Source organism: Oncorhynchus tshawytscha, linkage group LG28 (assembly GCF_018296145.1).
Source record: "Oncorhynchus tshawytscha isolate Ot180627B linkage group LG28, Otsh_v2.0, whole genome shotgun sequence".
Classification (NCBI taxonomy): domain Eukaryota; kingdom Metazoa; phylum Chordata; class Actinopteri; order Salmoniformes; family Salmonidae; genus Oncorhynchus; species Oncorhynchus tshawytscha.
This window is the reverse complement of record NC_056456.1, coordinates 29,039,989-29,180,056: the sequence shown is the minus strand read 5'-3', so window position 1 is coordinate 29,180,056 and position 140,068 is coordinate 29,039,989. Positions and strand designations below refer to the sequence as shown.

The 140,068-nt window shown below is 42.7% G+C and overlaps 11 protein-coding genes and 4 non-coding genes across 24 annotated transcripts; 5 read left to right on the top strand and 10 right to left on the bottom strand.

Annotated features, from left to right (window-relative positions):
* Window positions 1-20,887: 20,887 nt before the first annotated feature.
* Window positions 20,888-24,011, top strand: LOC112227044 (tissue factor). The gene is made up of 6 exons (XM_024391829.2): window positions 20,888-21,147; window positions 21,899-22,013; window positions 22,234-22,427; window positions 22,638-22,819; window positions 22,959-23,127; window positions 23,360-24,011. Exons 1-6 carry the CDS (start codon window positions 21,075-21,077, stop codon window positions 23,509-23,511), a joined length of 885 nt encoding a protein of 294 aa, XP_024247597.1. The 5' UTR covers window positions 20,888-21,074; the 3' UTR covers window positions 23,512-24,011.
* A 595-nt stretch (window positions 24,012-24,606) lies between these two features.
* On the bottom strand, window positions 24,607-38,846 carry LOC112227042 (ATP-binding cassette sub-family D member 3). Of its 2 annotated transcripts, none has more exons than XM_024391827.2 (22): window positions 38,602-38,846; window positions 37,953-37,989; window positions 35,791-35,886; window positions 35,539-35,627; window positions 32,507-32,576; window positions 31,969-32,066; window positions 30,933-31,056; window positions 30,664-30,720; window positions 30,356-30,498; window positions 30,162-30,231; window positions 29,629-29,698; window positions 29,392-29,489; window positions 29,212-29,303; window positions 28,232-28,326; window positions 28,006-28,078; window positions 27,838-27,901; window positions 27,606-27,683; window positions 27,353-27,508; window positions 26,854-26,973; window positions 26,431-26,535; window positions 25,886-25,942; window positions 24,607-25,681 (listed from the first exon to the last, which is right to left on the bottom strand). In XM_024391827.2, exons 1-22 carry the CDS (start codon window positions 38,709-38,711, stop codon window positions 25,604-25,606), a joined length of 1,980 nt encoding a protein of 659 aa, XP_024247595.1. In that variant the 5' UTR covers window positions 38,712-38,846; the 3' UTR covers window positions 24,607-25,603. The 2 variants fall into 2 exon arrangements, with proteins under 2 accessions (XP_024247595.1, XP_024247596.1); XM_024391828.2 differs by having other exon boundaries at window positions 37,953-38,027; window positions 38,602-38,733.
* Window positions 38,847-39,098: 252 nt separating this feature from the next.
* LOC112227041 (histone deacetylase complex subunit SAP130-like) lies at window positions 39,099-58,579 on the top strand. 2 transcript variants are annotated; one of them, XM_042308082.1, is made up of 19 exons: window positions 39,099-39,248; window positions 40,457-40,584; window positions 40,729-41,000; window positions 41,083-41,256; window positions 41,380-41,509; window positions 41,689-41,932; window positions 42,218-42,456; window positions 43,070-43,165; window positions 43,417-43,555; window positions 43,842-43,960; window positions 44,335-44,613; window positions 49,683-49,857; window positions 49,989-50,063; window positions 50,589-50,908; window positions 51,099-51,323; window positions 51,672-51,797; window positions 55,510-55,613; window positions 55,951-56,064; window positions 56,435-58,579. In XM_042308082.1, the coding sequence occupies exons 2-19, from the start codon at window positions 40,476-40,478 to the stop codon at window positions 56,591-56,593; spliced, it is 3,099 nt and encodes a 1,032-aa protein (XP_042164016.1). In that variant the 5' UTR covers window positions 39,099-39,248; window positions 40,457-40,475; the 3' UTR covers window positions 56,594-58,579. The 2 variants fall into 2 exon arrangements, with proteins under 2 accessions (XP_042164016.1, XP_024247594.2); XM_024391826.2 differs by having other exon boundaries at window positions 39,100-39,248; window positions 41,395-41,509.
* On the bottom strand, window positions 57,561-80,050 carry LOC112227040. 2 transcript variants are annotated; one of them, XM_024391824.2, is made up of 10 exons: window positions 79,737-80,050; window positions 78,206-78,263; window positions 65,624-65,785; window positions 65,098-65,295; window positions 63,524-63,715; window positions 63,334-63,426; window positions 62,714-62,849; window positions 62,426-62,473; window positions 60,694-62,315; window positions 57,561-60,278 (listed from the first exon to the last, which is right to left on the bottom strand). In XM_024391824.2, exons 1-10 carry the CDS (start codon window positions 79,796-79,798, stop codon window positions 60,219-60,221), a joined length of 2,631 nt encoding a protein of 876 aa, XP_024247592.1. In that variant the 5' UTR covers window positions 79,799-80,050; the 3' UTR covers window positions 57,561-60,218. The 2 variants fall into 2 exon arrangements, with proteins under 2 accessions (XP_024247592.1, XP_024247593.1); XM_024391825.2 differs by having other exon boundaries at window positions 62,714-62,846.
* A 186-nt stretch (window positions 80,051-80,236) lies between these two features.
* LOC112227039 (calreticulin) lies at window positions 80,237-84,594 on the bottom strand. The gene is made up of 9 exons (XM_024391823.2): window positions 84,249-84,594; window positions 83,787-83,888; window positions 83,263-83,466; window positions 83,017-83,111; window positions 82,724-82,933; window positions 82,364-82,477; window positions 82,052-82,195; window positions 81,747-81,839; window positions 80,237-81,395 (listed from the first exon to the last, which is right to left on the bottom strand). Exons 1-9 carry the CDS (start codon window positions 84,334-84,336, stop codon window positions 81,189-81,191), a joined length of 1,257 nt encoding a protein of 418 aa, XP_024247591.1. The 5' UTR covers window positions 84,337-84,594; the 3' UTR covers window positions 80,237-81,188.
* A 1,015-nt stretch (window positions 84,595-85,609) lies between these two features.
* Window positions 85,610-85,694, bottom strand: LOC112227391. The gene has a single exon (XR_002949857.1). It is a non-coding gene; the product is annotated as a small nucleolar RNA snR60/Z15/Z230/Z193/J17 (small nucleolar RNA).
* A 172-nt stretch (window positions 85,695-85,866) lies between these two features.
* On the bottom strand, window positions 85,867-85,950 carry LOC112227392. Its single transcript, XR_002949858.1, has one exon. It is a non-coding gene; the product is annotated as a small nucleolar RNA snR60/Z15/Z230/Z193/J17 (small nucleolar RNA).
* A 382-nt stretch (window positions 85,951-86,332) lies between these two features.
* Window positions 86,333-86,404, bottom strand: LOC112227400. Its single transcript, XR_002949865.1, has one exon. It is a non-coding gene; the product is annotated as a small nucleolar RNA SNORD75 (small nucleolar RNA).
* Window positions 86,405-86,575: 171 nt separating this feature from the next.
* On the bottom strand, window positions 86,576-86,655 carry LOC112227390. The gene has a single exon (XR_002949856.1). It is a non-coding gene; the product is annotated as a small nucleolar RNA SNORD74 (small nucleolar RNA).
* Window positions 86,656-87,057: 402 nt separating this feature from the next.
* LOC112227038 (piggyBac transposable element-derived protein 4) lies at window positions 87,058-91,698 on the top strand. Of its 2 annotated transcripts, none has more exons than XM_024391821.2 (5): window positions 87,058-87,153; window positions 87,852-87,948; window positions 88,065-88,187; window positions 88,494-88,877; window positions 89,091-91,698. In XM_024391821.2, exons 2-5 carry the CDS (start codon window positions 87,875-87,877, stop codon window positions 91,081-91,083), a joined length of 2,574 nt encoding a protein of 857 aa, XP_024247589.1. In that variant the 5' UTR covers window positions 87,058-87,153; window positions 87,852-87,874; the 3' UTR covers window positions 91,084-91,698. The 2 variants fall into 2 exon arrangements, with proteins under 2 accessions (XP_024247589.1, XP_024247590.1); XM_024391822.2 differs by lacking the exon at window positions 87,058-87,153 and adding an exon at window positions 87,173-87,437.
* A 3,151-nt stretch (window positions 91,699-94,849) lies between these two features.
* On the top strand, window positions 94,850-100,933 carry mrpl37 (mitochondrial ribosomal protein L37). The gene is made up of 7 exons (XM_024391820.2): window positions 94,850-95,352; window positions 95,537-95,720; window positions 95,920-96,035; window positions 96,341-96,526; window positions 96,653-96,807; window positions 100,121-100,324; window positions 100,532-100,933. The coding sequence occupies exons 1-7, from the start codon at window positions 94,971-94,973 to the stop codon at window positions 100,607-100,609; spliced, it is 1,305 nt and encodes a 434-aa protein (XP_024247588.1). The 5' UTR covers window positions 94,850-94,970; the 3' UTR covers window positions 100,610-100,933.
* A 126-nt stretch (window positions 100,934-101,059) lies between these two features.
* On the top strand, window positions 101,060-115,208 carry LOC112227035 (acyl-coenzyme A thioesterase 11). Of its 5 annotated transcripts, none has more exons than XM_024391816.2 (16): window positions 101,060-101,171; window positions 106,237-106,431; window positions 109,209-109,278; window positions 109,502-109,562; window positions 109,699-109,800; window positions 110,021-110,156; window positions 111,889-112,042; window positions 112,637-112,756; window positions 112,998-113,079; window positions 113,300-113,355; window positions 113,457-113,523; window positions 113,896-113,979; window positions 114,170-114,303; window positions 114,464-114,628; window positions 114,760-114,886; window positions 115,023-115,208. In XM_024391816.2, exons 2-16 carry the CDS (start codon window positions 106,266-106,268, stop codon window positions 115,203-115,205), a joined length of 1,707 nt encoding a protein of 568 aa, XP_024247584.1. In that variant the 5' UTR covers window positions 101,060-101,171; window positions 106,237-106,265; the 3' UTR covers window positions 115,206-115,208. The 5 variants fall into 5 exon arrangements, with proteins under 5 accessions (XP_024247584.1, XP_024247585.1, XP_024247582.1 ...); XM_024391817.2 differs by having other exon boundaries at window positions 112,998-113,136; window positions 114,816-114,886; XM_024391814.2 differs by having other exon boundaries at window positions 112,998-113,136.
* A 147-nt stretch (window positions 115,209-115,355) lies between these two features.
* Window positions 115,356-119,470, bottom strand: fam151a (family with sequence similarity 151 member A). Of its 2 annotated transcripts, none has more exons than XM_024391813.2 (8): window positions 119,172-119,470; window positions 118,744-118,896; window positions 118,413-118,562; window positions 118,043-118,205; window positions 117,521-117,745; window positions 117,254-117,393; window positions 116,745-116,879; window positions 115,356-116,554 (listed from the first exon to the last, which is right to left on the bottom strand). In XM_024391813.2, the coding sequence occupies exons 1-8, from the start codon at window positions 119,335-119,337 to the stop codon at window positions 115,908-115,910; spliced, it is 1,779 nt and encodes a 592-aa protein (XP_024247581.1). In that variant the 5' UTR covers window positions 119,338-119,470; the 3' UTR covers window positions 115,356-115,907. The 2 variants fall into 2 exon arrangements, with proteins under 2 accessions (XP_024247581.1, XP_042163773.1); XM_042307839.1 differs by having other exon boundaries at window positions 118,744-118,892; window positions 119,172-119,301.
* A 3,553-nt stretch (window positions 119,471-123,023) lies between these two features.
* Window positions 123,024-129,787, bottom strand: LOC112226370. The gene is made up of 6 exons (XM_042308377.1): window positions 129,781-129,787; window positions 129,434-129,469; window positions 128,580-129,208; window positions 128,126-128,318; window positions 127,408-127,893; window positions 123,024-127,286 (listed from the first exon to the last, which is right to left on the bottom strand). Exons 1-6 carry the CDS (start codon window positions 129,785-129,787, stop codon window positions 124,570-124,572), a joined length of 4,068 nt encoding a protein of 1,355 aa, XP_042164311.1. The 3' UTR covers window positions 123,024-124,569.
* A 2,797-nt stretch (window positions 129,788-132,584) lies between these two features.
* On the bottom strand, window positions 132,585-137,430 carry cryz (crystallin, zeta (quinone reductase)). The gene is made up of 9 exons (XM_024391812.2): window positions 137,312-137,430; window positions 136,922-137,032; window positions 136,583-136,735; window positions 136,162-136,325; window positions 134,662-134,713; window positions 134,326-134,475; window positions 133,951-134,052; window positions 133,737-133,832; window positions 132,585-133,060 (listed from the first exon to the last, which is right to left on the bottom strand). Exons 1-9 carry the CDS (start codon window positions 137,312-137,314, stop codon window positions 132,899-132,901), a joined length of 993 nt encoding a protein of 330 aa, XP_024247580.1. The 5' UTR covers window positions 137,315-137,430; the 3' UTR covers window positions 132,585-132,898.
* Between the last annotated feature and the right edge of the window lie 2,638 nt (window positions 137,431-140,068).

The window sequence follows — 140,068 nt, the reverse complement described above, 5'->3', positions numbered from 1 at the left end:
CAAGTCTAGGACAAAAAGGCTTCTCAACAGTTTTTACCCCCAAGCCATAAGACTCCTGAACAGGTAATCAAATGGCTACTCTGACTATTTGCATTGTGTGACCCCCCCAAACCCTCTTTTTACGCTGCTGCTACTCTCTGTTTATAATATATGCATAGTCACTTTAACTATACATTCATGTACATGCTACCTCAATTGGGCCGACCAACCTGTGCTCCCGCACATTGGCTAACCGGGCTATCTGCATTGTGTCACGCCACCCCCCACCCGCCAACTCCTCTTTTACGCTACTGCTACTCTCTGTTCATCATGTATGCATAGTCACTTTAATCATATCTACATGTACATACTACTTCAATCAGCCTGACTAACCGGTGTCTGTATGTAGCCTCACTACTTTTATAGCCTCGCTACTGTATATAGCCTGTCTTTTTACTGTTGTTTTATATTTGTACTTACTTATTGTTCACCTAACACCTTTTTTGCACTATAAGTAAGCATTTCACTGTAAGTTCTACACTTGTTGTATTCGGCGCACGTGACAAATAAGCTTTGACTATGTGAAATCAATTATCAATAACCAGTTGTCATTATGTAGGGTGTAATGTATCATGTATCATACATGTCATTTAGATGGTTATAATTTACAAACACACATTTTATTTCTGTAGTTCTCAAAAACCATATATAGTAGACAAACCAGTTTAAAATCTATAGGTTTATCAAACGGTTAAGTGATTAACCATTAAGCGCAGTTGGATTAAGTGATTGTCAAATGTATTTAAACAACTGAGAAGAGAATCATATGAAAAGTATTGTGAGCATTGCATTGTGAATGGCAATTACTTTATACAAAAGGTATTTCCAGATGAAACTGATTAGGTTTGGTGAAAAAGTTACTGTGTGGTTTTGTGTGTTGTATTTAGTCAATTGAAAATGCGCTTAAAGTTTTTTTTAAACAGCCTTTTTGATGTTTTGACTTTTGTACTATGAGTTTTGACATTTTACCACATACTTGTGAAAATAGCAACAAAGCGAATAAAACATTTTTTTATGTAAAAAAAAATCACGTTTTTTTGTGGTATTGGTACTATTATTACTTTACTATTTATACTATTTACTAGTAATACTATTTACTATTCATATTTTTGACTACCTTTACTTCACCTTTACTTCACTGCATTCCTAAAGAAATGAATGTACTTTTTACTCCATACATTTTCCCTCGCACCCAAAAGTAGGAAAATGGTTCAATTCACGCACTTAACAAGAGAACGTCCCTGGTCATCCCTACTGCCTCTGATCTGGCGATTGACGTCGACGGTCTACTAACCACCGGTCCTGGCAACCCATCATTACGCACAACTGGCAACCTTCATTACACACACATGCACCTCATCATTGTCTTCCAAGATGGTGTAGCAGTCAGACGTCTTTGTCTTTTGTCCTGTCGTGTCACTTGTATATATATTTTTACATCTTTTTCTTCGCATATCTTTTTAAAATATTTTCCTAAACCTCAACTTCTAAATATTCTCCTGCAACCCGCCTCACCCAATGTGGCATGGATCTGATTTTTTTCTAAAGTATTTCTATTTACTTTGGATCTGGAATCCCTCAACTGAAGCTAGCCAGCTAACTACCTACCAGCTATCAGTTAGCAAACCATTGATAACGGTCATCAGCTAACCTAGCTCGGAAAGCTCTCGCCAGTTCGAACAAAGTGACTCAAACCAGAGCATAACGAACCTATTTCTCTCCATATCCACGGATTCCTACAGCAAACTCTGAACATTTTCATCTGGATCTTCACAATTAGCAAACCACAATCCCAGGTGACCACTCCTGGCTAGCGTTTCCATCCTGGAGCAAACACCTATTAGCCTGAAGCTAGACCGGCCAGGGCTCCTGTGCTACCACCGAAGCCCACTCCTGGGCTACAATATCTGGACCCCTTCTACTGCCGGTACAGGGCACGGAACTCCGCTGATCCTCTACGACTGGAATACCAACATAGTCTGCCCAGAAACCTGCTCTTTTTACTCTCTGTTCCGAACGTGCTAGACGACCAGTTCTTATAGCATTTAGCCATACCCTTATCCTACTTCTCCTCTGTTCCTCTGGTGATGTAGAGGTTAATCCAGGTCCATTATACATCATGTCCTGCAGTGCCTAGCTTCACTCCCCAGGTGCTCTCATTGTTGACTTCTGTAACCGTAAAAGCCTTGGTTTCATGCATGTTAACATTAGAAGCCTACTCCCTAAGTTTGTTTTACTCCCTGCTTAAGCACACTCTGCCAACCCGGATGTCTTAGTCGTGTCTGAATCCTGACTGAGGAAAACCACCAAAAACCTTGAAATCTCCAACGCTTACTATAACATTTTCCGCCAAGATAGAACTGCCAAAGGGGGCAGTGTTGCAATCTACTGCAAAGATAGCCTGCAGAGTTCTGTATTACTATCCAAGTCTGTACCCAAACAATTCGAGCTTCTACTTCTAAAAATATACCTTTCCAGAAACAAGTCTCTCACTGTTGCTGCTTGCTATAGACCTCCCTCTGCCCCCAGCTGTGCCCTCGATACCAGTTGAAGTGTACCTATGATGAAAATTACAGGCCTCTCTCATCTTTTTAAGTGGGAGAACTTGCACAATTGGTGGCTGACTAAATACTTTTTTGCCCCACTGTATGTGAATTGATTGCCCCCCATCTGTCTTCTGAGCTCGTGCTACTAGGTGACCTAAATTGGGACATGCTTGATGCCCTCAATCTCACACAAATGATCAATGAACCTACCAGGTACAACTCCAAATCCGTAAACACGGGCAACCTCATAGATGTCATTCTAACAAACTCACCCTCCAAATACACCTCTGCTGTTTTCAATCAAGATCTCAGCGATCACTGCCTCATTGCCTGCATCCGTAATGGGTCTGCGACCAAACGACCACCCCTCATCCCTGTCAAATGCTCCCTAAAACACTTCTGCGAGTAGGCCTTTCTAATTGACCTGGCCGGGGTATCCTGGAATGACATTGACCTCATCCCGTCAGTAGATGATGCCTGGTTATTCTTTAAAAGTGTCTTCCTCACCATCTTAAATAAGCATGCCCCATTCAAAAAATGTAGAATTGGGAATAGATATAGTCCTTGGTTCACTCCAGACCTGTCTGCCCTTCTCCAGCACAAAAACATCCTATGGCGTTCTGCATTAGCATCGAATAGACCCCGTGATATTCAACTTTTCAGGGAAGTTAGGAACAAATATACACAGGCAGTTAAGAAAGCTAAGGCTAGCTTTTTCAAACAGAAATTTGCATCCTGTAGTACTAACTCAAAAACGTTCTGGGACACTGTAAAGTCCATGAAGAATAAGACCACCTCCTCCCAGAGGCCCACTGCGCTGAGGCTAGGAAACACTGTCACCACCTATAAATCCACTATAATTGAGAATTTCAATAAGCATTTCTCTACGGCTGGCCATGCTTTCCACCTGGCTACCCCTACCCCAGTCAACTGCCCGGCACCCTCCACAGCAACCCGCCAAAGCCCCCACCATTTCTCCTTTACCCAAATCCAGATAGCTGATGTTCTGAAAGAGCGGAATAATCTGGACCCCTACAAATCAAACGGACTAGACAATCTGGACCCTCTCTTTCTAAAATTATCTAAAATTATCTGAAATTGTTGCAACCCCTATTACTAGCCTGTTCAACCTCTCTTTCGTATCGTCTGAGATTCCCAAAGATTGGAAAGCTGCCGCGCTCATCCCCCTCTTCAAAGGGGGTGACACTCTAGACCCAAACTGCTACAGACCTATATCTATCCTACCCTGTCTTTCTAAGGTCTTCGAAAGCCAAGTTAACAAACAGATTAGCGACCATTTCGAATCCCACCGTACCTTCTCTGCTATGCAATCTGGTTTCAGAGCTGGTCATGGGTGCACCTCAGCCACACTCAAGGTCCTAAACAACATCATAACCGCCATCGATAAGAGACATTACTGTGCAGACGTATTCATCGACCTGGCCAAGGCTTTCGACTCTGTCAATCACCACATTCTTATTGGCAGACTCGACAGCCTTGGTTTCTCAAAGGATTGCCTCGCCTGGTTTCCAACTACTTCTCTGATAGAGTTCAGTGTGTCAAATCAGAGGGCCTGTTGTCCAGACCTCTGGCAGTCTCTATGGGGGTGCCACAGGGTTCAATTCTCGGGCCGACTCTCTTCTCTGTACACATCAATGATGTTGTTCTTGCTGCTGGTGATTCTCTGGTACAACTCTACGCAGACGACACCATTCTGTATACTTCTGGCCCCTCTTTGGACACTGTGTTAATTAACCCCGAAAACGAGCTTCAATGCCATATTACTCCAGCAGGTATATCTCACTGGTCACCCCCAAAGCCAATTCCTTCTTTGGTCGTCTTTCCTTCCAGTTCTCTGCTGCCAATGACTGGAACGAACTGCAAAAATCTCTGAAGCTGGAGACTCATATCTCCCTCACTAGCTTTAAACACCAGCTGTCTGAGCAGCTCACATATCACTGCACCTGTACATAGCCCATCTGTAAACAGCCCATCTATCTACCTACCTCATCCCCATACAGTATTTATTTATTTATCTTGCTCCTTTGCACCCCAGTATCTCTACTTGCACATTCATCTTCTGCACATCTACCATTCCAGTGTTTAATTGCTATATTGTAATTACTTCGCCACCATGGCCTATTTATTGCCCTAACTCCCTTATCTTACCTCATTTATATAGACTTTTTTTAAATTTTGTTCTACTGTATTATTGACTATGTTTTGTTTATTCTATGTGTAAGTCTGTGTTGTTGTATGTGTCGAATTGCTATGCTTTATCTTGGCCAGGTTGCAGTTACAAATGAGAACTTGTTCTCAACTAGCCTACCTGGTTAAATAAAGGTGAAATAGATTTTTTTTAAATAACAAATTGGGCATACCTGGACTTCATCACTTTCCTGATTACTTCCCTTTTATTTAGCCCTCTGATGGCATCACTCTTTTGGTATTATTGGTTTATTTGATCACATTCAGTGCACGTCCCATGTTCGTTCTTTTGTATCTGGTCAGTACTAAAACTCACATTCTGCACCTGTGTTCTGACACCTGGTGTATATGTTGCAGTGGCAGACTCACTAAACACTAATACTTAATTTGTCAATGATGTCTTGCAAGATGGTGCGGACAGAGATGGTCGCCTTGCTTCGAGTCCTTGGGAAACTATGCAGTATTTTTTTAAATGTATTATTGGGTCCTGGACTCTCTGATGGGCCGTCCCCAGGTGGTGAAGGTAGGAAACATCTCCACTTCGCTGATCCTCAACACTGGGGCCCCACAAGGGTGCGTGCTCAGCCCCCTCCTGCACTCCCTGTTCACCCATGACTGCGTGGCTATGCACGCCTCCAACTCAGTCATCAAGTTTGCAGATGACACAACAGTAGTTGGCTTGATTACCAATAATGATGAGCCAGCCTACAGGGAGGAGGTAAGGGCACTCGGAGTGTGGTGTCAGGAAAACAACCTCTCACTCAATGTCAACAAAACAAAGGAGATGATTGTGGACTTCAGGAAACCGCAGAGGGAGCACCCCCTATCCACATTGATGGGACAGTAGTGAAGGTGGAAAGTTCCTTGGTGTACACATCACAGACAAACTGAAATAGTCAACCAATACAGACAGTGTGGTGAAGGCACAACAGTGCCTCTTCAACCTCAGGAAGCTAAAGAAATTCTAAAATCCTGACAAACTCTTACAGATGCACAATTGAGAGCATCCTGTCGGGGTGTATCACCGCCTGGTACGGCAACTGCACCACCCTCAACCGCAAGGCTCTCCAGAGGGTGGTGGGTCTGCACAACGCATCACCGGGGGCAAACTACCTGCCCTCCATGACACCTACAGCACCCGATGTCACAGGAAGGCCAAAAAGATCATCAAGGACAACAACCACCCGAGCTACTGCCTGTCCACACCGCTACCATCCAGAAGGCAAGGTCAGTACAGGTGCATCAAAGCTGGGACCGAGAGACTGAAAAACAGCTTCTATCTCAAGGCCTTCAGACTGTTAAACAGCAATCACTAACTCAGAGAGGCTGCTGCCTACATACAGACTCAAATCATTGGCCACTTTAATAAATGGATCACTAGTCACTTTAAATAATGCCACTTTAATAATGTTTACATATCTTACATTACTCATCTCATATGTATATACTGTATCTTATACCATCTATTGCATCTTGCCTATGCCACTCGGCCATCGTTCATTCATATATTTATATGTACATATTCTTATTACATCCATTTAGATTTGTGTGTATTAGGTAGTTATGGAATTGTTAGATATTACTGTACTGTCGGAACTAGAAGCCTAAGCATTTCGCGACACTCGAATTAACAGCTACTAACCGTGTGTATGTGACCAATCAAATTTGATTGTATTCTGGTGTTCCCCTGGCTATCTCTAAATAAATGTAAATAAATAATTGTGCTGTTTGGTATACTTAGTATAAGGAATTGTAATGATTTATACTTAAGTATATTTTAGCAATTACATTTACTTTTGATACTTCAGTGTATTTAAAAAACAAATTATTCAAAAAATCTGTCATTCTGCCCTTAAACAAGGCAGTTAACCCACTGTTCCTAGGCCGTCATTGAAAATAAGAATTTTTGCTTAACTGACTTGCCTAGTTAAAAAAAAAGGTTTAAAAAAATTAAGGTATCTTTACTTTTACTCAAGTATGACAATTGGGTACTTTTTCCACCACTGAGGAATGTCCAGGATACAGCATTACTCTAACCTCTGACGATCTCTGTAGTTTAGATTCTGCATCCCCATCATAGGTGCTATAATTCTTTACCAGCCATGTTAGCTTAGAGAAGCCGAGCGGGCTACCAAGACACGAGGAATGTGGCCACAATTTTAAAAAGCCGAAGGGTGAGCCTTTACCATGCACTGAATTGAAAATTCCCACAAAATATGTCACTGAGAAATTGTTTGAATCTCCCATCTTTCTGAGTGGATGACCCATCTTTTGGGAACCTATTGTATGTTCTGTTCTCAAACACCGAACTCCAGGTTGGGTAATCAAAAGTGTCTGGCAGGAATTTTGTAAATATGTCTACTCCTGATCTATAGTAAGGGAACCTGGAGGCATTGGAAAGTAGATTTTTAGACCATTTAGGTTTTTCTTGTTTTTTTGTTACAGGATCTGTGTTGGACTGAACCAACCCAAAGCCTGGTGCCAATTAGGCTGGAGAGTTCCGGATCTCAGCTTGTAACATTTGTTTTGGAATGGGATGATAGGGAGCGGGTTTTATTACGTAAAGGACATCTGGGGTACACAGCAAGGGACATATTGTTTGTTCTTGTTTATGTCAAGGGCAATGGTACGTCTATTGAATGTTCTACTTCAATCTTATACCGTGTGTGTTTGAATGATCAAACACATGAAGCCTACTTCTTAGTGTAAATTAGAAGTGAATAAAAAACACTGGAATGGGCTCTCTAAACATGAACCTGCACTCTATATTACACTACAATAAAGAAGGTACAAAAACCATAGAAAAATGTACACTTGACCAATAACGTGTGTGTGAATAAGGTGTCTAGTCCTCTTGGCAAGAGGTCAGCGCTGTTGAACATAAACTCTGTTTGCACCAGGACAGAGGGAGTGAACAGGAATGTGTAGTGCAATCTGTCAAGAACTGTAGATAAAAAAATACATATTGGATTAGACAAGTGGGAAATGGAAGAATCATAGTCTGACTAGGATTTGTGGTCACTTTATCGGATAGTGGGGGCCAGAACCATTCATTAAACAGCTGCATTGCTGCACTGTGGAGTAGTGAAGTATTTCAGGGAAAAGGATACTGTGTTTGTGTACCATGTATCTGGCAAGCAGCTAAATGAGCCAATCTGTTGAGAATTATCCCAAACAGTCTGGGGCTTTATCCCATCTAGCTAAAACCTCCATATACTGTATCCCCAAGAGTTAGGCTAGACTAGAGGGTCCTGTTGACAGGTGTAGTTATGAGTGTCCTCTGGTAAAGATAGCACAGAGTACTCTGCTCAGTTTCACAGCCTATTACACCCAAATTACACTAGTCACTTCCTGTTTGATTTCAACAGACTTCAACAAGTTATGTGAAAGTACATTTCCTAGATTTCACTGAAGCTTTGCATATGGCTCAACAAGAACATGCAAACAATGGAGGATATACAGCAACCATGTGTCCTTATAGATTACAAAGTATCTTAAAGTTTGAAAAAACTGAATCAAGTTTGCTGTTGTTTTTAGTGATGTATACAAATGCTGCCAAAACCTATCCTGATCCCAATTTCGGTCAGCAGATTACCCTAAAAGTGCTTGTTTAGGACCCCTAAAAGGCTAGAGCCAACCCTGCTGATCCTATTCTTTGTGAATATGGACACAGGACTTTATTATAAGCCTGGTTGGTCATTAGTCTGAATGAAAGAAAACCAGCATGCATTGCCCTCCTTTGCATGTTGAGAATGTTGAGAATTGCAAATGGAGAATTCCATAAAAGGTCTATGTCCATAAAAGGAGCTCCAGGTCTTAAGGGAAAGATTTACCCATTTTGAATGTACTTGTTACAGATGTAGGATCTTAACTTGAGCCAGTTTGCTACAGCAGGAAAATAATCCTGCAGCAACAGGAAATGTGAATTATTATGTGGATTATAATTAATGGACATTTGTGTAGGGGTTGAAACACATTTAGCAAGAGAAAATCAAGTCTGAAATGTCAAAGTGGAACTTACAAACTTCAAAAGCCTTTTTAAACCTCAAATAGGCCGAAACTACAAGTTTTACATTTCCTGCATTGCAGGAAAGTTCTCCTGCAACAAGGTGATCAAATTAAGATCTTACATCTGTAGGGTGACTAGGCAAGGCTCTATGGTGTGGTAATTAATGGCAGACTTCCAGTGATTTATAGATGGAACATCCACTTCACCACAGCAGCACTCAGGACAAGTCAAACATCCCCCCCTCTGTTGTTTACTTAAAAGTCAAACAAATACAAACATTTTTGTCTGTTACATTGACCACAGATGGTCAAATGGTCAAATATTTAGATTCTTTGAGGCACACTGTTCCACTGCTTGAATTTAGCCCAAGAGCTTGTTTACCTTATATGTACTGTGTGTTTTACCAGTTTAGAGTTTATATTACAATTCTGCAGCTTATGGACAAAGAAATTACCATATACATCTCACGGCAGAAGGTCTCCATCACCAGTCCGTTGGCGAAATCACCAGATATGGGCCGAATCGGGACGAAGTGGTACACGCTAAGCAAGCAGCTTGACATCCTTTACACATCCACCACCTTTACGATACAGCTCAGATATAGTGATCACAGTGGACAAGGACAGCTCCATTGTTCATCTGTCATCTCACTTTTACAATTATATTGTTCATCTGTCATCCAGCTTGACTGAACCCATGTGTGGAGGTGCCATGGACCCTCACGTCTGTCTGTGAGTCTGAGGAATAACTGTGCACCACGGCTAGGTGCCATGAAACTACTGTAGTACAGTAGAAAGCAAGTTAGGGTTGTGGTTAGGTTTGTCATAGTAGTAGGCCACACCTGGGGAGTTAGATGTGTTACTCAGCCAACCAGAATAGCCAACAATATTCTTAAAGAGCGACTGCCTTTGAAAAGCAACTCATCTCTTTGAAAACGGCCTATGTGGCATCGATATGAGTCAGAAACAGTCATTTTAGTGTCAAAATTGACTACAAAGTGTAAATAGGATTATTTTGGTTAACAAAAAACAAAACGTTGTGCATTTTTAAACTTGAGAAAGACAGCACCAAACACCTTAGTCAGATGTTAAAGTGTGTAACTACAAAGTCCTTAACATTTAACTACAGTTTTCTGGAGTTATCTTATATTCATTCTGGAGATTTTGAGGAAGTGAAATAGGCCTCTGCGCGTCTACAGTATCTCATGGGGGACAAATATCATTAACCAATGGTCAGGAAACCCGCCTCCGAGACTGAAATCTAATTTTTCAAGTGAGCCAACAGAAAAACAGTCGACGTGTTCAATGGCTCTTTAAGAAAAGGAGCTGGTCAATGTTCAAAAGATTGATCTGTGTGTTTAGTGTGTGTAGACTCAACAGTCAGCAACAACTTAAGTACATTGAACACAAAAGGATGAGAAGCGGTGAGACTTAAAGGGAACGGGTGGGCCTATACAAACAAAGACTGAAGTTATTGTGAAATGTGAGAAGGATGGAGAGTTTAACAAAGCAGGCGACAGGCGGTTGGACTCATGCCACCCAAGGAATTCTAAACCCCAGAGGCTCATAGGACAGCTGTGAAAATAAATCATGGGATTTGAGGGAGAATTATTATCAGATATTTGTATATCGACTACAGAGACAAGTTAGGTAAATGGTGTGAAAACTTGAAGACTGTGGCTTTTGGAAAGATCGAGTAAATTCTGTGTTTAAAATAATAATGCTATAATCAAGTGATCACTGATTGTGTACAATTATCATTTGTTACATTAGTATGAACTTACATATTTATTATTAATTAATCATTTAATGACACTGAGAAAACATTTGTTTAATGTATGTACTGTCCAGAGTTTATCTTTCATGTGGTTTTAGTTTAGTTTCTATATGGCATGTAGGTACTGTTGTGGTTTTGGCAGGTGTTCCCACCTTCCCTGCCTGCCTGCCTGCCCGCCCGCCTGTCCGCCCACCCGCCCGCCCGCCCGCCTGTCCGCCCACCCGCCCGCCCGCCCGCCCATTAAAAGGGATACAAAAGGGAAATCTTGAATGTGTTTTATGGTCATTGTCACAGTGTATGGAAAGAAATGAATACACACATAGAATACATCAATATCAACTAATATTAGTAATGAAACATTTGTCAATGTGTCATGCCTTCTGAGGCTTGTTTGTGTAACTTTGCTCTTAATTTAGGTCTTTTTTTGTTCCAGCTGTGACTAAGCATATGCTACTTTTGTGACTACTATGCTACTACTGTGACTAAGCATATATGCTACTTTTCATGTAACATTACAATGGAAATCTACCTGATTGCTTAAAGAAAGGACAGTCATGACATGAGAATTGCACTAAAAGGCATAAGATTGTGCCCGTGACAAACCTTAGATTGCAGCATCTTAGAAATGTACCTCAGCCGCATGCTTTGTAATTTACATCCCATGACATCTAAGTCACTGCTTTCTAGGGTAAATGACTTCCTGGGTGGATTCTAGTAAACACACAGGATATTGAGAAAATGCAACTTATTTAATGACAAGAACTTAGCCCTAGACACACAAAAGATTACACTATCCAAATGGGCATTAAAATGACAAAGTTTTAGCTAGACCAAATTTTAACATCAAATCAAAATGCAGAGTTAAAAAAATAGGAAAAATAAAAATAGGCACACAAAATGAATAAAATATACAAGAATGAAGCTATACACAGGGAGTACCAGTACCATCCATGTGCAGGGGTAAGAGATATTTGAGGTAGATATGTACAGCTCCTTCGGAAAGTATTCAGACCCATTGACTTTTACCACATTTTGTTACGTTACAGCCTTATTCTAGAATTGATTTAAAAATTGTTTTCCCTCATCAATCTACACACAATATCCCATAACGACAAAGCAAAAACAGGTTTTTAGAAATGTTGGTTAATTAATAAAAAAACAAAAAGGAAATATGACATTTAAAGTTGAAGTCGGAAGTTTACATACACTTAGGTTGGAGTCATTAAAACTTGTTTTTCAACCACTCCACAAATGTCTTGTTAACAAACTATAGTTTTGGCAGGTCGGTTAGGACATCTACTTTATGCAGTGCTTCTTTGCTTCACATCATGGGAAAATCAAAAGAAATCATCCCAAAAAATTGTAGACCTCCACAAGTCTGGTTCATCCTTGGGAGCAATTTCCAAACGGCTGAAGGTACCACGTTCATCTGTACAAACAATAGTACACAAGTATAAACTCCAGGGGACCACGCAGCCATCATATCGCTCAGGAAGGAGACGTGTTCTGTGTCCTTAGAGATGAACGTACTTTGGTGCGAAAAGCGCAAATCAATTCCAGAACAACAGCAAAGGACCTTGTGAAGATGCTGGAGGAAACATGTACAAAAGTAACTATATCCAAAGTAAAACGAGTCCTATATTGACATAACCTGAAAGGCCGCTAAGCAAGGAAGAAGCCACTGCTCCAAAACCGCCATTAAAAAGGCAGGCTACGGTTTGCAACTGCACATGTGGACAAAGATCGTACTTTTTGGAGAAATGTCCTCTGGTCTGATGAAACAAAAATATAATTTTTGTTCTACTATTATTCTACTATTATTCTACTATCTACTATTGTTCTACTATTAGAATCTACTATTATTCTGACATTTCACATTCTTAAAATAAAGTGGTGATCCTAACTGACCTAAGATAGGGACTTTTTACTCTGATTAAATGTCAGGAATTGAGTTTTTTTTTTTTAAACTGAGTTTAAATGTATTTGGCTCAGGTGTATGTAAACTTCCGACTTCAACTGTACATAAGTATTCTGACTCTTTACTCAGTACTTTTCTTGAAGCACCTTTCGCAGTATCAAGTCTTCTTGGGTATGACGCTACAAGCTTTGCACACCTGTAATTGGGGAGTTTCTCCCATTCTTCTCTGCAGATCCTCTCAAACTCTGTCAGGTTGGATTGGGAGCGTAGCTGCACAGCTATTTTTAGGTCTCTCCAGAGATTTTTGATTGGCTTCAAGTCTGGGCTCTGGCTGGGCCACTAAAGGACATTCAGAGACTTGTCCCAAAGCCAATCCTGCATTGTCTTGGCTGTGTGCTTAGGTTCTTTGTCCTGTTGGAAGCTGAACCTTTGCCCCCAGTCTGAGTTCCTGGACACTCTGGAGCAGGTCAAGCACATCAAGGATCTCTCTGTACTTTGCTCCGTTCATCTTTGCCTCGATCCTGACAAGTCTCCTAGTCCCTGCCGCTGAAAAACTTCCCCACGACATGTTGCTGCCACCACCATGCTTCACCGTAGGGATTGTGCCAGATTTCCTCCAGACTTGATGCTTGGCATTCAGGCCAAAGAGTTCAATGTTGGTTTCATTAGTAAGAGAAAATGGTTTCTCATGGCCTGAGAGTCTTTAGATGCCTTTTGTCAAACTCCAAGCTGGCTGTCATGTGCCTTTTACTGAGGAGTGGCTTCCGTCTAGCCTCTACATAAAGGTCTGATTGGTGGAGTGCTGCAGAGATGGCTGTCTTTCTGGAAGGTTCTCCCATCTCCACAGAGGAACTCTAGAGCTCTGTCAGAATAACCATCGTGTTCTTGGTCACATCCCTGACAAAGGCCCTATTTCCCCAATTGTTCAGTTTGTCCAGGCGGCCAGCTCTTGGAAGAGTCTTGGTGGATCCAAACTTCTTCCATTTAAGAACAATGGAGGCCACTGTGTTCTTGGGGACTTTAAATGCTGCAGAAATGTTTTGGTACCCTTCCCTAGACCTTTGCCTCGACACAATCCGGTCTCAGAGCTCTACGGACAATTCCTTCGACCTCATGGCTTGGTTTTTGCTCTGACATGCACTGTCAACTGTGGGAGCATATGCAGACAGGTGTGTGTCTTTCCACACACCTGTCTATATAAGGTGTGTGTGTGTGTGTGTGTGTGTGTGTGTGTGTGTGTGTGTGTGTGTGTGTGTGTGTGTGTGTGTGTGTGTGTGTGTGTGTGTGTGTGTGTGTGTGTGTGTGTGTGTGTGTGTGTGTGTGTCAGTGTATATATAGTGTACATATAGTCTTGTCAGTAGGTCCGTAGCATCATTGCAGGATAGGGTCAATGCAGATAGTCTGGGTAATTATGTAATTAACTATTTAATAGTCTTATGACTAACCACTAACCGCCACGTTCCCATAGTCCTCTCCTCACTTCAACACCCAGGACTGATAGATGAGGAACTGCCTAGATGACACATTACACCAGTAATGAATTATCCACATCGGATAGACGCCAGGAACTAATGTCTAACGTTTTACTGCAGTGTGTTAAATCAGGGTCACACAGTGTTTCTTGGTAGTCTTAAACAAATCTACTTTTAAACAAAAGTATACACCTCAAATACATGGTCATGGGCTTTAATAAGAGAAGACACCATTGCCATGTCAGATATAAACTCAAATATGAGTTTGCATCCCAATATTACACTTTATATACATCACAAAAGATTGAAATACAACAAAACTGTTTGACATAGAAACACAGGATAACCTTGTTTTTAAGTTTATGAATTGTGTAATTATGAAAAATATTTATAACATCCCACTCACGAGGCCACTAGGTCATTTGACTGCAGGAAAGGGCTACTCCACACAGGTTGCTTTTTAGGAAGTCTCAGGCTACCAGACGCAAACCCTTTCAAGATGGAAGAGATTGACAGAGGCATACACCAGAGATCTAGAATAGAAAACTTTTATTTTATCATTGACCATGGTTGTATTATAGTTGCATTGCATTGCAGTTCTTTGTTTAACTATAAGAGTTTATTCACTGACCACTGTTCTGCAGATTCTGATTATAACTATTAATTCTCATGGCTTATAATGGGCAATGCCCATTTTTGCAGATTTTCGTATACTCCGTCTTTGGGAGTGATGCATGTTTTAGCCCCACATGACCACTAATTCATTCCCATAATGAGATGTGTTACTCAGCAGTCCAAGCCAGAAGGAGGAGAGGGGGTGTGGTGGTCATTTGGCACAATTTCTACTGCTTAGTAATGATCAAGTTGTTTTCTCAAACGGGGTAATACTGGGTAGCATGCCTGCAAAGAACAGTGTTATGCCCGTCCCCACTCCCCCTCTCTGGCTCCCGAAGGCGCCAGGCTCCCCAGCATTACGCACCCCTGCCACATTAGTACACACACCTGCTTTCCCCCCGTCACGCGCATCAGCGATTATTGGACTCACCTGGACTCAATCACCTCTGTCATTAACTCCCCTATATCTGTCTGGTTCCCCGCTCTGTTCCTGGCTTCAGCATTAATTGTCGTTTGTCGTTGTTTACCCGTGTGCTGACGCTGTACCTGTTTTGTTACCTGTCTGTTCCTGAATAAATGTTGACTCTCCTTACCTGCTTCTCATCTCCAGCGGTGGTCCTTGCAAACAGTCTTAAAACTGCTCTTTAAATGTTTTTTTATTTAACCTTTATTTAACTAGATCAGTTAGTCAGTAAAGAAGAAATTCTTATTTAAGCTAAGCCTAAATCAAATCCTTTATTTATTTTCCTTTAATTCCCCTGTGAACTATCACATGGGCCCACACTGGGGCTATCCAGTCAAATTGAACAGTAAAATTCAACAGTGCTCTTTTATGTCCATTTACATATTCAACCGGAAACCGCTTTCAGCGAATGGCGGAGGGTTGGTAAAGGTTGTCCGGAGGACAGCTAATCCTGAAAGTCCAGAGGTCTCCAGCTGGAGTCACATGTTTGTTCCCTGCCCACCAGACTACCGGACATTCCTCCATGAGTAACATGTTCTAGGAGATGAGAATGGGAAATCATATGAGTTGATTTTAGAGTAGTGATGTGTTGTAGCCAATTATCATTGTTTATGGTGCTATGACACCTTGACTAACACAAGAAGTGTCTTCATTGAAAAGGATTGTAAATAAGATGTCTATGAGTGTTTTCTTGAAATTAATTTGGATTACCTCTGTGAAGAAAGGTGGCGTTGCAAAGCACATTGTGACACATTACACAGTTAGATCAGTAATGGAAGTCAAGGACTGAATGTAAGTAACCATTACAATACCTACATATATATTTATTTATTTTACCTTAATTTAACTAGGCAAGTAAGTAAAGAACAAATTCTTATTTTCAATGATGGCCTAGAAACAGTGGGTTAACTGCCTGTTCAGGGGCAGAACGACAGATTTGTACCTTGTCAGGTCGGGGGTTTGAACTTGCAACCTTATGATTACTAGTCCAATACTCTAACCACTAGGCTACCCTGCCGCACCAGTCATTAGTCAAAGGTTAAAGGTCAATGGTATCTCAGACCACATGAACAATTCAATAAAATGGTTGTAAATAGAATCATCCAAATGGGTCCTCATCAAGACTGGGCTGATTAGAGTAAAGCAAAATGTCTTTATCAGTCTTGCTAATCCTTTTTCAACCCCTGTTTTCCTACAACAGATTATGAAGTCATATTTCATTTGGGAGAGAGGGGCCACCTGGGAAATGAATTATGTGTGGGAAAAAGAAATGGAAACTTCTGACGGACTACTTTTTTTTTGCCACTACAGCCCCTCATGAGTTCCGTTTTTTTGTGGCCCCCACCCCCATCAAAGTTGCCCATCCCTGGTGTAGGATGATACTGTATTATCAATTATACCACAAATGATAATATATGATGTAATGTCATATTCAGCATATTCATGAAATAACAGTGATGGCAGAGGAGACGATACTTTTCCTCAATGCAACACTCTGAGCGTGCATAGCAGAATTGAAGGATAGTTATACATTTTAACCAGAAGTACAGTAGGCTATGTGTAAAGACAACCACCATTCATTCTCTGAATATGACTTGAGAGATTGATCCGATTGGATATTTTCCAAATCGCAAATTCAAACATACATCAAAAGATATCAAAATGTATTGCTGTGGTTTGGCATATATTGGCCCTATCAATGAAATCAATGCTAGAATATATAAATGGTCTGTAAGTTGTGTGGCGATGCATGCACACCCGTATCTCACGCTGTCTTTTCACTTAATACTAATTCACCATGCTGAATCTATCTGCTGAATCTATCTGCTGAATCTATCTGCTGAATCTATCTGCTGAATCTATCTGCTGAATCTATCTGCTGAATCTATTCACTTAATACCTTGCTGAATCTATTCACTTAATACCTTGCTGAATCTATTCACTTAATACCATGCTGAATCTATCTGCTGAATCTATCTGCTGAATCTATCTGCTGAATCTATTCACTTAATACCATGCTGAATCTATCTGCTGAATCTATCTGCTGAATCTATTCACTTAATACCATGCTGAATCTATCTGCTGAATCTATCTGCTGAATCTATCTGCTGAATCTATCTGCTGAATCTATTCACTTAATACCATGCTGAATCTATCTGCTGAATCTATTCACTTAATACCATGCTGAATCTATCTGCTGAATCTATCTGCTGAATCTATCTGCTGAATCTATCCGCTCACTCTCTCATGCACTAAATCACCCGCATTCGGCAATGTACAACTAAATATATCACAGGTTGGGTAACTTGCAGATTTCATTTATTTGTAACATTCTGAATTCATATAGGTGTACAGTACTTCAAAAATATTGCTGAAATAGGTCTGGACTGGAATCCTTTTCTTGCCTTCGTAGACAGTTCTTAGAAATGCTCATTATGTTACTGTTTCATGTAACTAATTACAGTGGCAAGAAAAGGTATGTGAACCCTTTGGAATTACCTGGTTTTCTGTATAAATTGGTCATAAAATTGGATCTGATCTTCGTCTAAGTCACAACAATAGACAAACACAGTCTGCTTAAAAAAAACTAATAGCACACAAACAATTACAGTGCCTTGCGAACGTATTCGGCCCCCTTGAACTTTGCGACCTTTTGCCACATTTCAGGCTTCAAACATAAAGATATAAAACTGTATTTTTTTGTGAAGAATCAACAACAAGTTGGACACAATAATGTAGTGGAATGACATTTATTGGATATTTCAAACTTTTTTAACAAATCAAAAACTGAAAAATTGGGCGTGCAAAATTATTCAGCCCCCTTAAGTTAATACTTTGTAGCGCCACCTTTTGCTGCGATTATAGCTGTAAGTCGCTTGGGGTATGTCTCTATCAGTTTTGCACATTGAGAGACTGAAATTGTTTCCCATTCCTCCTTGCAAAACAGCTTGAGCTCAGTGAGGTTGGATGGAGAGCATTTGTGAACAGCAGTTTTCAGTTCTTTCCACAGATTCTCGATTGGATTCAGGTCTGGACTTTGACTTGGCCATTCTAACACCTGGATATGTTTATTTTTGAACCATTCCATTGTAGATTTTGCTTTATGTTTTGGATCATTGTCTTGTTGGAAGACAAATCTCCGTCCCAGTCTCAGGTCTTTTGCAGACTCCATCAGGTTTTCTTCCAGAATGGTCCTGTATTTGGCTCCATCCATCTTCCCATCAATTTTAACCATCTTCCCTGTCCCTGCTGAAGAAAAGCAGGCCCAAACCATGATGCTGCCACCACCATGTTTGACTGTGGGGATGGTGTGTTCAGGGTGATGAGCTGTGTTGCTTTTACGCCAAACATAACATTTTGCATTGTTGCCAAAAAGTTCAATTTTGGTTTCATGTGACCAGAGCACCTTCTTCCACATGTTTGGTGTGTCTCCCAGGTGGCTTGTGGCAAACTTTAAACAACACTTTTTATGGATATCTTTAAGAAATGGCTTTCTTCTTGCCACTCTTCCATAAAGGCCAGATTTGTGCAATATACGACTGATTGTTGTCCTATGGACAGAGTCTCCCACCTCAGCTGTAGATCTCTGCAGTTCATCCAGAGTGATCATGGGCCTCTTGGCTGCATCTCTGATCAGTCTTCTCCTTGTATGAGCTGAAAGTTTAGAGGGACGGCCAGGTCTTGGTAGATTTGCAGTGGTCTGATACTCCTTCCATTTCAATATTATCGCTTGCACAGTGCTCCTTGGGATGTTTAATGCTTGGGAAATCTTTTTGTATCCAAATCCGGCTTTAAACTTCTTCACAACAGTATCTCGGACCTGCCTGCTGTGTTCCTTGTTCTTCATGATGCTCTCTGCGCTTTTAAAGGACCTCTGAGACTATCACAGTGCAGGTGCATTTATACGGAGACTTGATTGCACACAGGTGGATTGTATTTAGCATCATTAGTCATTTAGGTCAACATTGGATCATTCAGAGATCCTCACTGAACTTCTGGAGAGAGTTTGCTGCACTGAAAGTAAAGGGGCTGAATAATTTTGCACGCCCAATTTTTCAGTTATTGATTTGTTAAAAAAGTTTGAAATATCCAATAAATGTCGTTCCACTTCATGATTGTGTCCCACTTGTTGTTGGTTCTTCACAAAAAAATACAGTTTTCTATCTTTATGTTTGAAGCCTGAAATGTGGCAAAAGGTCGCAAAGTTCAAGGGGGCCGAATACTTTCGCAAGGCACTGTATACATTTTCATGTCTTCATTGAACACACCGTGTAAACAATCACAGTGCATGATGGGAAAAGTATGTAAACCCTTGGATAGAATAACTGGTTGACCTTCCTTTGGCAGCAACAACCTCAACAAAACATTTTCTGTAGTTGCAGATGGCTGGCTGAGCATCCTGCCCATACAACCTGTCAAGGCAATTACTGCCCATACAACCTGTCAAGGCATTTACTGTCCGTACAATCTGTCAAGGCAATTACTGCCCATACAATCTGTCAAGGCATTTACTGTCTGTACAACCTGTCAAGGCAATTACTGCCCATACAATCTGTCAAGGCAATTACTGCCCATACAACCTGTCAAGGCAATTACTGCCCATACAACCTGTCAAGGCATTTACTGCCCATACAACCTGTCAAGGCATTTACTGTCCGTACAACCTGTCAAGGCATTTACTGTCCGTACAACCTGTCAAGGCATTTACTGTCCGTACAACCTGTCAAGGCATTTACTGCCCGTACAACCTGTCAAGGCATTTACTGTCCGTACAACCTGTCAAGGCATTTACTGTCCGTACAACCTGTCAAGGCATTTATTGTCCGTACAACCTGTCAAGGCATTTACTGTCCGTACAACCTGTCAAGGCATTTACTGTCCGTATAACCTGTCAAGGCATTTACTGCCCGTACATGGTCATCTGGATAGTAAAACTTGACCTGTAGCTTGCCATATATCGTAGCAGTGGCATGAATGGAGAGACATTGACATTTTAGAAATTTGAGTCAATGTAAGATTTTCGATAGTCCTCTTTTGAAACTGTGTTCTTTAAATAACTTTGTGATTCCAGGTAATTCCAAAGGGTTCACATGCATTTTCTTGCCAGTGTATATCCACAATATCACAACAATCCTACACTTCAGAAAAGCCTAGCTGACTCACAGCTGACTCACGGCCTAGCTGACTCACAGCTTGTTCTCCTGATGGATACAGATTCAATCATCAGAGAACTCTGTGTTTCAGTCACTGCTTTGGGATTTCAGGGCTTAGACTACTGTATGCTAATCTGTTTACAAGCAAATCTGGTTTCCCAAAACATTTCAGAACCAACTAATTGCTTTCGGTTCACAGTATGGTCAGAAATAGATTCTATCCCCTTCATCATAATGTTTCTTATCACAATTTGTCACAAACCATTTTGCAAGTACTTAAAAAAACAGTATTTGTATAATAGTTATTTATAGTTAAAACAAAATGTACTATTACATTGAAACTCATCATTCTAGTTATTTAAAGAACACCGTTTCAAAAGAGGACTATCAAAAATCTTACATGGACATTTTTTAAATTTGAGTCAATGTCTCTCCATTCATGCCGCTGCTACGATATAAGGCAAGCTACAGGTAAAGTTTTACTATCCGGATGACCATGTACGGACAGTAATTGCCTTGACAGGTTATACGGACAGTAATTGCCTTGACAGGTTGTATGGGCAGGATGCTCAGCCAGTGACAAACCAATGATGTATATGAACCATTGGACAAAACCCAATGATCGAGGACAGTTGTAAGGGAGGTGGAGCTATTGTTGAATGAGTCGTAACTAAAATTCCGACCGCTCGCAACTTAAATCTAGTAGGCTATAAAAACGAGGCACCAGCAACACTGTGAGAGCAGTTATCTAACAAATTTTGAAGTGTTATTTTTAGACGAACACTAGCAACACTGACTCAAAGGAGGACAATCAGCATTCATTATTCGTTTTCGATAGCAAGAGGCTACTGCTACTGTCCGTAACATTTTGGATTATGATGGATGTAAGGACTTCTGTTCACTTTGGTGTTTCACTCTTATCGGTACTATTCACAATTGGAGCATCTGGTACGTTTTACCTATGGCTTATTTTGAGTTTCATCTCAAACATTTAGCCTATTTTATTATTATTTATTTTTTTACCCAAGGCTACCTAAATAGCCAGAGATTAAAATGTTCAGCTGATTCTACATAAATATTTCTGTTTATTCCATTGGCACCGTTTTTGCACTCCACATTGTAATATGCACAATTACGTAGCCCTGATGCTCAGTGGGAAATATGCGAGATATGTGCATTCAAATCGACATATGTAGGCTATAGATCCTATTTAATTTATAGGCTATTATTTGTGGATAATATCTTGATTCTTGCTTTTTTTTTATCAGGTTACAGTATCTGAGTTACAGAGGTACAATACTCTGGAATTCTTATCTTCACATTTTACAAAACATCCCTAAATAACTTAAAGGGAAGACTGGTGAACCAAACTACTCAGTAATCTCCTCCATATAACCTAACTCTCACACACTGACATGCACACAGTTCAACAAAATACTTTTTTTGTGTGATTACTGATCAATTAATTTATAATTAGTCGTTTTTTCAATGTTTTAACAAACTTTTTAAAATGTTGTAGTTTTGTTGTGGTGTGGTTTTCATATAAGCCCTTGGTCTTCTAACCACACCTGCACACTGTTTTTTTTTGGGGGGGGGGTTGTATTTATCTGTTCTGTTGTCTATCAATTGTTTTCTTTGGCGCAAATCCATTTGACTAAACTAAATAACTAATCATGCCTTGTTTTTCCTGGGTAAACAGGTGAGGATTATTTCCCAGAGGCGCAGAATGTTAAATGGGTGTCCAATAACTTCAAGACTATTCTAACATGGGGCCCTGAACCTACCAACTACACATACACCGTTGAATTTTCTGAGTAAGTAGCCTACATCATGTCTCTGCAGAGTGTCTGCACTGTTCTGTTCATAACATCATCATTGAAAAAAAACACCCTGTCTGTACAAGCACAAATTGACCACTTTTATTGATGAATACCTTCCTTCATGTCAGCAGAATTAACTTAAAACTGAGTGTACAAACTGTACCTATCACAGTTCAAAGACTGTGTGTGTGTGTGTGTGTGTGTGTGTGTTCAGGGTCGGCAAGGATAGACAGAGAAAACCCTACTGCATTCGGAGCTCGGGGACAGAGTGTGACCTCACCAACGAGCTGCGGAACCTGGAGGAGACCTACTCTGCCGACGTCCTATCAGAACCCCTGCCTGGCGTGAACTCTGACCTTGTAGAGTTCCCCTACACCCGGGCCGAGAGGTTCTGCCCCTACAAAGACAGTGAGTGCTATTAGCTACATTATTATTACAGTAATAAATACATTATTATTTTATTTATGCTCACACAGTAACAACCTGAGTCATTAAGCACCTTGTTACTGCATTGTAAAATAATGCCGTTATAGCATTAATTTATAAATGTTGATTTCACTGGAAATTCCCCAAATAAATTCTGTCTGTGGTGCCTAACTCGTCTGGTTCTCCTTTTAGCTCAAATAGGAGCACCGAGTTTCAACATCAAGCAGAGCGAAGACAAGACCAAGATGACACTCCACATACAGGACCCTCTCACTCCCATCTACAAAGATGACCAGCTGGTGACTATCAGAGACATCTTTAAGAATGACCTGAAGTACAACGTCGTATACAACAAAGCCGGGAGCACAGGAAAGGTGAGTTGATCAGTCACAGTCAATAGATTGTAAATGCATTGCTTATGATTCTATACCTGTTGATTCCCACCAATGAAACAAAACAAACAGTGTGTGACTTGAGATAATATTGTATCTAACTGTAAACCTCTGTCCACAGAAAGAGACAATGTCAGACCTGAGAGATGTCGAGCTGAACAACCTGGATAAAGGAGAGAGCTACTGCTTCATGGTGGCAGCCTATATCCCTTCCCGCTCTGTGAAGAAGAGACATGGAGATTGGAGCAAGCCGCAGTGCTCACCCAGAGAGAGCAAGACCATCTTTGAGGGTAAGGGACCCCACAATGCAAAGCACCTGGTATGTTGGAGTTGAGATGGGGTGGAAGGAATTTAAGGTGAAATTCAGTGTACTCAAATGTGTAGTGGATGGAGTAACTACAACAAATCTAGTCTATAAAGATAAACTGTAATTTGGGCAATAGTCCTTTTTACTATAGACTACAGTGTGTAGCAACTTCAAGAACTTCAAATAAATTAAGTATTCTTTCTCACTTCTCTCAGAATTCCCCTTTGGTGTGATCGCAGGTGCCATCGCCATCATGCTGGCAATGCTCATCATCCTCATCACTCTAACCGTGGTGTGCTGCAAACGCTTCTGCTGCAACAAAAAAGAAACTGTGGACAAGGAGAACCTGCAGTTGAGTCCAGTGTAAAGGTTTTGTGTGTATAGAGTACATGTGCCTTATAAATAATGGTACTTCACTAAATCAACCCTTTCAGAGGGAGGGAGCTGTGCTTCCAATAATTTAGCACAAATGTGTCTTAACACTGGAAATGCATGAGGTCTGTATTCACATTGCCTTTGTAAGTCTCATTATTAGCTGGTTCTTTTAAATGGGTAGATCATTTTTTACATGTCTTATTTATTTCTTTAATAATGTTGAACAAGTAAATTAGATGAATCCTTGAGAAATACATATTTTTGCCACTATGTAGAAAAAACATTTAATTACTTTGCCACTTATTTATTTCAATCAATTTTATTCTGTTAAATATTTATTTTTGTATGTCTAATATGTTGATGTATAGTTCATGTTGAATGGGATTTGTCCATATTGTGTGCTGTTGGAACATGGATTTGGTACTTTTGGATGTGATCACTGTGGTGCATTGTGGTACTTTTAATGTTTTACAAGTAAATGGATTGATATGAGTCAATTCTCATTTGTCTTTTATCTAACACTATCCCTGTGAAGGAAATTTGACTTACAGCGCCATCTAATGTCACCTTTGTATTACATTTGCCTTAAAATGATCTTAAATCATGTTTGAAACTGATGAGACAAGGGGAAAGCCTTTTCATAGTGATTGATTGTAGCTTAATGCCTGCTTATCAGTTTATGACCCAGGAAACCATGGGAACACCCTGGCAGAGGGGTGACACCACTGTCACATTGGCAACATGGTGCCAGAGACATGCCTTGGAGCAGGTCCAAGTAACAGGTGCAGCTCAATAAAAAAAAAGACTGCCTCTTCTTCATCTGAATGGACTTAAATGCCACTGTAACCTATTCCTAGTTCCCCTATATTTTTCTTGCACCGTGTTGGGCTAACATGCATCTGAAAAGGCAGAATAAGAGACATGGCAGAAGCTTTCTGGGGCATTTGCTTCACCTGTCCAAATGTTTCAAGATCAGTGTGGAATCAGTGGATGAATGAAAGGAGATAGGAAGCCACGTAATAGGTATTGGGATGCACAAACTATACTCTGATATCTAGTCTGCAGAACAGAAGACCCAGGGTCTTGAAACAATTAAGAAATATATATTAATGAAATATTTATTTCTTGTTCAGCTCATAGCAATGGCATTTTAAATATCCTATGTTAACAAAAAGTACCAGGTCCTCAATCCCCTTTTACAAAATAATCAAAGCTAAATTAAGTACAGTGTAAAGTAACTACAGTGCAGTACCTTCCAAATTGAGGCAGCCGCTGAGGGTTTATACTATGAGACAAAACATTTTTTTTTGCGTACATGTATGTACTACAATTGACATATTTGGACTAGCTATGCTTAACGTCATTTACAGTTACTGGCTTCATGAAAGAAGAATGCACTTCAGTGTTTCAACAAACAGCACTAAACAAACATTTAATTCAAAACTTGACATTAAAACTGACCATTTTAAATAATGAAAAACAATGCAATATTAACAGAAATAAAATTTAAACATACAATCGGTAAGGCTAATTTTCTTAGTACATTATTTGCGTCATATACAATTAAAACTCACTACACGCACGTCCTTAAAGGTAGACTCTGCAATATGACATCATCATACACAGCGGGGCGGCTTCCAGTTCTAAACAGAATTCAATCTGCCCTCAGGAAGAGCCAATACGGTCAGTCTTGGCAGAATTCAATCTGCCCTCAGGAAGAGCCAATACGGTCAGTCTTGGCAGAATTCAATCTGCCCTCAGGAAGAGCCAATACGGTCAGTCTTGGCAGAATTCAATCTGCCCTCAGGAAGAGCCAATACGGTCAGTCTTGGCAGAATTCAATTGTTTTGTTTATTTCTGCAAGCAGGAAGTGTACCCTGCTCTGTATGATGTCATATTGTGGACTCTACCTTTAATCTAATATAGGTTTAGCTATCTCTCTCTTGACATTGAGCTCCCAGTCTTCATACCGTTGCATAACATTTTAATATGTTAGGACTTGACTTCTCTGTTCCCTATGCTTCATGTAGTGCAGAATTACTTAGGACCTTCTATGTGAGCAATAATTAGCTGTGGTGAGGTCGTTATGACCCAAACGCAATTGTTTCCTGGGTGATGGCTTTGAACTCATAGTTTCCCCTTCCGTCCATGTGCAGGTAGTACTGGAGAAGAGACAGAAATCACTGGTTAGAAGGTGTCCTTTTAGATATTTGGAACGTATTTTAACCTATATAAAATAGATATAAACAAGTAAACTCTCTCAGAATTGAAAAAGGACAAAAGAACAGGGCTTTAGTATTCACCTGCATTTTACTATTATATGCACAGTCATTTTATGTTTCATCGTTCGGTGTGAAAGGACTTACCTCATGGTGCTTCCACAAAGACTTCCTGTGAGAAACTGTGAACAACGTGATGCCAACCTGGGGAATGGTACATATGACATCCCATAAGCTCGGAAAACACTTTCTCAGTCTCCTGTAAGTTTATTTTTTATTTAACTAGGCAAATCAGTTTACAAATTATTTTTACAATGACGGCCTCCTGAGGGGAAGGGGGCTGGGATTAAAAATAGGACAAAACACACATCACGACAAGAGACACCACAACACTACATAAAAAGAGACCTAAGACAACAACATAGCATGTCAGCAACACATGAAAACACAGCATGGCAGCAGCACACAACATGGTACAGACATTATTGGGCACAGACAACAACACAAAGGGCAAGAAGGTAGAAACAACAACACATCACATCAAGTTACCATGCATCAGTTTCCTTGAATCTTTTTCATTCCTCTTTCACAATGTGCACAAATAATAGATTTTTAAATAATCATCATTATATTGACAAAATGGCCTATTTAATGTATAATCTTCATTAATAGTCCACAGTGTTGTATCTTACCGTCCTACAATGGCTGTAGATGAAGTCCTCCACATCTACACTCACAGCACTGGTGCACTCATCCAGAATGGCAAACTGGGGCTTGTGGTAGAACAGACGGGCCATCTAGATACCAGAGAGAGAGAGAGAGAGAGTGTGTAAGTGAGTGAGTGAGTGAGTGAGTGAGTGAGTGAGTGAGTGAGTGAGTGAGTGAGTGAGTGAGTGAGTGAGTGAGTGAGTGAGAGAGTGTCCAATCAATGAAAAGCTACATTTACCCATTTTACAGCATATGTGCTTGTAAAATGGTCTTAAACGTCATGGCAACATAAATGGAGTGAAGTGCTATGCAGCTAGCAGAATTAGTCTGGCATAGAAAGAGACAAAACAACTACACGTGTCTACACTATTCTCTGTTGTTTTTTTAGGAAATGAGCAGTGACTTACAGCCATCCTCTGTTTCTCTCCTCCACTGAGGACGTCCATCCAGTCCTGGACCGTGTCCCAGCTGCCCTCCCGCTCCAGGATGTGACCAAGCTGGACGTTGTCCAGGTACTCCTTCAGCACCTGTTCCCCAGCACAACACACACACACACACACACAGATACGTACAAACACGCCAGTATACCACACTGTCAGCAAACAGCATGCATAGCTTTGTGTTATACTCAGACATACCCTACTGACAGAGGCCACGTACAGCACACTGTTCTTTCTTCATTTTTTAAATGTTACCTTTATTTAACTAGGCAAGTCAGTTAAGAACAAATTCTTATTTTCAATGACGGCCTTGAAACAGTGGGTTAACTGCCTGTTCAGGGGCAGAATGACAGATTTGTACCTTGTCAGCTCATGAGAAGCATTACAATCATTGGTCCAGAAAAAGACTGCTGTGATTGAATATATGATCCAGTAATGAGCTGATGTGATTAGATAGTTAGTCTACCTTATCAAAGGTGCCCTTCCTCCTCTGGTCCTCCACTGTATCTGGGTAGATCACCTGATCCCTCAGAGAGCCCAGGGTCATGTATGGCCTCTGGGGAACATAGAAGAGTTTCCCTCGCTCAGGTTTGGTGAGACGGCCACCAAACAGAGGCCAGAGCTGAGAAACAGACACATCCATTACTACTCATGAATGTAAAACAGTCAACACTACAGCAACATAATAGGCTTTTTCAGCAATTGTTGATTCCTCATACCTCTCCCAGGACTCTGAAGAGTGAGCTCTTCCCACAGCCGTTGGGGCCACACACCAAGACGTTTGTCCCTGACGTCACCTTAGGTTAGCAGGGGATGGGAAGGCACAGTACAGCCGTCTGCACTTACAGATTAAACAGTCCCTCAACCGTCTAAAGTCTAGTCTATAGATTTCATGAATTGTATAAATTGGTTCAGTACGGAGTTGCTCCTAGGTGGGATTGAGATACTCACCTCAAAGCTAAGGTCTTTGATAAGAATGTCCCCATTGGGCGTTGCAAGGGGTGTATGCTCAAACCTGAGACACAAGTACAACATCAAACCAGGTAGTACCTACTTTCATTAAGCATGTTGATCATGTTTATTCTATTGCTATAATACATGTATCTGTCAGACACCTACTTAATAATCTTGTCTTTGTGGATGATTTCACCACTTCCTGGGACCAAGGTGATTCTATCTTGTAATTCACCATCTGAAAATGTGACAAAAGAAATCTAAAGCAATCATCTCTCACATCAACTTGTAAAATGTTGTCATGTTCCTGCATTAGAGTACTACAACATCAGACTGCTATCCAACAACAATAATATCATCAATACATCATCAGGGAACATGCAGCGGGCACCTCTTCCTCCCTGTTGAGAGACCATGGTCCTCTCGTATTTCCCAGAGTTCAGCTCTTTCAGGACTTTCATGATCTCGGTGATGCGAGCTGTGAACCTGTAGGGGGACAGCAGGGGTCAGTGAGGAGGAGACAGCAGGGGTCAGTGAGGAAGAGACAGCAGGGGTCAGTGAGGAAGAGACAGCAGGGGTCAGTGAGGAAGAGACAGCAGGGGTCAGTGAGGAAGAGACAGCAGGGGTCAGTGAGGAAGAGGCAGCAGGGGTCAGTGAGGAAGAGGCAGCAAGGGTCAGTGAGGAGGCAGCAAGGGTCAGTGAGGAGGAGGCAGCGCAGCAGGGGTCAGTGAGGAGGAGGCAGCAGGGGTCAGTGAGGAGGAGACAGCAGGGGTCATTGAGGAGGAGACAGCAGGGGTCATTGAGGAGGAGACAGCAGGGGTCATTGAGGAGGAGACAGCAGGGGTCATTGAGGAGGAGACAGCAGGGGTCATTGAGGAGGAGACAGCAGGGGTCATTGAGGAGGAGACAGCAGGGGTCATTGAGGAGGAGACAGCAGGGGTCATTGAGGAGGAGACAGCAGGGGTCATTGAGGAGGAGACAGCAGGGGTCATTGAGGAGGGGACAGCAGATGGAGGGAAAGAAGAACAAGTGGAGCAATCTCAGACCATTAAACCAGTGAACAATATAACTGGTCCCAGATCTGTTTGTATTCTTACCGTCTCCATTGCTGTCATTATCAGGCCAAACAGTCTAGCCTAACAGCAATCTTCAAATATGAACATTAATGAGTTTGAGGAGAACAGAGGATTGGATCCTAATTTGATAACCCCCACAACTATACAAATATTGGAACTCTATCGCAATAACTGACAGGGAGTTGACATGATAGCACAAACAGACTGGCATTCAGACTACCAGTGAACCACCGAACCAATGAACCATTGCACCAGTTGCACCAATTGTGAGATAAGAGCATTGTGTATGACTGACCCAGAGAGCCTGCTCATCTCTCTGCCAGCCAGGACGATTCTGCCCAGGGCCTGAGACATGCTCAGCAACATACGCCCACTCTGGTAATAGTCCTTGAATGAGAACGAGGGAGAGGAGACACAGGGACGTTAGGATCTCAACCATCCAGAACACAGACACACACACTCTGTCTCTCCTCACCTCTAGCAGCTCAGCGTGGGTACTGCGTAGGTGGCGTGGGTGGGTGTGGTTCAGGAACGGCCTGCTCACCACCAGGTACCCCACAACAGTGGCAATATCTACAGAGATGGGGAAAACCACAAGTAGTTAATTCAGCTATTGTCAGTTAATTCAGCTATATTATCTTAATTCGGATGAGAGAAGATAAATAAAGCAATTGATAACAAACTTCAAATCAAAGACATGACAAGTTCTCACACTTTGCAATGATGCTGTCCACGAAACCAGTTGAAAAGCGGAAGACAATGAAATTGTGCAAATGATCCACCTAGCGGTAAAAGGGAATGCAACGTGAGACATTGTATATGCATTGCAGTATAGATATTCTGTGATACCACAGGGCCCGCAGGTCATTTTATTTGGCCGCCCAACTTTTTAAAACATTTTTATGTTGGGTACATAAAAGACTGTAAAACCCCCCCAGCAAATCAGCTCCAAGTGATTTTAATTCTGGGAATCTGTTCCAAAGTATTCCCATGTATAATAGAGAGATATGTGTGATCGTATACAAATGTGAACACGGTTTGAAATGATTATGTTTTAGTCAAATGTTATATCTGTTTGGGATTCTTGCGGTCAGTTTGCAGTCTACAAATGATTTGAAATGATATTCTGTCCCCCTGACCATCCACCCAAGAAAAAAATCATCCTCAGGCTGAATCTAGTTGGTGATCCCTGCCATAGTAAGTCAACTACTGCCACTGATACATTTAAAGCCCCTGCCCTCTCACCAGTTTCTGGAAGGTAGAGTGAATGGTCTGTTTCTCCCTCAGGTTTCCATTGTAGAAGGCAATTTCTTCACTGTGGGAAACAAAACATTAAACCTTTAATTTTTCACAGTGGAAAAAGAACATGAAACAGAAATTCTTTGTCTAAAAAAAGAAGAGAGGAACAGTGGTAAGGAGAGATGTGTGCCCCGACTGACCTGTTGGTAATTAGGCGTGAGTTGACGAATCGGTACTCTCCCTCGTATCTCTGCTCCATCACCGTCATCTTGCCGATGGGCCGCCGCAGACGTGTCAAGATGAGCCCAGAGAACACCAGGTAGCCTATCATACAGGCAGGACCCTGAGGGGGAGAGGAAAGTAGAATAGAGACGTTAGAAACTCTATTCTGCTGTACGGATGCATTGGAGATTATCATGGTCATTCTTTCAATTTAAACTACATGAGCCTAACTGTAGGACAATTCCAGAGATCCATAGAAGGCTACATTAGACAAAGCAAGACTCACCTGTGGCCCGATGGCCGAGGTCAACTTGAAGATGTACAGACCAATGTCCAATAGAGGCTGAAGGGACAGAAAACCTGTCTGATTATCATAGGTTCAGTGTACTGTCAATAGCGGTAGATTGTATCAGGCTTTGAGCAGCATTAGTTGTCTCTACAACAGAGGGATTTTTTAATAGCCTGGTTGAACCCGACTGAATTCTGCACTAACCATTGTTTCATTTGAGTGCAGAATTCGGTCTAGTTTATCCAGGCTATTTAAGTGCAGGTTACCTTGCTGATGTTGGAGTAGAGGTCCACTACACTGTTACAGAACCTCTCAACGTCCTGGGTCAACAGCTGGTCGGGGTTACCGATGCGGTTGTCCAGGTTACCAATCTTATAGTACGTGTAACCTCTGGAGGATGGTGTGGTGAAAACATGACACAGGATTTGGCAGGTGGGTTATGTATTTTCTATCACTGAGTTTATGAAGTCATTGTTCATTACACCATTGTAACAGGGTCACTACACTGTAAGTACCTATTGCATTGTGGCTATGAAATTTGTAAGATGAAAGAGGATCAAGGCAAAATCCTTCCAAACTAGCTCTATTTCTAAGGGCTAATCCACTCTGTTATATACGAACTAGAGACAGCGTCCAGAATGGCGTTTTCAGCGTAATCAACTTAAGTTTGCATACGCTGTTTCTGGTTGCTGCCATCTTTCTATATTCGTTTTTACTGGGACAACTATACCTGCGCACTAGCGCTCAGTGCGCACTGGACAGACAGCAAGCAGTACCACACGAACATGCTCTGGGAACTCTGCCAGAGTGTGCCAAGAACGTGGACAGCTACACAAACCAACCGGCACATCCCCTGGCCAACTGGGCTCAGCATGAATAAAATGTTTCCATATCTTCGGCTGTGAGTGTTGAAAAAGAAAAATCGTCTTCAGTGACAATTAAGTGAATAATTCAATGGTAGTTTTGTGCACAAAGGTGATGACATAAGTGTCTTATTAAGAATTTTCAAATGTGACTTCTCTATGGGGCCGTCTATGGGAATTGCTTTCTGGGCCGGACTTCAGTTAAACTGCAATAACGAAGCTGTCATCTGGGCACAGCCGAACGTGTGCTTCCAGTCCGGAACCCGGGGACCTGAGCTAATCTAGTCATCCAGAAACAAATCTCCCGCTACGTGATTTGGGTTGGATGCAAATGTTAATGTCTTTCACAAGAGACAAGCTAAGGGCAGACAAACAGATGTTCTCTCAGAAGTAATATTCTGCAAGAAGTAGGTCTGGGAATGTGATCAACAGGACTTACTGTAGGTACTCATCATAGAGGTGCTTGGTGAGTCGAACCCGGCAACAGAGCTTCAGTTCATTCAAACCCAGCTTGAGGAAGTTGTTAACCAGCGAGATCTGAAACAGGCAAACGGGCCATAATAGCAGTCTCATTTAAAAGCAGTGCATTACATTTTATAGTGCGAGTATACCACTCAATTGGAATATGTGCACTGAGTAAATAATCATAAACACCTCATAAAACCTCTAATAAATATAGGCCAGGGATCACAAGTCTGTTATCAGGCAGTTTTAGTATTGACCAAAAATACACACAAACGCTCTCCCCATTGGGCACAATACTAATACTAACGTAAACCACCATTCCCAAATCTTGAGGTTAAATGTAAGTTTATTAGTTTAATATCAAATATATTGTATTGAGAAATTATAATGTGTAATTCTACACATGAAACTGTTAGTTATATAATCATATATTTTGTTTTAATCTACGGGTAGTAGAGACAATTAAGACAACAAATTAACCACAAAAATAGAAGTATGAAAGTTGCACTTACAAATGGCATGACTTTTATAAAGTTGAACAAGAGTCTCTTGAAATCTTTTGTTGAACGACCAATAATTGCACTGCAAACCAACATCCACAAAGTGAATACACTCACAATGTCACATACAGGGCAAAAGTGGGGTCATTCTACATTGTAAACCAAAGGTGTCTGTGTTTTTTCAGTGTTTCTTAGCGCACAGAAAAACCCAACACGGGAAGAGCTAGATTGTCCGCACCTAAAGAAGCCTATTTCACTTCCTCAAAATACCCAGCATGAATTGTTTTTATTTCACCTTTATTTAAATAGGCCATGGTGGCGAAGTAATTACAATATAGCAATTAAAACACTGGAATGGTAGATGTGCAGGAGATACTAGGGTGCAAAGGAGCAAGATAAATAAATAAATACTGTATGGGGATGAGGTAGTTGGATGGGCTATTTACAGATGGGCTATGTACGGTTGGGTGCTGCTATGGTGACCAATGAGCTGAGATAAGGCGGGGCTTTACCTAGCAGAGACTTGTAGATGACCTGGAGCCAGTGGGTTTGGCGACGAGTATGAAGCAAGGGCCAGCCAACGAGAGCGTACAGGTCGCAGTGGTGTTGTAGTTATGTACAGGTGCAGTGATCTGTGAACTGCTCTGACAGCTGGTGCTTAAAGTTAGTGAGGGAGATATGAGTCTCCAGCTTCAGTGATTTTTGCAATTCGGTCCAGTCATTGGCAGCAGAGAACTGGAAGGAAAGGCGGTCAAAGGAGGAATTGGCTTTGGGGGTGACCAGTGAAATAGACCTGCTGGAGCGCGTGCTGCTATGGTGACCAGTGAGCTGAGATAAGGTGGGGCTTTACCTAGCAAAGACTTGGGGTTTAGTGACGAACATGAAGCAAGGGCCAGCCAACGAGAGCATACAGGTCGCAGTGGTGAGTAGTATATGGGGCTTTGGTGACAAAACGGATGGCACTGTGATAGACTGCATCCAATTTGCTGAGTAGAGTGTTGGAGGCTATTTTGTAAATGACATCGCCGAAGTCGAGGCTCGGTAGGATAGTCAGTTTTACGAGGGTATGTTTGGCAGCATGAGTGAAGGATGCTTTGTTGCGAAATAGGAATAGGAAGAGCAATCACTGCAGCTGTTCACCCCATGTTAGTGGGCAAATGGACATCGCCAATTTAAATCCCAAACTTAATTAACCCGCTGTGACGCAGAAATGTTACAAACTCTGTTTTAGATGAGATTGACTTTATTATCCAAATTACCCTATTTACACTTTGTAGTAGATTTTGACACTAGAATACCTGCTTCTGACTCATATCGATGCCACATAGGCCGTTATCAAAGGGATTAGTTGCTTTCAAAGGCAGTCGCTCTTTAAACTGACCCAGCTAGTTGGGCGAGAGTGAGTCACTGGATCTTGAAAAAGGCTATCACCCTGATCAATTACTGAACATTGGGAAAAGCCACTGGTAAAAGGTGAACACAGCAGGATGAGGAGTGCAAATAAAGTCTCATTAATAAGTTGGGCCAGTTTAGTCCTGTAGGGCTGCCAGGATCAAATGTCTGTTGATTTTTCCACCCCAAACACAAAATGAAACCCGCTCTAGAAAATAACCAGGATTATGTTAATAACTGACTAGAAGGTAAATACACTATTTCAAATATTTTCAAGCCTGCAACCCTTCATGACCAGTGATGCCCACAAACGCAATTAAACCACAACAACAATACACAAGTGAATTCATAAGCACTTAATCATATTCTACTTTCAGGCACCCCAAGCAGCAATGTATTCCATGCAAATGGACACTGGTATGGCAGCAATATAGTAATAAAAGCGCTTCTTGAAAAGATTGACATCTCTGCTAATTATTCCACTGTGGAGGAATTAAGAGATGATTATAACCTGTCAAATACAATAAATAACCATTCTGCAAAGCTATGTTGAAATTGCTACTGGCAATGCTGGTGTGCTAGGGCTTTCTATGGAGTCCTACCTCTAGGGCTGGGCGATATGGCCTGAAAAATCACATCTTGATTTATTCAAAGTCATGAGCGATTCACATCTTTATTTTGTAACGTTTTCTCTTAAACTTTGTTGAACAATTAAAAGGTCAAATACACTGCATTTCAAACAGTCAGGTCAGGAATAATCTAATGAATTCAGGGCTTGGAAAATGATAACTAGGCTAAATATAAGCCTTCTACAACAATAAGACCCACTAATAATTGTATTATTTTAGCCTGCTTTTGTTACAATAACCACTGATCTGGCTTTCAAGTCAGTCTATGAAAATGACATTTTTGTTACAAATTGAACAGGAACCATGCATAACACACATTCACTAATAATGACTAACTTCTTGTAGCAGGCATTATAGAAAATGAACACAGGTCTCATAAATACTCTCTGAAGCACAAGTCCATGTGCTAGTGAGTAGCCAGCTAATCTTTATTTTTAAAGTCTAGCCAACTTGGATCTATTTGCTTATAAATGCGTATTTTTATGCTCATTGCACATTCATAAAACACAGGACTAGACAACTAGCACAACAGTATGTGGCTAAAATGCTGCAGAGGCGGTAGGTGGTACTGCAATGCCGCGTGCGACAGTAATTGAGCATTTATTTTCCACATGTTCATTGATACTCTCGTTTTAGTAGGGTCTCCTCTGTTCTACATTTTGGCAGTTGAGACAAAAAGGGTATCGTTAGAAAATATAATTTTGTCTCTAAAACAGTAAAATAATGTCTCTAAACTTTCGGTGTCCATAAGATTGATTATGTTGGACCAAACCTCAAATACAGAGTTTAAAAAGCTTGTTGTCAGGGTGAAGTTATCGTTCATCTTAGTTGTTGTAAGTGGCAGGGGCTTGGTGCCTGTGTAAGAGCGGGAAGGTGCACAGAGCACAGAAGAAGTCGAGACCAAAAAGACAGAACACTTATAAAACGAACACAAAATAAAAAATGTAAAAAGATTTTTGCGATACAGGCATTTGGAACATCGACCTGAAACATTAATTAGATATATTGCCCAGCCCTACCTACCTCTCGATCATGGTGCCATTCTGGATCATCCACACATCACAGTAGGTTCTGGCCACCAGCATGGCAGCGATGAGGAGACAGTATCCTGACTGTGGAGAGGTAGATTACCAGAAATAGGTCAACACAAGTGATCGGGAGATGTGTTGAGATGTTACACAATACACTTCCTTACATTAAGTGAAATGTAATTCCAATCAAGATGAAAATGTTGGAGTGCATTCAAAGTCATCAAGTTTGTAGAAGAGCTCTTACCTCTTTGCAGAACACTCCAGGAACCATGATCTTCACTATCTTCAGGATACGTGCAAAGAACACCTTGTCCACCACCGTCCTTTCCTTCTTGGCCTCCTGACACACATCATACCAAACATTTACAGATTAATCAGAAAAATAAACCCCTTCAAATCTCACCAGCTCAGTCCTACATGGTTAATCTGGTAACGGCATGTGGATATTGACATTGTTGCCAAAATGTTGTCCCTGGGTGTGGTAAGACAGGGGTCCCAAACTTTTTCACTCTGGCCCCCCTTCCAGCATTGGGGAAGATCCCGCGCAAGTGCCATGTCCATTTCTATGGACACATGCACTGCTCATAACACAAACTGTTCACATCCCTCTTGTTGGTGGAAAGAATTTCACAGGTTTCAAGCTTATTTCCTGCAATTCTATGCAATTTGACAAGGGGCACAAAGAACCTTCAGCAGTTTTAAAGCACATTTTCTTGCAATTCTATACATTTTGGCATATATTTTATGTATTCATGTGATATTTGAGTGACTAAAAAATGTACAACACTATCTATGGGTTAAAGTTTTTTTAATTTTATGTTAGCTGACATGGTCTAGTTGATCTGGACATTTGAGCATGGTTCTTCTTTATTTTTACGATTTTCTACATTGTAGAATAAAAACTATGAAATAACATATATGGAATCATGTAGTAACCAAAAAAGTGTTATACAAATCAAAATATATTTTATATTTGAGATTCTTCAAAGCAGCCACCCTTTGCCTTGATGACAGCTTTGCACACTCTTGGCATTCTCTGAACCAGATTCATGAGGTAGTCACCCAGAATGCATTTCAATTAACAGGTTTGCCTTGTTAAAAGTTCATTTGTGGAATTTCTTTCCTTTTTAATGCATTTGAGCCAATCAGTTGTGTTGTGACAAGGTAGAGGTGGTATACAGAAGATAGCCCTATTTGGTAAAAGATCAAGTCCATATTATGGCAGGAACAGCTAAAATAAGCAAAGAGAAACGACAGTCCATCATTACTTTAAGACATGAAGGTTAGTCAATCCGGAACATTTGAAGAACTTTGAAAGTTTCTTCAAGGTCAGTTGCAAAAACCATTAAGCGCAATGATGAAACGGGCTCTCATGAGGACCAACCACAGGAAAGGATGACCCACAGTTACCTCTGCTGCAGAGGATTAGTTCATTAGAGTTACCTGCCTCAGAAATTGCAGCCCAAATAAATGCTTCACAGAGTTCAAGTAACAGACGAATCTCAACATCAACTGTTCAGAGGAGACCGCGTGAATCAGTCATTCATAGTCGAACTGCTACAAAGAAACCACTACTAAAGGACACCAATAAGAAGAAGAGACTTGCTTGGGCCAAGAAACACGAGCAATGGATGTTAGACTGGTGTACATCTGTCCTTTGGTCTGATGAGTCCAAATTTGAGTTTTGGTTCCAACCGCCGTGTTTTTGTGAGACGCAGAGTAGGCGAACGGATGATCTCCACTTGTGTGGTTCCCACCGTGAAGCATGGAGGTGGTGGTGTGATGGTGCTTTGCTGGTGACACTGTCAGTGATTTAGAACTCAAGGCACACTTAACCAGCATTGCTACCACAGCATTCTGCAGCAATACGCCATCCAAACTGGTTTGCACTTATTGGGATTATCATTTGTTTTTCAACAGGACAATGACCCAACACAACTCCAGGCAGTGTAAGAGCTATTTGACCAAGAAGAATGATAGAGTGCTGCATCAGATGACCTCGCCTCCACTATCACCCCAATTGAGATGGTTTGGGATGAGTTTGACCACAGAGTGAAGGAAAAGCAGCCAATAAGTGCTCAGCATATGTGGGAACTCCTTCAAGACTGTTGGAAAAGCATTCCCGGTGAAGCTGGTTGAGAGAATGCCAAGAGTGTGCAAAGCTGTCATCAAGGCAAAGGGTGGCTACTTTGAAGAATCCCAGATATAAAATATATTTTGATTTGTTGAACAACTTTTTGGTTACTACATGAGTCCATATGTTATTTCATAGTTGATGTCTTCACTAGTATTCTACAGTGTAGAAAATTGTAAAAATAAAGAAAAAAAATACTATGGTAAGAGAGATTTCAACATTGAGTGTTACAACTCAGTAGTTGGTCATATTTCCTGAATACAAAAACTTACATCTTTGCTCAACTGTAGTTCTGATGATCTTTTCACCCTAAACATAAAACAGTAAATGAAGCCAATCAATGGTACCTAAAGACACACAACACACACATATTACTTTGTTAGCTAGACCTTGGAATCCTGACCACCCAGCTATAAAAGGCAATTCAATCATAGTCCCCCAGGACCTCTGAGTGGCAGTAGAAAAAATGTATTCCATAAACTACTAGCTACCTAAAAGTGTTAAAACAACATAACAGAAATCTCTGATTCAATGTCATCATACCGCAACTTGTCTCAGTTACATTTTGTCTGACAAATGCCGCGTTCAGAAATACTGGGAACTCGGAAATCTCCGAATTAAGTGCGTTAAAAACAACTGTGAATTCGGCACAAAAAAAAACCGATCTCCAGCTGGGAAAATCGTTTAGAACGGTCATCCAACTCCGGAACTCGCGACTCTTTCTAGAGCTCCGACTTTCCGACCTGAAGATCACTGACGTCATGATTTGACCTCTTACTTTCCCCTAGTTCCCAGTTGTTTTCAACGCGACATTACTAGCTAGCCAATGTTGTTGGCTACATCAGTTTAGCATTATGACGGGCAGTCATCTAGCTAATCTTACTTTAGCTACGAAATAGTTGTCAAGTTTAACTTAGTTACCCATTTATCTTGTCAGCATGTCTTTTCCTCTTGAGAAGATACAAGGCAACGATTGTGGTGCCTGCTACAGTGCAGTTCTTAGCTGTAAAGTATTTACTGATCGCCGCCATGTTTTCATCTGTCGACCGACCAAAGAAGTAACGAGATGCATGCTGGGGTAGCTACTTGGCTGGCGTGCTAGCATAATGAGCTATATGGTGCAACATTTCAGTATATTAGACAAATGCAATGCACACATCGTATGAATAAACTGTTTTAGCCAAGGACAAAAAAGTCAGCATGTCCTTTATCTTCAGTAAATCATGCTAGCTATGTTTATCAACATTGCATTTTCACTTCTGTTTTCATTTCAAACTCAGCGACATTTGGCAGGAGAAAACCGGAAGCAAATCCTTCAAATTAAAAGTAGTAAGGACTCTTAGAGAAAATACTACACACTAATGAAGACAATTCCAATTTCGTATGAACACGAGCATCTATAGAATGCTACAGCAACCTCCTTATTGTAGCGTTATTTTTCCATATGGCTTTTATTTTGCAATATGGCTAAACAAACTCACTGAAAACCGGAAGCTCTGAAATAGTGATGCTTGTGGAACACGCGCGTAGTAGAAAGACACGGATGGAGATTCCTGATCAAAAACAAGGTATGTTCTTGTTGCTGGTTCTATATAATCGTACTGTTTCTTAGTAACCACCAATAATAATTGCAGATGAATGTACGTCTTTCTGATGAATGGGCTAATCAACAAATGTATTGATTATTGTTAGTTCAGTGACATAATGCAGCATTTAGCTAGCTTCTAGCATTGTTAGCTAAGGCGCGATTTCAGTTAATATGTAACTAGTTGTATACTGTATCTAACGTTACTACGGTTTAAATCGACTAAAAGAGCTGTCTGTTCAACTTGCTTAGTTAGCGGCTAGCCCACACTGGCTTCATGGAAGTAGCAACAAACTAGCAAGTCAGTGACTAGTAAGCTAACTTAACCGTACAGTTAGCGAGTGACTGCTTTGAAGTTGTAGCAAGCTAATGTTATCCTTGGCTTGAATCCAGTCCACTGCAAACAGAGTGTTCATAGTCAAAATGTTGGCCATCAAGTTAGCTAGTTATTGATGTCTAATGTTATATGGTTACAACTTGCAGAGAAATCCTTGCAGATGTCAATGCACTCACTTAACGTTAGCTACTTAACTAAGCATTACAGCATTGACTGTGTGCGATGGACCTCATAATGGACGATTTTGAGAAAATGTCTGCTTAACGTTAGATGTCGGCAAAATTCAGTTGTGAACTTATATTTGCTAGCTACATACAGGTAACTGCCAAAATAAAGGAAACACTTGAGTAAATGCTGGATACAGTTTATTGAAATCAGGTGCTTCCACACAGGTGTGGTTCCTGAAGAAATTTAAGCAGTTAGCATTGCATAATGTTTAGGGTCATGTATAAAAATGCCCAGTTGCTCATTATTTTGTCCACTATGGCTAGAAAAAGACATCTCAGTGATTTTGAAAGAGGAGACTTATGAGCATAGGGGGTTTAAAGGGTGTGTGTGTGTCAGTCACCAGATCTCAACCCAAATAAACACTAATGGGAGATTCTGGAGCTGTGCCAGAAACAGCATTTTCCACCACCAACAAAACACCAAATTATGGAATTTCTTGTGGAAGAATGGTGTTGAATCCCTCGAATAGAGATCCAAGACACTTGTAGAATCTATGCCAAGGCACATAGAAGCTGTTCTGGTGCCTCGTTGTGGTGCAACGCCATATTAAAACACATGGTTGGTGTTTCCTTTATTTTGGCAGTTACCTGTACCTTTCAAGTTTAATATTATTCTCTTCATTGTAGAAGTCAATTGTGTCAGAAGATGAGTTCGCAACAATATTCACGACCGGGAATACCCCCTGGTATGGGAAAAAAACAGATTCCCGGAGGAAACACTGCAATGGTGGCTAGTAGTCAACCAAACACAACAGGTAATATCATGCAACCTGCTGAACTAACTTGCTTTGTATGACAGCTTTTACAACTATTTGCAATGGTTAGTAAGTGTGAGAAATCATTGGTCAGTCAAGTCTGCTGCATAACAAGGGTTAGTACTCCAACTCTTTGTACCACAGGTGGGACAGACGATAGCAGCCGTGACCCTCACCCAGACCACAGTCCTTATGACCGCCCCAGTGGTGGTGGTGGAGCACCGGGGTTCAGAGATGACAAGCAGGAGACAGTGGTGGTCCGGCCTTACCCCCAGGTCCACGGCCCCTCCCAGGGTCACCACCCAACACTACCTCAGCACCTGCCCCTCCAGCAGGGCATGCCCGTCACAGTGTCAGCTCCTCCACCGCACATTCCCCAGGGCCTGCCTCTGGCCTTCACTGAAGGACCTATAAAGGTATGGATGAGACAGCTCAGAGTTCTGTATGCTGCATTTGCCTACTGCCTACTTTATCTAATCTCTCCATGCCTTTTCATAGGTGCAGTCATCTCTGAAGTCGCCCATGCCCAGTCGAGTGATTGCCCCAGCACCAGCCAACATCCAGGGCCACATCTCCCTGCCACCCAAGGTGCCAAGCCACCTCACTGTAACCATGGAGAGCACTGTGCCTCCGACCCCCGGCATCCCTGTAGCAACTATCAGTGGCCAACAGGTAAGGACTGGTGTTGTTTACCGTTGTAATGTACCCCAGCAATAATATACCCTTTTAAGGTTACCCAATGTGATGACATGATGAAAAATGTGGTTCCAAATCTATAATGCTTTGTGTCCATGGGCGTGGCGTTTCCAGGGCAACCCCAGTAACCTGCACCATCACGTGCAGATCATTCGCAGCAACGGCCCGCCCCTGCAGCTCGGCTCCACTGGCATTCCCCAGCACACCTTTACCTCCCATCTACCCCGAGGTCAGTCGCATAGCCCAGAGCAGATAGACATTTTTATAATTCAGAAAATAGTCACGGTGCTTACCGTGACCAAACAAAGTACACCATAGTGGTTGGTTCATATTTTTACCCACTCTAGGTCCTCAGCAAAACCATCCTTAGCACAGACATGTCTAACTGTTTTTCATGTGTGTTTCCAGGAGCTGCTGCAGCTGCTGTAATGTCCAGTTCCAAAGGACCCACCGTACTGAGACCTGCTACAGGCCCTGGTAGTGGTACTGGCCCACCTACTGTCCAGCACATCATCCACCAGCCTATCCAGTCCCGGCCAATAGTAACAACGTCCACGGCTGTGTTGCCCACGGTGGTTGCCCCGGTAACGGCCACCAGGCCTCAGTCCCCAGTGGTTAGCTCAGCCACGCACTCCGCCGAGATGGTTCATGGGTACGACTTGCTCAAAGCATTAACTTTGAACCATTTTGTACTGTTTTATTTTGTTTTATGTGTGGGTGCCATTTAGCAGATGCTTTGTTCAAACCGACTTGGTCGAACATTACATCAGTTTTTTTTTATGTCCCGGTAATCAAACCAACTATCCTGGCATTGCAAGCGCCATGCTCTACCAACTAAGCTCCACATTGTGTAAATGTGTCTAGATAGTGCCCAATACTATTCCAGCTATTGGTACGTAAAACCAGTGTTAACGCTCCTCTTGTTCTCTTCCATCAGGCGTCCAGGGCTGACCGTTCACCCCCCTCCAGCCACTCTGAGCATCCAGCGTCCTCCCCAATCTCGGGAGACCCCCACACGCATCACCCTGCCCTCTCACCCTGCCATTGGGGGTCAGAAACCCCAGTTGTACAACACCATGGCACAGAAGCCCATATTCAGCAATGTTACTCCTGTTGCTGCAGCAACTGTTGCCCCCATATTAGCCACCAATACTGCTCCATCGCCTAGCACAACAGGTATGATGCTATTGTTGTGATTGAGAGAGGTCTAACTCATCTATTTTCATTTCAGCATCATATTCAAGTTTTAAGTCACATGCACAAGTACAGTGAAATGCCTTTCTTGCAAGCTCCAAACCCAACAATGCACTAATCAATATCAATATAGCACTAAAAATAACATAAGGTAGAACAAAAACACACAAGAAATATAAATAAAAAGGACACTAGAAAGTAAGAAGCTATAATACAGGATCAGTTCCAATGCCATATGTGCAGGGATACTGGAGTGATAGAGGTAGATATGTATAGAGGTGAGGTGACTAGGCATCAGATATATGATGAAGAGTAGCAGCAGCAGCATAAATGATGATTGTATGTGTAGAGTCCCGTGAGTGTGCATAGATCATTGCAAAAATCAAATACAAGGGTCAACTCAGTCCATGTAGCCATTCTGTTAGCTATTCAACAGTCCTATGGGTTGGGATAGAAGCTGTTCAGGAGCCTGTTGATGTCAGACGTGATGTACCGGTACAGCTTGTTGTGCGGAAGCAGAGGGAACCGTTAGCAAGACTAAATGTCTCCTTTATTCTGTTTTAATTGTGTAATAACCACATCGTACCTCACCCAGGCTCAGGACCCCACCCTAACAGTAACATCGTCACCATGGCGATGCCCTCTCATTCCTCCCACGCCACAGCAGTCACCACGTCCAACATCCCCGTGGGTAAGTATCTCAATCGTTAATGTTGGAGTCAAAGGCACCAGGCTACTCTCTGGAGTAACATACTCCACATGTCATGTTTACTTATCTAATAAGTAATTGGTATGAGTAGAGACTATTAAAAACAGTGACACATTGAATTATCAACTGCCGAACTGATAGCAACAAATTGAATTTATAGCACCAGTCCCTACGGAGTGATTTTATGTTGTGAAATGAAATTGGCACCCCCATTCCACCTCCGCCCTCTTCAGCTAAAGTGGTTCCCCAGCCAATAGCCCACACCTCGCCCAGGATCCAACCAGAGTACCCTGGAGAGAGGGGCAACCTGATCCCCATCTCAGGCCCCCGCTCCTCCCCCAACCCCATCACCATGGAGGCCCGCAGTGACAGGTCAGAGATGGGCACTGATAGATTTTTATTTTGGGTTGACGATAATACATGCGTCAACAAGATGAGTATCTGACCCCAGAGGATAGATAGCACGTGAAAACACTTAATGTTTCTCGATTGTCCTGGGCTACATATCAATAGTCTAAAATGTCTTCTCCTTATTTCTGCTGTACTTGGAGCACATTTCTGGTTGATAGTTGAAAGCTGAAAATGTTATGACAAGGCAAAAGTTGTGTTTTTTATCTTATTCAGTTGGCATGCATTCTCCCCCGCCACACACATACAGGCAACCGGTGCCAGTGCAGTTTCAGTACTTCCTGCCTACCTACCCTTCTTCGTCGTACCCTCTGACACACACCTACACCCCCATCACCAGCTCTGTTTCAACCATCCGACAGTACCCAGGTACCACTCACCTCTTCTCTTACTATTTAAATCACTGCTTCCATATGACTCTGTAACCAATCAGATATTTAGAATTCTCGGGGTATAATGCTATATAATTATGTTTATAATGATGCTGATGATGATGCTAGACAATGATGCTGATGATGACCAATATTAAAAATGCTAGATAATGAAAGTATTGAACCAACTCTCACTTCAATCAAGATGAATGATAATTTTGTATCATTAAATCACTCACTAGTTTCTAGTTTTGTCTTCCCAAGCCAGGGTCCGACCCAATTGTGGGCTAGTGTAATCTGTCTCTAAACAAGTCTCTAACCCTGTGTGTGTCAACCCCAACCCCTCATCTCTGTTTCCTGTCACCCCTACAGTAACCCCTCAGGCCCCCAGCGGCACGGCCATGCAGACCCAGGCCAGTGTGGGCGTAGCGTCGGCGGTGCACCTCAACCCTATGCAGCTGATGACGGTGGACCGTATCGCTCAGATCAACACACAGAACATCCAGCCCGCCGCCATGGCCACGCAGGGCATCAAGTCAACCAACATCAGCACCCAGGGCCTGCACACTGCCACCGGTCAGATCACTGCGCAAAACATTCAACCTGTGCCCATCAACCAACAGCAGCCAGCCATTGAGAACAAGACCTCAGGTGAGTTGGTGAACAAAGAAGTTTAAGTTAAGTTGGAAGTTTGAAGAGGTTTGAATCAATCAAATTGTATTTATAAAACCCTTTTTACAACAGCAGATGTCAAAGTGCTATACAGAAAACCAGCCTAAAACAGCAAGCAATGCAGATGTAGAAGCATGGTGGCTAGGAAAAACTCCCTGGAAAGGCAGGAACCAAGGAAGAAACCTAGAGAGGAACCAGGCTCTGAGGGGTGACCAGTCCTCTTCTGGCTGTGCCAGGTGGAGATTATCAGAGTAAATGGCCATTTAAGGCCAGATTGTTCTTCAAGATGTTCAAACGTTCGTATAGGACCAGCAGGGTCAAATAATAATCAGTGGTTGTAGAGGGTGCAACAAGTGCTCAGCATATGTGGGAACTCCTTCAAGACTGTTGGAAAATCATTCCAGGTGAAGCTGGTTGAGAGAATTCCAAGAGTGTGCAAAGCTGTCATCAAGGAAAAGGGTGGCTACTTTGTAGAATCTCAAATAGAAAATATATTTTGATTTAACACTTTTGGTCACTACATTATTCAATATGTTTTTTCATAGTTTGATGTCTTCCCTATGTTTTTACAATTTTCTACATTGTAAAATAAAACTCTTGAATGAGGTGTTATAAACATTTTGACCGGTAGTGTATAGTGAAAACAATAGTGGTCCTAAAACGGAACCTTGAGGAACGCCGACCCTTACAATTGATTTGTCAGAGGAGAAGCCATCCACAGAGACAAGCTGATATCTCTCCGACAGATGATATCTGAACCAGGCAAGAACTTGTCCATGTAGACCAATTAGAGTTTCTAATCTCTCCAAAAGAATGTGTTGATCGATGGTGTCATAAGCAGCACTAAGGTCTAGGAGCACAAGGACCGATGCGGAGCCTTGGTCTGATGCCATTAAAAGGTAATTTGCCACCTTCACGAGTGCAGTCTGCTGTGATGGGGTCTAAAACTTGACCGAAGCATTTCATATACATTTGTCTTCAGGAAGGCAGCGAGTTGCTGCACAACAGCGTTTTCTAAAATGTTTGAGAGGAATGAGATATTCGAAATAGGCCGATAGTTTAAAAAAAAAAAAAATCTGGGTCGAGGTTTGGCTTTTTGAAGAGGGGCTTTATTACTGCCACTTTAGTGAGTTTGGTACACATCCAGTGGATGTGATTGGCTATGAAAAGTCAACTGACATTTACTCCCGAGGTGTTGACCTGTTGCACCCTCTACAACCACTGTGATTATTATTATTTGACCCTGCTGATCATCTATGAACATCTTGGCCATGTACTGTTATAATCTCCACCCGGCACAGCCAGAAGAGGACTGGCCACCCCTCAGAGCCTGGTTCCTCTCTAGGTTTCTTCCTAGGTTCCTGCCTTTCTAGGGAGTTTTTCCTAGCCACCTGCCTTTCTAGGGGGTTTTTCCTAGCCACCATGCTTCTACATCTGCATTGTTTGAAGTTTTAGGCTGGGTTCCTATATAGCACTTTGATATCGGTGGATGTAAAAAGGGCTTTATGAATACATTTGATTGGATAGCAGAGCCATTTTTATTATGCTGAACACTGGTGGACCAAGCACAGGAAGTAGCTCTTTGAGTTGCTTAGTTGGAATAAGGTCCAATATGCAGCTTGACTGTTTAGAGGCCATGACTATTTTCATGAATGTGTCAAGAGATGTAGGATTAAAAAATGAGTGTCTCCATTGATCCTAGGTCATGGCAGTTCTGTGCAGATTCAGGACAACTGCGCTTTGACGAAATACGCAGATTCAAAAAGGAGTCTGTAATTTGCTTTCTAAAGATCTTTTCATCGAAGTTCGTGAATTTATCACTGCTGAAGTGAAAGCCATCCTCTCTTGGGGAATGCTGCTTTTTTAGTTAGCTTTGCAACAGTATCAATAAGAAATGTTGGATTGTTCTTATTCTCCTCAATTAGGCTGGAAAAATAAGATGATCAAGCAGCAGTGAGGGCTCTTTATTGCACAGTACTGTCTTTCCAAGCTAGTCGGAAGACTTCCAGTTTGGTGGAGCTCCATTTCCATTCCAATTTTCTGGAAGCTTGCTTCGAGGCTCGGGTATTTTCTGTATACCAGAGAGCAAACTTCTTGTGACAAATGTTTTTTTTTTTTTAGGGATGCGACTCCATTTAGGGTATCATCCAAGGTTAAATTTAGATCCTCAGTTAGGTGATTAACCGTTTTTTGTACTTTGACGTCCAGTAGGTGAAGGGAGTCTGGAAAGGGCATCTAGGAATCTTTGGGTTTCTGAGAATTTATAGCACGGCTTTTGATGATCCTAGTTTAGGGTCTGAGCAGATTATTTGTTGCGATTGCAAACGTAATAATTGGTGGTCCGATAGTCCAGGAATATGAGGAAAAACATTGAGATCCACAATATTTTTTCCACATGACAAAACTAGACCCAGGGTATGACTGTGGCAATGTGTAGGTCCGGAAACATGTTGGACAAACCCCGAAAGCCTTTTGGAGTGGATCTGTGGACTTTTCCATGTGGATATTGAAGTCAACAAAAATGTGAATATTATCTGCCATGACTACTGATAAGAACTCTGTGAGGAACACTGTATACAGTCCATTAGGCCTGTAAACAGTAGCTATAAAAGGTGATTGAGTAGGCTGCATAGATTTCGTGACTAGATGCTCAAAAGAAAAAACGCAGTCAATTTTTTTTGTGTAAATTGAAATTTGCTGTCATAAATGTTAGCAACACCTAAGCCTTTGCGGGATGCGTGGGAGATATGGTTACGAGTGTAACCAGGGGGAAAGGCCTAATTTAACACAGTCAATTCATCAGGCTTGAGCCATGTTTCAGTCAGGCCAATCACATCAAGATTATTATCAGTGATTAGTTCATTGACTTTGACTGCCTTGGAAGTGAGGGATCTTACATTATGTAACCCTATTTTGAGATATCACAGTCTCTTTCAATAATGACAGGAATGGAGGAGGTCTTTATTCCAGTGAGACTGCTAATGCGAGTACCACCTAGATTGAGGCACAGACACGGTCTCAATGGGGAAGCTGATTTGACTGCGTTAGTGGCAGACTCCACTAAGCTGGCAGGCTGGCTATCTCATTGTGGAGCTGGAGGAGTTAGAGCTCTGTATATGTTCATAGATAAGAGCAGGCCATGCTTGGTACTGTTTGTCGGTGAGTCCCAGAATGTGTAGATTGGCCCTCTTTCTATCTTTTGGGAGGGGCAGAAAACAGTTTTCAACCAGTGATTGAGTTGAATGTAAATCAGCTAGATGCTGCTGTAGAGCTCATCACTCCCCCTAACTGGGTGGGGGCCAGAGACAATTACTCAATGCCGACACATATTTCTAGCTGATTTACACCCTGAAGCTATGTTGCGCTTGGTGACCTCTGACTGTTTCATCCTAACATCGTTGGTGCCGACATGGATAACAATATACCTATACTCTCTACACTCGCCAGTTTTAGCCTCAGCCAGCACCATCTTCAGATTAGCCTTTACGTCAGTAGCCCTGCACCCTGGTAAACAGTGTAAGATCGCTGGATGATTCGTTAAGTCTAATATTGAGGTTAATTGAGTCGCCAATGACTAGAGTTTTCAATGTGTCAGAACTAATGGTGGGAGACTTCGGCAGGCCATACCCCGTAACGGGTGAAGGAGAGGCCTGAGAAGGCTCGGCCTCTGACTTCAACTCGTTGCTTAATGGGGAGGAGACGTCAGAAATGTTCAAACGGCTGAATGAGCGCCACTGGTTGAGCATGCCGACAGCATTTCTTTCCAGAAGCCTTGAGAGAACTGTCCGGCTGCGGGGAATTTATACTACCGTACTAGCTGTACTTACTGGTGGCACAGACGCTGTTTCATCCTTGCCTAACGATTGCATCTGAAGTTGCGCTTGCAACACAGCTATCTTCACCAGTAAGTTTTGATAGTCCTCCTGTATGATGAGTACAGCGACTGCAATTAGATGGCATAGTGTTAATGTTGCTTTTTCGGCTGGTGGAGGTTCTGTAGAACCATGTACAGATAAAAAAGTATCTGGGGTGAAAAAATGAAGATGTTGGTTGTTACATACATCTCTTGGCGGAGGGAACACAACACCCTGCCACAACTCAACCTCCCGTGAAGTGAAAAAGGTATGTGATTGTAGGTGCGGGGAAGGACGACAGAGGCAGAGAAAAATACAGTTTGCAGGGAATTTATTCTTCCTTATACACGGTAAGGTGGGGAAGAGGGGCTGGACAGAAGCAAAGAAAGTAAAAGTTAGTCCTCTCTCCTACCTTAGCTGCCTTCCCACAGCTTACCTAACCTTTAGCACCAAGTGGCGCGCTAACCAAAATACAGGTGGTGGTCCTCCCAGGTCTTACCTGGTGTGCATAGACAGATTCAATACTACAGGTTATGTATGCCTCTTGCCTAAACACTCCCAATGTGTGTTTTGCTTCTCCTCCTCCCCCCGGGGAACAAATGAAACAGAATAATTCACCAATACTTTGAACAATTTCAATAAACCAAAGTACTAAGTCCTATGGCATACACATACCGCTGCAGGAGAGGCTACAAAATACGTTCAACAACTTATACAGACCAACACAGGACATACAAAGAAGCTTTCTCCTCCTGACAAAAGAACACAGGCTTTTATCCAGCTGGAGAAGGAGTTGTAATTGCAGACAGCTGTATCCCTTGATGACGAGAGGGAGGGGTCAGAGCTCCAATCTGCGATTGGGCCAACCAATCAGCTGCTTTTGGATTCCAGGAAGCCATTTCTTGAAATACACACACACACACAAACCCACAACACAGAAACTGGGGAACGTAACATTGGTAAATGTATTAAAAGTAAAAACCAAAAAGTTGACAGATAGCCAAGTAGCAACAAACTCACAACAGCATAGAGACAAGTCCAGAATTGTCGGGTCTGAGATTTACATATTATGAATATAATACATATATAATTCTACAGATTTCCTACACTCTCTTAAGTTCTCATTATATTAATGTATTAGTTCAAATTAATTTAGTTGGAAAAAAATACAGTAACGTTGTTCTTTATTCTTAGTTGTGTTAGCAGACGGCTCCACTCTGGTAGCCAACCCCATTGGCCAGACGTTCGGCAGCAGCCAGCCTCCCACCTGCGTTGGGCAGACACACCCCCAGAACACTGGGCCTGGTGCCCCCACCCTGCTGTCCTCCCCCCGGCCTAGCATCCTGCGCAAGAAGCCTGCCAATGAAGGGTGAGTTTAGAACACCCCCCTGTTTTCCTCTGGATGCTACAACTTACTAGAGCAGTGGTCCTGGTGAGCTACGGGGTGTGCATGTTTTTGTTCCAGCCCAGCACTAACCCGTTTCTGTTTGCCCTATAAAGGTCTGCTGTGAGGAAGAACCTGATCCCAGAGGTCACCAGCCCCAGGATAGATGGAGGCATCAGGCCTGCCTCAGGGTAGGACTTAGCACAGCACCTTGTTAGTAGGCCCTGATCACAGTAGATGCTGATTACACACGCTGGTATCCTCAGTAGATGCTGATTACACGCGCTGGTATCCTCAGTAGATGCTGATTACACGCGCTGGTATCCTCAGTAGATGCTGATTACACACGCTGGTATCCTCAGTAGATGCTGATTACACACGCGGGTATCCTCAGTAGATGCTGATTACACACGCTGGTATCCTCAGTAGATGCTGATTACACACGCTGGTATCCTCAGTAGATGCTGATTACACACGCTGGTATCCTCAGTAGATGCTGATTACACACGCTGGTATCCTCAGTAGATGCTGATTACACACGCTGGTATCCTCAGTAGATGCTGATTACACGCGCCGGTATCCTCAGTAGATGCTGATTACACGCGCCGGTATCCTCTGGATGCTGATTACACATGCTGGTATCCTTCAACTACATCTTGTAGTTAAAAATGACATTTAAAATTATTTTGAGGTTGATATCTTCCCTGTTCACCCAGTATGAAGCACAAGGCTGATCTCCACGTGTCCCTGGCTCCCCCGTTGACGTTGTCCTCCATGGAAGCGCTGCCTAGCCATCAGATCAATGAGCAGCAGCCCTCTCAGCCAATCCAGACCCTCCTCTCAGTGTCTGCACCCCCACACTCCCAGCCTGGCCCCGCCATGTCCGCCATTACTCCACCAATCTCGTCTATGGCCAACGTGGTGGTTCCGCCTACACAGGCAGCGGCCAGTAGCACAGCGGCATGTGGAATAAGCTCCACCCTCCCTGAGCTCAAGATAAAGCAGGAAGTGGAGCCTATGGATACCTCCAAAGCAGGTACATTTGAATTGAAATATTAATTTCTCTGTAACACTTTTTGTTTTATTGATGTCCTTCTATTGCTCATGGTGTACGATGCTTTTACCTTTTTAAATCAGAATGCATAAGAGGGGGGGCTGATCCTGGATCATTATTCCTAGTCTCAGACACTTTGTGAATACGGGCCTTGCCCCTCATCTCCCTCCAGGTCCCCCTATGCCCCATTGCGGTGCCCCCATGTTGTCCATGATGCCTGGTGGGGACGTGATCCTCGGGGCCTCACCCAGGAAGAAGCCCCGGAAGCAGCAGCACGTCATCTCCACAGAGGAGAGCGAGATGATGGAGACCAACAGCACAGACGAGGAGAAGGTCCTGGCCAGACCACACAGCATGAGGCCCGAGAAACGCAAGTCGCCCCCCAAGGAGTACATAGGTAAGGGAACATCCCTTTTGTGTGTTGGTGTGTGTGTGTGTGTGTGTGTGTGTGTGTGTGTGTGTGTGTGTGTGTGTGTGTGTGTGTGTGTGTGTGTGTGTGTGTGAGCGATTTGTTCCTAGTGAACGGTAAACTAGCCTCAGTAACTTGGAAACGGGCTCAAGTTAACTGCAGTCTTACATAATGTTTATTGCATTCTCCTTATTTTCAGACAATAAATCGTCATTGGCTAGAGTCTACTCCTGTTGTGCATTTTGTCTAAAGATTCACTAGTCTATAAGGACAAGATTTGTAAAAGAACAGCCATATTAACCCTGTGAGTGACCACTGTGTTTCTCTGCCCTGCAGATGAGGAGGGTGTTCGTTATGTCCCCACCCGTGCTCGCCCCCCGGTCACCCTCCTCCGCCACTACAGGAACCCCTGGAAGGCTGCCTACCACCACTTCCAGAGATACAGTGACATTCGGGTCAAAGGTCAGACCAACGTCTTTTATTGTTGATAACGTTCAATGATAACTGTATTTCTAAAGAATGTTCATACATTCTGGGTTCTAAGAGCTTGTTGTGGTAATGCGTTTCTCGTGGGACTGACTGTAATGCGCTTCTCATGGGACTGACTGAAATGCGTTTCTCGTGGGACTGACTGTAATGCGTTTTGTGGGACTGACTGTAATGCGTTTCTCGTGGGACTGACTGAAATGCGTTTCTCGTGGGACTGACTGAAATGCGTTTCTCGTGGGACTGACTGTAATGCGTTTCTCGTGGGACTGACTAATGCGTTTCTCGTGGGACTGACTGTAATGCGTTTCTCGTGGGACTGACTGAAATGCGTTTCTCGTGGGACTGACTGAAATGCGCTTCTCGTGGGACTGACTGAAATGCGCTTCTCGTGGGACTGACTGAAATGCGCTTCTCGTGGGACTGACTGAAATGCGCTTCTCGTGGGACTGACTGAAATGCGCTTCTCGTGGGACTGACTGAAATGCGCTTCTCGTGGGACTGACTGAAATGCGCTTCTCGTGGGACTGACTGAAATGCGCTTCTCGTGGGACTGACTGAAATGCGCTTCTCGTGGGACTGACTGAAATGCGCTTCTCGTGGGACTGACTGAAATGCGCTTCTCGTGGGACTGACTGAAATGCGCTTCTCGTGGGACTGACTGAAATGCGCTTCTCGTGGGACTGACTGAAATGCGCTTCTCGTGGGACTGACTGAAATGCGCTTCTCGTGGGACTGACTGAAATGCGCTTCTCGTGGGACTGACTGAAATGCGCTTCTCGTGGGACTGACTGAAATGCGCTTCTTGTGGGACTGACTGAAATGCGCTTCTCGTGGGACTGACTGAAATGCGCTTCTCGTGGGACTGACTGAAATGCGCTTCTCGTGGGACTGACTGAAATGCGCTTCTCGTGGGACTGACTGAAATGCGCTTCTCATGGACAAAAATGCCAGTAATGCTCTGGAGGCTTTTTGACGTTGAATTGTTTATTCATTGTTTTGTTTTGACAATCTAAATGACACAACAATTATTACAACATCACACACAAGGTTATTATTCTCTCCAGAGTGCACACACATGAAAACATTTAGAACACACACACACACACACACACACCAAGAGGACTTCTTTCTATTGTGCTATGTGCACTGTGAAGCAAAACGGAAAGGATTTATTTGTATGCTATGAAAGCTAATGTCATTTGTTGTCGTCACATCATTGTTAGAACTTTTCATTAGTAACGCTAGTTGGGGGAAAACACCAGTTAATTCCACTGTTCTGTTTTATGGCATGGCTTGCTAGCAATTGACCAGTGACTTTCAAAGCACAAATATTTTATATCTAGAGATTTTCCTACCCAGGAAAAACTCCTGACCCTAGTTATAATTAAATATCTTAATGGTGTGTATTACTGTATTATTTTTCTGATTTATAATATAGAATTACAAGAAACTAGCTTTAAAACAGCAATAATTTTTCTGTGCTCCATTGAGAAATTTGTAGAATTGCAGGAAATTGGCTTAAATGCAACAGTTTCTCTACACCGCCAAGATGGGGACCTCTAATATGTTCTAAGCAATGTTGCCGCGCTAACGCCTACCACCTAAGCTCCTTCTGATACAGAAAAAACCCTGTATCATATTGTAAAATGGCTTGATGGTGTGTTGACTAGAGGTCGACCGATTTAATCTGCATGGCCGATTTTGAAGTTTTCATAACAATCGTTAAATCTGCATTTTTGGACACCAATTATGGCTGATTACATTGCATTCCACGAGGAGACTGTGTGGTAGGCTGACCACCTGTTACGCGAGTGCAGCAAGGAGCCACGGTAAGTTGCTAGCTAGCATTAAACTTATCTTATAAAAAAAACTATCAATCTTCACAATCACTAGTTAACTACACATAGTTGATGATATTACTAGTTTAACTAGCTTGTCATGCGTTGCATATAATCAATGCAGTGCCTGTTAATTCATCATCGAATCACAGCCTACTTCGCCAAACGGGTAATGATTTAACAAAAGCAAAATCGTTGCACGAATGTACCTAACCATAAACATCAATGCCTTTCTTAAAATCAAAACACAGAAGTATATTTTTTTTAAACCTGCATATTTAGTTAAAAGAAATTCATGTTAGCAGGCAATATTAACTAGGGAAATTGTGTCACTTCTCTTGCGTTCATTGCACGCAGAGTCCGGGTATATGCAACAGTTTGGGCCACCTGGCTCGTTGCAAACTAATTTGCCAGAATTTTACATAACATTGGTTGTGCAATGAAACAGCAATATTTAGAATTAGGGTTGCCACCCGTTCGATAAAATGTGTTGGAAATGATAGTTTCCGGATTTGACCATATTAATGACCAAAGGCTCGTATTTCTGTGTTTTATTATAATTAAGTCTATGATTTGATAGAGCAGTCTGACTGAGCGATGGTAGGCAGCAGCAGGCTCGTAAGCATTCATTCAAACAGCACTTTCCTGCGTTTGCCAGCAGCTCTTAGCAATGCTTGAAGCACAGCGCTGCCTATCAACTCCTGAGATTAGGCTGGCAATACAAAAGTGCCTATTAGAACACCCAATAGTCAGATATATGAAATACAAATGGTATAGAGAGAAATAGTCGACGTGTCATAATTTCTATAATAACTGCAACCTAATATTTCTTTACTGGGAATATTTTTTGCTTTCTTCTCCAACACTGTTTTTGCCTTATTTAAACCAAATTAGGCATGTTTCATTATTTACTTGAGACTAAATAGATTTTATTTATGCATTATATTAAGTTAAAAGAAGTGTTAATTGTTCATTCAGTATTGTTGTAATTGTCATTATTTCATATATTAAAAAAAAAAGCCAATTTAATTGCCATCTGCTTTTTTTGGTCCTCCAATAATCGTTATCGGCGTTGAAAAATCATAATCGGTCGACCTCTTGTGTTGAAGGTGTTACTGTATTATTATAAGATGGCTTAACCCTGTCAGACCCGAGAGACCCTAGCAAAAATCACCTTTTCATTTATCTGACCTTCATTTATGTGGCTGTCCAGCCCTTTATATATAGCCTCACAATTAAGTGTTTTTACTATTTTCAGGGTAACCAGGGCTGTAAGTAGAACACAAAACAATTTGACAAATGGTTGCATTCATGAATTTTATTCACAAATGTCAATAACAAAAATAAGGTCTGCCAAAGTAAAAACCTGTTTCAAAAATATATTTATACGAATGCTGTAAGTACAGAAATTGTTTCTTCATTGGGAAATGAATATCCACTAGTCAGTGACAACTGTTTGGAGTTTGTGACAGCAACTGTGAGCTTATTACAGTATTATTGACACATGTCCTGTGATTTCCTACAGTCTTCTATAACACCTTACCTTCTAATGACTGACTCTTCTGTGGCTTGTGGGCATCATAGAGCAAAACATGTCACATGTTCATGAGTCTTTTCATAAACAGCTTTTAATAGTTTGAGCTACAAACTATTCGGGGGTGTCTCAAACACCACTAGCTCAGCCTCAATTAATCACACATACTAATGGTTGGTACCTCCGGATGCAGAAGAAATGGATAAATGCAATGGTACACCACAGACGTATGTAGCTCATTGGGTTAATGGTGTGTTGTTGAAGGTATTATTATATTATAACATGGCTTAATGGTGTGTCGTCATGGTTTCAGAGGAGAAGAAGGGCACCCTGCAGGATGTAGCCAATCAGAAGGGGGTGGTGTGCAGAGCACAGGGCTGGAAGATGCACCTGTGTGCAGCACAGCTCATGCAGCTGGTGAGAAACACTTCCCTTTTACGTGCAGTTAGCTGGATTTTAAGCACAACAAAAAGAGATCCTTAGTTATGAAGTTGACGTGAAAAAGGGTGACTCTTTAAAGTTATCCAAGTGGATCTCACTGTCTCACGTCATTTAGCACCACGGCCATCTGCGCTGATGGTGCTTCATGGCAACACTTCACATTGTTTGACGTAGCTGTCGGAAGACAATGAAGTGGTTCTATACCCATATTTTCTTAGAACAAGATACAGTAATTGTCCTCCTGAATAGCAGTCATTTGTGACGTCAATCATGTTGTATTGGTCTCTCTATTGTATCCCCTATCTATCCCCAGACTAGTCTGGAGCATGACGTGTACAGCCGCCTCACTACCCTCCAAGAGGGCCTGATCCCAAAGAAGAAGGCCGGGTCGGATGATGACATGCACCGTATCAACGAGCTCATACAGGTCAGAGGTCATACACGCAACAACACAAAGGAAATCCATGCACGTCTGCTGCTCATGGGGAGGCCCAGAGTTTTCCCAGACCTGGAGACTTGACCAGAAAAAACTCTGGCCCTTAGTTATAAGCCTACAAACCAAACAGGTTTTCCTGAGCACACGTTTAATCACAATATCGAAGAACTTACTATTCCCGTAAACACTGCTACTACACTCATATTAAAGTGAGGCATGCTGCTCTATAGCAGTATTTGGTCTGTTGTTTCATCAATTCCATAGGCAGGTGTATATAATTTCTGAGGGCTCAAGGGAAAATCTACCTGGGCCTTTGTTATGAATGTCAGTCAGCCATCTTGAATTGTCTCTCCCCCCCCAGGGTAACATGCAGCGCTGTAAGCTGGTGATGGACCAGATCACTGAAGCTAGAGATGCCATGATGAAGGTGCTGGACCACAAGGAGAAAGTCATGAAGTTAATCAACAAGAACGGCGGAGCGAAGAAAGTCAACAAGCTGAAGCGCAAGGACAAAGCCTAGAACAGAGGGGGGACCAAGCCTAGGCTGACCCCTGTACCCTTGTCTTTCTAAAGACGGCTCTAGTCTACACCCCTCACTGATATGACCATAGACCACTGGTAGATTTGAGTCAGTATGGCGTCTGGGGTTACTCGTTAGCTGTGTGCAACCGTCCGACCACGTTTCACCTAGAACTGAGAACCAAGTGGTCGGCAGAAGGAACATATTAGGAACAAACACGGTTCCGCTACGTCCAAGGGAGGAGCTTGTCAATGGACAGGAATGTACAAGTATTAAGCCCATATCAGGAAGTTGGTATGTTCTCAGTTGTTGATTGGATGGCTGGCAGAATTATTATGATTTTGATGGTTGAATGATGGTCTAGAGGGGATGCAGTGTCTGTTCAATTGATACCTTGGAACATTGTGTGATCAATATGGGTTTATTAAACTATCATCGAGTACTTATTGCGTAATAAATGTGTAAAACAGTACAGTGTATTTATCCTTCACTTCTGAAAAATCACAAGTATGCTACCAAGTTCAGTCATTGGAAATGTCACTCTACGGTCCAAGTAAAGTGTTGTATATCACAGTATTCAACAGATCTTGGGACAAATATGTGTCAAATACTTGTGTGCTTGGAGTTTGCTGTCTGGTTAAATCGAGCACATCTTAAGTATTTGACCCAGGCTAAATGAATTAGTAAATACAGATTGTAAAAGAAAGTGCAACGGTAATCTCTTAGAACTTTCACTGAGTGTTACTCTATTTGGGAGTAAAATGTTGAAGGGGTGCCTTTTTGTCATGTGCTATCAGTAGCTGACTACACTGTAAACCCAATCAAACTCTTATCGGGACAAAATAACTTTCTGGGGCTTAATTCTTAGAATGTTGAACAAGTCTTATTTTGGTTTGTGGGTAAATGGAAAGATATTAAAACTGTGTTATTCTTGGCAGTCTGACATTTCAAATGAAGAAATGGCAGAGTAAATTTCCATCACATTATGTGGAACAATATAAGACTTGTGCTTTTTTTTTTTTAGGTGCCTCAGTTGTCAGAGTTAAAGCTTCTTAGTTTTAGGTCCCCATTTTGAAAGCGCTGCTGTTTTTATATAGCATGGCACATTTTAAATCTCCTCAATCATACAGTATGTTGCCTCTGGTGGTTGACTCCATGAGTCTACATTAAAGTCAAGTCGATCTGTTGTCCTCATGGTCACTACGTGTCTATTGCTGTTCTAATTCTAAGTATCTAAGCATGCAAAAAAAATATTGCTGGACAGTCAATGAGTGTCTCGTTATAGAGTTATTTGCTGAAGAACACAAATAAACGGGGAATGGATATGTTTTTCAAACCACCGTTAAGAAAAGAGATTGCAGTCAGAGTGCAGTATAGCTGCAGTATGCTGCAATTATTGCTCCAAAATAACACAGTAGACTGCAGTTTCAAAACTGCAATCTTTTTTTGTAAGGGCAATATGAACTGTGAATATATTAGTAAACCCACTCATCAAAAGCGATGCCATTATCTGCACTGCCGACACAATTGTGGGGTATGGTAGTTGATTACATCAAGGTCATCTGTAGCTTCTGAACACAATTCTCAGTGGCAGGAAGGTTCTTCTGTGTGCTTTTTTTAAACGCCATCTTGTTGATGCTGTGTAGTATCAACTAAATCAAGTTTTGAGTATAAAATCTGGATTAAAAATGGTATGAAACGAGGTGAAATTGTCTACATAGGCCTATATTGTGCATATGCACACAACGTATCTACATTATTTTAACGTTTTATGGGTAAAAAATTGTCGATTTTGTTTTTCGTTGATTATATGCACTTCATTTTTATTTGACCAGGCAGGATTGCTTGTGTATTTTTCATTTGTTTTACTGTGCATTGTAGCTGATAATGAATGTGTTACATGCAGTTGGGTCTAGATTCTTTCTTTCTGTTTGGGTTTCTTTTACCATTCCCCATCACTGCAATAAAGACACTTTGTACAAAGAATATGGCGTGTTATATTGGCAGTACCAGTATGCAAAAATGGGAATCCATTTTGTAACGATAGATATTTGCAAACTGGACAAAAGGTTAAGGCCAAGATTCAATCAAATCAAGCGTTAATGCGATAGCCGAGACCCACACAGTTGATGTTTTGGCGGTGTCGGAGGAGTAACTGTGTCGGAGGAGTAACTGTGTTGGAGGAGTAACTGCATTGGAGGAGTAACTGTGTTGGAGGAGTAACTGTGTTGGAGCTGTCAAATCGGTGAGCAGCTGCTCTTGATCATTGTCCCACTCGAGTTAGATGTTCAGAACAAGGAAGTGTATATCTAGAAATAATGATGATCAAAATCATTAAACAAAATTAGGATTTCTACCAGCCTAATCGAGGTGTAGATTACATCTCACGTTCTAGTGTTTGAAACTTGTAAACAAGGCTGCATGGAATTTATCTTAATTCGACTCTGTGCAGCCAATGGCAATGTCCGCTTTAGGTATAATGCCAGGAGCTGCTTGTGGATCTCACAGCTCTAACACAGTTCCACCTCAGACACCGCCGAAACAACCACTATGTGGATGTTGGCTAAAGCGGATCTGAATGAGTAGAGCCCCTTTATTATAAGTATGGTTGTAAGATCAGACACTCACTCACTTTGTAGTTCCCTACATTTATCTATGTATTACTGGCCCAGGGCGTCTGAGAAAGTACATATGGATTTACATTTACATACATAGACACACATTTGTTTAAGGTATGGCTCACGCCATGTCACATTGGTAGGTAGAATATTAAATAGCTAACCAGGAGGGAAAATCGTGCGTGCAAGGTCCAAGGGGTTTTAAATATTTATGTTTAATATATTTATGTTACATACTACTGTACTGTTGGAGCTAGGAACACAAGCATTTCGCTACACCGGCAATAACATCTGCTAAATATGTGTATGTGACAAATAACATTTGATTTGATTTTAACAATTTGTATTGGCCGCAGTTGGCTTTACTTAAAACCTATTCAATGATTTATTTACAGTTGACTCATAAAGCATGAACATAAAGAAGCTCATACCCTGCATTCTACCAACCTGGTTTGCTCACCTCCATCAAAAATGATTGGTTGTATTTCCAGAAAGCTCAATTCCAAATGATTCACTCCACCCTTTACCCTATCCCTTGGCATCTCATATATTTCTGATAAAGGATGGATGGTTAAAGAGTTTCAAGATAAACAGGATAATAAATCCTTTCGTTTTCATGCTATTAAAACTTGAGGTTCTTAGGGATATGGAAATGTATGTTCTCACCTCTACCTATATCTTGACCAAGATGAAATACTATATTGCACCTATAACAGGGTATAGAATGAACCAACACCTTACAGCTGCAAAACAACCATCACCAATTAATAACTCATAAATTAGAATGATCAAATTATGATTTTCAATGAACATATCAATCCCTTTTAAATCAATGCAATGTTGCAACCCTTGACTAGGAGTCAAGGTGAATCATGCCAGGTTGGAGAAAAGCGACTCCTTTCTCTCATTCCTTCCTTCACCTGCTATCTTTCCATCTACTTCCCCATTGTTGGGCTGTACTGCAGTAGACTCATGGCCAGACTGGTGACTTCTTCCCAGGGAATGGTTCATTTGTCCAGGCTGTGTGTGCGGGAGTTGACTGGGCCGAAAGACTCCCTGGAGTTGGTCTGTGAGGCAAGAATACAAATGAAGTTACTGTCTCTGGATCGTAACAGTCAAATATGCACACATGCAAGTTCCGATTCTTAAATTATTTGTTACCTTTATTATTATTATTATTATTTTTTAATTTTTACATTTTTTTATCTGTGTTGTTGGTTAAGGGCTTGTAAGTAAACATTTCACTATAAGGTCTACTGTTGTATTCGGCGCATGTAACAAATACAATTTGATTTGATTTGACATGCACAAAGAAACACACACACACACAACACACACACACACACACACATGCCTTTGTTCTACACGAACGCACAGCTACACACACCTGCCTACAGTACACCACATGCACAACCATACAGCAAACACACTCACACATCCAGTACACACGTCCCCAGAGTATCAAACAACAGAGCCACTGACCTTAACAGTCATCCAGTCAGAAACGGTGTCTACAGACTCGGAGTGGGCGGTGTCTCTCGCTCTGAACGCAAAGTTGTCTGGACCAGCAGGGTTTCCCTGTCTAGGCTCACAGGGGTCGAGCTCAGGGGCGACCTCAGGGTTTCCATAACTACTGCTTCCAAACACAAGGTCCAGGTCTAACAGGTTGCTTCCAGTTGCCATGGTTTGTACTGTTCCTAATGGGTCAGACACTGTAGGATTGTTACAGTCTGACTCAGCAACACTGTTGGCTCTGCTGAGTTCCAGACCTAGGAGGTCCATTGTTGCAGTATTACTGGGGTCTGAACTATAGTGGTCCATTGATGCTGCGTTACTGAAATCAAAGCTAAAGGGGTCCCGGTTGGTTCTGTTATTGTTGTCTTTAAGGTTGGTACCATCGCCGCTGTGTAAGTCGACAACAGCTTGGTTGTCAGTCTCAAAACTTACGAGTTTGAAACCATAGGGGTCAAATGTGTCTTGGTTGGTGGCATGAGGCTTTTGTCCAAACTCGTAAGGGTCGAACTTTTCTTGGGTCTCAGGTTGAGCGGTAGGCTCAAATTCATACGGATCAAATGAGGCTTGGTTGTCGGCCTCTTCATCGCTGAGTTCAGTGCCAAAAGGATCGAGAATCTCTTCACTGTGGTGTTCAGGGCTGAGTTTGAATCCATAATTGTACGAAGTTTGACTACTGGGTTCATAGTTCAGCTCGAGACTGTTGCTGAAGCTGAATTTACTGTTGTGTTCAGCTGAGCTGATAAGAGGGTCCATCCCGATAGCACTGTCAAGCTCTGAATCAGCTGAGCGGTTGGAAGAACCTGGATCACAGCGTTCAGCTTTGGGAGTGTCTGGCTCTTCTACAAGGACAGCTGACGCTCCCCCTTTGAGGCGTCTAGGTGGACGGACCGGGCGGATGGGCACAGGAGGGCTGGGTTCAGGAAGGTCGCATCCACCTGTTCCGGCAGGTTCTGAGTCACAGGCCTGAATCCCAACAGGGTAGCTGAGTTCCACAGAGTCACACACAACGTCAAAGCCAACCTGTATAGATCCAAGAGTGATGTCAATCTCTTCTATGTCGGAAGGTGGGGATACTGCGTTGATATTAAACTCGTATCCATTAGGGTCCGATTCGGTGGATAAGTTGGGCCCGGCAGCCCAGGTGTTGGCCCGGGATGATTCACTGAAGGGTTGGCGTCCCAAAGCTAAGCCGGGTTCATCTGCGTCATCTAATTCAGTGTCCAAAGAACAGGTTTGAGCTGTGTAGATGGGCTTGAATCCCAAGCGTTCGGTCATGATCAAGGTTTTGGGCTCAACGAAGGAGAGTTCAACAGCGTCCGTGTGAACAGTGTCCAGATCCTCCCTGCTGTAACTTATTTCTATGTCACTGGATTCATCCTCGTCGGGGAACTCAGACTCAAAGCACTGGGTGCCGGTAGAGGCTTTGTTTTCAGGGCAGGAGAGGCTGTTGTCTGTGTCCTCGTTAAATCCAGGTTCCAGGCAGGCAGGGGTGTCTGGGAAAGGGTCAGTGGATGGATATGGCTCCTCTGTCCCCTCTGGAAAGAGGATGTCTGCAGCGAAGGGGTCCGTGCCTTTGAACGGGTCATCATCTAGGAGAAAGGATCAGTCGCAACAGAATTAGAGGCCTGGATAATGCTGTAGCGTATCATCATCATCAATCAATCATATTGTCAAAGTTTTATATATGAACGTCACTCACCAGATTTATCTGTATTGGCAAAGAAGTCGTCATCTTTGAAAAGGTCATCTGCAAATAAAAAATTATCACCATCATCGTCATCATTATCATCACAACACGACATCATATTCAGTATCACTACAACAACCATTATCATCACCACCACCATCATCTTTATTATCATAATCACTGTTGTCATAATCACTACCACCACCCCCAATATCATCATCATCATCATCATCACCAACATCATCTTTAGCGTTACCATGATCATCGTCAAAGCATATGGAAGAGAGAACAGATGCTCACGTTCAGATTCACAGTGAACGAAGGGGTCGGGGTGGTAGAAGTCTAGATCTTCGACTGCTATGCTACTGGTGGATCGTGTCTGGGAAATGTTCTCTTCCTCCTCCACCTTCTCTTCCTCTTCTCCCTTATCTATCTGCTAAAGAGGTATAGGATAAACCTTTCTCACAGATGAAGGAAGTTTTCCTCATACATCCAGCATACACTGTAGTGCTTTCCTGCAGTTAAATTACCTAGTGGCCTCATGGGTGGAATGTTATTCATATTTTTTATAATTTCATAATTAATAAACATTATTTTTTAAATCAGGTGTTTTTATGTCAAACAGTGTTGTTATAGTTCAGTCCTCTGTGATGTATATAAAGTGTAATGTTGTGATGCAAACTCAAAATGTAATACATTTCAACTCTATATCTGACATGGTACAGGTGTCTTCTTTTTTAAGTCCATAACATGTATGTGAGGTGTATACTTTCGTTTCAAAGTAGATTTGTTTAAGACTACCAAGAAACACTCTGTGTGACCCTGATACAGCCCAGTGCAGTGAAATATTAATTTAGTCATTTGCCAGTCTCTCCAATAGATTATTGGTTTACAAAACTTTACTGAGTTGGTAGCCATACCTTTGGTGTGCTTGGTACAGGTGTCTCCTCCTCCTCCTCTTCTTGTGTATAAGACAATCCGTCCTTAGCGCGAGCTGCGCACCCAAGGTTTGCCTGTGAGAAGAGAGAATAGCCAAAATTCAAGCTATCCCAAATTGTATGGTTATGATGGACATCATGTGGGATTTAAACCCAATTGTATGACACATACCAGGATTTCAGCGTAGACAGGCAGTGATTGGCTCCTGCCCCATGACCTGGCTGGTACATCGGGTACATCCAGAGTTCCGTCCTCTGTCCTGAGGCTGCTGGGAGATGTGTCGTTTGACTCCACTTGCTGGTGGTCTGGCAGTGTTGCATCTCCCGTCCGCTCACTCCTCAGTGTACTGAACGTCTGCTCCTCCTAATCCACAGCAGACATCAACGAAAGACACTATTCATCGAATACATATGATACATCTCAGAGAAGTCTATATATGTGTTAGCTTTGCCCGGAACGGGAAGAGATGGAGGGAAGCCTCATGCTCCACTTGGCTCGTGGAAGGCCAAGTAAGTAAGTGGTTGACCCTAAGTGCCAGACACACAGCTGTTGAAAGACACTATGCTTGTCTATCCAATAACACAGACCTTTTTAAATCTCTGAACCAACCAGACAGTTATCTGTTTAAAGATGATCTCTGGTATATCATCAGCAAACAAAATAAATCCAGCTGATATTAAATATTGGTCTACTCCAAGTTGAAGGCTTTTACAACTTGAAGGCTTTTCTCTAAAGTCGCAATATGATTAAAAGGAGCAAAAATCAACATGGAGGATTAATGGCACACATAATGGATCAATGTGACCAGCCTCTTCACCTTCCAGTTCCACAGGGGGTTTGGAGCTTGTCTGCATGGTGCAGCTGCCATGACAACACAGATCAATACACTGGAGGCATGATGAAGGCTACACATGAATCCCCTGTCAGCAGGGGACTGAAATGACACAGAATCACCACCACCACCTGCTGGTCTGACTGAACCGTTTTATATTAGTAGTGTCATGTAACTGGGGTGGTTTGGAACCTTGCTCCTGTAATGAGAACCTTTGCCTGAGACCTGAAGCTTTGCTCAGCGCGCTAACACAGTCGCAGGAGACCTGGGTAACACAGTCGCAGGAGACCTGGGTAACACAGTCGCAGGAGACCTTGAACCCCAGTCTATCACACGCATATAGCCTGATTACACAGGCGGTTGGGAGGACAGGCTCATAGTAATGGCTGGAACGGAATCAATGGAATGGTATCAAACACATCAAACACATAGCTTCCATGTGTTTGAAACCATTCCATTATTTATTATGGGCCATCCTCCCCTCACCAGCCTCCTGTGATACCATATTCTCATATTCGCTCTGCATCATGGCATTCTAGGAGAACCCTAGAAGCCTGGCAAGCGAGACTATCTCATTAGCTACTGCTATCAGGCTTCCAGCTGCCATGTGAGGAGTACAGCAGGAGACACAGTGGCAGGAAAAATCTGAGGCCTTGGTCCAATTCGCTTAATGGGCTTTTCAACCTTGAATGCTCTCTTGAATGCTCTCCCTTGTGACCATAGCCCAGGGCATGTATGCTGTCTTATGTGACCACTGTCCCTTTTCAAAACTGCAAGACTGGATTATTGACTGGATACATGAAAGACCAGCCTGTCGGAAGGCTGTCATCAATCCAGTGCTTCTATAGCAATCATTTTGAAGGACAATTCATTGAGTTCATAACCAGAGTGGGACATATAAAGACATACCCACCTGTAAAATCTCCTCGTATGATTGGCTGATGGACTCCTCCAGAGGAATGGTGCGCTCACCCGCCTCCTCCACCTTCCCCTGGGCCTTTCTGACCTCCATCTTCAGCTGTTTGAGTTTCCTCCTGGCCCTGGCCAGCTCCCGCTCATACTCCTCCACCTTTGTCTCCCTGGCCACCTCCTCCGCCTGCAAGGACAGGATCTGTATTGGGAAGAGTAAGAGTCAGAGGGACCTAACTTCGGAGCCGTGAAGGGTAGCAAGAATAATTTGCATGAATCAAATCTTTATTCATTTGAAGATTGGAGAAGAGGTCTGAACTGACCACAAACCAACCAAGTCTGTTTATGGTTGGTAAATGTCTTTATTGTTCAGTGTCTCACCATCACAGCATAGATGACTGCATACAAATTACAAAACATGCAAAAAACATTCACTGATAGAAATGATCATCATGCATAAAAACTGTTATTTCTTATGTTTTATTCAGTAACAGTAGTCATAGCAGCTGTCATCTCTGTGTGTGTCTGACCTGCTGGCTCTCCTGGACGCACTCCAGCCTGGTCAGTTTGAGTTGCTCCTCCAGTTCCACCCTGTGCTGCTCCAGCTTCTCCAGGGTCTCCTCCAGCTCCTGGCGGTCGCCCCGCTGCTCCTGCAGCTCAATGACTTCCTGCTGCACTGCATCCTGCAGGTCCTGGTGGGGTGGAACACACAGGCAGGTGGAGGGAGGGATGGATGGAAGTATGGATGGAGTGGAGGGATGAAGAGTAGGAGAGAGCGATGGAGGGACAGCAGGGGCAGATAGAGTTGAAGTAGTGAGAGAATGGAGGGATGGAAAGAACGGAAGGACATGTAGAGAGGGAATGGAGAGAGAGAAAGAGAGAGAAGAAGGAGAGTTTAAAAAAAGGGGTAGATGGAGTAGAGGCAGCAGACAGAGAAAGGAGGGAAGGGAGAAAGAGAGACAGGGAGAGAGAGAAAGAGAGAGAGAGAGAGAGAGAGAGAAAGAGAGAAGATATCAGTAGTTACTGAAAAGCTGAGGAAATAGAGGCTAGAGACAGATAACTATGCAAAGTCCCTTTCACTGCAGAAATAAAGCTTACTTGAGGCGATCCTTTTCCATTAATTTTACAAAGCAGTATCAAACGTGATCTCCATTCTAAAAAGAGGAATGACTAGAAAATAAACCGGCAGGAGGGAAAACTGCCAAGAAAAGGGAGGTGAGCAGAAATAGAAAGGGCAAGGGCAGTGGGAAGGAGAGGAGGGTAGTGCGAGAAAGAGAGAGAGAGAGAGAGAGAGAGAGGCACTTCAGACTTTCCTAAAAATGATCAAGGGCTCTACACGCATGAGTATTCTGATAATGAGCTTCTCAATACACTAGAATAAGAGGTGTTAAGAATGACAATGTGCTGTACTAACACAGATAAATCACTTTATATTCACAGGCACTATCAACACTTCAACCTCTGGCGTGTCACACTTTGAGGGTTCTATTTCCAGACTAAAGACTAAAGAGCTATGTAGTATATTTATAACTACTGAAAGAAGTAGAGCTGAGAGAAAATCTCACTGTAGTGACTTAGACCTGTACTGTATATGCCACTAGAGAGCTGCTTCACTTAGGCACAATATGCACAGCTCATCCTGACAGTTGGCTAATGTCTGGAAAGGATTTCAGCCCTTCTGCTCAAGGCCCTAAGAGTTAACAATGGGGGATCACGTTGTAATAATTTTGGGACATTATCCCAGATAGCAAGCTGACACAGAAAGAATTCAAGGCCAACTTGCTATCTTGCCAACCAAATCTGAAATGTACCTAATGTCAGTTGCTATCTTGGATGAGGGGAAGTTAATTAACTTGAGTAACCTTCACAATGCTACGATGCATCTATCATGCATTTACTACCATGTATGCATGTAGAAGCAGTTCATTCTGCACTGTGACTTTTGGAAAAAAATGGTGTTTGAACAAATACAAAGTTATTTTACAGACAACAAATTAACAACAGACTTTCAGCATGCTTATAGGGAAGGGCACTCAACACTGACACAGCTGACTGATGATTGGCTGAAAGAAATTGATAGTAAGAAGATTGTGTGAGCTGGTTTGTTAGACTTCATTGCAGCTTTTGATGTCATTGATCATAACCTATTTCTGAAAAAACGTAGGTGTTATGGATTTGCATCCTCTGCCTTATTATGGATTGAGAGTTACCTATCTAATAGAACAGTGTTTTTGTTAATGGAAGTCTCTCTCATGCTAATTCAGTTGTGTGTGGTGTACCACAGGGCAGCCGGCTAGGGCCGTTATTGTTTTCTGTTTTACAAATGACCTTCCACTGACCTTGAATAAAGCCTGTGTCTATGTACACTGATGACTCAACAGTATACACGTCGGCTGCAACAGTAAAAAAAAAACGGATTCACTTAACATAGAGCTCCAGTCAGTTTTAGAATGGGTAACTAGCAATAGGCTGGTGCTAAATATCTCAGAAACTAAAAGCATTATTTTGGGGACAAATCACTCGCTCAATGCTAAACCTCATTTAGATGTATAATTGAATAATGTGGCTATTGAGCAAGTTGAAGAGACTAAACTGCAGGGTGTAAGCTTAGTTAGCAAGCTTTCATAGTCAAAACATAAAGACTCAATGGTTGCTAAAATGGGAAGAGGTCTGTCCATGATACTTCCGCTTCGCGTTCCTAGGAAACTATGCAGTTTTTTGTTTTTTTTTACGTGTTATTTCTTACATTAGTACCCCAGGTCATCTTAGGTTTCATTACATACAGTCGAGAAGAACTACTGAATATAAGATCAGCGTCAACTCACCATCAGTACGACCAAGAATATGTTTTTCGCGACGTGGATCCTGTGTTCTGCCTTACAAACAGGACAACGGAGTGGATTCCATGCAGCGACCCAAAAAAACGACTCAGAAAAAGAGGGAAACGAGGCGGTCTTCTGGTCAGACTCCGGAGACGGGCACACCGTGCACCACTCCCTAGCATTCTTCTTGCCAATGTCCAGTCTCTTGACAACAAGGTTGATGAAATCCGAGCAAGGGTAGCATTCCAGAGGGACATCAGAGACTGTAACGTTCTTTGCTTCACGGAAACATGGCTCACTGGAGAGACGCTATCCGAGGCGGTGCAGCCAACGGGTTTCTCCACGCATCGCGCCGACAGAAACAAACATATTTCTGGTAAGAAGAGGGGCGGGGGCGTATGCCTTATGGCTAACGTGACATGGTGTGATGAAAGAAACATACAGGAACTCAAATCCTTCTGTTCACCTGATTTAGAATTCCTCACAATCAAATGTAGACCGCATTATCTACCAAGAGAATTCTCTTCGATTATAATCACAGCCGTATATATCCCCCAAGCAGACACATCGATGGCTCTGAACGAACTTTATTTAACTCTCTGCAAACTGGAAACCATTTATCCGGAGGCTGCATTCATTGTAGCTGGGGATTTTAACAAGGCTAATCTGAAAACAAGACTCCCTAAATTTTATCAGCATATCGATTGCACAACCAGGGGTGGAAAGACCTTGGATCATTGTTACTCTAACTTCCGCGACGCATATAAGGCCCTGCCCCGCCCCCCTTTCGGAAAAGCTGACCACGACTCCATTTTGTTGATCCCTGCCTACAGACAGAAACTAAAACAAGAGGCTCCCACTCTGAGGTCTGTCCAACGCTGGTCCGACCAAGCTGACTCCACACTCCAAGACTGCTTCCATCACGTGGACTGGGATATGTTTCGTATTGCGTCAGATAACAATATTGACGAATACGCTGATTCGGTGTGCGAGTTCATTAGAACGTGCGTTGAAGATGTCGTTCCCATAGCAACGATTAAAACATTCCCTAACCAGAGACCGTGGATTGATGGCAGCATTCGCGTGAAACTGAAAGCGCGAACCACTGCTTTTAATCAGGGCAAGGTGTCTGGTAACATGACCGAATACAAACAGTGCAGCTATTCCCTCCGCAAGGCTATCAAACAAGCTAAGCGTCAGTACAGAGACAAAGTAGAATCTCAATTCAACGGCTCAGACACAAGAGGCATGTGGCAGGGTCTACAGTCAATCACGGACTACAGGAAGAAATCCAGCCCAGTCACGGACCAGGATGTCTTGCTCCCAGGCAGACTAAATAACTTTTTTGCCCGCTTTGAGGACAATACAGTGCCACTGACACGGCCTGCAACGAAAACATGCGGTCTCTCCTTCACTGCAGCCGAGGTGAGTAAGACATTTAAACGTGTTAACCCTCGCAAGGCTGCAGGCCCAGACGGCATCCCCAGCCGCGCCCTCAGAGCATGCGCAGACCAGCTGGCCGGTGTGTTTACGGACATATTCAATCAATCCCTATACCAGTCTGCTGTTCCCACATGCTTCAAGAGGGCCACCATTGTTCCTGTTCCCAAGAAAGCTAAGGTAACTGAGCTAAACGACTACCGCCCCGTAGCACTCACTTCCGTCATCATGAAGTGCTTTGAGAGACTAGTCAAGGACCATATCACCTCCACCCTACCTGACACCCTAGACCCACTCCAATTTGCTTACCGCCCAAATAGGTCCACAGAGGATGCAATCTCAACCACACTGCACACTGCCCTAACCCATCTGGACAAGAGGAATACCTATGTGAGAATGCTGTTCATCGACTACAGCTCGGCATTCAACACCATAGTACCCTCCAAGCTCGTCATCAAACTCGAGACCCTGGGTCTCGACCCCGCCCTGTGCAACTGGGTACTGGACTTCCTGACGGGCCGCCCCCAGGTGGTGAGGGTAGGCAACAACATCTCCTCCCCGCTGATCCTCAACACTGGGGCCCCACAAGGGTGCATTCTGAGCCCTCTCCTGTACTCCCTGTTCACCCACGACTGCGTGGCCACGCACGCCTCCAACTCAATCATCAAGTTTGCGGACGACACAACAGTGGTAGGCTTGATTACCAACAATGACGAGACGGCCTACAGGGAGGAGGTGAAGGCCCTCGGAGTGTGGTGTCAAGAAAATAACCTCACACTCAACGTCAACAAAACTAAGGAGATGATTGTGGACTTCAGGAAACAGCAGAGGGAACACCCCCCTATCCACATCGATGGAACAGTAGTGGAGAGGGTAGCAAGTTTTAAGTTCCTCGGCATACACATCACAGACAAACTGAATTGGTCCACTCACACAGACAGCATCGTGAAGAAGGCGCAGCAGCGCCTCTTCAACCTCAGGAGGCTGAAGAAATTCGGCTTGTCACCAAAAGCACTCATAAACTTCTACAGATGCACAATCGAGAGCATCCTGGCGGGCTGTATCACCGCCTGGTACGGCAACTGCTCCGCCCTCAACTGTAAGGCTCTCCAGAGGGTAGTGAGGTCTGCACAACGCATCACCGGGGGCAAACTACCTGCCCTCCAGGACACCTACACCACCCGATGTTACAGGAAGGCCATAAAGATCATCAAGGACATCAACCACCCGAGCCACTGCCTGTTCACCCCGCTATCATCCAGAAGGCGAGGTCAGTACAGGTGCATCAAAGCTGGGACCGAGAGACTGAAAAACAGCTTCTATCTCAAGGCCATCAGACTGTTAAACAGCCACCACTAACATTGAGTGGCTGCTGCCAACACACTGACACTGACACTGACTCAACTCCAGCCACTTTAATAATGGGAATTGATGGGAAATTATGTAAATATATCACTAGCCACTTTAAACAATGCTACCTTATATAATGTTACTTACCCTACATTATTCATCTCATATGCATACATATATACTGTACTCTATATCATCGACTGCATCCTTATGTAATACATGTATCACTAGCCACTTTAACTATGCCACTTTGTTTACATACTCATCTCATATATATATACTGTACTCGATACCATCTACTGTATCTTGCCTATGCTGCTCTGTACCATCACTCATTCATATATCCTTATGTACATATTCTTTATCCCCTTATACTGTGTATAAGACAGTAGTTTTGGAATTGTTAGTTAGATTACTTGTTGGTTATTACTGCATTGTCGGAACTAGAAGCACAAGCATTTCGCTACACTCGCATTAACATCTGCTAACCATGTGTATGTGACAAATAAAATTTGATTTGATTTGATTTGATAGGGCATTACTCTGCCTTCTTGACATCTCAGTCGACCAGACAGGTCCTACAGGCACTAGTTTTGTCGTACCTGGACTACTGCTCACTCTGCCACCCCAGGTAACTCAAGGTAGCAATAAAACCAGTTTAAAAAAACAGATAAAACAACACCTTACTGCGCAAAGAGAACTGTGAAGAGACATAGCCATTTTCAAATCAAATCCAATTTTATTTATCACATGCGCCAATACAACAGTGAAATAGTTACATACAAGCCCTTACAATGCAGTTTTAAGAAAATACAAAAAAAAGAAAAAAAGTAAGAGATAAGAATAACAAATAATTAAAGAGCAGCAGTAAATAACAATAGCGGGGCTATATACAGTGCCTGGCGAAAGTATTCGGCCCCCTTGAACTTTGCGACCTTTTGCCACATTTCAGGCTTCAAACATAAAGATATAAAACTGTATTTTTTTGTGAAGAATCAACAACAAGTGGGACACAATCATGAAGTGTAACAACATTTATTGGATATTTCAAACTTTTTTAACAAATCAAAAACTGAAAAATTGGGCGTGCAAAATTATTCAGCCCCTTTACTTTCAGTGCAGCAAACTCTCTCCAGAAGTTCAGTGAGGATTTATGAATGATCCAATGTTGACCTAAATGACTAATGATGATAAATACAATCCACCTGTGTGTAATCAAGTCTCTGTATAAATGCACCTGCACTGTGATAGTCTCAGAGGTCCGTTAAAAGCGCAGAGAGCATCATGAAGAACAACGAACACACCAGGCAGGTCCGAGATACTGTTGTGAAGAAGTTTAAAGCCGGATTTGGATACAAAAAGATTTCCCAAGCTTTAAACATCCCAAGGAGCACTGTGCAAGCGATAATATTGAAATGGAAGGAGTATCAGACCACTGCAAATCTACCAAGACCTGGCCGTCCCTCTAAACTTTCAGCTCATACAAGGAGAAGACTGATCAGAGATGCAGCCAAGAGGCCCATGATCACTCTGGATGAACTGCAGAGATCTACAGCTGAGGTGGGAGACTCTGTCCATAGGACAACAATCAGTCGTATATTGCACAAATCTGGCCTTTATGGAAGAGTGGCAAGAAGAAAGCCATTTCTTAAAGATATCCATAAAAAGTGTTGTTTAAGGTTTGCCACAAGCCACCTGGGAGACACACCAAACATGTGGAAGAAGGTGCTCTGGTCAGATGAAACCAAAATTGAACTTTTTGGCAACAATGCAAAACGTTATGTTTGGCGTAAAAGCAACACAGCTCATCACCCTGAACACACCATCCCCACTGTCAAACATGGTGGTGGCAGCATCATGGTTTGGGCCTGCTTTTCTTCAGCAGGGACAGGGAAGATGGTTAAAATTGATGGGAAGATGGATGGAGCCAAATACAGGACCATTCTGGAAGAAAACCTGATGGAGTCTGCAAAAGACCTGAGACTGGGACGGAGATTTGTCTTCCAACAAGACAATGATCCAAAACATAAAGCAAAATCTACAATGGAATGGTTCAAAAATAAACATATCCAGGTGTTAGAATGACCAAGTCAAAGTCCAGACCTGAATCCAATCGAGAATCTGTGGAAAGAACTGAAAACTGCTGTTCACAAATGCTCTCCATCCAACCTCACTGAGCTCGAGCTGTTTTGCAAGGAGGAATGGGAAAAAATTTCAGTCTCTCGATGTGCAAAACTGATAGAGACATACCCCAAGCGACTTACAGCTGTAATCGCAGCAAAAGGTGGCGCTACAAAGTATTAACTTAAGGGGGCTGAATAATTTTGCACGCCCAATTTTTCAGTTTTTGATTTGTTAAAAAAGTTTGAAATATCCAATAAATGTACTACTAAATGTAATACTTTCGCAAGGCACTGTATAGGGGGTACCGGTACAGAGTCAACGTCAATGTGTGGGGGCGCCGGTGTCGAGGTAATATGTACATGTAGGTAGAGTTATTAAAGTGACTATGCATAGATGATAATAGCAGAGAGTAGCAGCAGCGCACCAGGGGAGGGGGAGGCAATGCAAATAGTCTGGGTAGCCATTTGATTAGCTGTTAAGGAGTCTTATGGCTTGGGGGTAGAAACTATATAGGAGCCTCTTGGACCTAGACTTGGTGCTACGGTACCGCTTGCCATGTGATAGCAGAAAGAACAGTCTATGACTAGGGTGGCTGGAGTCTTTGACAATTTTTAGGGCCTTCCTCTGACACCGCCTGGATGGCAGGACTATGGTGTTGAACGCTGAGCTGTAGTCAATGAATAGCATTCTCACATAGGTGGTCCTTTTGTCCAGGTGTGAAAGGGCAGTGTGGACTGCAATAGAGATTACATCATCTGTGGATCTGTTGGTGCTGTATGCAAGTTGTAGTGGGTCTAGGGTTTCTGGGATAATGGTGTTGATGTGAGCCATGACCAGCCTTTCAAATCATTTCATGGCTACAGACGTGAGTGCTACGGGTTCTGTAGTCATTTATATATATTGTAATTTTCACTGTACTATGTATTATACCTAGATATTGTGTGCATGTACTGATATGTAGGCTATGTGTGACGTTTTAAGTGTATGTATTTCAGTCCTTGACGAATAATGTTCTGTAATATCTATTATGTCATGTTTCATGTGGAACCCAGGAAGAATAGCTGATGCTTTGCAACAGCTAATGGGGATCCTAATAAATACCAAAAACACCAAATACATTGCAGCTATTTGACAGGAGAAAACCCAGTGGATCAGGGACTGTATTCAGAAATGACCTAATCCTAGATAAGCACTCCTTTTTTAATACGGGCACAGTAGCATAGACATCTGCAACAATAATCTTTTTTAATAATACCACTAGAGAGATAGGAAATCAGTTTTTGGTGAGATCATATCTGGGCCACCTCTCGGAAATTAGAGATATGCTGTTGCTGGGGGATATAGAGCTCCATACCAGGTAATTGCTGGGTTACAAAATACAAAAATAAAATACCATACATCACAATGTCATTCCAGCAGGCAGCGGTGCACTGAAAGCGTTCAAAGTGTATAGTAGTTAACATAATGGTATTTTCTATGATGCTGAAGAACACCAGTAGATATGATCTCTGTTCTAATGGCCTGATAGTACTGTGTATGCATTTGGCTCTGAAATACAGAGATAGCCTTCTCTAAAAACTGGCAATAAGAAATGCATAAAGGAAAATGGAATCTGCTCATTAAAGGCTACTGATTTCCCAAAGGAATACAAAAACGTGCACTTTAATCTCTGCACTGTCATGATTGTTGTATGAGTGAGACCAAGGCGCAGCGTGAAGAGTTCTACATATTTTTAATGAACTGAAACTCAACAAAACAACAACCAAACAAACCTTGAAGCTACAAGTGTGCACACAGGCACCTACTTGTAGACAAGATCCCACACCGGAAAGTGGGCGGAAAAAGGGCCATACAATATCAGGCCAACATAGACATACAAAACCCCTAGACATACAAAAACCCAGAGTACCCACCCTAGTCACACCCTGACCTAACCAAAATATATAGAAAACAGAGATATCTAAGGTCAGGGCGTGACACCCCCCCTCCACAGGTGCGGACTCCCAGTCGCAAACTTGAACCTATAGGGGAGGGTCCAGGTGGGCATCTACCCTCGGTGGCGGCTCTGGTTCTGGACGCAGTCACCGCTCCCTACACTGATCCCTCCGCTTCTGTGGAACCGGACCATGGATCATTGTCGGAGGAACCGGACCGTGGATCATCGCCGGAGGCTCAGAACTGGGAACCACCGCTGGAGGATCTGGACTGCAGCTCGTCGCTGAAGACTCTTGACTGCAGCTCGTCGCTGGAGGCCCCGGACTGGGGACCGTCGTTGGAGGTTCCGGGCTGTGGACCGTCATTGGATGTTCTGGACTGTGGACCGTCTTTGGAGGTTCCGGACTGTGAAACTGATGACAAGCACCTCAGGGCGAGTGTGGCACAGGACGTACTGGACTGTGGAGGCGCACTGGAGACACAGTACTTAAGGCTAGCGCAGGCTATACTGGGCCGTGGAGACGCACCGGAGGTCTGGAGCATAGAGCTGGCACAACGTGTCCTGGCTGGATGCTCACTTTAGCCCGGCAAGTGCAGGGCGCTGGCACAGGAAGCACTGGGCTGTGACGACGCACTGGGGATACAGCGCGTAAAGCCGGTGGTCCGAAGAGGTGTACTGGAGACCAGGAGCGCTGAGCCGGCATAACCCGTCCTGGCTGGATGCCCACTCTAGCGCGGCAAATGCGGGGAGCTGGAATAGAGCGCACCGAGCTATGGATGCGCACTGGAGACACGTGCGCATCACTGCATAACACGGTGCCTGACCAGTCACACGCTCCCCACGGTAAGTACGAGGAATTGGTTCAGGTCTAAACCCTACCTCCGCCAATCTCCCCGTGTGCCCCCCCCCGAAAAAAAATATTTTGGGGCTGCCTCTCGTGCTTGCCTCATTGGTACTACTCCTCGTAACGTCGCCGTTCCACTTTCGCTGCCTCAATTTCCTCCCTCAGACGGCGATACTCCCCAGCCTGTGTCCAGGGTCCTGCTCCATCCAGGATCTCCTCCCAGGTCCATTCCTCCTGAACATGCTGCTTGGTCCTTTTTTGGTGGGATCTTCTGTCACGATCATCGTAATGATGAGACCAAGGCGCAGCATGAATAGAGTTCCACATATTTTTTATGAACTGAGACGCAACATAACAACAAACAACCAAACCAAACTTGAAGCTACTAGTGTGCACACAGGCACCTAACTGTAGACAAGATCCCACACCGGAAAGTGGGAAAAAGGGCTGCCTAAATATTATCCCCAATCAGAGACAACGATAAACAGCTGTCTCTCCATATCAGGCCAACATAAACATACAAAACCCCTAGACATTCAAAAACCCTAGACATACAAAAAACCCTAGACATACAAAAACTTAGATACCCACCCTAGTCACACGCTGACCAAACAAAAATATATAGAAAACAGAGATATCTAAGGTCAGGGCGTGACAGGCACGCCTTCCTCAATCCTTATACACAGAATCACACAACAACACAGAGGCCCCTGAGCTAACAAACATATTACATACAGTACTGTATTCTCATGTTTTAAGGAAACAGCATCTCCACTTCGCTGACCCTCAACACTGGGGCGCCACAAGGGTGCATGCTCAGCCCCCTCCTGTACTCCCTGTTCACCCATGACTGCGTGGCCATGCACGCCTCCAACCCAATCATAAAGTTTGCAGACGATACAACAGTAGCGGGCTTGATTACCAACAACGACGAGACGGCCTACAGAGAGGAGGTGAGGGCACTCGGAGTGTGATGTCAGGAAAACAACCTCTCACTCAACGTCAACAAAACAAAGGAGATTATCGTGGACTTCAGGAAACAGCAGAGGGACCACTCCCCTATCCATATCGAAGGGACAGCAGTGTAGAAGGTGAAAAGTTTTAAGTTCCTCGGCGTCCACCCACACAGACAGTGTGGTGAAGAAGACTCAACAGTGCCTCTTCAACCTCAGGAGGCTGAAGAAATTTGGCTTGTCACACAAAACCCTTACAAACTTTTACGGACGCACAATCGAGAGCATCCTGTCGGGCCGTATCACAGCCTGGTACAGCAACTGCACTGCAAGGCTCTCCAGAGGGTGGTGCGGACTGCACAACACATCACCGAGGGAAAACGATCTGCCCTTCATGACACCTACAGCACCTGATGTCACAGGAAAGCCAAAAAGATCATCAAGGACAACAACCACCCGAGCCACTGCCTGTTCACACCGATACCATCCAGAAGGCGAGGTCAGTACAGGTGCATCAAAGCTGGGACCGAGAGACTAAAAAACGGAAAAAACTGAAAAACATCTCAAGGCCATCAGACTGCTAAACAGCAATCACTAACTCAGAGAGGCTGCTGCCTAAATTGAGACCCAATCACTGGCCACTTTAATAAATTGATCACTAGTCACTTTAAACAATGCTACTTTAAATAATGCCACTTTAATAATGTTTACATATCTTACATTACTCATATCATATGTATATACAGTATTTTATACCATCTATTGCACCTTGCCTATGTCGTTCGGCCAACATTCATCCATTTATTTTTATATGTACATATTCTCATTCACCCCTTTAGATTTGTGTGTACAAGGTAGTTGTTAGGAAATTGTTCGATTACTTGTTAGACATTACTGCACTGTCGGAACTAGAAGCAGAAGCATTACGCTACATTCGCATTAACATCTGCTAACCATGTGTATGTGACCAATAATATTTGATTTAATTTGATTTGGTAGGGCGTCATTGTAAATAAGAATTTGTTCTTAAATGACTTGGCAAGTTAAATAAAAAAGTACTAATAAAATGTGTGGTGCCATTTGTAAAGCCATCCCCTTGGGCAAAAACTTGTTGAATCAACGTTGTTTCCACGTCATTTCAACCCAAACAATCTAAGTGATGACGTTGAATCAACATGGGAAACTAACTGGATTTACAGTGTCATCAACATAAGGGCATTTTGTTATTTTAACCTAAATCCAATGACATGGTGACATTTGTTGTTCATTTCACATTGAATTCACGTTAGTTGACAACTCAATCAAATGTAAATCAAAATTAGACGTTGAACTGATATCTGTGTCCAGTGGGAGGTGTCTTGATCAGTCCAGGAGAATATAATCAGGCTCGCATATATCACATACAACTTATGCAGTGAAACATGAGAGCACATGCACAGACTCATGCACACACCTTCACACGCAAGCACACACCTTCACACGCACGCATCACACACAGACACACATTCAAACACACACGAACACACACACATTCAAATGCACATGCACTTTCACACACACATATACACATTCAAACACACACAAACATACACACACATACACACACACACACAGATGACAATATATGAAACGTGCAGCCTTACTTTGATTTCTCCAGTCTTCTGAATGACACCCTGGTCCTGTTCCACAAAGTCCTGGTCCCTGGGGGACCGGCAGAGAAGACAGGAATGTTTGACGAGGGCTGCACCTAACCATCCTCCCTTTCCTCCATCTCCACCTCCCCCTTCCCTCTTCCCCATCCTCCATCGCCACTCCATCCATTCTCTTTAGTAGGTCAGTCAAACAGACATAGCATATGGAACCAGAGGCAGGCTGCCCGTGAACACGTGTGTGTGTGTGTGTGTGTGTGTGTGTGTGTGTGTGTGTGTGTGTGTGTGTGTGTGTGTGTGTGTGTGTGTGTGTGTGTGTGTGTGTGTGTGTGTGTGTGTGTGTGTGTGTGTGGTCACCAAGAAGCAAAAGAGGGAGGGAGAAGGGGAGAGAGAGTGAGAATATACCAACTGAGCATGTGCAAAGGGGTTGCGTGTAAAGTCAGAGAGGGAGGGAGGGATGAGAGGGATGAGAGAAGAAGGAGAGGACATGAAAGAGAGGTGCAGTCGTATTTCCAGGGAAGACATAAAAAGCTTGCCCATCCTCGACAGGAGAATGAACTACCTCTTCCTCCTCTTCTCACACCGTAATTCTCCTCCTACCATACCTGATTTAGCACCGTGAAAGGTTAACAATCATAAGAAATAATGGGAATGTGCCATTCCTCAAGGACATGCTGTTCCTTAACCATTTCCATGACACCGAATGTATCTGTCATTGCAGAGTTAATATCACAGTGCTGTGTTACACTTTACCCCGCTGTCTCTCTATGCCAATGACTGTTTTCTCCAAGCTGCAGTATGGGCCATGCCTATGTGCTGTGACTTTCCAATTTGAAGCCTAACTACCAGGTGAACATCTCAGGGCTCAGAGGGCTGTAGTAAAATAGCCTTGTTTGAGAATGACTGTAATATAAATAGGACTGCAGTGTTAATGCAACACTATTGGCTCACCTGATGACTCTCAACAATTGTGCAGTTCAATACAATACAGTTCTATGAAAGAGTTTAAACATTTGGCCCAATGCAAATTCTACACTGCAACTTTCTTTAATGTAGTATACAGTAGGCTTATATAAAAGATCATCATAAATGGCAGGTTTACAAAAAATAATACAATGTGCAGTTAAAAGGCTATTCATTAGCCTACTATAAATTTGCATCCTATTAATATTTTCGTGATGGTCAAGAATTCCATTTTAGAATTTCTTTAATTCCAGTCAATTTTAAATGAACCAATTGCTGCCTGTCTGTCTAAAATACATGTTATTGCTGGTGTATGTCCGTGAATATTGCATGCATTGACCAGCTACTGTACATTGAGAAGAGGTGAAACACTCGCTGCTTTATTGCCTCTTACTGGCCATTCATAAAAAAGCATCCCTTCAAAAATGATATTTCTGAAATTGCATAGATGGGTCAGAAATGAACACGAACTCACTCTATTATGGATGATGGGTCAATGTATGTAGGCCTACAAGGAAATTTTCGTCAACTAAGCATTTCCTAATCCATTATCGTTACCAACCTCTCACTGCAGGGTGCCCGTTGCCTTGGCGTCCGCAAGCAATCCAGTACAAAACGCATCATCTCTGCGGTACTCGCTCTCCCATCGCATCCCCAGGTACCCGACTAGATCTAGGCTGCGGTCCCGTGCACAAGGTGGGATCCCAAAGCGATTATCCGATTAGGTTTGGCTAGTTCGGTTATCTACCTTGAAATAACCGTGGTCGACTCTGTTTTCAAGTAAACTGGCGCTGCTCCTACATTTGACCATTTATCCTTGCCTCTTCCGACTCCATCATTGAGAGGTACAGTAGCTGCTGTTTCATCACGTGTCAACCCTTGAGACTGGATGAGTTCAGAGGCGCGGTACAAAAATAATTGATTTGCGCTGAATGTTGGTGATACAAATATGCACTTTGGAGTGACAGTGGATGCAATAGAATAAATTAAACTGTGTGCCTTTCTCATTATCCTATAAATAGCAAGGAAATAACTCCCAACACAGGGAAAAAACTTTCTTAGGAGATTTTATGAAAGTCAATGTTTGTCATTAATTCTGGTCTGTAGAAAAATGTCTGGAAGCATATGGTGCTACAAATTAGCTTGGCTTCTAATTGCCTGTAGCCTAAATAGTGTATTATATAGGCTATGGTGATGATTTGTAACAAAGGGAACACTTTACACATGTAAAATCCAAACAACCCTCTTTTTTTAAAACTTTTTTTTTTACTACTGTACAGTATTTTTGCACAACAATATCTGTAATCGTCATAATTTCCCAAATAAGGTAACAAATATCTACAAAAACAATAAGGGGGAACAAATGCAATAGGCTACATTAGGAAGTATGACGTTACTGTGCAAGACAAAATACAACAGTGAAAACTCACAATGGAGTAAACGTCTGACTTGGCTACAGTAGTTCATGGCTGAATGTCAATGGAATTAGAGGTTGGTGAATGAATTTGGCCTTGGTGAGGTTATAGATGCTACTTCTACCTAATAGTATGTCAGTATGTGACTGCATTTAGTTAGCAAATGGACATTGAATGAATGGGAAACTATCACTATGCATGTCAAGGTTGAGTAGGATTTACATGGAGTACATATTCACTCAATGTGAATTAAGAAAACAAAAACACACAAGCTTCAATCAATTAGACTTCATCTGTGATATTTGGTGGAGAAACAGACAATTAAATGCATACTTACAGGAAATAGGTTAGTTTTGACACACTGGTTTACTGCCTTAATTAATAAGGTGGTAAACCAGTGAGTCAAAATCTAATAAATTAAATAAAAAACATAAAATAAAAAAATGTCACAGATTTTGCAGTAAAATCTAAATGACTTATTCACCGCCCCTTCTCTCAACATTACTTTGAGGCCTGACTGACTGGATGGTAAAGCGAAATGACGCATAATCCCTCCCCAGGCTCAACGGAAGATTCACCCCAATGAGAAAGTCAGTCCTCTAAAGTTCATCCTTTATAGAGTCTGTTTCCTCCTCTTCTTCCTCTGCTCCAGTCTCTTCTTCAAGGTCCTCTAACTCTTCCTCCTTCTCTTCTTCCTCCTCATCTTCAGGCTCGTCTTTTGTCTGCTCTTTCCTCCCCATCTCTTCCGCCTCTAGTTTCTTCCTCTCCTGTTCCTCCTGGGACACCTTCATCTTTTTCTCTGGATCCTACAAAACATGAAACAGAGACAGCCATTTTAACAAACCACAGGAATTAGCATTTTTACAGTTTGTAGTGTGCTGTTAGGCAAAGTTGCAAATATGTCTTCATAAGGATCTGAAACCAAACTAGTGAATTTATTCAGACAAATAATCCTGTAACAAATTGTCAGATAACAAATTGGGGTTAGGGGAATGTGACTCAAGAGACACCCGTGTGAATACCCACTGGGCACACTGTTTGAATCAACGTTGTTTCCACATAATTTTAATGAAATAACATTGAACCAATGTGGAATAGACGTTTGTGCCCAGTGGGTATGTATTAAAGTTTGAACCTGAGAGGTGAGTACCACTGACCTTAGTCTGACCCCAGGTCTCATTGCCAACCTCTTCTGCCAGCGTAGCGTCGTCTGTGATCAGGAAGTTATCGAAGATGGTCCCAGATTTTACCTGTGACAGTAATGAACATGTCTGAATTACTCCAAATACTTCTGGGCAAAAATATTATTTCAGGGATGCATTTTCTCTTTTCAATTAAAAAGGAAAAATATAGGCTTTTTAAATAATCACAAACAGAATACTTTTCAATAACATTCCACTCTTTAGCATTACGTGTCAATAATTAAGGTATTGAAACAACTGAATAAGGTCCTCCACAGTACCTGCCACAGGTCCAGGCCAATGACGCCGATGCTGTCGAATCTGTATATTTCAGAGTCTGCGCTGTATTCTGGATTGTCAATCTCAGGATGCACCCATTTGCCCTTGTAGTCAGGGTTGTCGATCTTGCGGGGTTTCCATTCGCCCTGAGAAGGCAAACAAATCAATTAAACAGCTGTTCATATGACTGAAGTAGCAATAGAGAAAACTACTGTCATACTCGATGTCTCAATCAAAAAACAAAATGTGGTTCTGTCATGTGTATAGGGCCAGGAAACACCTTAGCCCCAGTTATGAAGTGTCTGACTGCTTGCCTTATAGTCAGGGTTGGAGACCATGGGTGGCTCCCATTCACCGTCCATCTCATTGTCCCAATCCTCAGGCTTCTTAGCGTCAGGGTCAGCAATGTTCTCTGGCCTATCCCAGTCCTGACAATTGACAACATTGAATCATTAACCCCACATTAACAAAGTGAAAATCATGAAAGACATTCTACTCATAAAAGATTGACAGAAGGGATTGCTTTTGCATCAAGTAGCTGGTTAGATTCCTGGTCGGCCAGTCAGTTTCTGCCATTGTCCTGCCAATACAATAATGTGGCTTGTTAGCATTGTTGAATGCAGAAACAGCCATGGGTCTCTAGACAGAAAAGGTGTCTACCGTTATCTACCCACCTCTGGTTTCTTATCCTCGGGGTCCTCCACCCTCTCCCTCTCGTCCCAGTCGTCTGGCTTCACAGCCTCTGGGTCCTTGACCTTCTTAGGAGGCAGAATATCCCAGTCCTCCTCCAGACTTCCAGACTCCACTTTCTTGTTGTCAATCTTCACCTCGTACGTGTTGTCTGGGTTCAGGATCAGAGTGTACAGATGAGTGTACTCATCATCCTGGAAAACAAAAAAAAGATTGATTTGATCCACCCAATGTGGACGTCACGTTGAAAAAAGCTCATTTGTGACATGTGCTTTACCTTGCACCTGACGTCCTTGTTGATGAGATGATTCTTGCCCTTGTAGTTGATAATGACATGAACTTTCTTGGTGCCTGGGCCACAGATGTCTGGACCTGGATATAGGAAAACCATTATGATTAGCTGTACAAATTAAATATACAACCTAAACAATTTATCTAAATGTTGAATGAGGGTACGGAGTAACTAAGTGGTTATCAATCATTTTGCTAGTACCATCATTATCTCATTGGTAATGGACTTTACCGAACATGATGTTGTATTTGGAGTCTCCATGCATGTCTGCCTGGTCAAGGTCAGCGGGGAATAGTTTGATGTAGCCTCCCCCACAGTCGATGTTCTGCTCGTGCTTCACAGTGAACTGGATCACCAGGGTCTTGCCCTGGTTGCTGAAGGGCTCAAATCGAGCAGAAGAAGAGTAGAAGCGGGCATCCTGGCTGGTCTGGAGACCTGAGGGGAATAAGATATGTTTTAGACTGTTTCAAATTCGGAGTTGCCTCCTGCTCCACAGTCGAGAGGAAAAGCAGAAATGTGTAAGAGACTGATTCTGAAATTCTCAGAACAATGGTGGGGTCACAAAACTGACCAGATGAGGTGTAGGCAGTCATTGTAAAATAAGAATTTGTTCTTAACTTTCTCTGGATTAGAAATTGAATACAAATATTTTATCACATGGTCTTAACGTCAGAGGAATCATATTGGACAAGCTTATCTTTAGCGTGCAGACTTTAAACTGCATGAAGCCTCAGGTTCATGACACGATTAGCTACCTTTGTCTTTCTCTGGATCTCCATAGAATTTCCCAGGTGTCAGGACAAATTCCCCGTAGTCAGACCTATGGCTGGATTCAACCCACCGGGTAGTCCAAGAATCTGACAGCAAAAACAGAATCAAATACTAGAAAGGCCACAATATTGGCATAGGTGAATACAAATTTAGCTAACGGTAAAGGTTTATTCAAGCACTAGGCTAGCGTCACCCGTTGGCTAGGTAGATGCATTTAATTAGCTGGCAAACTTGCCAACCATCATTGTTGTAAGCGACTCAGTGTGGCTAAAAAGCAAACTAAACATGCATATATTGCATCTAACGAAGCATAGCTAGCCATTGTCGTTTCATCATTATGGTTAGTTTAGCTCACTAATAGTTAGCTGTAAACTAGCTAGGCTAGTTGGAAATTTCCAGTTGAATCTGGCAATAACGGCAGCCTAGCCGAAATTAATGGAACTCACCCCCATCTTCAAACTGCTCTTTAAAATACAGCGATGGTTCGGCACTGGCTAGTGCAATCAGTGCACTGAATAGCATCGACCCTCGCATGACGTGGCTTGCTAAATTTTAAATGATAGTTGACCACCCTGCTAAACGCAGTTTCCCCACTCCCTGTCCGCCTGGCCAATCAGTCCACACTGAACAAATGTCCGATTTTCATTGGTTGACAGGGAAGCTGAGACTTTGGATGCTGTGGTACAACTAATGTACCATACTGTATTCAAAAAACCATCAACACAAATTTGCCAGAACCTCAAATTGGTAGCATCAAACCGCACCCACCATTAATATATAGGAACCATCTTTATACTCCATGTGTAACTCTGTATCATTGTATGTGTCGAACTGCTTTGCTTTATCTTGGCCAGGTCGCAGTTGTAAATGAGAACTTGTTCTCAACTTACCTACCTGGTTAAATAAAAGGTAACAAAAAAAAGCTAATTGTTAATGTAGCAAATAAAAGAAGATGGCACAGATTATGTACAAATCCCTTTATTGGTTCTGGACAATGAAGTTAAACACTTACTGGTTTTATTTACCAAGCTAAAATTAGAACACATGTACAGTTTAATGAAGTTTCTTTTAATACGTCTCCAAACAAATTGCTAAATTATAAATTCAAGCCGGTGATGCACGGCTTTCTTCAGGACAACTGTAGGTCAGTGGTAAATGACAGTTCCTGCACACCCACCTGACCAAACACTGGAGGGAAGAAAAAAAACACAAGTGAGCCAAATAGTCACTGGTAGGCTAAAACACAAGGAATCATTGGGGAGAGATCAGTATTCTTTCTTGTCATCAAGATCTCAGGGAGAGAGTTCAAGAATTGAATCATCATTTGCTAACCCCACAATATAACTATAACTCATACAGACCAGAGGGGCATACTACAACATTGATACAACTATATTGACAGGTCCATCAAGCAAGCTAAACCTAATATGGGTTTTTTGTTGCAGTCAATTACTGTGTCCATTTCAAGCTGATCTTGAAATGGGCACAGTAAAGTTATATTTTAGGGAAGATTGCAGACCAACCCATTGAGCCCACTGAAATATACCCCTTGTGTAAAGGGTAAGATACTGAATCAGTAAGCCAGTGGCAGATAATGAATACTTTCTGCATGCGTAAAATAACATTAACAATAACATCACTGGCTGATGAAATGTAAAGACAACGTTGTGCAAGTGCTTACTTTTAGTTCATCTTGTCACGATTTTTACAGCGAGAACCAGAATCAGTCACATTCCCATCTCACCATGCCTGAAATTGAGAATTTGTCAGGATGGGCAGGAAGCCACATTTGAAGCTAATCTAAAAGCCAATACATCAGATAGGAGCGAAAGACAATGCTGATAGTTCTTCATGGTTAATCTGCTGAACTATGCTGTCATCATTTGTATCAGCAACAGTTGTGTTCCAGCTGCAGTAAACACTACTTACCAGCAACTGTTACGAGGAGTCACTAAAGGTTCCACCCATGTGACCCCAACTTCAGGCATACCACCTGAGGAACAAATAAAGTTGATTCATAAAATGGAATCAGAGCAAAAATAATCCTACAATCTTATTTAACAGTGGATACATCAGATAGGAGCGAAAGACAATGCTGATAGTTCGTCATGTTTAATCTGCTGAACTATGCTGTCATCACTGTATCAGCAACGGTTGAAAATGCTTGCAGCCAAAGTAAACAGGACTCACCATCAATGGTTCCTTGATCATTATGGCTGGAAGTTCAGACCATGGCATTCCCGCTGGAGGCAAACCTGAAACAATTTGATCAAGATCGTTGCAGAGGGGTGGCATTAGAAAATTATATCAGACCATTTCATTATCGAAGATCCTCCATAGTCTGAGATTCCCAATGATACTTTAAACAGCATAGCTAGTAAATATCCATAACAGCTAAGGGTTTCCATGAAAACATACCAGGATTGAGCAATCTCCTGGTTTCTCAGGGTCAGCAAGAAGTTACGCTAAAAGGAAAACATTCACTATTAAATTTGTCAGGTCATAAAATGTCAATCACAGTTTAATAGATAGCCATCAGTTTGAAAATGTGTCAGAAATCCACTTCTGTCCACTACTCTTATTCAAATATTCATCACAGGCTAAATATGAATTACAATGACTTATCATCAGTGTGCCATACCTGATTGTAAACCATTAGGCAGATACATTAGTCATCCAGGATCACGCGTGTTGTACTTCATAATCTGAAAGTTTAGAGGGACGGTTAGATATCACAGGCAGTCTAAGTGGAATGAAGAATTCAAATCCAATCCATGTCTTGTCAGTAAAGTTGGCGTTTCCTCAGAGGTCTCAGATGTCCCTACCAACATGTTCTTCATCACATCAGACACGGATTAAATTCCAGACAATTGACTTATATATTTAGAATGTCTTGATTCTTAAGTAAAGTAAAAATTAAAGTCGGCTGTTGTGTAAAAGATGTAGCCAAGCTTTAGTAGTTAGTGTTAGCAAGTTCTTGCACACATGGCAGGCCACGCATGCACCTAGACTTAGCGTTACACGCAAGTCAAATACTAATACCAAAGCTGGCCACCAAGCAAAATGTTAACGTTTTTATTTATATAGTTCCTGATTTCAAGTTAAACTATCTTGTAAAAACATAATCGAATAGTTACCCTTTTTTGAGGCACACAATAGGACCTCCACATTCCAACTGCTGAGTTCAGCGCGGAAAAGAATTTCAGAAGGGGTGACGTTGGTATTTGTACTGTGGCCCCGCTGGCTTGTGGGTAAAATTGGCGTCACATTACATGACGTTGTGCGCTTTGTTGTTTATGCTTTGTTGAATGCTATTCTGGATCCTTGGGACGTACCAACTCTGACGTTAAGGTAAGGGTTAACGTTAGGGTTTTGGCAAGGGTTATGCTTAGGGTAAGGGCAGGAGTTTAGGTTAGAGTAGGGACGTTCCAAAGATCCCGGGATGGACTTAAACCATTTTTTTTGTAGCTAGTCACCCGCCATTCCACTCGCTAGTGTTTCGTTCCATCAGATAACCTTTATGGTGCTTCTGGTATGGCGTCTACCATGTAATGCAATAATTATACTTAAACACAGCTAGCCACCTAAACGTGGAGAAACGAAATACATGGTTGCAAGCCCTCAGCACTAACCAGGTAGCTAAGTAAACAGACAGTAAATGTGTTAGCTAGCTAGGTGGGGTAGCTGGTTAGAAATCTGCATGGGGTCCCACTGTGAAGGCATTACTTGACAGACCTGATAACCCTAACCACGGCCACAAATGAAAATCATAGCCAAGCCAGCTAGCTCACAGATAAACAATAGCTTGTTTTGAATTGCTGTTTCCTAAATCACTAAAAAGCCTAATATTAGGAGTGTGTAGTCTATTGTCAGACAACCATTTCAAGTCATCTGTATTTATGAACTCAGAAATCTAGCTAAAGTTATAAAAAATCTATATATGTTGGAGAAAGTTTCAATGCCAACCAATTTCATACCGAAATGGTATTGTTAGCTGGATAACTCAATGATCTGAACTTACCCCTGGTGTGTATGTGATGTGGTTTCAGGCTGTTGAGATAGCCAGTGGGTAATGATGGAGCAGGAGGAAGTGCCGGACACAATTAGTCAGGCCAGACACTCTCTCTTTGGATGCAACAACAAGAGGTTAGTGTGTGCTAATGAATGCGTTATAGATATTGTCTAGTGCTCTTCAAAATCATTACCATGTCACTCATCATTGTTCAACAAATTGGGCATGATCTTCTCACCCTTGATAAAAGGCAACGAGAAAACAGCACTGACGAGGATGGAGGGGATGTACAAGAGAATGACTGGGATGAAAACTATGAATGTGACAGCAACATATCATATTTCGAAGATGAGATGGATCGACTTTTAGACCCGTAAGTACAATAACTTTCACTATTTCGACTTCTCTCAAAAGTCATTCCTTGACGACTACAGTACTGATACATATCATATAGCTAGCTGTAAAATCTTATGGAATGCAGCATACACCTTGAATGATGTGTTTGTGTTGGGCCACTCATCCACAGTAAGCATGTGATATTATATATGATTTTTTTTTAAATCACAGAATTGTATTTCTTGACTATTGAAGATGAAGGGCTATTCACTTGTGCTAGGGATGTCACAATAAACTGATTTTGCTTCACCCTGACTACATTTTTTCATTGATTTGTTTTCAGAGAGGAAAATAAAGACGGTTGGACAGAACCTTCAGAGACTGTAGACTGCAATGGAACAGCAGTTACAGAGACTAGAGGGAGGGAAGACTCCCTGTCCAATGGAACAGAAGTTATAGAGCTTAGAGTGGGCAGTGATTCTCCTCCCTGTAGGACAGCAGTTATAGAGACTAGAGGGAGGGATGACTCCCTGTCCAATGGAACAGTTACAGAGACTAGAGGGAGGGAAGACTCCCTGTCCAATGGAACAGCAGTTATAGAGACTAGAGGGAGGGATGACTCCCCTCCCAAAGCAACAGTCTCTTTACAGTCCAGAGTAAGGTTTCCCTCGTCTTCCTCTTTAATAGATTCCGATTTCAAAGACGAGTTGGATCAACTTTTGGACCAGTGAGTTGAATCAGTTTCAGTATTATAACTTGTCTCATAAAATGCCATCTCTTGACCACTACATGTGATATTATGCCTTCAAATGATGGTATCATTATTATATTCTCACACATAAATTTGTTCCTTGACTATTATATATTTGCATGTACTAGGGATGTCACAATTAACAGATTTTGCTCACTCTTATCCACTTTTGTCTTTGATACGTTCCAGAGATGAAGACGGTTGGACAGAACATTCAGAGACGGTAGACGGGAATGATTCCCCGTCCAATGGGACAGACTCTTCACAGCCCAGAGTAAGGGGGTCCTCCCCTCTCTCCACTGAGGCTTCAGAGTCCAGTGAGGAGGATGAAGACACCTTTTCCTTTGAGACAGAAGCCATAGAGACCAGAGCTTCAAAAAAGAGAAAAACCATCTCCAGCCCTAAAGGAACACAGAAAAAGGGGCAAAAGAAGGCCAGGCCTCCATCCTCTCCCCTCTGGTTATCCAGCCCTGCCAAATCCAGAAGGAACGCTCATGCAGCCACACCTCTTATCATTGGGTCAGAAAGGAGGTGGAAGACTGAGGATGAACCAGACCAAGAGCCTAAACTGTTCCCCTTCGAACCAGCTAGGACTCCTGGACCCCAGCTAGACACTTCAAAGAACTACACTGTTCTAGAGCTCTTCCAGCTCTTCTTCAGTAATGACGTTGTTGATACTCTCTGCTCAAACACCAACAAGAATGCCAAGAGAAGACATGAACAGGGATTTAAACCTGTATCTGTGGAGGAAATGTACAACTACCTCAGCATTGTAATCTATATGGGTCTGCTGAATGTGCACACTGTATCAGACTACTGGGTCCCGAACAGGTTGTATGGTATTCCTTTTTGCCGTACAGTCATGACTATGACAAGATTTCGGGCAATCACCTATTCACTGCACATGAGTGACCCAGCAGAAGATGAGGAAAACGACAAGAAGAAGGGGACTGCAGACTATGATCGGCTCATGAGAATCAAACCTCTAAAAGACCAGATTTTGGATGCATGCAGGGCCTTCTACCACCCATTCCAGAACCTTTCCATTGATGAGCGCATGGTGCACTCCAAGGCCCGCCACAGCCTCAAACAATACATTAAATCCAAGCCCTACAGGTATGGATTCAAGCTGTATGTTTTAGCAGATTCAAGAAATGGCTACACGTGCGACTTCAAAGTCTTTATGAGCAAAAACCCATCTGCTTCAGGCAAAGGGGAGAGCTATGACGCTGTCATTGACCTGTTGAATATCCCTCACTTGGGCACTGGGTACCACATTTACGTTGATAATTATTTCACCAGCACAACTCTCTTCCGTGACCTGTACAAGAACAAATTAGGAGCTTGTGGAACCATACGTGAAAACCGTGTGGGCCTCACTGGTGTTCAAGAGAACAGTATGCCACCCAGAGCAAAGAGAGGGACCATCCGCTGGCTTCGTGACGGGGAGCTGCTCTTCACCAAGTGGATGGACGCACGACCAGTCATCATGTGTACCACCATCCATAAAGCCTTTGCAAAGGAGCAGGTGCAACGACGCAAGAGGTTAGAGGATGGCACCTGGACAACAGAGCCTGTACCCGCCCCAGCGCCGATCAAGTCCTACAACAAGTATATGGGGGGTGTGGACCTGTCTGATTCCCTTATCAAATGCTACAGTGTGGCCCAGAAAACCATCAAGTGGTACAAGACCTTCTTCTATCACTTTGTAGATGTTGCTGTGGTGAACAGCTGGCTCATGCACAAGGACATGGCTGTGACTAAGAACACAAAGCCCATGGCCCAAAAACAGTTCAGGGAGAAGCTGTGTTCGCAGCTTGCTGACATTGCACTGAAAGGGGATGTTCAGGAGGAGAGGGACGAGGAGCAGAAGGAACAACCGAGCGAACAGCGAGTGGAAATGCAGGGTGAAAAGCATGGTGAAAAACAGGATGAAAAGCAGGGTGAAGAAGAGGAAGAGGTGGAAGTTGGTTTATTGTGCTGTCCTGTGCCCACAAAAGATCCCATCACTGTTGCGTTGTGTAATAAAGCTTCTGAGGGAAGGAGGCAGTGTCATTTGTGTAAGCACAAGACCATTTGGCAGTGCGAGTCCTGCAAGGTGGCACTCTGCATAATACCAGATAGGAACTGCTTCAGAATATGGCATGTGAAAAAAGACAATGACAAGCAAGATTCAAGTTAACAGTTTATTTTCGTTCCAGGGGTTAGGCCTACGGGATTTCTGAATTTGTGGGATGTATAGGGAATTGTTGCGCCTATATATTGTCACACATTGGGCCAGTAACCGAAAGGTCGCTGGTTTGAATACCTGATCCGACAAGGTGAAAAATCTGTCGACGTGCCTTTGAGCAAGGCACTGTACCCTAATTTGCCCCAGGGGCGCCATACTACTATGGCTGCCCCTGTAAATCAACAGATTTCACTGCACCTATCCGGTGTATGTGATGACAAAACTTTTTTTTTTATTCAAATGTATGTGTTCACCACAAATGTTTGCTTATGGTTGCCAATAGATTTGTGCGGTAAACACATGGCTTGCTATAACTGCCAAAAGCTCAACAATAATTTCTATATCACATATCAGGAATTGCTGAACAAATAAACATTGGAAGACATTTTGCTGTCCATTAGAGAATTAGCAACTGTTTTTTTTATTGATCATTTTGGAAATTGTTTCAGATCATTCTGAATTTGTTGTTCACCTTTATGCTTTGGAATTGCCACTTTGGGAACATCTCAGCTTGCCTGCTTTGGGTACCAGGGTTTGGGTTAATAAATAAAAACATCTATAACATTCCCTCTGTATTCTTTCCATTTGATATAATTGTTTCATTAAATTACATTTTGAAATGTACGCAACTAATTGAACTATGTTTCTTTTTTTAGGTGTCTTGTTTTGACATATTATCTTTTGTCTCCAATAATGTACCATATTAGGGGGGAATAGTATCTGATCGATTAACAGAATCTGATAGGAACAGTATATAATTGATTCAGGTGGGACACAAATATTATGATTGGCTTCCAAATATTTATTTAGAGAGAACTTTCACATGACCATTCTGGAGCTGGACTTCTCACAGTTCTCCTGAGATCATCTTCTTTGACTCTTGTATTGATCCAAATGATTATCGCCCTCTTGCTCCTCGCCTCCTTGGAGTCTGTTTCCTCCTTGTCATAACTGTACCAGAGACATTTGTATCTGTCCCTCCTGCTGAGTTCGGCAGCAGCAGGGCCAGTATGTTAAAGATGCACTATTCAGAAATTGTTCTGGCATTTCCTGGTTGCTAAAATTGTAATAGTTCACCTAATTTAAGTTTATTCGACAAAAAAACAAGTATAGTGTAGAGAATCATTGTACAATCTAAACCACAATGAAATATATTTTCCATAACCAATAATTATGTTCAGCTGTTTGAAGCTGGTGTACAAAACCGAAAGAAAAAGACACAAAAACAAAACTTAAGTGGAAGCATAGAAATAACATAGAACATAGATCTACTGCTTTTTAGACTTGCTTAAAATGAGAATGACAGATTTATAACTCACATTTCTATGTGAATTTGGACAGGTCAACCAAAAAGTTACATATTGCAGCTTTCATCAGCTTCAGCCTCAGATGCTTCTTCAGGCAGCGAGTTGTCCTCATTACTACCCTGGCTGCTGTGTTTGTTCTCCAACTTCTTGTACCAGAGCCCATTTCTCTCGGTTCTCTTCAGCGTATTCTTCTTCCTGGCTATCTCCTCCCACTCTTGCCAGCGTCTTTCCGGCCTACATCTTGCTTTCTCACCCTTGAGCAGTTTTGCCCAGTTCTGTTTCTCTCGCTGGGCAAGGCTGCAAATCACTCCACCGTTAATGTAGAACTGATCACTTTGAGTCTCTTCCCTCCAGTATGTTCTTGCGATCTTTCTCTCATTTCTCACTTTTACTTTTTCGTTCCAGCCTATCACTTTCCCTGGCCCTGGTCTGGACCCTATGCCTGGCCTCCTCAGCCTTCTTCTGAAACTTATGCTGGGCTTCCTCCAAATTTGAGGAAGACATAATCTTATTGTTGCCCCTGTGAGGCAACTGTTCATCCTCACACTCTTCATTCTCAATGTCAAACATCTCTATGTTTTCCTTGTCAGCCCTGTGCCTTGGTGCTGGGTCAGCCTTAGGCTCGAGTCCATACTCAGGTGTCAGGTCTGGTTTTGGCCTGGACTTGCACTCGATGGCCCCACCATTTGTCACAGGAACAGGGACAGCAGGCACCCACTTTCTCTGGACCCTTTTTTTGTCCCGCTGCACACTCTCCATATTTGTGTTCCCCCATGTTTTCTGTCCTCTTTTTCTTTCATTATTGTCTGCCTTTGTGTTCTTACCTTGTACACTAAAATTCTCTATCTCACTCAGTCTCTCCTTCATTGCCTTCTGTTCCGTCCTGGTCATCTCTGCCTCCCACCTCTTGTTGGCACAAAACAGGGATGTACAGTATGGAGGTGAACAATCTGAAGAAGACTCTTATTGGGTTCTCCTTATTTATGTCATGCCATCATTCATTCCATTGTCATAATCGGAACTATACTGAACAAAAATATAAACACAACATGTAAAGTGTTGGTCCCGTGTTTTATTAGCTGAAATAAAAGATCACATACATTTTCCATATACACAAAAAACGTATTTCTCTCAAATTGTGTGCACAAATTTGTTTACATCCATGTTAGTGAGCATTTTTCCCATGCCAAGATAATCCATCCACCTGACAGCTGTGGCATATCAAGTAGCTGATTAAACAGCATGATCATTACACAGGTGCACCTTGTAAGGGGACAATAAAAGGCCACTCTAAAGTCTGCAGTTTTGTCACACAACACAATGCCAGAGATGTCTCAAGTTTTGAGGTAGTGTGCAATTGACATGCTGACTGTAGGAATGTCCACGAGCTGTTGCCAGAGAATTGAACTCTCATTTCTCTACCATAAGCCACCTCCAACGTCATTTTAGAGAATTGGCAGTACGTCCAACCGGCCTCACAACCACAGACCACGTGTAACCACACCAGCCCAGGACCTCCACATTCAGCTTCTTCACCTGCGGGATCGTCAGAGACCAGCTACCTGGACAGCTGATGAAACTGAGGAGTATTTCTGTCTGCAATAAAGCCCTTTCGTAGGGAAAAATTCATTCTGATTGGCTAGGCCTGGCTCCCAAGTGGGTGGGCCTGGCTCCCCAGTGGGTGGGCCTGGCTCCCCAGTGGGTAGGCCTGGCTCCCCAGTGGGTAGGCCTGGCTTCCAAGTGGGTAGGCCTGCTCAGTCGTGAAATCCATAGATTAGGGCCTAATTTATTTATTTAAATAACTGATTTCCTTATATGAACTGTAACTCAGTAAAATCATTGAAATTGTGGCATGTTGTGTTTATATTTTTGTGATGTCAGTGTTACTTTTGTCTGAAAAGTTACAGATGGTTCAGAAACAGCAATTTTTTCCTGATTTCCTGATATTATGTGTCTGTAAAAAGCATAAAAACTAGGTTGAGCCTTGCCCATCTATATGAAATAATACAAACTTAACCTAAAGGTTAAATAAAAAATAATCTTAATTTTTGTTATCTCAATTAAAGAACATGAACCTACATGACTCTGATTGCGTTTGACATCATGACTGGAATTACATTTATCAAATGTGAAAATTCCGACAGTACAATGTCACTAGACTTAGATCAAATTAAGTTCTCTATTTCCATCCAAAAATATGAAAAGGCCATACTTCTCATCAAAGTATTCACATATTTGATATGATTGAACAGATAAACGAATACACTATTTCTCACCTGTCAAAATGCATTTTCCTTCCACCAAGTATTGTGAAAGTAGAAAAAGGACGCTTTCATTTTTGGACAAGGCCTATTTTGCATGTGGGTTCCACTCCCATCCTGCTGGAGGCGGTAGTGTACCACACTGCTCGTTTACCAATTGCTTTGAACCTCAGTGCTGGTGAAAAAGATGGCGGCGCCCTACGGTGATACGTGTAACGAGAAGATGCTGTAGATAATTATTACTTTATAAAGATAAATAATACTTAGCAACATGTTTAAAGAAACTGCACAACTTTTTAAGGCCGCAGCTCCTTTGCTTGCAAAAACGACGCTTTGGAAAGAAGTAAGAATCAGCTCGACACATGGAGGGAGCAGTGTCCACGGGCATCGATATTTCAATGTCACCTGCAGTTTATGTGCGAAGGTACCGCCGAGAAAAAAGCCGCGAGTCAAGGTGGACATACCCGGACTCGAGCGCATTACCTATGGCGATAGAATGCACTATGTCCCTGGGTTGGCAAAGCCCTCTTTCCCTACCTGGGTGCGAGACTGGAACGACCCCTCTCATTATTATGCGCCGAAAGAGGAAGAAATGCCACTCCATAAAGAGAAGTCTTGCTTCATATTTAACCAAAGGACAAACGCACTTGAAGGTATTTTATATTAAAGTTCTGTAAACTGTTGGCTCCTATTACTGATCCTGTGTTAGACAAATGGAAGATATCAGTCAACAAAAGAGATGCCACTAAATGTCGATTGGAGGCCAAAATATAGAAATCAATAAATCGAATGAATCAATTGTGTGTATTCTCTTTAATATGTATTCCTATGTTACAGGTGTCAGGCAAGCACTGTGGCTCACTAAATCCAAGCTGACAAATGGACTTCCGGACCAGGTTCTGTCATTGGCTGAGAATGAAGCCAATCAGATTGAAAACCAGGATGAGCGAGTTCAGAATGCCATCAGGCATGCTCGCTTCTGGGACACCACAGAGGAACGACCGTCCAGAGACAATTTCTGGTGAGTCTAGTCTACCACTACTCAGATGAACGCAAACAAACTAGTCCATGACCCATAATTGTCTCTGTCTGGTGTCACAGGTTTTCATTCCCATCAGAATCATAAAATACATGGCTGGGCCAGCTTGGGTCTCTGAACATTAAATCCACTGTCTCTGTGCTGACATGTGGCATCTCTCTTCTGTTCTTTGTCTCTCTAGTGTGGCTTTGCTAAGGAGCCTGATTCACCTGTGTGGGAGCCTGCAGGTCAGTCATCCTGGGCTTGGCAGGAGGATCCTGGCGGAGAAATACAGTCTGGCTGCCACATGGAGCAGAGGTAGGTCCGTGACCCCTGACGTCATTCAATAGCATTATGCAATAGTGGTAAATACAGTATTATACTGGACTTTGAATGTATTTGTTTTAGTGTTACTGAAATAACACTATTGCCCATCTCCTCATCAAGTTGTACCCAGTCCAAAATCAACCTCTAAGCCCCACTAGTAGGTAACGTGTCCAGGGCCCATTATTTAATATCTATGAGATAGACAGGATAGCCACAGTACATAGGCTACTACTACACACCATTGACTAAAGGCTTAGCTGTTTTATCTCAACTCTTCCTGGCCACCTGTCCTCCAGGTGAAGACTTGTTCCAGGTGCGAGGGCAGAATGGGTTGCTGCTCAACAGCATGGCCCCTCTCCCAGTGCTTTCTGGGAAAGAGGAGGTCCAGAGCACGGCCGACCATGTCCTGGAGACGTTCTACCCAATCTCTCCCACCATCGACCTGCAGAGTGACCAGGTCTACGAGGAGCAGAACCATACAGGCAATACTACTGTTTGTCAATCAACCAGTCACTACAGCTACAGATCCATACAATTTGTATGTAGAACAATGGAAATGTTGAATTCAGGTCAGGATTGAACTCACAATAAAACCTCTGTTCCTTCAGGCTTCAAGGAGGACTACCCTTACCCTCATGCCCACACCCTCTTCCTCCTGGAGGCAGGAGACACCCCTGTCACTCTCCTTCCTGAGCAGCTCCGTGCTAAGATGATCATGTTTGCCTTCGGGAATGCCCTGGCTCGTGCTCACACACTCCACGGGGTAAAGGCTGTTTGTAACCTTACATGTAAATTAATTACATAATGGTATAATGTCCAATACTTTATTACACAGGGGTAGTAGTTACACATTTGTAACAGAAATGATAAAAAGTGATTGAATCGGAAAGAGATTTGATCAGGATTTCTGCTTGGCATAATGAACTGATGGTTGCTTACAGTGGCGGACTTACAATTTGGCAGAAGAGGAAATTGCGACAGGCCTCACATCAGCAAGGCCCCCCACCCCCATGCTCTGCTCGAGGCCCCCCAACCCGAGACAAACGACCCGCTGTCGTGGGCTGCTCAGCTCATCGCTCTCATTGTCTCTTGCTTTAGCAGGTTGGTTCAGCAGCAGCAAAATCTGCGTGAATCTTTAAAGTTGCGAAGGAAATGGGGAGGGATGGGGTTTTTGCCTGAGTACTGTGCCCAGGTTAATGAGGCCAGCCACATTTTTGACAAAAAAGGCCCCCAAAAAAGTTTATGAATCCATACAGACGAAAAATTATTCATAAAAGATCAATAATTTATTTCCATACATATATTTCATATCAATATTAATACAATTTTAATTTTTCTTATACTAGTAGAAACAAGTGCCATTAATCACCCACGGACTGGTTCATAATAATGGACTATTCCACCCTGACAGAGTTCCCATGCATTGGTCCACACAATATGATTGCAAACGTGAATTTCATTGAAATTAAGCTGCAACAATGAACACATCCTCCACCGATTTCTCCCGCCACTGATTGTGTATGTGGGTCACGTGTCTAGTCTTGAGCGATTAACCTACATTTCTGTGATTTTTTCTTCTCCGTTTTAACAACCAGTTGACCGATGTCTGTTCAGTTATTTGAAATCCATTTCATTCTGTTTTTTTTCTGTTAGCTCAATGTGCACATTGCATTGTTTCTCTAGAGATTAACTGTGCAATGTAGTAGGGAGTTTCCAACAGGCCAATATTTTTCACAGTTTAGCGACAATGACCATAATTCATTGCACATCTTCTTGTCCGGTCTGTTTCTTTTACACTTACTACAGAAGAGACCGAAGAATGCATGATCGTGAGGTGATCTAGAGAGCAGCTGTTGCTTCGTGAGGTATCTCTACCTGAAAATATATTATCGAAATGATTGAGGAGTCATATAAGGATTCAGGAGTCATATAAGTATGCCTTATTTACTATGAACAACTACAAAATAGTCATATGTCAGACAGCACACAGTAGGCAGCAGCTCTATAGAGATGATGACTTGGAATGAAATAATAAAGTCATCAAATAAAACAAAGATACAGAACTGAAATATTTTATTAAAGTAATGTGGATAAATTATGGAAATCACGACTACAAAAAGTAAACCAGCCACATCACAGACACTGACGTCACTTTTCCAGACAAACTATACACTTTATTTGCCTACATTGAGGATAATACAGTGCCACCGCCGCAGCTCGCTAACAAAGACTGCGCCCTCTCCTCAGTGGCCGACGTGAGTAAAACATTTAAAGTTGTTAACCCTCGCAAGGCTGCTGGCCCAGACGGCATCCCTAGCCGCGTCCTCAGAGCAAGCGCAGACCAGCTGGCTGGTGTGTTTACGGACATATTCAATCTCTCCCTATCCCAGTCTGTTGTCCCCACATGATTCAAGATGGCCACCATTGTTCCTGTACCCAAGAAGGCAAGATAACTGAACTGAATGACTACCGCCCCGTAGCACTCACTTCTGTCATCATGAAGTGATTTGAGAGACTAGTCAAGGATCATATCACCTAGACCAACTTCAGTTTGCATGCCCCCCCAACAGGTCCACAGGCAATGCAATCGCCATCACACTGCCCTATCCCATCTGGACAAGACCTGTGTAAGAATGCTGTTCATTGACTACAGCTCAGCATTCAACACCATACTACCCTCTAAGCTCATCATCAAGCTGGAGGCCCTGGGTCTCAACCCCGCCCTGTGCAATATTGGGTCCTGGACTTTCTTAAGGGTTGCCCCCAGGTGGTGAAGGTAGGAAGCAACATCTCCACTTCGCTGATCCTTAACAATGGGGCCCCACAAGGGTGCATGCTAAGCCCCCTCCTGTACTCCCTGTTCACCCACGACTGCATGCCCATGCATGACTCCAACTCAATCATCAAGTTTGCAGATGACACAAAAGTAGTGGGATTACCAACAACGATGAGACAGCCTACAGGGAGGAGGTCAGGTGTCAGGAAAACAACCTCTCACTCAACATCAACATAACAAAGGAGATGATCGTGGACTTCAGGAAACAGCAGAGGGAGCACACCCCTATCCACATCGAAGGGACAGCAGTGGAGAAGGTGGAAAGTTTTTAAGTTCCTCTGCATACACATCACAGACAAACTGAAATGGCCCACCCACACAGACAGTGTGGTGAAGTAGACGCAACAGCACCCCTTCAACCTCAGGAGGCTGAAGAAATTTTGCTTGTCACCCAACAAACTCTTACAGATGCACAATCGAGAGCATCCTGTCGGGCTGTATCACAGCCTGGTATGGCAACTGCAACGCCCTCAACCGCAAAGCTCTCCAGAGGGTGGTGCAGTCTGAACAGTGCATCACTGGGGGCAAACTACCTGCCCTCCATGACACCTACAGCACCCGATGTCACAGGTAGGCCAAAAAGATCATCAAGGACAACAACCACCCGAGCTACTGCCTGTTCACACCGCTACCATCCAGAAGGCAAGGTCAGTACAGGTGCATCAAAGCTGGGACCGAGAGACTGAAAAACAGCTTCTATCTCAATTCCATCAGACTGCTAAACAGCAATCACTAATTCAGAGAGGCTGCTGCCTACATTGAGACCCAATCACTGGACACTTTAATAAATGGATCACTATTCACTGTAAACAATGCCACTTTAATCATGTTTACATATCTTCCGTTACTCATATATGAATATACTGTATTTTATACCATCTATTGCACCTTGCCTATGCCGCTCGGTCATCGCTCATCCATGTATTTATATGTACATATTCTCATTCACTCCTTTAGATTTGTGTGTATTAGGTAGTTGTTGGGGAATTGTTAGATATTACTGCACTGTTGGAACCAGAAGCACAAGTATTTCGATACACTTGCATTAACGTCTGCTAACCATGTGTATGTGACCAATACAATTCGAAGCAGTCACTACCATCATGAAAATTGTATTAATTGTTTCATTCTGTGTTACAGCATTCATCCCACATAATGCATAGTGCATAAAAAAAAGATTAAAATATAATTGAACCAAAACCAAACACTGTTGTTCAACCTCTCTTCCCCCTCCCTTCAGACTAAGCCTGGGGTGCTGGAGCAGCCCATAGTGGTCCAGTCGGTGGCCACCAACGGCCGGATGTTCCAGTATGTGGTGTTCCAGCTCAACACCACAGACCTGCAGGCTGACGAGGGGGTCAAGAACCAGGTGTGGGTGGAGAATGACCAGCTGCTGTACGACTTCGCCAAGGTCCGCCCCCTCATCAAGAAGAGGGTGGTGCAGGTAAGAAATACTTTGTTTCTTTCTTTGTCTCTTTTCAAAAGTTATAAATCAAATCGTTATAAAATACACTGTACACCCTTATAGGGTCCCACATCTGAAATGGATAGTAACAGGGAATCCATTTGACTTAGTAGCTTAGATTTTATACAAATGGTATTTCAAACATCAATATGACCAGGTTTTGTTCTCTCTGTTTTTCCCCTGCAGATTCCACCAGGTCTATCTGGGTACAAGCCTGAAACCTTCCAGAAGTTCCTGTCCCTCTATCTGCATGGAGCTGTGTGAACTAGCTACATTAAACGGCACCAAAACAACAATGTTCCACTATTCACAACCTTCCTTTTTTTACTGGCATTACTGTAATATCTGAAAAGTGACCCTAGATACTCTAGCTCATCAGAGTCAAAAGTTTCATTGAGTTTCTGTACCCTCGCTCAGTTTTGAATTACATCTGTAGAAGAGGATTGTGATCCATATCTCTTATTGCATAAGAAATTGACCAAAATAGCAATGTGGAAATGTAGCTATGTATGTCATTATGACAAACTCATTATTTTGAGATGCTTAATTTGTTTCCAGAATTGATTAAATGGATACAGATGTCACACATTTAAGGTGGATTGCATGTCATACAATGAAATGTGCTGTTGAAATGATCCCTTCCGCCTTAAAATGTGGTTTGGGTGGGAGGTGGTGTTGGCAGCAGTAGCCATTTCATGCTGCACCTTGTCCTACCACGCTGTCATAACAAGCTGAAACGCGCCCGAGATCGTCTACACTGTACATGGGCAGAGTGCACAATCTAAAAAGCCCAATGCGATATTCCTGTGCGTGTTATAACTTTGAGGTAAGTTCATCGACAAAAGCACCAGACCGTTCATTGTGTCCTCGCTGCTCTGTTGCCACTTTGTTGATTTGTTACGTTTGGTCTGGTAGGATATTAATTTGTGGATGTCCATCCATTTCGTATGATGTGTTACGATTTCCAATTTGTTGTGGCTAACATTAGCTAGATGCCTGGGTCATTCCTATCGCCAGGTGCCCCCAGGAAATATCACTTTATTTAGTGTAAAATGTGGATGCCAAAGGGCTTTAAATATCAAGTTAGGTGTCCTTTACTATAAAAACGCAAATATATGGATGTCGAAGTGAATTTTATGCATTTTGTTTTTAGTGTGTGTCGGCGTTTTTACCATTTCCCCGGCTGCTATTCATCAATTTATGAAAAATATTAGCTATTAAATGTACTGAACAAAAATGGAAACGCAACATGCAAAGTGTTGGTCGCATGTTTCATGGGCTGAAATAAAAGATCCCAGAAACACTCCATACACACACACAAGGCGTATTACTCTAAAATGTTCTGCACAAGTTTGTTTACATCCATGTTAGTAAACATTTCACAGGTGCACCTTGTGCTGGGGACAATAAAAGGCCACTCTTTAATGTGCTGTTTTGATACACAACACAATACCACAGATGTCTGCAGGAATGTCCACAAGAGCTGTTGCCAGATAATTGAATGCTAATTTCCTACCATAAGCCTCAAACGTTTTTAAAAAAAAAATCAGTTTGTCCTCGCAACTGCGGACTACTTGTAACTACGCCAGCCCATAACCTCCACATCTGGCTTCTTCACCTGTGGGATTGACTGAGACCAGCCACCCGGACAACCGATGAAACTGGGTTTGCACAATTTAATAATTTCTGCATAAACGGTCTCAGGAAAGCTCATCTGCATGCTCGTCGTCCGCACCAGGGTCTTGACCTGACTGCAGTTAGGCGTCGTAAACGACTTCAGTGGGCAAATGCTCACCTTCGCTGGCAACTGGCACGCTGGAGAAGTGTGCTCTTCACGGATATGGGCGAGGGGACGGTCTAACGTTATACTGTTACATGTGCGAGTGGTTTGCTGATGTCAGCGTTGTGAACAGAAAGCCCCATGGTGGTGGTGGGGTTATGGCATGAGCAGGCATAAACTACGGACAACGAACACAATTGGATTTTATCAATGTCAATTTGAATCCACAGAAATACAGTGACGAGATCCTGAGAACCATTGTCGTGCCGTTCATCTGCCACCATCACTTCATGTTTCAGCATGATAATGCATGGCCCCATGTCGCAAGGATCTGTACACAATTCCATTGAGCCCGTGTGGGATGTTCTGGATCGATGTGTACGACAGCGTGTTCCAGTTCCCGGCAATATCCAGCAACTTCGCACAGCCATTGAAGAGGAGTGGAACAACATTCTACAACTCTATGCGAAGGAGATGGGTTGTGCTCTATGAGACAAATGGTGGTTACACCAGATACTGACTGGTTTTCTGATCCACATCCCAACCTTTTTTTGAAGGTATCTGTGACCAACAGATGCACATCTGTATTCCCAGTCACATGAAATCCATAGATTATTCTACATTGTAGAATAATAGTGAAGACATCAAAGCTATGAAATAACACATATGGAATCATGTAGTAACCAAAAAAGGGTTAAACAAATCAAAATGAGGTCCAAAAGGCACCGCATGGTAGGAATGACCAGGCAAACGCTAATTGTTTGGGGTTAAGGTTTTTTATTTATCTAGGCAAGTCAGTTAAGAACAAATTCTTATTTACAATGACAGCCTAGGACCAGGCTGGGGTAACAGCCTTGTTCAGGGGTAGAATGACAGATTTTTCTTCCCCCTTGTGTGCTGCCCTTCTGGTAGCTTTATGGGCCTTGCACAGCTGGTGAGCAATCAGCCCTTGGTTACTCACCAGCTCCCAATCAGCCCCAATTAGTCCTGACCGGAGAGCCCGTCGAGACCTGGCACGTCCAGCAGATGGAGCCATCGCCTCGTGATGTACACTCCGTCTGTCACCAGGCCTTGACGAGTCTCCCCCTGGTGGCTGACCTGCTGTACGCCACACCTGATTCTGGGGTCCATTCTTCCTTGCTGTCAGTGTCCTAAAGGGGTCATTGTCCTCGCTATCAGAGAGTATGCTCGATTAGACTACTTTCACCTATAGAAAGTCCCTGTGTCTATTGCCTGTGAATGTCAGTGGAAATTTTGGCAAAAACATTGACTAAGGCCATCATTTTACATTATTTTACATCTTTCATTGAGCATGACTTTGCCCTGAAAGGTATCCAAACTGCACAACGTTGCCCTGAGGCAAAAAAAAAATGGTAGCCTAACTGCACAACGTTGCACTGAGGAAACAAAAAAACCTATCAAATATGGTTCTTTAGAGGTTCCTACACAAGTACATATTTTTTTTATTGCCATGTTATCTCTAATTAAACATGCAAAATAATGAAATGTATCTGACCTTTTGCTCAGACCATGTGCTTACATCGCTCTGCGAAGGCCCCTGCCCCAATTGAAGCATCATACCAACTTCTGCACCTCATTGGATTGTTTACAGACATGTCATCACATATTTTCATGTGTAGGAATTTGAAAATAGTAATATGGGGGGGATGTGAGGGCCAAAAAGTGTATTTGCTGCCTGAGGGAAAAGATGGGCAGTAGAGAGTAAAGGGAAGGGTTAGCTAACATCCGAAGAATAAGTAGTTACAAGTAGCTAAAACGTAGTAAGGAGTTGCAACGTTTATAATTAGCGAAATATCTAAAGTTTTCAGTTGATGAGATTCAAACACACAACCTTTGGGTTGCTAGATGTTCGAATTGTACACAAAACCCATCCATCCTCCTTTCATTTTTTCCTTTCAAGTAAACCTATGTCTTCTGTCACCACAGCGAATGCAACATACACTACCAAAAGTATGTGGACACCAGCTCGTCGAACATCTCATTCCAAAATCATGGGCATTAATATGGAGTTGGTTCCCCCCTTTGCTGCTATAACAGCCTCCATTCTTCTGGGAAGGCTTTCCACTAGATGTTGGAAGTTGGAACATTGCTGCGGGGACTTGCTTTCATTCAGCCACAAGCGCATCAGTGAGGTCAGGCACGGATGTTGGGCCGATTAGGCCTGGCTCGCAGTTGGTGTTCCAATTCATCCCAAAGTTGTTTGATGGGGTTGAGGTCAGGGCTCTGCAGGCCAGTCAAGTTCTTCCTCACCAATCTCGACAAACCGTTTCTGCATGGACCTCGCTTTGTGCACAGGGGCAATCTCATGCTGAACAGGAAAGGGCCTTCCCCAAACGGTTGCCACAAATTTGGAAGCACAAAATCGTCTAGAATGACATTGTATGCTGTTTCCTTAAGATTTCTCTTCACTGGAAACAAGGGGCCTAGCCCGAACCATGAAAAACAGCCCCAGACCATTTATCTTCATCCACCAAACTTTGCAGTTTGTTCTATGTATTGGGGCTGGTAGCATTCTCCTGGCATCCTCAACCCAGATTTGTCTCCAGATGGTGAAGCGTGATTCTTCACTCCAGAGAACGTTTTTCCACTGCTCCAGAGTCCAATAATGGCGAGCTTTACACCACTTCAGCCGAAGCTTGGTATTGTGCCTTGTGATCTTAGGCTTGTGTGCGGGTGCTCGGCCATGGAGACCCATTTCATGAAGCTCCCGAAGAACAGTTGTTGTGCTGACGTTGCTTCCAGAGGCCGTTTGGAACTCAGTAGTGAGTGTTGCAACCGAGGACAGACAATTTTTGCGCACTACGCGCTTCAGCACTCGGTGGTCCCGTTTTGTGAGCTTGTGTGGCCCACCACTTTGCGGCTGAGCTGCTTTTGCACCTAGACTTTTCTACTTCACAATAACAGCACTTACAGTTGACCGGGGCAGCTCTAGCAGGGCAGAAATTTGACGGACCGACTTGTTGGAAAGGTGGCAATAATGCCACGTTGAAAGTTACAGAGCTCTTCAGTAAGGCCATTCTACTGCCATTGTTTGTCTATGGAGATTGCACTACTGTGTGCTCGATCTTATATCTGTCAGCAGCGGGTCTGGCTGAAACAGCAAAATCCACTAATTTGAAGGTGGTGTCCACATACTTTTGTATTAATAGTATATCATACTAATTTGAGTGTCCCAGATTTTAGTTTACTATGTTACATCTAGCCTATGAGACCAGGCTGGTACTTTGGAGTGAACTTTTCTCTGTAGGTAGCAAACTGGCACCCTGAGTGAACTTCCATTCTAGCCAAGTACCTCAAATCCACACTTATTTGAGCGCAGACCAGAATCTGTCAATTCTTAAGCCTATGTTTGTCCTCTGTTGTTTGCCTTTCTTGGATTACTGAAATCCATACATTTTAATAAAACATTAATCAAATACAACCTCCGACTGTTTCCTCATTACTGTTACTCTAAGATGGCAACTCATCGCGAATGTGCCAATTGAATCTTAACAAGGTGAAAAAGTCAGTGGTTGTATTTGATTAACATTTTATTAAAAAGTAGGTATTTTGGCAAACAAAGAAAGGCATGCATCTACAGAGGACAAACATAGGTACACAGTAAGGGTTTTAGAATGGAAATGTTTTCGGTATTGACTGCATGGTGCCTCGGACTCCGTACGTGGAATCATCGTAGAGGTGAGGTACTTAGCTATTCCCATTTATGCTGGTAGCTCAGATAGTTTAGCTATACACTTATAGTCTTGATATGAAAATATGCTGCTTAACTTTATATGACGGTACTTTAAGCTGTAAAATGGAATGAACTAGCATTGCTATTTAGTCAGCTATGTTAGGGGAAGCTCCTATACCAGAACAAGATTTTTGCAATCACTGTGCAATAATCTGTCACATCTCCTGTGTAGATTTGAGGTTGGGTATGTCATGGGGCAGGCAAGGACTACTGCCACAGAGTTTTCTTTGCTATTGCTCTGTATTCTTCCTAAAAATTATTATTCTATAGCCGAATTTTGCATGGATAACATGTTGGTCACTAGGTCACTCAAATGAAATGCATTTTCATTGACCAACGTTATATTACCTTTCCTAGAGAGGAGACATAAGATCTGAGACCCTAAGATGAGCAGACCCCAGGATGAGTTGGCAGAGGAGGGGGAGGAGGTGTTCAGGAACCTTACAGAGGTAAAGAAGAGCCAGATAGTGATGCCCTGCCATGCCAACCACCGGCAGGAGCTCAGTGTGGGTCAGCTGCTCAAATGGATGGACTCTACAGCCTGTCTTTCAGGTGTGTGTGTCTGTCTGTGTCTGTGTTCTCACTCACAATGGGCCTGTGGGAATGGCCTATTGATCCAGTTTTGGATTGAACGATATCTCATACACACCTGCATCATGTTCAGTAAGGCCTTTGCATAGACGGAGATGGCATAGTTTTTCACTATGAAACATGAACACAATGTAACACTAATATTTAATATTCTTACACTCACTAGAACCAACACACTTCGCACACAAGGCTAAGTGTGTTGTAATGTTGACCAGTAGCGGGCTGGGTACCTGAAGGCTGACTTTGGTTGTCAATTGAACAGTGTTTCTATCAGAGCTAAGGATAAGTTCAAACCACAGAAGTTTATTTACAAAACCGGGGACAGGCAAATGACAGGTCAAGGGCAGGCAGAGGTTGGTAATACAGGGCCGAGTCCGTAAGCTGCAGGCAGGCTCAGTGTCAGGTCAGGCAGAATGGTCAAAACCGAGTACGGAAAAAACACGCTGGTGGGCTTGATGAGACAAGACGAACTGGCAACAGACAAACAGAAAACACAGGTATTTTTTTTATTTAACCTTTATTTAACCAGGTAGGCTAGTTGAGAACAAGTTCTCATTTACAACTGCGACCTGGCCAAGATAAAGCAAAGCAGTGCGACACAAACAACAACACAGAGTTACACATGGAATAAACAAACACAGTCAACACAATAGAAAAAAAAGAAAGTCTATATACAGTGTGTGAAAATGGAGTGAGGAGGTAGGCAATAAATAGGCCATAGTAGCGAAGTAATTATAATTTAGCAGATTAACACTGGAGTGATAGATGAGCAGATGATGATGTGCAAGTAGTGATACTGGTGTGCAAAAGGGCAGAAAAGTAAATAAAAACAATATGGGGATTTGGTAGGTAGATTGGGTGGGCTATTTACAGATGGACTATGTTCAGCTGCAGCGATCGGTTAGCTGCTCAGATAGCTGATGTTTAAAGTTAGTGAGGGAAATATAAGTCTCCAGCTTCAGCGATTTTTGCAATTCGTTCCAGTCACTGGCAGCAGAGAACTGGAAGGAAAGGCGGCCAAAGGAGGTGTTGGCTTCGGGGATGACCAGTGATAATAATAATTTGTATTGCAAATTATGGTGGAAAATAAGTATTATTTGCAAATTATGGTGGAAAATAAGTATTTGGTCAATAACAAAAGTTTATCTCAATACTTTGTTATATACCCTTTGTTGGCAATGACAGAGGTCAAACGTTTTCAGTCTTCACAAGATTTTCACACACTGTTGCTGGTATTTTGGCCCATTCCTCCATGCAGATCTCCTCTAGAGCAGTGATGTTTTGGGGCTGTTGCTGGGCAAAACGGACTTTCAACTCCCTCCAAAGATTTTCTATGGGGTTGAGATCTGGAGACTGGCTAGGCCACTCCAGGACCTTGAAATGCTTCTTACGAAGCCACTCCTTCGTTGCCCGGGCGGTGTGTTTGGGATCATTGTCATGCTGAAAGACCCAGCCACGATTCATCTTCAATGCCCTTGCTGATGGTAGGCTCTCTGCACGTCATTCACTAGGTCCCCCCGTGTGGTTCTGGGATTTTTGCTCACCGTTCTTGTGATAATTTTTACCCCACGGGGTGAGATCTTGCGTGGAGCCCCAGATCGAGGGAGATTATCAGTGGTCTTGTATGTCTTTCATTTCCTAATAATTGCTCCCACAGTTGATTTCTTCAAAACAAGCTGCTTACCTATTGCAGATTCAGTCTTCCCAGCCTGGTGCAGGTCTACAATTTTGTTTCTGGTGTCCTTTGACAGCTCTTTGGTCTTGGCCATAGTGGAGTTTGGAGTGTGACTGTTTGAGGTTGTGGACAGGTGTCTTTTATACTGATAACAAGTTCAAACAGGTGCCATTAATACAGGTAACGAGTGGAGGACAGAGGAGCCTCTTAAAGAAGAAGTTACAGGTCTGTGAGAGCCAGAAATCTTGCTTGTTTGTAGGTGACCAAATACTTATTTTCCACCATAATTTGCAAATAAATTCATTAAAAATCCTACAATGTGATTTTCTGGATTTTTAAAAATAATTTTGTCTGTCATAGTTGAAGTGTACCTATGATGAAAATTACAGGCCTCTTTCATCTTTTTAAGTGGGAGAATTTGCACAATTGGTGGCTGACTAAATACTTTTTTGCCCCACTGTATACAGAGAAAAGTTGGCCCGAGAATTGAACCCTGTGTTACCCCCATAGAGACTGCCAGAGGTCCGGACAACAGGCCCTCCGATTTGACACACTGAACTCTGTCTGCAAAGTAGTTGGTGTATAAATGCACAGGGGATAATGGGGAAAATGGGTGACACCTGGAGGGGGGTGGAGGCAAGCACAAGAAAGGTGAAACAGACCAGGGTGTGAAAATTTCCTCCGACACATTGGTGCGGCTGGCTTCCGGGTTAAGTGGGCGGATGTTAAGAAGCGCGGTTTGGCGGGTCATGTTTTGTTGGACTCATGGCTCAACCTTCACCTCTCCCGAGCCCGTTGGGGAGATGTAGCAATGAGACAAGATCGTAATATCACGAAATTGGGGAGAAAAAGGGGGTAAAACTATTATTTTTTCAAATAAAATAGTAACACGAGGAATCAATACACAGTGAGTAAAAAATAACAATAACGAGTAAAAATAACATGGCTATATAGAGGGAATACCAAGTTGGTATGCAGGGGTACGAGCTAATTGAAGTAGTTATGTACATACACCCTCTAGACAACAGAAAGTGACAAGTCACTGTGTTCTTACTCACAACAGCTGAAAGGCATGCTGGGTGTCCTTGTGTCACCGCCTCGGTCGATGACATCCACTTTGAACACACTATTGGGTAAGTGTCTGTGTTGTTGATTCACCTTCCTTATTATAAGTCATCAAAGTCGTTCTGGACTTTGTTCTTTGACAAGAAGCCTTGGTCCGTGTGGTATACCCTTACACATTAGACATACAGTAAAGAACTGGAGCCACAGCTTAGATTCTGGATTTGTTATTTTTACCATGTCTAGTGTGGTTGACATAATACACTAGTGGAAATGGGTGTGTGTGTTTTTCAGGGTTGGACAGGTGGTCAACATCAAGGCCAAAGTCAACCGAGCTTTCAACACCAGCATGGAGGTCAGGCCATGTTCAAACCCTATAACACCTTAATAAAACCTAGAGTTTTATCCTAACGGATGGATTTCCGGCTGGACAAATAGTTGAATTCCTGTGATTTTTTAAATCCTTTGTGATGCTTTGTGTGTGTCTCAAGGTTGGCATCGTGGTGAACTGTGAGGACCTGTTCAGCGATAGCCACTGGAGGGTGTGTCAGGCATTTGCCACGTTTGTCACCCAGCGCACTACGGGAGGGAAGGTGAGATTTGATTGGGGACATAGTGTGTGGAAGAACGTTGATGAAAGGATACAGATGGTGTGATGGTGTGTAAGAGTTGATGTTTAGTAATGTTGAGTTGACTGTGTGCGTATGCTCTCAGGTACTATAATAACCTGGTGTGTGTGTGTGCGTGCATTTGTTTGTGTGCTTGAGTGCGTTCGTGCATTTGTGTGTGTGTGCGCGTGTGTTCACTCCACAGGTGCAGCTGCGTCCGTTGGTCCCCTGTACTCAGGCGGAGCAGGTGGAGCACAGCCTAGCAGCTGAGAGGAGGAGGATGAGGCTGGTCCACGCTGACATCATGAAGGACCTGCTCACCAACAGGGCCTTTCAACAAGGTCAGTCGCCGTGGCAATGACCTCTGCAAGAGGACTATTATCACTATTGGAACTGTAATGGTGTATGACACTTTATGCCACAGTGAATTCGGAAAGTATTCAGACCCATTGACTTTTTCCACAATTTGTTAGGTTACAGCCTTGTTCTGAAGATGACACAATTAATGTATTTTTATCTACACACAATACCCCATAATGACAAAGCGAAAACAGGTTTTTAGAATTTTTTGCAATTTTATAAAACAAAAAAAACCGAAGTAGCTTATTTGCTCCTGAGTGGCGCAGCGGTCTTAGGCACTATATATCAGTGTTAGAGGTGTCACTACAGACCCTAGTTCGATTCCAGACTGTATCACAACCGGCCGTGATTGGGAGTCCCATAGAGCGGCATACAATTGGCCCAGCGTCGTCCAGGTTAGGGTTGGCCGGGGTAGGCCATCATTGTAAATAAGAATATGTTCTTAACTGACTTGCCTAGTTAAATAAAGATAAAATGTACATAAGTATTCAGACCCTTTGCTATAAGACTCGAAATGGAGCTCAGGTGCATCCTGTTTCCATTGATCATCCTTGAGATGTTTCTACAACTTGATTGGAGTGGTAAATTAAATTGATTGGACATGATTTCGAAAGGCACACACCTGTCAATATAAGGTCCCACAGTTGACAGTGCATGTCAGAGCAAAAAACAAGCAATGAGGTTGAAGGAATTGTCCGTAGAGCTCCGAGACAGGATTGTGTCGAGGCACAGATCTGTGGAAGGGTGACAAAACATTTCTGCAGCATTGAAGGTCCCCAAGAACACAGTAGTCTCCATCATTCTTAAATGGAAGAAGTTTGGAACCACCAATACATTTCCTAGAGCTGGCCGCCCGGCCAAACTGAGCAATCGGAGGAGAAGGACCATGGTCAAGGAGGTGACCAAGAATCCAATAGTCACTCTGACAGAGTTCCAAAGTTCCTCTGAGGAGATAGTTGAACCTTCCAGAAGGACAACCTTCCAGAAGGACAACCATCTCTGCACCACACCAGCAATCAGGTCTTTATGGTAGAGTGGCCAGACGGAAGGGACTGGGAGACTAGTCAGGATTAAGACAAAGATGAACAGAGCAAAGTACAGAGAGATCCTTGATGAAAACCTGCTCCAGAGCGCTCAGGACCTCAGACTGGGGCCAAGGTTCACCTTCCAACAGGACAACGACCCTAAGCACACAGCCAAGACAATGTAGAAGTGGCTTCGGGACAAGTTTCTGAATGTCCTTGAGTGGCCCAGCTAGAGCCCGGACTTGAACCCAATCGAACATCTCTGGAGAGACCTGAAAATATCTGTGCAGCGACACTCTCCAACCTGACAAAACTTGAGAGGTTCTGCAAATACAGGTGTGCCAAGCTTGTAGCGTCATACCCAAAAAGACTTGAGGCTGTAATCACTGCCAAAGGTGCTTCAACAAAGTACTGAGTAAAGGGTCTGAATACTTATGTAAGTCTGATATTTCAGTTATCCATTTTTTATACATTTGCAAACATTTCTAAAAACCTGTTTTGCTTTGTTATTATGGGCTATTGTGTGTAGATTGATGAGAGGAAAAAACAGTTTAGAATAAGGCTGTAACGTAACAAAATGTGGAAAAAGTCAAGGGGTCTGAATACTTTCCAAATGCACTGTAAGTAATGTTGAGTTTGTGTGCTGACAGGTGCTGTAATGACCTGTGTGTTTATGTGTGTGTATTAGTGGAGGTCCAGGAGGCTGAGAAGGCAGTGCCAGCAGAGAGGACGCAGGTAGAGAGTGTAGAGTTGGTTCTCCCTCCTCATGCCAACCACCAGGTCAACACGTTCGGAGGACAGATCATGGCCTGGATGGAGAACGTGGCTACTATCGCTGCTAGGTACCCCACCCCAACACACACACTGCTGAACAATAAATCAAATGGCCACCCAGACTACCGGGCCACCCCAAACGGACTATTTACATTGACCCAAAATCCCCCCGCCCCCCTCTGTTTTTACACTGCTGCTACTCCGTTTATTATCTATGCTTAGTCACTTTACAAATGACCTTGACTAACCTGTACCCCCGCATATTGACTCTGTACCAGTACCCGCTGTATATAGCCTTGTTATTGTTATGTCATTTTCTTGTTACTTCTTTAACTTTAGTTTATTTAGTAAATATTTTCTTAACTCTTCCTGAACTGCACTGTTGGTTAAAGCTTGTAAGTAAGCATTTCACGGTAAGGTCTACACTTGTTGTATTCAGCGCATGTGACAAATACAATTAGATTTGACACACACACTGTTAAACAAGAACAGAAAACACCACACAAGCAGAGTGTGATAAGAATGTAATTACACCGTATTGTAACATCTTCGTCTTCATCCTTCTCCTCATCTTCCTCCTCCTTCTCTCATTCCTCTGCTCCCTCTTCTCACTCCTCCTCTTCGTCCCCCTCCCTCCTCCACCTCTTCCTCCTCCTCTCCAGTCGTCTGTGTAACGCCCACCCCACCCTGCGGAGCATTGACATGTTCCATTTCAGGGGTCCCTCACAAGTGGGCGACCGGCTGGTCCTCAAAGCCATCGTAAACAACGCATTCAAGAACAGGTGAGCTTTAAATCATATACTTTATAAAGCAAGGCTATAAATTGGTTTGACTGTGACAGTTTTCTGTATTTGAGTCTTTCAAATCAATGGTGATAAGGATCGGGAGAACTTGTGCTCACATTATTGATTGATTTATTGAGTAATTGTTTGATTAATCTTGGATAATTCAAATTTCAGTCATTAACTTACATTGGAATGTTGAGTTGACCTGAGATGGTCATGTGTCCCTGTGATGTCGCAGCATGGAGGTGGGCGTGTGTGCAGAGGCCTATCAGGGGGAGGAACCTCTGAGGCACATCAACAGCGCCTTCATGATCTTTGAGGTCTGCGACAGGGATGGCAAGCCCTGCACGTTGCCAAAAATACAACCTGAACCCCTGGTCAGAGTCAACCAGTTCTCATTCAAATTTGAGTGAAATTAGATTTTAAAAATTATATACATTCCTATTTTGATTTTTATTAGCAGTTAATGAACAGTAACTACCTAAGGAGCCTATTTCACAGTATGGTCCTCCTGTCTTATTTAACCTCTTTCACTGACAGGAGGGAAGGAGACGTTATCAGGAGGCCATCGCTAGAAAGAAAATACGACTTGACAGGTGAGGAGAAGGATACTTCCTCTGAGTAACTTTAATTGTGACTGCAAAGTGTGTGGTGCACACAATAGAATATTGTAACAGATTTCTGTGTGTCCATTCAGGAAGTACATAATATCCTGCAAGCAGACCGAGGTGCCCTTATCTGTACCGTGGGACCTCAGTAACCAGGTAAAGGACGACGAGAGACCTTAACGTCAAACAGTACTGAATACACCCTCTGGTTCTCACTCAACATAGCAGTTGAAACAGTTTAGAATAGTACATAGGTTAGAGTTGAAATGTTGATTAAGATCCAAGATTGATCTAGAATGATTAGCACATCTTAGTCACGAGTAAGACCAAAGGTCATACATTTTATGGACTGTCCAATCACTTGGGCCTTGAAATCAATTATAAAATGTATCGCCAGGTGATAGCGTGAGTGCTAAAGTGCTATGTCATGTCTAACTCTCCCAATGAACACATTGTGCTTACTGTGTTTGAAGCTGAACAAGTGTCAAATGGGAACAATAACTTTGAATGCATTTTGAATGGCTGCAGGTGTACCTGAGCTACAACAACGTGTCTGCTTTGAAGATGCTGGCTACCAGAAACAACTGGGTGTTAAACTCTGAGAAAAACAAGGTGAGCTGGGTTGAGACTTTTATTTAGGCCAACCACAAGGCATAATTTATAGGGAGCCACTGTGGGACACAGGCTATGGCCTCGAGGGACCAGAGCTTTTCTCGATCACAGTGCCAAACTAGGAAATACTCTGGGCTCATGTTAAATTCAGGACTAATCATGGTTTATGTAATCCCCCTCTGGCCCACAGGTGAGCCTGTACACCCTGGAGCAGAAGCAGGTGTTGAGTTTTAAGATTGAGTTTGAGGCAGACGTCCCGGCTGAGAGGGCCTTCATGGTGCTCTCTGACCTCGGCAAGAGAGTGGAGTGGGATCCAAACTACGAGTGGGTATCTTGGGAATCTGTATGCACAGACAGACACACACACAAACACAGGACCCTCTCTTAAGTGGCGTATAAGGCCTCAAGAGTATACAGAGCAGCCTCCCGCACTGCATAGTTTGTGTTACTGGCTTCTCCTGATTTCATGACTTTCCCTGTGTAGGAGGTGTGAGCTGATTCGTAAGGTGGACGATGATGACTTTCTGTACCGCGTGGTGACTCCCTCCATATGCCGGGGTGGGGTCAGTTGCAGCTCTTCAGCCAATCAGGGAGGGATGGTCCAGGACTTCATTCTCCTGGCCTCCAGGAGACCACCGTGTGACAGCGGGTGAGTGGCAGACTGACAGGCAGACTGACGGGCGGGCAGACTGACTGACGGGCAGGCAGGCAGGCCAGACCAGACCAGACAAGACAAATAGAGAGACAATGTGATAGAAAGAGATTTTTTTTATTTTCAAGGGACCCTTATGTTATTGCTCTGCGTTCGGTCACTCTACCCACACACCCTCCTACAGAGGGCTACAACAGAGGGGAGGTGCTGTGTGCCGGCTTCAGCATCATGGAGGTCTCCAACACTGTATCCAAGGTAAGAAAGTGTGAAACCAGTAACAAATTGTTTGCCCAATGTGTTTGTAGTCTCTTGAATTACCACTGGTAAAATGACCATGACCGATGGCAACTGTAATGATGAAGACAACTCCTATCCTGTTTGGCCCTCCTAGATCTCCTACTTCAACCAGGCGTCTCCCGAGGTCCTGCCCTACATCTCCACAGACATCGCCGGGCTCTCCTCCAGCTTCTACAGCACCTTCTGCACCTGTAGTACCTTCCTCCAGGACAACAGGGACAACCCTAACCCCAAAGACCAACCACCCTCCTCCACACTGAATAGTACACTACTGTAACCCCCTATCCTCACCACACCTGACCCCCTCACCCTCAATGAGTATTGTGCTGATGGATTTAACAGACTGCCATTAGATGATCTGATGAAGTTCAAGTCTTCTTTTATTAGACTGAATAATGTAAGGAGCCTGTTCATAAATCTGTTTGTGCTGTCTTGCCAACTCCTATGGCCATTGACAATGACCGTAAAATATATCTGGGACCAGGCTAATGAAAGAGGAGCATCTACAGCAAACATTTTTGGGGCGCTGATGGTTTTTAACAATGTTTTGCATCTCCAATTATAACATGTGAAAATTATATGAGATGTAAATTGTATTTTAAGTTTTCCAGAGAATGAATACTAACGAGATGTTTTTTTTACTGAGAAGAGCTCTGTATTTTCAGAATACAGAAAGTAACACTGCATTTGATGTCAGATGTGTTTTATGATGTTTTTTATGACGAGGCATTCAAATGTTTCAGCCAAGTTACACATAAGATAAGAATATCATATCTTAAACTACAGGCATTAAAGTTATTTATATATATATATATAAAACAATTGAAACTACAAAGATGATTGTACAAAATTATTGCTAACAATTTTACAATAAATATATTACAATTAAATTGAATGGTTGTTTTTCATTGGTTTTTATTTACTTTAAATACAACAAAAGATTAGATGAAAATGTAGCAAACTGTCATTTAAGAGGTCTTCACATCTTAGACCAGTAGTTCTCAGTTATAAAAAACAAGCTTCTGTCTTTGCTCCCAGAGAGGTTGGCCATGATTGCCTGTGGTCCTGCCTCCTCATCAATCCCACTTTCTATCCCGGTCTCCACTGTAAGTGAGTACCTTGACTGCACCTCCCGAATCCTTCTCTGTCCCTCCACAGATCTCCCCAGTGGCTCCGCCCTCACCTGCAGGGACACAGCCTGCCACGCCTCCTTCAGTAAAACCTCCATGTCATCCACCATGGCCCTGTTATACCCCTCCCTCAGGACTTCAAGAGGCCAGCTGGGGGCCAGGGTCACATAGGGGAACACCTGGTTGACTGTGTGGAGGAACTCCATCCCAGAGATGTAGCCCTGGGTCTGGAAGGCTCCATGGGACAGAGCCATGTTGACCCAGACGGGGCGGTACAGGAGGTCGCTGTGGTAGGCTGAGCTGAGCAGGTGGAGAGAGGGTTCCAGCTGGCTCTGGGACTGGATCCTTAAATAGATACCAAAGGGTTTTGGAGAGGCCAGAACCAGGTTCAGGGAGTCCTGGAGAAGGAACTCTGGACGGGAGCCCTCCACCACTGGGACCCCAGGCTGGGCGGAACCAGATCCTACTGGAATGATGAGCATGCCACTGGCACTGTCTGCAACAGATTATGAATCCATCAGGAGATTTGACCGCTGTATTCAATATTCAACTCTAGACAGTATGAATGTCACTGAACAAAAAACTTAAATATCTGTATAAAACCTATCATTGCAATTCTCTAAGGTTGCCATTTTGGTTACACCTGCACCCTTCATCATCATCATCATCATTATCATCACTCCTACCTGACAGCAGAGAAAGCAGTGAGGCTCTGTCTGTGACTGTGTTCCACTGGATGTACAAGCCATCTCTATATTTCGGCTGGAAATAGTCAATCAGGTCTCCTCCAGGGTAGAACCTCCTCTGCCGATCTCTTTGCTCTACAATCACACAAACAACTCAGTCCTGTTTACAATAATATCAGGATGGACTGGTTGGAAATACCATTTGTTTTTTACTAGTTGTTGTTGAAAATGATTTTGAAATACATTTTCAAGACAGGAATGTAGAATGGTAATACTAATAATGAATAAGCTAATGACAATGATTCGTATGACTGTACATAAGTCATAGATGGTTCTCAAAACTCTCCTCAGGGACCCCCAGCTGCTCCATGTGTTTGATCTATTCCAGAGCTAGCACAGCTAGCACAACATGTCAACTAATCCTGAGTCGGGTTAACTAGTTCAGAGCTACAACAAAATTCTGAAACGTCTGGGGGTCCCAGAGGAGAGTTTCACAGGGTTTGACTTACTGGCAGCTTCTTTAAACTGGGACAGGACAGGTTCATAGATGTCATAGTAGACTCGCTTAGGGTTGGTGTTGTCTCTGACGAACAGCAGGTCATTCACACTGGGGTTCTTTTCCTGGCTCTGCCACAGAGTCAGACTGAACCTGTACACAGGGACAGACAGCTTATCTCATTGTCCACCATTCAGACAAGTGTAACCTTCATCAGTGTGATTGGAAGATATGAATGTCACGACTAAATCAATTACTGTATAAGAGCTGTTCTAGTTACTTTGGTGACTGGCTGAGTAACCAGCTGATGTGAGGCCATCCGTTCTTGGCCATGAGCGCGTGGACGGGGAAGGTGACTGTCTGAGGGACATTTTTGATGATGGCATACATGTCCTCCACCATGGCCTGTGTGTAGGTGACGTTTGGGAACTGGGGCAGATACAGAACTGCCCATCCAGGAGAGATGGTCACGTCTGGAAAACTCTGCTGGATCATTGCCAAGAACCTGCATGGAGACAGGAAAGTTGGGTATAATTAGTATGAGACTGATTCAAACTCTGAGATCCTGTTAGATCTCCAAGTCAGACAGTGACATGTAATAAAGCACTGGTATCTTAAATTGAATAAGAAAAATCTATCTGGTCATGGTTATTGTGAAAGAAAAGGTTGAAACTAAATTGCACTTGGCAATCCATCCTGCTGGTACGAGATCTGTATTGTAAAATGAGTTTGCTGAAGCATAAAGCAAAACATACAGGTCTGAGATTTGGCTAATACGATTTGCTCTTTCCTTCCTACTCACTCAGGTCCGTCGATGACAGGCCAGAAGGCTGGGACGTTTGGCCCAGGGAGGATGTCAGCGTTCAGCCACACCGGCCGGTTGATGCCTTTAGTCTGGTTCTTCATGCTCAGGATGCCCAGAGAGGGAGTCACCGCCTGGATGCATTTGAAGTCCAGCTTTATGCCTGAAGGAGTCAGTTGTATTACAGACATTTTGTACGTAATACGAAAGTACATCAGGTTTCATGTGATTATGCATAGCTTAGATCCTTTTGGATAATTGATTGACTTTATAGATTGGTACTAAAGGACCAGAAGAAACTGTTTCACGAGGCTCTGACTCATATTTAGAGTTGAATTGATATCTGAAGTCATATTGCTAGGCTTGATACCTTTCTTTGACTGGAGCACGGCATCCAGCCACTGGTCCAGAGTGTTGTCACTGTAGACAGCAGGAGGATGAGCCATGATGGGGATGGTGGTCACGTTGACCGTAGCGTATCCCTGCACAGTCACATCAGCCTCCAAAACCATGATAGAACCTAGAGAGGGGGACAGAACAGGGTTGTGTTCACTAGCCACCAAACGGATTCAAACGGACTGAAACAGGGAGGGACTACCTGAATGTGTCCAATAAGAAACACTCTTTTTCATTTTCCATTGGGAAATGTTTTGCTACGGTGAGTCCTAAGTGAATGCTACTGCAAATCCTTTTTAAATTACTTTGCAGTGCTATGTTCATCTCTGACTTGTTGTTGGCACGGTGATACCAGGTGGCGTACAGCGCGTCTCTCTCCCTGATGTCTCCAGTTTGGACGAGGAAGTCCAGCATGTCTCCATCAGTAGGGAACGGCAGGATCGTTTCAGATGCCCTACCAGTAGGCACAGGAACAGTTATCTTCTCGTCACAGATGATTAGCTATCGTAACCTGTAGCCCTTATCGATATGGAAACTGCAGTTATAGTGATCAAGATACAAGCAAGGCGTAACATGGGTTACAGTAGATACCAACGCCATTTCAACATTATTTAAAAAAATATTGAAAGTGTTAAGATCAACAGATTATTTATTTCAATTGATTATTACGCTGATTAATTTGTATTCTGGGATCAGTAAGTAAATAACTGTTGATTGTATTTTTTAAATTTACCTCCATTTTGAGTCAGGAGAACAGAGGTGATGATGATGACCAGAAGTAGCACAAGCAGAGCAATACAGACACACAGCATGATCAACTGTTCTTTAGTAAAGTATCGACAATATCTCCTCAGGTCTTCATTCTCTTCTTCCTCTTTCTTCTTTCCTTCTTCATACATTTTCTCTGTCTTTTCCTCCTCAATGAGATCTCAAAGCTGTGACAAGTGCAGTCAGATTCAGTGCAGACAGGCAGACAAGGACTGTTGGCCTGTTGTTGAGTGAGAGAAAGTGTAGTGTTTTATAATGAGTGAACATGTGTGTGATCTACTTTCCTACACAGTCCAGCCAATGAGTGTTATCTATGGACCAGAGATCACAGTGATTTCACAGAGCAGATAAAGAGAATACAGGGCATTATCTCACCTCTCTCATCTCATTCTTATGACGCTCTACCCTTGGATTCCGAGATAACTAGAAGATAAACGTGTGGTGGCCTAATGATTTATAACCAAATACATTTCTCAAACTGATGGATTAATTATTTATACACTTTTATCTGAAGATATTTATTGATAACTACAGGTGTGATATGGAGTTGATTGTCCAGCACATCGTCTTCTAATGTCACATTATCAGTTAATCAGAACAACATTGTTATTGTCCAGACAACAGGGTTGTGTTTATTATGGCATGCAACAGAAAACTTTAAAATATTTTGCAACGTAAGACGAAAATGTACGTTTCTAACTGGACTAGTCAAGGTAATCCCTCTCTGTTTCAATCCATTTTCTTCCATTTGGTGCCTAATGAACATGACCCAGTGCTTCACTGCTGAATCCTGTGAAGGACAGACAGTTCCATACTGCACCAACAGCATACCCACTGGGCACACACTGGTTGAATCAACGTTGTATCCATGTAATTCAAACAAAATTACGTTGAACCAAAGTGGAATAGACGTGGAATAGACGTCTGTGCCCAGTGGGTATTTTGACCATGCTAAACCAGCCTGGTCTCATAGACTAGATGTATCATATTAAACGCAAATCTTAAATTAGAATGATATGTTACGTTTGGTATGGTTATATAACATAGAAGTTTACAGAGTTATGCCTCTATTCAATCAGATCCGCTTTAGCAAACATCCACATAGTAGAGACTAAAATAACCTTAAACTTTTTTTACATTTATTTCATAAAGCATTTGATGTCTGGATTTCACTGTTTTGAGCAGTTTTTGTCCTTTCTACAACCCACACTTTTGACATTCTGGTACGTATTATACTTTAAAAAGTCTTGATAATTGATGCAAGATGGCGCCGACAGAGATGGTCGCCTTGCTTCGCATTCTTAGGAAACTATGCAGTATTTTGTTTTTTTAATGTATTATTTCTTACATTGTTACCTCAGGAAATCTTAAGTATTATTACATACAGCTGGGAAGAACTATTAGATATAAGAGCAACGTCAACTTACCAACATTACAACCAGGAATACGACTTTCCCGAAGCGGATCCTCTGTTCGGACCATCACCCAGGACAATGGATCTGATCCCAGTAGGTGACCCAAAACAACAGCACCACAGAAGGGGCAGACGGAGCGGTCTTCTGGTCAGGCTCCGTAGACGGACACATTGCTCACCGCTCCCGAGTATACTACTCGCCAATGTCCAGTCTCTTGACAAAAAGGTAGATGAAATTCGAGCAAGGGTTGCCTTCCAGAAAGACATCAGATTGTAACATTCTCTGTTTCACAGAAACATGGCTCACTCGGGATATGTTATCAGAGTCGGTACAGCCACCCAGTTTCTTCACGCATCGTGCCGATAGAAACAAACATCTCTCTGGTAAGAAGGGCGGGGGTGTATGCCTTATGATTAACGAGACGTGTGTGATCATAACAACATACAGGAACTCAAGTCCTTTTGTTCACCTGACCTAGAATTCCTTACAATCAAATGCCAACCACATTATCTACCAAGAGAATTCTCTTTGATTATAATCACAGCCGTGTATATCCCCTCCCCCAAGCAGATACCTCGACGGCCCTGAAAGAACTTCACTGGACTCTATGTAAACTAGAAAGCATATATCCTGAGGCTGCATTTATCGTAGCTGGGGATTTTAACAAAGCAAATCTGAAAACAAGGCTCCCTAAATATTATCATCATATCGAATGCGCGACTCGAGCTGGCAGCACTCTGGATCATTGTTACTCTAACTTCCGCAACGCATACAAAGCCCTCCCCCGCCCTCCTTTTGGCAAATCTGACCACGACTCCATTTTGTTGCTCCCAGCCTATAGACAGAAACTAAAACAGGAAACACCCAAGCTCAGGTCTGTTCAACGCTGGTCCGACCAATCGGATTCCACGCTTCAAGATTGCTTCAATCACATGGACTGGGCTATGTTCCGGATAGACAACAACATTGATGTACAGTGGGGCAAAAAAGGCATTTAGTCAGCCACCAATTGTGCAAGTTCTCCCACTTAAAAAGATGAGAGAGGCCTGTAATTTTCATCATAGGTACACTTCAACTATGACAGACAAAATGAGAAGAAAAAAAATCCAGAAAATCACATTGTAGGATTTTTACTGAATTTATTTGCAAATTATGGCGGAAAATAAGTATTATAAAAAATATAACTTTTTGGCCATAATGACCATCGTTATGTTTGGAGGAAAAATGGGGCGGCTCGCAAGCCAAAGAACACCATCCCAACCGTGAAGCACGGGGGTGGCAGCATCATGTTGTGGGGATGCTTTGCTGCAGGAGGAACTGGTGCACTTCACAAAATAGATGACATCATGAGGTGGGAAAATGAGGTGGATATATTGAAGCAACATCTCAAGACATCAGTCAGGAAGTTAAAGCTTGGTCGCAAATGGGTCTTCCAAATGAACAATGACCCCAAGCATACTTCCAAAGTTGTGGCAAAATGGCTTAAGGACAAAGTCAAGGTATTGGAGTGGCCATCACAAAGCCCTGACCTCCATCCCATAGAAATGTTGTGGTCAGAACTGAAAAAGAGTGTTCGAGCAAGGAGGCCTACAAACCTGACTCAGTTACACCATTGTGTCAGGAGGAATGGGCCAAAATTCACCCAATTTATCGTGAGAAGCTTGTGAAAGGCTACCCTAAACGTTTGACCCAAGATAAAAAAATAAAGGCAATGCTATCAAATACTAATTGAGTGTATATGTACACTTCTGACCCACTGGGAATAAATCATTATCTCTACTATTATTCTAACATTTCACATTCTTAAAATAAAGTGGTGATCCCAACTGACCTAAGACAGTGAATTTTTACTAGGATTAAATGTCAGGAATTGTGAAAAACTGAGTTTAAATGTATTTGGCCAAGGTGTATGTAAACTTCCGACTTCAACTGTACATGAGGGACTGATTGGAATGTGGTATGTTGTGAAATATGATGAAGACCCTTATCCTGGTATTATACAAGATGTTGATGCAGAGAGCTGTGCTCTAGTCAAGACGATGAGTTGTGTGGGAAACAATCAAATATTTTGGCCAATGAGAGAGGACATTGTATGGTACCAACCAGAGAATGTGCTTGGGCTTGTCCCTCAGCCTCATCCAGTGACAAAATGGCATATGATGCTTGATGGCACAGTCTGGGAGGAAATTTGCTATCTCGTTAAGCAATAGAGAGCATTGAGGGCTAAACCTAATCTTGAGTGAGCATACACCTGTCTCATGAGTCTGAATTAATAGACTGCAGCCAGTGAACAATAATTTGTTTAATGTCAACCAGTGTTTCCAACCTTGTACATGTATTTCTGCGTATTGCATTGAATGCCAATTTGTTTTCTAAAAGATGCTTTAACTTCGTGAGGTAAGTAACCTTTGTGTTTTGAGGTTTTGAATGGTGTGTTCTATGTCTTCAATCAAATTAAACATGTACAACTGTGATATTAAAATGTTTAATGGTAATTTTTTTAATCAGTTGTTTTATATGAAATGTCATTTCCATCACACTCTGTCATTACCACAATACTAAGTCATTACCATCACGGTACATATTTTTGAGGAAAAGGTGTATTAAATTACAATTGATATTGATGATTTTTCCCAAAAGTGAACCTTATATGCTTGTTCTTAAGATTATTTTAGAAATTATGTCAAATATTCTGATTTTGATGTAGTGAATACATGTGAGTATCATTAAGGCATATATGGACATTTAGACATGACAATGACGAATGTATATAATTAAGAAAACTTCAAAAATCGTTTTTTAAAAACTGACTGTTATAGAAATACCTTAGGAACAATTACTGCAATTTCCTTTTCAACTAAAATAGCACATTTTATGGCAAGTTAGTAATGACATTGAATAGTGTGGTCTCAGCCACTATTTGATCTTGTTTCCAGACAGAGTGAAGTAAATATTCAGATAGATAAAAATCAGTTTCAAGTGGTTTCATTTTCAAAAACATTTAACATCCAAAAGTGCCTGTATTTGTAAAATCAACCATATATACACTTTCTCGTTCTGAACTTCTAACGCGAGTGGAATGGGTGTAGCTTCGTGACAATGATCAAGTGCAGCTGCTCACCGATTTGACAGCTCCAACACAGTTACTCCTCCGACACCGACAAAATATCTCTTAACCTGCTACATTAATCTTCCTAAACTGCTACGAAAAACTCACTTCGGTATCGAAGTGCAGTGAAAAGAGCGTTTCCCCCACAACATCAGTTATGCGGGCTTCGGGTGTTGTATATCGCCAGTTAACGCTTGATCTGATTGAATCTAGGCCTTATTAGTGGGCCAAGTAAACAATGGTGTAAGTGACTCTTGTCGTTACAGTTTTAGGCTCAGGTGCAAGCTGGTAAAAACAGCAGACTGCTTTTTTCATTATTTACACACAACCAAGGCTGAGAGGTTACTAGGTCAACATTTAGAATTTGTATTCCATAAACTTCACCACATTGTTCTACTCATTCATAGTTTACCTGAAATTAGAGCCCATTGCTCTAATGCAGAGCCTTATAATGAAGTGTCAACTTGTGTAAGCCTAAACCCAATGGAGTGCAATTAGGGGTCAGTCGGGGTTTCAAACTAAACCCATACTGCCACATGTCTACCCTGCGCCAACTGTAACCCAAACCTGTGCTAAATTGACTTTATAAAAATACAAGTAAGTCACCTACCTACCAAGCCACACACTTGACAAACATGAAATAGTTTAGAACGCTTTGAGTCAGGTATTAACAATAGGAAGACAGGTTGAGTTCCATGTACGTTATGAAGAGAGATGCTTAGGACTGACATAGACAGGATCATTTTAAGTTCACTTGAGCATTAAGATTAAGTGTTATTTTTGAGTCATTCTTTTTTGAGTCCATAAGAAAATCCAATTGGACAATTCAAATCCACTTATTATCGGATTTTCCTCTCCAGAGCAGTTGGCGATCTGTTAGTGGTTCTCTCAGGCAGCACCAGTCTAATCCTTCTGGGTGAGCCTTCTGCTGAGGACAGGTACTCCTGTAGAACAGGGGCAACTGCGGGGTTCATACCGTTGTTGTTGGAGAGACTCTCTACATTTAGTGAGCCTGGACCTGAACTAGAACCCTGATCAAGCTGAGACATATTCTGTCCATTTAGTGATCCAGGATCCTGGGGAAGCTGAGAGATATTTTTCCCATTTAGTGATCCAGGATCCTGAGCAAGCTGAGAGATATTCTGCCCATTTAGTGATCCAGGATCCTGGGCAAGCTGAGAGATATTCTGCCCATTTAGTGATCCAGGATCCTGGGCAAGCTGAGAGATATTCTGCCCATTTAGTGATCCAGGATCCTGGGCAAGCTGAGAGATATTCTGCCCATTTAGTGATCCAGGATCCTGGGCAAGCTGAGAGATATTCTGCCCATTTAGTGATCCAGGATCCTGGGCAAGCTGAGAGATATTCTGCCCATTTAGTGATCCAGGATCCTGGGCAAGCTGAGAGATATTCTGCCCATTTAGTGATCCAGGATCCTGGGCAAGCTGAGAGATATTTTGCCCATTTAGTGATCCAGGACCCTGAGCAAGCTGAGACATATTCTGCCCATTTAGTGATCCAGGATCCTGGGCAAGCTGAGAGATATTCTGGCCATTTAGGGATCCAGGATCCTGGGCAAGCTGAGACATATTCTGCCCATTTAGTGATCCAGGATCCTGGACAAGCTGAGAGATATTCTGCCCATTTAGTGATCCAGGACCCTGGGCAAGATGAGACATATTCTGCCCATTTAGTGATCCAGGATCCTGGACAAGCTGAGAGATATTCTGCCCATTTAGTGATCCAGGACCCTGGGCAAGCTGAGAGATATTCTGTCCATTTAGTGATCCAGGACCCTGAGCAAGCAGAGTGAGATCTCTCACTCTTTGGGTTACTGGAAACTGGGCTGGCTGAGAGCTAATCATGGCCCCCTGGTTGGAGTTGCCTCGAATTGACTGTGACAACAGCTGAATCAGTGGATTTACAGGTGAGCTCCTTGCATTGTCTGTATGTAGTGGGGATGTGGGTGGGATGTTAGTCAGTAAAGATGGCGGACCTAAACTGCCTCTACTCAGACTTTGAGCCTGTGAGTTGCCACCATAAATGGTGTTTGGTGCAACAGTGTTTTGTAATAGTATAGAGTTTCCTCCCTGGACAGCAAGGTTACTGTAACTGGAAGTCCTTTCCATTCCTTTGAGGGGCTTTGCTGCTGACAGTTGTGGGCTACTCAATGTCCTCTGAAGAGTCACTCCATCGCCTAGGTAACCGGGGTGTTGGGGCACCTCAGGGATCGGTGCTTGGCCCTGTCCATTTCTGTATTGTTCCACCTGTTGCCCATTGGCTGAACTCCCACCCGCTCCATTGATGTATGACTGGTAAGGACTCACATTACTTGGTATAGGTGCTCCACCAGAGACCTCTGTTTCTCCTCCAGTTTTATTTTGTGTGACGTCAATTTTCTGATCTGGATCAGCTCTACTCTTCTTGGAATGGTCACTATTCGAGCCCTCCTGATGTTTTGATTTTGAGTTAGTCTTTTTTTGCTTGGAGGATGCATTGTTTTCCTGTGGCACTAGATCTTCTTCCTCTTGATCTTCATTATCATCAGTTTCTTTAGAGTTGCTGGTGGTAGATTTCTTTTTGGATGACTGATTAGCTTTGTTTTTGTGAGACGAGTTTCCTTTATTGGATTTGTCTGTTTTTTCTTTAGACTCTTTGGTATCTTTACCCGTCATTTGCAGTTGTTTTCGGTTCTTGGAGTCAGTTCTTTCTCTATCGCCCTGTTCTAGTCTCTTGTGGCTGTTTTTCCTTGGATGGACCTTGCTTTTCTTAAGAGGGTTAAGGTTGAGCTTCACTTTTAGTAAACCATCTGACTGGGCTTTATGTTTATGCCTTTTGGAGAGGTCCTCTCTTTTAAGACCATTACTCCTCACAGATCGTCCAATGCTTTCATAGCTCAGGATCTGTTTATCACCATTTTCCACTTTCCTAGAACTTTTAATCCTGTCATGTTTATCTTCCCTGTCATGGTTCATCCTTTGTACATCAACGACATGCACTCCAGATCTTTCCAAGTCAAAAGTCACACTCCTCTGCTTGCTTGCATAGATATCCATATTAGACTGGTTGCAGTTCATGCTCCTTCGGTTGTTTAGCCTTGTAAGTGGGTTGTGGTTGGGAGAACCATCAAACCCAGCAGATTCTCTTGCACTGATGTCATACAATACATCTCTGACTTTCTCCCCTGGCTGTCCATACTCATAGGTTCTGTAACAGTTCACACAGCTGACGGTTTGGTGTTGACAGTCAGGTACAGTTCTACCATGCTCTGATTGGAAGTCCATTTTTGACGGTCTGTTGTCAAGGCCTATGTGATTTCCAGGTCTTACCATCTCATCTTTTAGACTTGTATGTGTAGGCATGTTTCCATGTGTAGGCATGTTTCCATGTGCAGGTGAATAGTAACTCCTGCCACCCAATAGCTGGTTGTTGCCATTAGAACCATCATGGCTTTTTATATTTAAACTCTGCTGGTGATAGAGTAACTCCTCCTGACTAAGAATATGGTTGCTCTGACCCTGTGGTGGCCCGACCAATGACCTTTGACCGCTTAGATCTGTGAATGACAACAGGGAAAGAGAGTTAGACATCTGCAGTGTGTGTGTGTGTCTGCATATAGTCTCATCACTGATCCTAATCAGTCTGTGCAGTGAAATATTAAATCAAAACATGCTCACCTTCTGTCTTTGATATCAGTGTTTGTTGGGGCACATGTCTCTTCCTCTCATCGCTCTCCTCTGTCATGGCCAGACTCTCCATCTTTTTGGGCTGGCCTCCTTGTCTGACCATGTGCAGGGCTGCCCCCAAGTGTCCTTCTCCTACCCCCTGTTCCATTGCAGACCCACTGACTGCAGGGCCACAATGGGGGCATGTAAAATGGCCACCATCTTTGCCTATTCTCAGGTCAAAAATGTCTCTCTCCCTGTCCCAAGGCTGAAGGTGGCTATTGGGAATGATCAACTTGGTTTCCAGTCCCATTTGAGCCATACGTAGAGCCTCATTCTCCCTGCTCAGATCCCACTGGGTGACTGTTTGGGTGGGAGCTGTCCTCCCATTCTCATCCTCCTCAGCTCCAGTCCTGTCTCTCAAGACCTTCAGGCTCTTGTTCATCCCCAGTTTGCAGTAAACGATGTACACCACAGCTAGGGTGAGTCCAACGCCACCTGTACGTTATTAGCATAGTTATGAGTTACAGCCGACTGACCTAAGCTTTATGTATGGGGATAAAATGATAAAAACACTCTTTACTTTAATTGTTGATACACTTTACGGAGTTGCATGATACAGAAGTCACATTGTCCTATACAATTTCATATATTTACCACTATTTGAGTAGAGAAAAGTTACGTGTGGTTAGAAAGTGGCCATGGAGGATCTAGTTTCTGAGGTACTGACCAGCAAAGCAGAAGGCTGCAGCCAGAGCCAGGTCTCTGGTATAACGCTGAGAGGAGATAGCGTTCTTAGCCTCAACCTGCACTGTGATGTTCTGATTTGTTGGAACACAGTTGGCCTCTGTCAGCTCCAGCACAGTCTTCACTGCCGGGTTGTCAGCACTCACACACACCATCCTACGCCCGTTGAACAGTACCTGAACAAGAATGTTATTATAGTAATCATATTGTTATAATGATAACAACACACATCTACATAGCACCTTTTATACAATATAGTTTATATACCATATATACCATATACCATAAAGCACCTTTCTTGTAATACTTGCAGCAGCCAAAATATGTGTTAGCCCTAATTCAAAATAATAAAACATATTGGTAAAAAAAGGAATACAATAAATCAAAGTATAAAAAGAAAACAAGAAAAAAAGCTCAAACGAGCAACAGAAGATAACCTTATCCGGAGCCTCCATATAGCTGGTGAGGAAAGACGCCAGCTTCCTCAGCTCACATGTACAGTTCCACCAGTTTAGTTCCAGGTTCAGACTAGACATCCACGATAGGTACGAAAACACCTCTGGCGGGGCGCTCCGGAGCTGATTCCTGGACAGATCCAGACTACGCAGCCCCAGCATGCCCCGGAAGCTATCCTTCCCCAGATAGGTGATCAGATTATCGGACAGATCCAAGGTCTCCAGCCCCTGGAGGTCTGCCAAGGCAAAGGTGGTGGCGTCCAGCCTGGAGAGGCGGTTCCCTTCCAGCTGCAGCGTCCGCAGGGCCCCGGTGGCATGGAACCAGGAGCCGTTGACATCCCCGAGGGCATTGTTCCCAAGCTTCAGGATCTCCAACCTGGGCAGCCAGGAAAAAGTGTCCTTCCCCAGGGCCTGGCTGGAGAGGTGGTTGTGGTCCAGGAGGAGGGTGTGGAGGACGGTGAGGTTCTGGAAGGCGTCGTGGGTGATGGTGGTGATGGCGTTGTGGCTGAGGGACAGCACGGTCATGCTGGACATGTCAGACAGGAAGTGGCGGTCCACGGACACGATGGTGCCGTCGGTCAGCATCAGGGCCTTGGTGGTCTCAGGGGCCTCTAGAGGTGGAAGAAAACACAAACCTGGTTGTCAATCATTACTGCTTTAATAGGGCTGGCTACACCGATAGGTGTTGGCACAAAGAGTCAGTGTCTTTATGATAGCCATAGGCTAGTGTGGAACAAGACATTCCAACAAATCTTGTTCAAATGAATGCTATCATAGATCATTAGTAGAGGATGATATTTCTTAATCTCAACTCGGCAGTCAATGCTCCTTCTTACCTAGGATGTTGGAGAGCTTGTAACAGATGACAGTATCTTCAGAACACACCACACATGAGGCTGGACATGAGGAGAGGCTCTGGGTATGTGTGATTGACAGCATCAGCATCAGGAGAACACCTGGGTTTCACCAAGGGGACACACACACAGCTAGTTAGCTTGGGAGGGGAATGGTACAGTATATCAACATTTCGTGTCAGTATATTTAATATCTTAGCTGTTCACACATTCAATAGACCTATATTGTGAAGCATTAATCCAATACCTAAACAGCATGTGTAGAGAGAATATACCTTTCATGTGTTGAATATTGACAAATCGGTGTTGAAATGTTATGGTAGACATACTTCTCATGGTTTGTTACTGGCCAGGCTGCATGGTGTGTTGCCTCTCCCATGTAAGTGGTCTCAGGGCCTCATCATCTTGTCTCAACTCCTTCCCATGTCTGGTCATACTGCTCTTACAGATATAAAAACCATAGGCTCAATTTTTTACATTTTTAAAAATAAAAACACATTCAGCTCAGTAACAATTTGTATTATTTTCACCTTTATTTAACCAGGTAGGCTAGATGAGAACAAGTTCTCATTTACAAATGCGACAGCTGGTGCTTAAAGCTAGTGAGGGAGATATGAGTCTCCAGCTTCAGTGATTTTTGCAGTTCGTTCCAGTCATTGGCAGCAGAGAACTGGAAGGAAAGGCAGCCAAAGTACGAATTGGCTTTGGGGGTGACCAGTGAGATATACCTGCTGGAGCGCATGCTACGGGTGGGTGCTGCTATGGTGACCAGTGAGCTGAGATAAGACGGGGCTTTACCTAGTAAAGACTTATAGATGACCTGGAGCCAGTGGGTTTGACGACGAATATGAAGCGAGGGCCAGCCAACGAGAGCATACAGTTCGCAGTGGTGGGTAGTATATGGGGCTTTGGTGACAAAACAGATGGCACTGTAATAGACTGCATCCAATTTGCTGAGTAGAGTGTTGGAGGCTATTTTGTAAAGGACATCGCCTTAGTACTTTGCTCATTTAGCTTGTGTTGCTAGGAGACCAAACAAACTGGGTGGAAAGTAATGGTAACAATCGGAGATGAATGAAACATGCATGATGACCCCCCCTGGAGTCTTTTCAGTTCACCCATGTTACCTATGAGTTTTTATCTGAGTCATACAGTTGAAGTCAGAAGTTTACATACACCTTAGCCAAATACATTTAAGCTCAGGTTTTCACAATTCCTGACATTTAATCCTAATAAATCCTAATAAAAATTTGTCTTAGGTCAGTTAGGATCACCACTTAATTTTAAGAATGTGAAATGTCAGAATAACAGTAGAGAGAATGATTTATTTAAGCTTTTATTTCTTTCATCATATTCCCAGTGGGTCAGAAGTTTACATACCCTCAATTAGTATTTAGCATTGCCTTTAAATTGTTTAACATGGGTCAAATGTTTTGGGTTCTCATCCACAAGCTTCCCACAATACGTTGGGTGAATTTTGGCCCATTCCTCCTGACAGAGCTGGTGTAACTGAGTCAGGTTTGTAGGCCTCCTTGCTCACACACGCTTTTTCAGTTCTGCCCACACATTTTCTATAGGGTTGAGGTCAGAGCTTTGCAATGGCCACTCCAATACCTTGACTTTGATGTCCTTAAGCCATTTTGCCACAACCTTTGAAGTATGCTTGGGGTCATTGTCCATTTGGAAGACCCATTTGTGACCAAGCTTAAACATCCTGACTGATGTTTTAAGATGTTGCTTCAATATATCTACATCATTTTCTTTCCTCATGATGCCATCTATTTTGTGAAGTGCACCAGTCCCTCCTGCAGCTAAGCACCCCCACAACATGATGCTGCCACTCCCGTGCTTCACGGTTGGGATGGTGACGATGGTCATTATGGCCAAACAGTTCTATTTTTGTTTCATCAGACGAGGACATTTCTCCAAAAAGTACAATCTTTGTCCCTATGTGCAGTTGCAAACCGTAGTCTAGCTTTTATATGCCGGTTTTGGAGCAGTGGCTTCTTCCTTGCTGAGTGGCCTTTCAGGTTATGTCGATATAAGACTCGTTTTACTGTGGATATAGATACTTTTGTACCTGTTTCCTCCAGCAGCTTCACAAGGTCCTTTGTTGTTGTCCTGGGATTGATTTGCACTTTTCTCACCAAAGTATGCTCATCTCTAGGAGACAGAAGGCATTTCCTTCCTGAGCGGTATGACGGCTGAGTGGTCCCATGGTGTTTATACTTGCGTACTATTGTTAGTACAGATTAACGTGGTACCTTAAGGCGTTTGGAAATTGCTCCCAAGGATGAATCAGACTTGTGGAGGTCAACCATTTTTTTCTGAGGTCTTGGCTGATTTCTTTTGATTTTCCCATGTCAAGCAAAGAGGCACTGAATTTGAAGGTAGGCCTTGAAATACATGCACAAGTACACCTCCAATTGACTCAAATGATGTCAATTAGTCTATCAGAAGCTTCTAAAGAAATGACAACATTTTCTGGAATTTTCCAACCTGTTTAAAGGCACAGTAAACTTAGTGTATGTAAACTTCTGACCCACTTGAATTGTGATATAGTAAATAAGTGAAATAATCTGTCTGTAAACAATTGTTGGAGAAATGACTTGTGTCATGCACAAAGTAGATGTCCTGACCGATTTGCCAAAACTATAGTTTGTTATCAAGACATTTGTGAAGTGGTTGAAAAACAAGTTAATGACTCCAACCTAAGTGTATGTAAACTTCCGACTTCAACCGTGCATAGAATAAACATTATCCAGATCAAGTCTTACCTGCAGGCCTAAATGGAACAGAGAATCCAACCATACACCATCAATGACCATCCACATATCAGCTGCAAATCTATTACAGGTGAATACATTACCTCTACAACCAGTCCAATATAACATCATAAGCACTCATTGTGCTTCAACATTTCGATGTTGACCAGCCCAGGTTACGGTAGTCACTTCTACTGTTTCATAGTCAACTGTCTGTGTTCGTATTAGAGAGGCTGGGTAAGGTTACCTGTGCTTCTCTGAGCATGCTCAGTTCGCAGGGCTGTTACCTGAGATGGCACCGGATGGGACGATGTCACACTCACTCCTGACTTAACTTGTGCTTTTGACAGAGGTAAAAGACTGCACACTTCAACGCTATTATTTAATCAGGAAAAGGAGGCATTCCCTTTGTAAAATATTACAAAAATGGCATTCAATTGTTGTTATTTCACAACAACAAAAAATATTTTTGACCCAATGCATTGAAATGACAACAACTTGGTTTAGAAATGCACATGATTAATCATGAAGATCACCGAAAGTGAGCCACACCATCTTTGTCTGTGGCAAGCAAGATTTTAAGCAATTTTAATCCCATATGCATGAAACACATGTAAAGTAATCAGAATTTCATCCCAATGTAAATCAGTAACATTTCACAGTAATCCTACAGCTGTTCCATTCACATGGTCAGTACCATCTTCCCAGAAGCCCCAGGGCAGTCTATGATGTCAATATGGGCCTGGGAGGCCATGTCCAGGGTGTACTGTTTTCCTACAGCAGGCTTCAGCCAACCAGCATCCATCCCTGCAAACAGGGCCGCGGCACACTCCGCTTTCTCTTCCTGTAGAGACAACAGAAGATACACTAACGTTCAAAAATGTGGGGTCACTTAGAAATGTCCTTGTTTTTGAAGAAAAAAAATGAATTTTTGTCTGTTAATTAAACGAATAACCTTAAATTTCTCAGAACAAGAATAGACTGACAAGTTTCAGAAGAAAGTCCTTTGTTTCTGGCCATTTTGAGCCTGTAATCGAGCCCACAAGTGCTAATGCTCCAGATACTAAACTACTCTAAGGAAGGCCAGTTTTATTGCTTCTTTAAATTAGCACAACAGTTTTCAGCTGTGCTAACATAATTGCAAAAGGGTTTTCTAATGATCAATTAGCCTTTTAAAATGATAAACTTGGATTAGCTAACACAACGTGCCACTGGAACACAGGAGTGATGGTTGCTGATAATGGGCCTCTGTATGCCTATGTAGATATTCCATTAAAAATCAGCCCTTTCCAGCTACAATAGTCATTTACAACATTAATGTCTACAATGTATTTCTGATCAATTTGATGTTATTTCAAATGGACAAAAAAAAAAAAAGTGCTTTTCTTTCAAAAACATGAACATTTCTATGTGATCCCAAACTTTTGAAGGGTAGAGTATTATTTACACTACAGAATGTATGATTTATAGAACGACCACTGCCTGAACCTACATATTATACTAGGAATCTAGACTCTTACAACAGTAGCGCAGGGTAAGGCAACACCAATGATGCTGGACTCTTTGGCCATGGTGTCTCGAGGGTTGATTTCAATGGGGCCTCTACTGCCAACAACCTAAACAACAAAAGAGGAAAACTGAGTAAGAATTAACAATGAATAACCAATACATATTCAAAACAGTGGCTCTAAAAGTCTAAAATAAATGACACATGCTAATGTGACATATACCGACCGTCACTCTCCCCCCGTAGGCCAGCATCTGCAGGTCATTGCTGAGGTTCACATTAGACAGCATCTCCACAATCACATTTACTCCTTGCCCCTTGGTAGCATCCTGTAAAAAACAATTGCCCAGACAAAACTCATTAAGACATCCTGTGTTAACAAAAGCGTCACCCCAGTTCTTAACTTATCCTAGGCTAACATGTTAGAAATTTGAATATTTTTATCTGTAATAACAAGTGTTTTATTTTACCCCCCTGGTTTAGCAGCTAATTGGTGTCAAAGTAGAACATAATAGCAGTCACTCACTGAGAGTCATACACAAAATGTCCTTAAAATGTATTCAGGTCTATGGAGACCGCAACTATGACTCCTTCCCACCTACCATGATTTTGCTAGTGTATCCTTCCTCTTTGTGGTTGAAGGCCTGGTGAGCTCCATTCCTCAGGACCAGCTCCAGTCCTTCTGCGGTTCCTGCTGTCCCCAGGACCCTCAGACCCAAGGCTCTGGCCATCTGACACGCTGCCACCCCCACCTGAAAAGATACACACCTCCAAGGAAAAGGCCACAAACACTGGGCCCTAGTAAATCAACCCCCCAATAATACTTGTCATTAAGCAGTGCAATAAAGGCAATTTGGATTCATTTGATCTTTATTAAATGAAAATGGGGGAAAATAACTATAGCTCAGACATTAAACAGAAGAGGGCATTGATCTTACCCCACCGCTGGCTCCATGGATGAGTACTGTCTCGCCTGCTTTAGCATGTGCTCTGGAGCAGAAGACACAATGGAGAATAAGACTCAAACACTCATTATACTGTACACACCCCACAATCAAAGACTTTATTAGTAAATAATAGACATACAGATTATAATAAGTCTTCTTTTGCAGGAGAGTCGGTGAATCTCAACTTAATTGAACATCATATTCGATTGTGATGCTGAGTCTGTCTAACCATGTCAAATCCAAAGAACCTAACCAAAACATTGGCGTAGGACCGGTGAGCCCTATGCACTTATTTTATTTTATTTTTTATTTCACCTTTATTTAACCAGGTAGGCAAGTTGAGAACAAGTTCTCATTTACAATTGCGACCTGGCCAAGATAAAGCAAAGCAGTTCGACAGATACAACGACACAGAGTTACACATGGAGTAAAACAAACATACAGTCAATAATATAGTATAAACAAGTCTATATACCATGTGAGCAAATGAGGTGAGAAGGGAGGTAAAGGCAAAAAAAGGCCATGGTGGCAAAGTAAATACAATATAGCAAGTAAAACACTGGAATGGTAGATTTGCAATGGAAGAATGTGCAAAGTAGAAATAAAAATAATGGGGTGCAAAGGAGCAAAATAAATAAGTTAATTAAATACAGTAGGGAAATAGGTAGTTGTTTGGGCTAAATTATAGGTGGGCTATGTACAGGTGCAGTAATCTGTGAGCTGCTCTGACAGTTGGTGCTTAAAGCTAGTGAGGGAGATAAGTGTTTCCAGTTTCAGAGATTTTTGTAGTTCGTTCCAGTCATTGGCAGCAGAGAACTGGAAGGAGAGGCGGCCAAAGAAAGAATTGGTTTTGGGGGTGACTAGAGAGATATACCTGCTGGAGCGTGTGCTACAGGTGGGAGATGCTATGGTGACCAGCGAGCTGAGATAAGGGGGACTTTACCTAGCAGGGTCTTGTAGATGACATGGAGCCAGTGGGTTTGGCGACGAGTATGAAGCGAGGGCCAGCCAACGAGAGCGTACAGGTCGCAATGGTGGGTAGTATATGGGGCTTTGGTGACAAAACGGATTGCACTGTGATAGACTGCATCCAATTTGTTGAGTAGGGTATTGGAGGCTATTTTGTAAATGACATCGCCAAAGTCGAGGATTGGTAGGATGGTCAGTTTTACAAGGGTATGTTTGGCAGCATGAGTGAAGGATGCTTTGTTGCGAAATAGGAAGCCAATTCTAGATTTAACTTTGGATTGGAGATGTTTGATATGGGTCTGGAAGGAGAGTTTACAGTCTAACCAGACACCTAAGTATTTGTAGTTGTCCACATATTCTAAGTCCGAGCCGTCCAGAGTAGTGATGTTGGACAGGCGGGTAGGTGCAGGTAGCGATCGATTATCTCCTCGTCTCCCTGCTTCTGCGCCCATCTTGTCATAAAAATAATCTGTTCAGAATTCCATTCTCCTTAAACAAAACAAAAAAATGCTGGTCTCTTACTTATGGAAGAGAGCTCTGTATGCGGTGCAGTAGGGGATCCCAATGGCAGCTCCCTGTTTGTAGTCTAAGGGGTCTGGCAGGCGGTGGACACAGTCCTCAGACACGACAGTGTATTCAGCATACCCTCCTGTCTCTGTGGCGGTGGTGAACACACGGTCACCAGCCTGAAAGGTAAAATAGACCAGACTTCCACTCCAGCAACTAATGGTATAGTCATACACAAACTCAATATGAATACATTCACAGAATGACTACTCATAGTATTTCAGTCTATATAATCAAAGAGTGTTCAAAGCAAAATGTTGGTAAGCAATTACTTTCTCACAAACTACACATGCCACATGTGAATAGTTACTAAATACCATCAGTGATCATAATGTTACTGGTAGCCAAGGGATGGATGGTACAGGAACATCAGCACCTGTAAGAGTTGGACTCTGTCTCCGACAGCTTCCACGACCCCTGACACATCAGTCCCTGGAGTGTAGGGCAGGCTGGGCTTCCTGGCGTAGGTCCCAGAGCGGATGTAGGTCTCCACGGGGTTCACTCCACACGCATGCACATGGATTAGCACCTGGATAACACACAGGCTGTTTCATACATAGAGAACCTTCTGCAGAACTATAATTAAGTAACATAATACAACTTAGAAAACAGCTACAGGTAGAAGTGCAATACAATATATGTAAAATGTATCCATTGTCCTTTGCACTTTACAGTTTGCAATAGTAAGTTACTAACGTTTTTGAATAATTTTTACCTGTTTCTGACCTGGATTTGGCACAGGTATGTTGGAGCAGAGTTTCAAAACGGAAGGTCCTCCAAACTCACTCATTCGAATGGCTCTCATTAACTTGGGTGTTGTTGCCATCTGCACACAAATAGAGTAACTAACTAACTAAAACCTTTACATGCAGCTTACATTAGCTGGCAAGTAGTAACGTTAGTAGACACGAGTGGCTTGTGGACTTTGGACAGTGCAGTGGCGTTAGCGAATTTAGCTAACGTTACCAAACGAGCCACTGCACTGTCTGGTTTCCTAGCTAACTTATCACTTCAGCAGGACATTTGAGTACAAATACTATAATGCTTCTAAAATACAACTAGCATAAACTTCATATCAAGGCAATAAAAGTCGAAACGGACTCACCATTTATGCAAGGAAGCTGTCAGTGGTTTCTGTCTCAAAATAACTATCCGCACGGTGGCGATAGCATGACATTATAAACATCCGAATTTGACACTCTCCGCCACCGTAAAACTCTTTTCTCGTTTGATACATATTGCACTTCATTCAAAACATTAAGCAGGAAGGGGAAGTGGATGTTGAGTTCGAATCAAGCAGCGCGTCGGGCAAATTTGGCGACACGTAGTAGTATCGAAACAGGAACAAACATGAAATTGTCCAAGATTCCAGTGAAGGTTACGTGTGAATTATAAGGAATCGCATCTTCTTGGGATGCATGTGTGGGAAACCCATTTGAAGTGTCGAAAATGGTAAGGTATGCGCTTGGAAAGTGGAGTCTGTGAGAGTGACCAGGAGTGGTCTTTATTCATTATATTTCTGAGGAGCAGAGGAAGATTGCAGTGGGCCTCAAAATAATCCGGACAACAGAAGTTTTGAATTTTGGAATAGAGCACCCGTAAAAGGAGTCATCTCAGGGGTGACGATGGATGTTCATGTTCAAAATTCCTGGTGTGGTTGTTGCCCGGTGTCATGTAAAACTCCCCAGCGTGAAATAGTTCCCAATCGTTTTGATCGTGTTCTGATTGTGATGTCATGCTGTAAAAAGCGCCTGACCCGCTGGGTGAATGGCGCAAAATAAGAAAGTCTGGAAGTCCTGTTGTTTTTTGATAAAGAGCAAATACCTATGCATGTGAAGCTTGGTTATGTAAGATACGCTGTAAGAGCTATAGTTTCCAGACCGCTGTAAAACTTGTAAAGGATTTGGTCATGTTTCAAGTGAAGTGCAGACGAACAGCGTATACTGAAGAATGGTGTGTAGAAGGACGGACAGGGTTCCAATTGTGGTGGGGATTATTATCCTGAGTTCATGCAGTGCCCTGTGAAGGAGATTGAGGTGGCAAAATGTAGTGGTCAATTGAATCTCCTTAAAATAATTGAGAAAACAAGTGAAGCTAGTGAAAATATGGTAGTGGATACACCACAGCCTGTAGTAAATGTTTGCTGCCAGACAAAAGATAACCTGTGTGTTAAAAATGTGGATTTTGTTCTGTTCATTGCCACAGTTTTAAAATGGAGTGCACAAGTTTCAAAGACGTCTACGAAACTGGACATTATTGTGGCTGCGGCAGAGAAGTTTGTGGGATTTAGGGATTTATTTATTTATTTTTTACATCTGAGAACTTGCAAGAGGTGGAAGACCCACTCCCTGATTCCTCTTGAGAATTTTTGTTTGTTTTTGTGGTTCAGTTTTTTGGGAATCTTGTTTCCATCCCGCATAGTAGGTGGCGGGATGCACATTAAATAGTGTAATCCCCAATATACCATAGCAGAAGAAACATTAGTCAAGCATGCTAGCTGGCATTAGTTTACGATGTACATTATAGACGGTACGGAGTAATATACTCTCAATCTGTTAGTTGAGATGGAAAATACACGTATCCAATCCAAAAAACTATGTCTAAACAAATATTTTGTTTTATCAAGAAGGGACATCTCACAGGGTGGGTATAATTTGTGGAATGTTCCAAAAGGATTCTGTAACAAAAATTTCGTGAAGTACAAGGTTGCCAACAAACAACGCATACAAAGTAGCATGATCAATTCACCTAGCTGCTGAATAGGAATCAACTCGCTACGTAGCTTATTCTTAATGTTTGTCCATAGGCTACCAGAGTGAGCACAGACATGTTTTTGAATAAACGTGGTGAGTGAAAAACGTAATGAAATATTGCACTCCCCGGTATTTTATTCTGCCGCTATACATCTTTGGATGCGTTGTTTGTTGGCAACCTTGTTATGAAACAACCTCTACGAAGTTGTTGGAACGATTCCCGTTTAAGCTTCCACAAATTATACCCACCCAATGGGGTGTGCTTTTTGCTAGCTTTTGCATTATTTCAGACACTAAAGCCTGAAGTTTGAGTTTATTGCGCTTCATGTCTAATGCAGACAGCTTGATGAAGCCCAGTTTCTGGTAAGTCAGATAACCCTCCTGCTCTAGTTCTCATTGAACATATCAAACTCTCCAGACTAGTTTACAACATATTACAGTTGCCCTTGTATCCTTCCTTATATTGAAACTACTGTACCATAACATTTGGATTGACCTTCATTTGTTGCCAGAAAAACACTGCTGGGATTGTTAATGTTTTATTTTTTTAACTAGACAAGTCAGTTAAGAACAAATTCTTATTTTCAATGACGGCCTAGGAACAGTGGGTTAACTGAACTTGCAACCTTTCAGTTACTAGTCCAATGCTCTAACCACTAGGCTACCCTGCTGATGTTTATTTCACAGTACACTGTGACAATAAATTCTGGCTTTAGAAACTCTGGATAAACTGTCAGCAAGAAGGGAAATATCATATTGGTTTGTAATTTAGTTTGTTTTTCATGTATTCATTCTTCTGTATGAAGTGCTTTACTGATATGCTTGTGTAACCGTGGTGGTTCTGTGTTTAATTCAGAGTGCATTCTCAATGTGATATCTCTACGCAGTCCAAAGTACCCATGGTCTGGAGGTTCAACTGAGCCACAAAGGTCAGGTCCTGGTCAAAGATTATGGATATACTGACAAGATACATGTCTCTCCGCCATAACAGTGGGAGTTGTTGTCCACAAAGTGGCACAGCGTGCTCTCTAGCTCCGCTTATCCTTTCTTTGGATTGGTGGATTACATCTCATTATTGTAATCCTTTTTTAAATATATGATTAGGGTTA

What these genes read in the sequence shown, in the direction of transcription:
- LOC112227041 (XM_042308082.1), top strand. Translation starts at nt 40,476, where the DNA reads ATGAGTTCGCAACAATATTCACGACCGGGAATACCCCCTGGTATGGGA. An exon ending in TCCATCGCCTAGCACAACAG is followed by an intron (nt 42,457 to 43,069) that starts GTATGATGCTAT and finishes TACCTCACCCAG; the next exon opens with GCTCAGGACCCCACCCTAAC. An exon ending in CACGTCCAACATCCCCGTGG is followed by an intron (nt 43,166 to 43,416) that starts GTAAGTATCTCA and finishes CGCCCTCTTCAG; the next exon opens with CTAAAGTGGTTCCCCAGCCA.
- LOC112227035 (XM_024391814.2), top strand. Translation starts at nt 106,266, where the DNA reads ATGAGCAGACCCCAGGATGAGTTGGCAGAGGAGGGGGAGGAGGTGTTC. An exon ending in CACTTTGAACACACTATTGG is followed by an intron (nt 109,279 to 109,501) that starts GTAAGTGTCTGT and finishes TGTGTTTTTCAG; the next exon opens with GGTTGGACAGGTGGTCAACA. An exon ending in AGCGCACTACGGGAGGGAAG is followed by an intron (nt 109,801 to 110,020) that starts GTGAGATTTGAT and finishes TTCACTCCACAG; the next exon opens with GTGCAGCTGCGTCCGTTGGT.
- LOC112227042 (XM_024391827.2), bottom strand. Translation starts at nt 38,711, where the DNA reads ATGGCGGCGATCAGTAAATACTTTACAGCTAAGAACTGCACTGTAGCA. An exon ending in CATGCTGACAAGATAAATGG is followed by an intron (nt 37,990 to 38,601) that starts GTAACTAAGTTA and finishes TTTTATGTTTAG; the next exon opens with GGTGAAAAGATCATCAGAAC. An exon ending in TCAAAGACCTTAGCTTTGAG is followed by an intron (nt 27,684 to 27,837) that starts GTGAGTATCTCA and finishes TGCTAACCTAAG; the next exon opens with GTGACGTCAGGGACAAACGT.
- LOC112227044 (XM_024391829.2), top strand. Translation starts at nt 21,075, where the DNA reads ATGATGGATGTAAGGACTTCTGTTCACTTTGGTGTTTCACTCTTATCG. An exon ending in TACACCGTTGAATTTTCTGA is followed by an intron (nt 22,014 to 22,233) that starts GTAAGTAGCCTA and finishes GTGTGTGTTCAG; the next exon opens with GGTCGGCAAGGATAGACAGA. An exon ending in GAGCAAGACCATCTTTGAGG is followed by an intron (nt 23,128 to 23,359) that starts GTAAGGGACCCC and finishes CACTTCTCTCAG; the next exon opens with AATTCCCCTTTGGTGTGATC.
- LOC112226370 (XM_042308377.1), bottom strand. An exon ending in CAAGCTCTCCAACATCCTAG is followed by an intron (nt 129,209 to 129,433) that starts GTAAGAAGGAGC and finishes TTCCACCTCTAG; the next exon opens with AGGCCCCTGAGACCACCAAG. An exon ending in ACTGATATCAAAGACAGAAG is followed by an intron (nt 127,287 to 127,407) that starts GTGAGCATGTTT and finishes TGTCATTCACAG; the next exon opens with ATCTAAGCGGTCAAAGGTCA.
- LOC112227038 (XM_024391821.2), top strand. Translation starts at nt 87,875, where the DNA reads ATGATGGAGCAGGAGGAAGTGCCGGACACAATTAGTCAGGCCAGACAC. An exon ending in TTTGGATGCAACAACAAGAG is followed by an intron (nt 87,949 to 88,064) that starts GTTAGTGTGTGC and finishes CCTTGATAAAAG; the next exon opens with GCAACGAGAAAACAGCACTG. An exon ending in TTGGATCAACTTTTGGACCA is followed by an intron (nt 88,878 to 89,090) that starts GTGAGTTGAATC and finishes GATACGTTCCAG; the next exon opens with AGATGAAGACGGTTGGACAG.
- mrpl37 (XM_024391820.2), top strand. Translation starts at nt 94,971, where the DNA reads ATGTTTAAAGAAACTGCACAACTTTTTAAGGCCGCAGCTCCTTTGCTT. An exon ending in AAGGACAAACGCACTTGAAG is followed by an intron (nt 95,353 to 95,536) that starts GTATTTTATATT and finishes CCTATGTTACAG; the next exon opens with GTGTCAGGCAAGCACTGTGG. An exon ending in GTGCTCACACACTCCACGGG is followed by an intron (nt 96,808 to 100,120) that starts GTAAAGGCTGTT and finishes CCCTCCCTTCAG; the next exon opens with ACTAAGCCTGGGGTGCTGGA.
- LOC112227039 (XM_024391823.2), bottom strand. Translation starts at nt 84,336, where the DNA reads ATGCGAGGGTCGATGCTATTCAGTGCACTGATTGCACTAGCCAGTGCC. An exon ending in ACAAGGACGTCAGGTGCAAG is followed by an intron (nt 82,934 to 83,016) that starts GTAAAGCACATG and finishes TTTGTTTTCCAG; the next exon opens with GATGATGAGTACACTCATCT. An exon ending in TTGGCCTGGACCTGTGGCAG is followed by an intron (nt 81,840 to 82,051) that starts GTACTGTGGAGG and finishes TTACTGTCACAG; the next exon opens with GTAAAATCTGGGACCATCTT.
- fam151a (XM_024391813.2), bottom strand. Translation starts at nt 119,337, where the DNA reads ATGTATGAAGAAGGAAAGAAGAAAGAGGAAGAAGAGAATGAAGACCTG. An exon ending in CCAGTTTAAAGAAGCTGCCA is followed by an intron (nt 116,880 to 117,253) that starts GTAAGTCAAACC and finishes GTGTGATTGTAG; the next exon opens with AGCAAAGAGATCGGCAGAGG. An exon ending in ACTGCTTTCTCTGCTGTCAG is followed by an intron (nt 116,555 to 116,744) that starts GTAGGAGTGATG and finishes AATCTGTTGCAG; the next exon opens with ACAGTGCCAGTGGCATGCTC.
- LOC112227040 (XM_024391824.2), bottom strand. Translation starts at nt 79,798, where the DNA reads ATGATGCGTTTTGTACTGGATTGCTTGCGGACGCCAAGGCAACGGGCA. An exon ending in TGCCAATACAGATAAATCTG is followed by an intron (nt 62,316 to 62,425) that starts GTGAGTGACGTT and finishes CCTTTCTCCTAG; the next exon opens with ATGATGACCCGTTCAAAGGC. An exon ending in CTGACTGGATGACTGTTAAG is followed by an intron (nt 60,279 to 60,693) that starts GTCAGTGGCTCT and finishes CTTGCCTCACAG; the next exon opens with ACCAACTCCAGGGAGTCTTT.
- cryz (XM_024391812.2), bottom strand. An exon ending in CAAATCCAGGTCAGAAACAG is followed by an intron (nt 136,736 to 136,921) that starts GTAAAAATTATT and finishes TGTGTTATCCAG; the next exon opens with GTGCTAATCCATGTGCATGC. An exon ending in TCCATGGAGCCAGCGGTGGG is followed by an intron (nt 134,476 to 134,661) that starts GTAAGATCAATG and finishes GTATCTTTTCAG; the next exon opens with GTGGGGGTGGCAGCGTGTCA.